This window comes from Monodelphis domestica, chromosome 2 (genome assembly GCF_027887165.1).
Source record: "Monodelphis domestica isolate mMonDom1 chromosome 2, mMonDom1.pri, whole genome shotgun sequence".
NCBI lineage: Eukaryota > Metazoa > Chordata > Mammalia > Didelphimorphia > Didelphidae > Monodelphis > Monodelphis domestica.
Window position 1 is genome coordinate 512,578,909 of NC_077228.1, and position 135,369 is coordinate 512,714,277.

The following is a 135,369-nucleotide window of genomic DNA, read 5'->3' on the forward strand; positions in this document are numbered from 1 at the left end:
ATTCCTAGACCTGGGAATTTGCCCTCCCTGGGGGTTGGTCTAGGGTGGGGGTCAGGCGTGGCCACCAGCTATTGCATAATAGCCCTATTCGGTCCGGTCCCCAGCTATACCCTAAGGCAGGTCGGACTGGGTGGGAGGCCCGGGTGGGGTGTCTCGACCCCAAATTCCCTCCCTGGGGTCAGCTCAGAACCCGTCCCGTCCCATCTGCTGGTCCGGACCTGCAGACTGCACCCCCCTGCGGCTCAGTTTGCAGTCCTGGATTGACACCATCCGGAAACTAAGCCCGTGACAAGGGAGAGGGGTGAAGGGACGGAGCCCTGGTCACCAGTCTCTGGGGTCTCCCCCGAATCCCTCTCGGTATCACTTTGCTCTTGACCTTTACTCCTCCTCCCCGCCCGGGTCAGTCGCTTAGCCCCTTCCCTAGCAGTAGGCTGCGGTGCCAGGCCCAGGGTGGGGGCGGGGGAGCTGGAGGAGACTCCCTGGCCGGGCAACAGTGGGGGGCGCACTTCTTTCCCAGGCGGAGGGAGCCGGCGCTGCGCCGAGCGCTTCGCCCTATAAAGCGTGCAGGGCGTCGCGGAGGAGCCGGCAGTCGGCGCAGTCGCCGACGGAGCACGAGAATCTCCGGGCGGGGTGTGGGGGCTGCTGCCACAGCGCAGTGACCGGAGCCGGGGAGTTGTCCCCAACCCTGGGGCGACAGAAAGTCGGGTGGAGAAGGAGGACGGGGGAGCCGGGCCACAGGGGTGGGGGGTCGGGCGGGGAATGGCGAAAGCGAGGTCGGTGACCTGCCCCGGGGGCGCGAGCGGCTCCGGGGGTGCCCAGTGACAGCGGCCGCCTGCGGGCCAGGGCCCAGCGAGGCGCGGCGGCGGAGGTGCGGGATCCCGGAGGCAGAGAGAGGGAGGCGGCGACGCCAAGTCGAGAGGGGACGGGACGCGAGCGGCGCGGCGGGAGCTCCCCCAGCTGGGGGCCGGACCATGCGGAGGAGCGGCGGCGGCGGGCGGCCCCCGAGGCCTGGCTGAGCCCGGCCGCTGGGCGTCCCGCTTTCTCGCCGCTCAGTCCCGTCCTCGCTTGTTGGGGCCCCAGGGGAGGCCGCTCACCCCCAGCATGAGCGCCCCCGCCGCCCAGCCGGGGCCCGGGCCCGCCACCGCTGCCTCTGCCGCCGGGGAGACTCCGCGGCCCGGCCTGGGAGCCCTGCGGGGCTGACCGGCCGGCCCACCGCCCTCCAGCTGCCCGCACCCGGGCTTGATGCCCCCCGCTCGGCACGCCCAGCATGGAGGTGGTGGGGGACTTCGAGTACAGCAAAAAAGACCTCGTCGGGCACGGAGCCTTCGCCGTGGTCTTCAAGGGGCGGCATCGCAAGGTAGTCGCGGCGCGAGCCCCTTCCCCAGGCCGAGCTGGCTGGGGGCGCTCCCCGCCCACGGCGGAGGCAGCTGCGCCTCCCCAGACCCCTTCCCCAGACCCACCCCCCCGCGTCCTTATTCTTGACCCCTCTCCACCTACCTCCCATCCCCATCCCCATCCCCATCCCCATCTCTGACCCCCCCTCCGTATTTCTGATCCCTCCCACCTGCCTCCTCTCTCCACCTCTGACCCACCCCTCCCTCCTCATCTCTGACCCTCCCATCTGCCTCCCCTCCCCACTTGCCTCCCCACAACCCCCCAATATCTTTTCATCTCAAAGCCACCTTGTCCCTAATTGGGGGGGCATCTCCACTGTGCCCACGATTTCTCCAACACACCCACTGACGTGTGTCTTTTTGTTGTTGCTACTGCAGCGGGATGTTTCGGTGTGCCTAGTGGGAGGACCGAACCCTTCGATTGACAGCCCCGCGGTGTCCCTGGGCCTCCTCCATCCCATCTCCAGCCCCCCTCCACCCACCCACCCTCCATCTCTTGATTGACCCCGCGGATATGTCTGTAGTCCCCCTCCCCCATCCTTCCATCGCCCCCCCCCCCCACCCTCTTCCTCCTTCATCCATTCCCAATAATTCCCATTCTATCCCTCATGATTAACTGAGAGATGTATCCACGGTCCCCTTTCCATCTCCCCTCTCTCCTTTCCATCCTCCAGAATTGATAGTATCATGTCCCTGTTCCATCTTCCTTCCATTCACCCATGAAGTTGCAGTTTCGACTGTAAACCGTAGAGGAAAGGACTTTTCGGCTACTAGCCAGTTTCTGACCCCCGCCCCCCTCCCGCCTTCCCTTATCTCCCCTTCTACTTGACCTTCACTGCTTCCTTTTCTCTTTCCTTAAAAGCAAAACAAAGCCAACAAAACCAAAGACCAATAAAACCTGCCTCTTTCTGTAGGAACTGGGGGCTTTTTTCTAACTTTGACGTTTTGATTGATGAGATACTGTTAGCAGTTTAGTATTGGGTTAAAGTTGCATTTACAAAATCAATTCTTTTAAAACTTTTAACTATATAGGAAACATAGTATAATTATGAAACATTTTAATCCCCTCAGGGTTTTTTTTTGTGTAACTTTGTGTGTGTAAGCAAAAGAAGGGCCTTAAACATGGTAAGCTTGGCTATTTTGGAAGGCCAGTTGGTTGCAATTCTCCATTTTGGGGGGTGGGGGTTTGTTTGTATTGTGTGGATTGTTTTGGGGGCTTAAACTTTACTCAACAGACAGAGCTCCATCTAGCACAAATGGGTAATGGCTCTCTTCAAATTGTTTAAAGATTTTTTTTTTGTTTATAACACAAGAAAAGTTTTATCTTGTTTTTCTGAAACTAGAATATTGTGTGTTTCAGATATGTTAAACAACATTGAGACTAGGGGCCTTGTGGTCTTTGGAGAGTCCAATAGTTCCAATGTTTGTCACATTAATGTTGATAATTGTAGACTCAATGGAAAATTGGCTGCTCTCCCATTGGCTGAGGTTTTCTAAAACTCGAAGGGTACAAGCATAATAACATTCCCCCTTCCCCTTTTGAGGATCATAGAGTATGAGCGGAAAAAATGATTTGCTAGTGGACTTTTAAAAATCAAATGAGCATGCTCAAGACCATTTTTGCTTCTTTTTTGTCAACTTGAAAGTCTTGTGCTTTTGAAAAGTAGTCGTGTCAAGTTTCAGAATCTGTTTAATGTAAAGGCATGCCAGGAGGAGAAATAATTATGAAGGGTTTGGCTGTTCTTTTTGCCAAGAGAAGTAGCTTACTAATAGGAGGGTGCTAAAATTTGAGTTTATTTCAATGCTAGTCTAGTGAAATCTTTTTTTTTTCCTTTTCAGAAAACTGATTGGGAAGTAGCTATAAAAAGCATTAATAAAAAAAATTTGTCAAAATCACAAATACTCCTTGGAAAGGAAATTAAGATCTTAAAGGTATGTTGATATGTTCTCTTACTTTTTATTTCTTCAAAAAGGCCTAGAATTGAGTGGGTTATATCAAGAATGATGGATGAAATGCTTTACTGGGAAGGTAGCCAGGGAACCTTTGTTATTGCTCTTTGCTCTTATCTTATAGGAAGCTCAGTCCTTTGGAATACTTAGTACTCTAAAATATTTTTAGGAAACTAAATTAAGTTGTGACTAGATAAGATTTCTTGTATGCTTTCACCAGAATTACAAGTTAGTAGAAACTGTCAATATATTAATAAATTTTAATTCTCTTGAGTTTTTTCTTTTTTCTTATCTTCCCGATTGAGAAAGTACATCCCTCTCAATGGAGGAACAAGCCCTAACTTGTACTGTTTTTGTACTTTTATCTGGCCACTTATCATTACAAATTATGCTTTTTCAATTTCTGAGAAATTGAGAAACTTTTCTATACATTGTGTTCCTTGGATGTGGCCTTACATTCAGGCAGATAATGTACCCTTTAAAGTACTTTAAAATTGTATTAGTGATTCTGTTGCTGTTCAGAAATTGAGTCCTTATATTTTCTTAGAACAAGGTTTATCAGACAAATCTGTATTTTTATTTGCCTATTCATGACCTGATAATCCTTGATTACTACATACAAATTGTGCTTTGCTTTAATATATTAGTTTAATTTTCATTTAACTTGTTAAAAAAGAAATTTTTATGATTGAATTTGTTTTATAGGAACTTCAGCATGAAAATATTGTGGCTCTCTATGATGTCCAGGTATGTTATTTTGAATTTTTTTTCTTACTGTGATGTCTATTTTTTTTGTGAGCCAGGTCTAGATGGGAGGTCCTATGATCAAATCAAAGAAACTTCCAAACTGTGTGATCCTGGGCAAGTCATTTCACCTCCATTGCCTAGCCCTTATCACTCTTGCCTTGGAACCAGTTCTTAATATTGATTCTAAGATAGAAGGTCAGGGTTTAAAAAAAGTATATTTTAATAAAAATTCATGTCATACCTAGGAAACTTTAGAAATTGAAATAGAGAAAATAACATTTAAATTTTTGCTAAATAGGACTGGATTGTGTAAAATATGTCAGTGTATACATATATGTTCATGGATAGACACTTGTATGTCTATCCATGTATATAAAAAATAGAAATATAAGATGTATATAAAAAATAAAAACATAAGATGTGTTTTCACTAACTAGATTTAGGAACTTAGCCTCATTTGACCTTAGTTTCCTCTTGCAAAATAAAAGTGATTCTAGATAATATGTATAATTTCATCTATCCTAAGATCCTATATCCTAGTTAAAGAAGCCATTTAAATTATATGGATTACTGTCCTTAAATGAAGCAGTAGAAAAATAAACTAGTAAATATTGAGGATGTCCTGGCCTTGTACTTCAGGGTAATGATGCTTATTAACATTAAATACATCATTTCTCTGTTATTAATAAATGTAGAAAGGACTGTGGGAAATTTGGTGGTCTGATTTCTACCCCCTCTCACCATGACTTCTTTGTGAAATTGAGAGTATTATAAAAGGAAAAATAAGAAAATAAGGTTAGTCTGGGAATCCCTTGTTGGAGACAGGCAGGATTTATTTCTCTTTAGAGGCTTTTGGTGTAGCCTGACTTAGTCTCTGTGGACAGAGAGCATCAGCTGTTATGTTATTGCTTAATATGAGAACTGTGGAGTAGTATTAACCCTAAATTTGCTGATTTCAGTGGCTCATAAAAAGGCTTATTAAATTTAGGATAGGTTCTAACATGACAGGTTGGGAGTGGTGTATACTATTAGGTTTTTTTTTTTTGGACAGTGATTTTTTTTCTCTTTGGGGACCATTCTTGAAGGAAATTGTGTTAGCATAATTAAAAATCAGAATTTCAGATTGTATCTTTAAGTTGATTGAATTATCAATTAAGTTATTTTGTGGGGTTGGTGGGGTATTCTTATCACTGCTGGTTTGGGCCACCTGGTGATTTATTTTAGTTTTGTTTTTATTTTTTATTTTGAAAATTTTATTTAATTAATTTAGAATATTTTTCCATGGTTACAAGAATTATGTTCTTTCCCTCCCCTTCTCTAACCTCCCTCCCGTTGCCGATGCACAATTCCACTGGGTTTTACGTGTGTCATTGATCAAGATATTTTCATATTATTAATATTTGCACGAGGGTGATTGCTTAGACTCTTGCATCCTCAATCATATCCCCATCAACCCATGTGATCAGGCAGTTGTTTTTCTTCTGTGTTTCTGCTCCCACAGTTCTTCTCTGATAGCATCCCTTCTTATAAGTCCCTCAGAATTGTCTTGGATCATTGCACTGCTGCTAGTAGAGAAGTCCATTACATTTGATTGTACTGCAGTGTATCAGTCTCTGTGTACAATGTTTTCCTAGTTCTGCTCCTTTCACTCTGCACTGGTGATTTATTTTGGCCATAGCAATTCATGAGTATAGCATATTTAAAGCAGAAGTCTGCAAAGTAGAGACCTTGGCCTGATCAACTTTAGCTATAAAATGAAGGGATTTGCCTAGCTGGTTTGAGTAACATAAGTTCTAAAATTATGATTCCTTGAACAATTGGAGAGTTTGAAGATGGGTCACCTCTCACTCTTCCTGCAATAGCCAACCATAGGGCTTGTTTCCAATACATCTATTCCTACCTGTATCCTCCTCTATTCTATCTTCTCCCCCACCTTTCCTTCCCCAGTTGTGTTGCACCTTTCTAATCTTTCTCTAAGTTGACTTCAGCCCCTTAACTGACCAGGGCACTCACAGCTACAGTGGATAAGCTTTCTTCCATGCCTCCATCCCTTGAGGCTTTGGCAGGTTTCCCTTAGAGGCTAAGGCTCTGCCATTTAGGAATAGGCAGGGACTGGTAAGAGAGCACCAAAGGATATAGGAAAGCCAGTAAGTTTTTAGTTTGTGCTTGTGTTTTGGTTCAAATGTTTTTGACCTGTACTTGGAGGCACTCAAATTAAGACAAGAACTGCTAAACAATACTTCATAAAACTGGTCATAAGGAGGCTGAGGAATAAACTAGAATGAGAATAGATTGGAACTTTTTTTGGGTGATTTGGGCATGATGAGTGTTAATGATTCTGAATTTTCTTGCCACTCTAATATTGGGAAACAGTTGGGCAAAATGTTGATGTTGTTCCTTGAATTTGCACAATTGGATAAGTAGATAAGAGCGATCTTATATCTGGACGTTTTGTTAGTGGTGTGGAATGGAAAAAGCTCTGGTCCAGACACTCACTGCACATCCCTCTGGGCTCTTGCCCTGCCCCAAGCTAGCTCTGAGCAGCTGACTTAACTTTTTTGCTTTTCCTCATATAGAAAGTCAAGAGGAAAATGCTTGCTATAAATTACTTAGTTAACTTTATGCTTATTGTGCTCTATGAGGTAATATAGTAAGGATTGCCATAAAATGTGATGTTCCCCTAAGGTAGAGGAATGAACACTTAGTCATGGTTTTATGGGGATGTGTATTGTTCTTTAATTAGAATTGTCTAGGAAGTTTAATCAGAATAAATACAAATAATTTCTTATCATATATACAAAATTCGTTTTTCCTCCTGAGGGTGTTAAGTTCCACATTTTAGTCTCTGCTTATATTTGGGACAAATATAGAATTGATCAAATTTCTCTTGCATGTGATTTAATGCTTTTTGGGCTATTATACCTAGAAAGATGCCATTGTCTTAAATATATGTGATTTGTGCAGCAACACATTGGCAAATTTCTCCTTGTTATCTTACAATGAAAAGTAATTGCTGGGGGGGTGCAGCTAGGATACTTCTATCAATTCTAAGACAAAAAAGTAAGGGTTTAAAAAAAAAAGAAAAGTAATGAGGGGCAGCTAGGTGGCTCAGTAAATACTGGAGTCCGGAGGACCTGGATTCAGTTCTGTCCTTGGACACTTAGCTGTGTGACCCTGGGCAAGTTCCTCAGTTGTCTAGCTCTTGCCACTCTTCTTCCTTAGAACTGACACTTAGTATCTAATCTGAGACGGAAGGTAAGGGATGAGTAATGAGGAGAACCTGTGGCTGTTTAGAGGGAAGAAGAAAACTGCAGGAGTGAAGACTTTTGCCTTTAAGTCTTTTGGCTTTTCTGAAATGTCTTTGATAAGATAAGAGCTACACAGAGATTTTTGTATTTTTTCCAAATGATCATATACTTAAATATTGACAGTCTAGACATATTCAGCAAATATGCACATGCAAACTCAACTTGGGTAGAAACTTAAATATTCCTGGAGATGGAGTTGTGTTGGGGGTTGGCTTTTATTTTTATTTTTAAGTCAAAGATACTTTATTTTTTCAATTACAGGTAATGACAATTTTCAACATACATTTTCTGAAATTTTAAGATCCAAGTTGGCGCTCTCTCACCCCCTGGTTGGCAAGCGATTTGACCTGGGTTATACATGCATCATCATGTAACAAACTTCCATGGTGTTCATTTTTATAAGTGAATATTCATATAAAACCCAAAACAATGATGTGAAAGATAGTATGCTTTGATCTACATCTGACTCCAACAGTTCCTTCTCTGGAGGTAGACAGCACTTTTTATAAGTCTTTCAGAACTGTCCCAGATTGGCAATACAGATTTTGTAATCAAACTGAGGAGTTGTAACAAAGCCCATTTGGAACTAGTAATGCTGTCTTACTATGATCCCCTATCTTTTTATCAGAGTAGTGCATCTAAAAAATATCTAACAAATGTGCAACTAATTAAAAATATTTATTTAAAATATTTATTTATTTTTCCAATTACATGTAAAGATTATTACATTGTAAAGATTTGTTATATGGTAGCATGCCTTTTAGTACTGTATATATTTATCAAAAATTGAGACCATCTGGTATGAACTTTCCCATTTGTAGATGGCCCACTTTTGAGGGAAGTCCTTGGTTTCTCAAAGCCTATATGCCCCTGGGGAGTATAAATCTTGGCTGATTTTGATGCTTCGTAAGCCTTCAAATAAGGTCCTAGAACCAGACTGCTGTTTGAGGGCTACCTAGCTGAATAGAAAGAGCTGAGAGGCTGCTGATTAATTCTTTGCTCACATACCCATGAGGGGTATATGAAATGCAGTGTCAAACTCATGAGCTCACTCCTTTATCTTGAAACATTGCTATTTAGTAATGTGTCATTGATCACTTGTTGCATTAGGTCAAATGGGGGCAGTTGGCAATTTTTTTAGTAAGGTTTATTTATATTCAAGTAGGCAATTTGTGCACCTGCTGATATTTCTTTTTGTGAAACCACAATTTCCATAATAGAATAAGAAGTTGAAAATGGAAAAAGGGCTACCATGGGAACATCATGGTGAAAAAACTACTGTTGCCAGGTAGAGATGTTTCCTACAAAAACTTGAGTATTTTGCTAATTTTTCATAATGTTGCTTTGTTTGCTTCTGTTACTTTTGGGAGAATATTCTTGGGTTTCACTTTTCCTTTTCCTAATACCCTTACATTTTCCTTTCTAAGTTCCCTATTGGAACACTTAATTTGTCAGATGTTATTTTATGGGTCAGAATGTTTTAAGTTTGGGATTCTTAATATTTTTCTTGCCCCTACTGCAGTCTGGTATACCACCTCTTAGAATAATATTTTTAAAAATTCATAATTAAAGGAAATAGTAAATTTCCTTTAGATGTTAGTGAAAATAAAGAGGTAAATTTTCTCCATCCATACTCATGGGTTTTTTGAAATCTTTCCTTTTTTGCTTGCATGTGCTATGTGATGGAGTTAGGGGAAGATTTTTCTAGGATGACATTTAAAATCCAGAGAGAGCACTTCTCAGAGTGTTGTCTGCTACCACAGTAGTGATGACTGACAAATTTAGAAACGAGAGGGCAATTTGATCTGGAATCTTCGAGGTGAAGACTACATTTTCCCAATTATCCTTCAGTCTTTCATGAGAGTATGTTGGGGGAGGAGAGAAGCATGGACAAGGAATCATGTACCAATTCTTTGCCAATGCTTTGCCACTGCTTTGTTCAAGCCAAGAAAGGGCAGAGTAGTAGGGGAGGGGATCACTACTGTGACCAAGAGTATTTAGGTGGAGAACTTAGGAATTATTAGTAAATTACTTTTAGAATCAAGATCATCTTCTAGTTCATCATCATCCCTAGTGTGACTGTATCATGCCTAGTGCCTCTTTTTGCAGAAGAACTTAATTTACCTGTGATTTTAGTTTGGGATAGGAAGGAAGCAAGGATGAGTGATCTCAGAGGACTTGTTCTTGAAAAGGTTTTGTCCATTTCATTCAAGTTGGTAATGGCTCTAGCTTCAGTATTTTCTGTATTGTTATCTACAGAATATAATGGTGTTATTTGGCTGTTTAGTGATCTTTGAAAATATAACTCTTAAAAAAAAGAGTCATAGAGCTGAAAACCAGTGCCTTAATGGCCCTTCCACACCACTCTGAGTCAAGTACATCTGTGTAGATTCATTCTATCTGCTAGAAGATGCTTCAAGAAATGAGGGTTGCTATTGGAGAAGTGGGCAAGCTAGGTGGTGCATGGGTTAGAGGGATGGGTCTGAAGACAGGAAGACTCATCTTTCTGACTTCAAAACTGGCCCCAGACACTGTTGTGTAAAGAAAATTACCTTCACCCCATTGGATATCACAGATGTAACATTATATATAATGGGATCCCCTCGCATCAGCCTGAGCAGCAGTGTACAATGCTGCTATGGATGGAGGCACTAGTGGGATTTAAAAGGGATCAGCAGATCTTGAACTGAATGAGAGCCTGCACTGCTGCAGAAAGAATTTAGGCTGTAGGCCAGTTAAATGGAGACTATATACTCAGGTTAATCCTTCCTTAAGAGAAATCTATCTATATTCTCACTTCTCACCTTTTGAATTTTATTAATAAGCCATTAAAACTCTGGCTGGGTCCCCCTTTTGATTGTAACAATGTGTGATCCTGGGAAAGTAACTTAACCCTCAGTTCCCTTAGTTTCTCATGCAAAATGAACTGAAGAAGGACATGGCAAACTACTCTAGTATCTTTGCCACAGAAACTTCAAAGAGTTTGACTGAAATGACTGAACAACAGCAATTAGGGAAGTCTATGGATCCTAGGTCAGAAGAAATGAACAGAAAAGTTATTGTCCTTAATACTACTTAGATTACTTTTATTTCTAATTCTTGATTATCTCTAGAAATTTAAATGCAATATGGCTTCTTTCTGAGATTTCTCCTCTGGTTGTCCATAAATATAGTGTATGAGTATACCAAAATTCTTTTTCTGTTCATGGGATGAAAGAAATCCCAAGTCATCTATTTTTTTAAAGATATTTTATTTTACCAGTTATGTGTATATTTGTTTCTGAAGTTATAAGGGCCAAATTGTCTCCTCCCCTGCTTTTCCTTGCTCATCCTGGAGATGATAAGCAATTTGGTCAGTTATATTATCATGCAAAACCTAGCTCCATATTGTTCATTGTTGTAAGAGAATACTCACCAATACAAACCAAAACCCCAAAGTAAAAATTAAACTAAAGTGAAAAATTGTATACTTTGATTCTTTTTCTGGAGGTAGATAGCATTCTTTGTCATAAGTCCTTCAGAACTGTCCTGGATCATTATTGCTGAAAATAGCTACGTATATCACAGTTGATCATTTCACAATATTGTTGTTACTGTGTCCAGTGTTCTCCTGGTTTTGCTAATTTTTCTCTGTATCATTAGTTCATTTAGGTCTTTCTGAAATTATTCTGTTCGTCATTTCTTACACACCTCAAATCATGATTTACCTTCTAATTTAACTGAGGAAACAGGCTTTAGAGAGGTTAAGTTCTTTCTCTTAAGTTCAAATCACTAGTTTGTAGCAAGTATGGGATTCAAACAATGCCTTTTGCCTCCATCAGTCTTACTGACATTTCACCACCATGTGCTCCTTTCTACTCTTTTACTGGATACCTTAAAGTGGGTAAATACTGATGATACTCTTAAGTCACCTTTTCCACTCCCAAAGCACAATGTATTTTCATTCTTTAGGTGCATGTACCTAAATGTGAATAAAATAGGGTACACACTGTATACAAAGAAGCCTGAATTCCTATTGGCATTATTCACAACTGCCTCTAGATTTCTCAGTGCATGACTGATGATAGAGATAATAATTGCATTGCATAGAAGTAAGCTTGAGGATTTTTCTGCCATCTGGAAAGAACTTCAAAGGATTGGTCGAGGACAAAGGTGCTCAAGATCACAGAGATCTACTTGTCCCCAAGAGGAAATGAAGTTGTTTTTTTTTCGTCCTTAATTCACCTTGTAGTCTGTTTATTTATGAAAATGCAATTTACCGGTTTTTAGATCATTTCAGTTTGTGTGTTATGGGAAGATAATTTCATGCCAGTTTGAAACATAAGCTCATCTTCCTACTCTGAAAGCCTGTTAAATATGTACTTTTAAGTATGGGACAGTTAGGGGTTGCAGAGGGCTGAGAGGTGGGGGCTGAAAAGTTCATGGAAGGGCTGGAGTCACACAAATCCCTTCTAAGCAAGGGGTAGATCTGTGAAATGGTTCACTTACATAAATCCTTTTATTTGCCAGAAAGTAGCTCACCTTGCTTTGTGTAATAGATTGCTAGTCTTGATTCTTTTTTATATGAATAATTGGCAATGTGCAGGATATCTGATCATGTAGTCAGATGTCAGCTGACATTTAGCCTGATAGCAAATTTTTAAGCCTTTTATGTGGATGTTGTTTGCTGAAGTATTCACCCAGAAGAAAATAAAAAGTACTTTTGGGCAATATGGCAGTATGGGAATATGAGGAGAATGGTTTTTTTAAATGTAACTAAAATATAGTCCATTATTTAATTTTAAAAAGGGTCATATTTTTATTTTCTAAACTCTTACCTTCCATCTTGGAATCTATATAACCAATACTCTGTATTGGTTCCAAGGTAGAGGAGTGGTAAGGGTTAGGCAATGGGGGTTAAGTGACTTGCCCAAAATCACATAGCTGGGAAGTGTCTGAGGCCAGTTTTGAACCCAGGACCTCCCATCTCTAGGCCTGGCTCTCAATTCATGGAGTTACCCAGCTGCCCCCAAAAAGGACCATATTTTAGAAGACATCCTCCTCACCTCCCATTTCTCCATTCTCTTCTTTGCAGGGTGACCATGGGTGTAAAATATTGCATAAAGTGCCAGACTTTTGATACATTGGTTAATTTGGCTGACATCCCCCTCCCCCTTTTATTCTTTATTTTGAGAGACTGATCTCTGTAAAGAGTTAGGGGATGGATATAATGGAAACTATTAGTAGTATAAAAATAAGATATTAACAAAAGTTTATTTTTAAAAGGATCATCTAGCTAACAGTTGTCCACTCACAATTATCAAAGACTTGTAGTTATCTGTGGCAAATCTTAAAGCTTTACCCCAGAAACTGTTAGAGGAGATAAAGGTTAGACTATTTGCTTTTACATGTTGACTTTACTTGCATGTTGAGTTTTCAAGCCCAAATTCTCCTTTTGTCCTAGGAAAAAAATATAATCATGTTCCTCAAGTTTGTGGATTTTTTTGTGCAACTTAGGTCTTCTTTGTTAGCAGAGGTAATTGAAAGTCAACTTCTATTGCTCTAGTCAAGAATTCCTAATGGAGTTTTAAGTAGGATTAGTTATTTTTATAATTGAAAAAATTTTGAGTGTGTACTTTGTACACTATCAAAAGAAATGAAGACATGGGTATTCACTGCTTTCTTTAATCTGGCATTCTTTTGCAGGGCACAGATACATGCACAAGTCAAGGGAATAGCTACAAAAGTGGGTGATGAAAGGTTTGTGGGTGGGAATCAAAGTCCCTTGAAAGAAGAGATGAAGGGCTGGAGTGGAAGTGGTACTACTGAGCTGGATGTGAAGAATGAGGAGGATTGAGATTGGTCTGAGGAGAAGGGAAGGAAATTCAATGTTTTTTTCCCTAGTTTTAAAAATTCTAAACTTAAATATCAAGTAAAATGAGTATTCTTTTTCTTTTTAAACCTTTACCTTCTGTCTTGTATTGGTTTCAAGGCAGAAGTGTAGTGGCTAGGCAATGGGGGTTAAATGATTTGCCCAGGGTCACACAAAGACACAGCTAGAAAGTACCTAGCTACCCCAAAATAATTGTTTCTGCATATACAGTTTAGCCAAAAGTGCAAATCTGTTATATATAGCTTGCATTTTTTCTTAAATATATAAGAAATTCAAAACATTGCTTTCAGTCATTCTGCAACTGAAGACCATCCATGTTCTTTGTCAGAAAATGGATGGAATGCTCCAGTATCTGTCCTCTGGAATTATGGTTGGTTATTGCATAGATCAGACACTCAATCTCTTAAATGAATGTGAATGCAATTTACAAATTCCACTAAAAGTCCATTAAGTATTTCCTGGACAAGTCATTTAATCCTGCTTGCTTCAGTTTCCTCATCTGTAAAATGAACTGGAGAAGACAATGGCAAAACACTCCAATATCTTTGCTAAGAAAACACCAAATGGGGTCATGATGACAAATCAAGATATGTCTAAAACATTTGTGGTGAAGTACAATAGAAATCAATTCTTAGTTATGTATGCTAACAGAGGACAACTCAGTGGCCCTGATAGTCCCTTCTGCCTGATGAAAAGCCTTTCAGAGTTTATCATTCTAGACTGTTCAGCATGATGAAGAGGAAAAGTCTGAATGAACAAGACACAAGGGATGGCTACTAGGGAATTAAGAGGTGACTGGAGATTGCAGAATGGAACATTGGTTTGGTGGGATTGACTTGTTAGTGGGGTGTGGGTCATTGGGAAGTCATGGTAATACAGGCTAAAAAAGCATCAATCAAATACTGTTTTTGATCAGTAAGATGCTTTTGAAACAAGCACTTGGCAACAGCATGTTTTTGTTGGAGATAATAAAAAAGAGTGTACGAGGGAGATGAAACCAGCTCATGAAAAGCCTTGAATTCTCAGGGGAAGAATTTGGACATGATCCTATAACCAGGGCAGACCTTTGGAGGTTTTGAGTGATATTGGAGCTTGAGAGGGACAGTTTACTGAACTTTTGTTTTGGGAAAGACAGTTCTGGTTGAGGATCAATTGTGGGGTGCCCCAGTAGTAGAATTCAGCATGGCCTCAGGAACTGGGGAGGAGGATGATTTTGGCCAAGCTACTATGCAAAGCAACATGTTTGTGCATTCTTTGGCAATATTGGATCCTCAGCAGGCTGTATTTCTGCCTTCCCATGACCCCTTTTTGTGTAGGGCCAGGCTGATTGAGTTCATGATTTTTAATGACTTTTCCTTACTTTGGTTGACTTTTTGCTGTCTTACTCAACTGGAGCTACTCAGGCTACAAACTTGCTAAACTAATTGATTTAGAATTTGCATTTGACAATAGTAAGAATTAAGGTCTGCTTCTCTGAGGAAGCAAGAATGTGGTCCATGGGTTTGGAGCATGACATAATTTCAGATTTTTTTGATGTATTGGTTGTTTTTATTGATTTTCTTTTCCCCCTTCCCCTTAAAATTTTTTTTGTTAAGAAGGTTGGTTTTCTTAAAGGGGAAAGGGATGTTGGGAGAAACTCCAGTGATATTAAAACAAGTAATATCACAAGTTTATTTAAAGAGAGAAATGTATCTTGCAGAGACAATTTCATTGTTGTAAAGAAGAAGGGCTGTTGAAGGACTTGGGATTTCATGGGATACTAAGGATGTTTTTATTCTAAACTCTAAGGGTTTAGCTTAAGAGAGAGAACTATAGCATATTATATCCATACCAACATTTAGGATTATGGAAGTAGAAATTAGGTTGGGCACTTTAGGTGTTGCTACCTCCTGTTTGGTGAAAGCAGATGCTTCATATGGCTGCCAGAGCCCCCTTCTTTCTTTCTAGCATTATTATGATATAGTTTCATCATTTAATCCTGACAGCAGACATTTTGCATTGTGTCATAAAGATGAAAAATTAAAAGTTCAGACTTGGGAGGAAGGAATGGTTCTGGGAGAAACAATTCTAGTAGGATGTCAGTGGACAGTTTCAAATTGAGATCAGTATAGGATATTAAATAGCCCTTCACTCTCTTTTCTTTTGCACCGGGGGCCCAGTACTTGGTCTCTTTATAGTTGAAGATACAGTGTATAGAAGGCTGGGCCTGGAATCAGGCAGGCCTGAGTTCAAATCCAGTCTGAAACACATATAGCTGTTTGATGCTGGGTAAATCACTTGACTTCTTCCTCAGTTTCCTTATCTGTAAAATGGGGCTAATAATATCTCCCGGGGTTGTTGTGACAATCAAATGAGGTAAAGATTCTAAAGCGCTTAGCAGAATGCCTGACACATTGTAAGTGCTATATAAATGCAAGCAGTCATTGGTATTCTTAGAATTTGGCACTATTAAGTGTCTAGACAGGAGTTCTTAGGAATTTAGCAGCATCTTATTTTATAATTGAGGAAATTGCCACCTCCATTCTATGCCTAGGCAAACTATTCACAGACTGCATTTTTAGCTTTGTGGCTCTGTATGGATGGCTGTGCTTCCTCAGGTTCTGTTGGGCCCTACAACAGACCACAAATAACTTTTTTCCTCTTTATGGCATCACCATAAAGTTCTCATCATCTAGGTCATAAATCTTTTGAATCATATTTGATTTAGTACTTAGTGTCTCATATGCCATTAATTAGTTGCAGGCCCAGGTGCCTCTACCTCCAAAATTACTCAGATCTTTCTCCCTTCTCCCACTACCTTTACAACCTAGTTCAGGCTGCAAGTGGTTTTCATTTCTCTCTGCCTTGAAAGATTTAATTTAAGACTATAAGAGTTGGAAGGAACCCCTTAGAAGTCATCTAATCCTGTTCTTCTCTTTCCCCTAAGCCAGCAATCAATTCTTAAAGTTCCTATTGAGACACAACCTTTGCTTTCAAGAAACTTGCATTCTTTCTCTTGATGTCATTTTCCTACCATTGCATTCAACCATTCAGTCAGTAAATATTAAGTGTCAACCATGTGCTAAATTCTGAGGATACAGAAAGAGACAAAAGATAGTCCAGACTCTCAACGAGCTTACAATCTAATGGCGAAGACAACTTGAACAAATATCTACAAAGCAAGCTGTGTACTGGAGAAATAGGAAACAATAGAAGGAAGGCACTAAAATTAAGAGAGGTTGGAAAAGACTTTTGTAGAAGGTGGGATTTGATTTGGGAGAATAGTAGTCATAGTGGAGGAAGGAGAGCATTCCAGGCATGGAGGACAGCCAGAGAGAACACCCAGGGCTCAGAGATGGAGGGTCTTATTTGTGGAGCAGTCAGGAGGCTAGAGTCTGGATCAAAGAATACATTTTGGGACGTAAGGTTTTGGAAGACTGGAAAGGCAGGAGGGGTGGCTTATGAAGAGCTTTCTATGCCAAACTGAGCATTTTGTATTTGCTCCTGGAGTCAAGAGGGAGTTTATTGAGTGGGGTGACATGATCAGACCTGAGGTTTTAGAAACTTCACTTTAGTGACTGAATGGGGGTTGGATTGGAGTGGGTAGAGACTTGACAAAGCAGGCAGACCCACCTGCAGGCTATTGCAGTAATGCAGGTATGAGAGGTGATAAAGTTTGGGGCTAGTAGGGTGACTGTCAGAGGACAGATGGGGGCATTTTTGAGTGGTGTTGCAAAGGTGAAATCAACAGGTCTTGGAAACATTGATTGGGGGTGGTGAGAGATAGTGAGGAATCTAGGGTGACTACTACATTGAAAGCCTGAGGCCTGAGAGGATGGTGTTGCCCTCTACAATAACAAGGAAGGTAGAAGAGGAGGGAAGGGTTTGGGGGAAATATAATTGTTTCCGTTTTGGTCATGTTAATTTAAGATGATTGCTGGATATCTAGTTGGAGATATCTGAAAGGAAGTTGGAGATGTGAGAGTAGAGATCACCAAAGAAGTTGAGGCAGGATAGATTTGAAAGTCATAGGCATAGAAATGGTAATGAATCCATGGGAACTGATGAGATCATCAAGTGAATAGTATAGAAGGAGAACAGAAGAGGGTCCAGGGCAGAACTCTGAGGGATGCCCACAATTAGAGGGCATGACTTGGAGGAGGATCCAGCAAAGGAGATAGAGTGGGTTCCTGGAAACCTAAGAGAAGAGAGAACCAAGGAAGAGAGAGTGATCAGCACTGTCACAGGCTGTGGAAGAATGAGGATTGAGAAAAGGCCATTGAATCTGGCAGCTAAGAGGTAGTAACTTTGGAGAGAGCAGTTGGGGTAGAATGATGAGGTTGGAAACCTGATTGTAAGGGGTAAAGAATAGCAAGAGGAGAGAAAGTAGAGACATGTATTGTAGATGGCCTTTTCTAGGAGTTTAACCACAAAGGGCAGAAGAGATCTAGGATAAGTTAGATGTGATGGAAGGAACAAGTGGGAGTTTTTCAGGATAGGGCATACATGGACATATCTGTAGGCAGTAGAGAATGAGCCAATAAACAGGGAGAGATTGAAAACAAGTAAAAGTGAGATTGGGGGAGGAGCAGAGAGAAGGGCCTTGGGTCCCCAGTCTGATGGAGGAGACAGGATGGAATGGGATGGCTTGATAGGCAGATGGGCTAGCCTTGGTGAAGAGTAAAGCCAGCCTCATCATGTGAGAAGGAGACAGTGTCAGAAAGCACCTACTTGAGTGATAGGAGATGAGGAAGAAGGGAGAAGAGGAAGTTTACAGCGAATAGCTTCATTTTTTTTTTTCAGTAAAATAGAAGACACTCAGCTGATGGAAGGAGGTTTAAAGGGAGTGATCAGGTCTGTCAGAACCTCTGTGGAGAGTGAGTTGATAGGGGAGGTATAGCAGGACTGCCAAGCAGCATCGTGTATCCAGTTGAGGTTGTCTAACAAATCTGTAGAGGACCCAGTCAGAATGCCTACGTGATTCCTCCATCTTCATTCTACGTAGGACTGAAATGTGGTAAATGGTGGGAGTGACCTGAGGCTGGGACTTGGCTGGGTGATATGATTGGGGCTGAGGGATTCATGGGAGGAAAACAGTGTAGAGTTGAACTGGTTCATCAGGGAGTCAAGATGGGGACAGGAGGAGAGTATGGCTCGTGCTGGGAGAGAATTGAGGGGTTGGGGCAGTGGAGGTCACAGTGCAGATGAAGGGTAGGAAAGAGGGAGAGAGGTGAAAAGCTTGGATAAGGGGATTTTAGAATTGTAGGTGATGGTAGGATCAAGGATATGACCATCTTGGCGTATGGCTGAGGTGGGCAGAGGAGTAGCTTATGTCATGGGAAGTAAGAAGGTTGAGGAATTTTAGGGATTAGGATATTTGTGGGAGAGTCAGGCTCTCTCTATTTAAAAAACTTGGACCTTCTGTCTACTAAGGATCTATTCTAGGCAGAAGAGTGGTAATGGCTAGATAACTGGTGTTAAATATCATTTGCCTAGTCATACAGCTAGGAAGTGTCTGAGGCCAGATTTGAATCCAGGTTCTCCCAACTCCTGGCCTGGCTCTCTATCCACTGAGCCACCTAGCTGCCCCTCAGTCTGTATATTGACATCCTCTACTATGAGTAGGGATTTGGGAAGGAGAGAACTGTGAGCTAGGTAAGGAAGGGCTTTGAGGAAAGAATGACTTGGTAATCTGTAGACAGTATCGATGAGGCTTTTTATTGAATGGTAGGTGTGAATAGCTTAGACTTCAAAGGAAGAGAGATTTCCTGTATTGATCCAGAACTACTCTTCTGCCCAGCAAATCCTCCTGTGTAAGAAATTTAAAAGGGGGTGAGGAAGAAACCAGTTCAGCAAAACCAACCAAAACATTAATGATGTCTGACAGCTATGTTTTCACCATCTCCTCCACCTCTGCAATGATGAGAGGAAAGAGTGTTTTTTAGCCTTTTATCAGTTTTCATTTCAGGGCATTCATTTTGGTTTCCTTTTCCTTTTTGAGTGTTCACAGTAGCCCTTATGTGGATGAAGGTAGGAGTCACTGGAATGCTGACCTGGTCAGACCTGGCTTTGACTACCTCAGCTGTGCTGTTTATTCTCAGAGTGACCTGGGGCAAGTGACCTAACCTCTCTGGGCCTCAGTTTTCTTATCTATAAACAATGAGGGGAAGAGGATTTGGGGTTCCTTCCAGCTCTAAATGTGTTCTTATGATGTTGGTCCTGCTTTTCACTAGGTGTCAGTTTTCAGGGCTTTCTCTACTTTTCAATTCTTAATATTCATATTACTTAGAGCACAGATAATATAACTTTACAGTCATGTAAAGGAAACAGGCTAATTTAGCCCTTCACTCATTTGAGCTAATTCAGTTAAACAAAATTACTTTAAGTAATTAGGATTAATTAAAATTCAATTAATAATTAAAATAAATATGTTTCTATTGATTTGAGGCTACAGAAATGTTACAGAAGTGTTTTGGGATATGTTGGATCTTTTTAACTTTGAAGTAAAAGCCTAGGGTCAAAGGGTGATGTTTTGGTAGTTTGTTTCTAAAACATTTTATAAGCCTGATTACAAATTACTTTCAATGATAGTTAAAAAAAAATCTACCAACCTCAGTTGTGCCTGTTTTCTGCAGCCTCTTCAACAGAGACTGTCTCTCTGTCATCTTTGCCATCTTGCCTGGTGAGGTGAGTCATGGTCCTAATTCTTCATTTTATAGATAAGGAAACTGAGGTGAAAATCAAATTAAATGGATTATTGAAGGTCATGAACTTCTTAAGGTTAATTAAAGATACCTTCTTAGATGTGGCATGTTTGAGAAGACACTTGCTTGGCTTTGAGACTAAAGAACCCTAGCCCCCCTCAATGCCTTCCAGAAGTTCACCCTCCATTGGGACCCGCACATGCCCAGAGAGGCAATGAGGGGGGGGGGAGGGAGAGAGAGACAGACAGACAGAGAGGGAGAGAGAGAGACAGAGACAGAGAGAGAGAGAGACAGAGGGAGACAGAGAGGGAGAGGGAGAGTGAGTATATGAATAAAGAGCTGGAACACCACTTTAGGGCTGGGTTCTAGTCAAGTGCATTTTAGACTACTTATTATATTGGCCTCCCTTTTTTCCTTTCTACTCTTCTCCAATTAATTAATTATTAACATTGCTGCCAGAGAGATAATAAATGCATAGATTTAACCACATCAACCACTTTCTCCAAAACATTCTTCATTGCTTATAGGATAAAATAGAAACAACTCCTGGCATTCCTAGCTCTCCAAAATCTGTTTCTAAGGTATTTTAAAAATGATCATAAATAATATGAGACAATACAACCATTTCAACTTGCTTTGCAACATTTTGAATAATTATTTTTGATGATGTATAAAATACAATTTTTTAGGTATTTCCTTTGTCTCCATCAAGAATTTGTCCATTAATTTCCAATAATTTTTCTTATCTTTATATAATGCTATTCTTTATACACTATGTTCTTAGGCACTACTGTTAGAAGCAGTTGGTGGCCCATTGCAAAGAATGTTGGACGTAGAGTCCAGGGAGTCCTGAGTTCTAATGTGGCCTCAGATACTTTTTAGCTCTGGGACCCTGGGCAAGTCACTTCATATCTTTTGGTTTTAGTTTCCTCACCTGTAATGGGAATAGTATTTGCACTTACCTTCCAGGGTTGTTGCAAGGGTCAGATGAGATCAGATTTGTAAACTCTTCATACAACTTAAGCGCCATATAAATGCTGATTATTTTTCTAATCCTGATTTTTCATGAAGTATTATTTCATAAATCTCTATATAGTTGTCTATTCTCTGTCTTAAGCATTTTATTACATTTTACTATGCCACAATTTATTTGACCATTCCCTTTTTGCTGAATATATAGGTTCTAGTTTTTCTTTTCTTTTTGTACTTTACAGCTGATAATGGCTATGAAGTGAAGCTCTTTGGCCCTTTCTTGGGTTTGCCCTGCCACCAGAATGCTCTACCCACACTATGCTTGTCCCCAGGTAGTGGGAACTCATTAAGAATAGGGATTGAACTACCCTTTCTGTTCTATTTCAGTGCTTGATTAACAAATGTCTTTTCATGTCATTCACTTGACATGTTCAGGATATAACCCAAATGATAGAATTCCTGGTCAAAAGCTATGATTATTTTGGTAACTTTAATTGCATATGACCAAATTGCCCTGTAGGAAGATTCTGCTAGCCTGACTAGCTTGAACTAGCACTGAATTAGTGTACCTATTTCTTCATGTTCCCACAAGCATTGGGTTGTATTATTTTTGCTAATTGGATGGATGTGAAATAGTATCCCAATTTTAATTAAATAAAAATTAAATCTTGTCTAAATTGTATATTTTTTCAAGTTAATTGTTAATACTTAAAAAAATTCTCTTCAGAAGGAAAAAAGTTATCAATAGTCAGGAAAAAATGCTATTTTTATTTATTTTTATTAATCACTATTGATTAGAGAAATGTAAGTTAAAATAACTCTTCGAAACTATTCACACCTATCCAATTAAGTATTTTTGAAGAAAGAAAAGGAAAGTAACAAATGCTTAGGGGAATGTAACGTACTCTTTTGGAGTTATGAACTGGCCCAACCATTTGGAAAACAATTTGGAACTATATATATATATATTTTTTTTCTTTAACCCATACCTTCTATCTTGGAATCAATACTGTGTATTGGTTCCAAGGCAGAAGAGTGGTAAGGGCTAGGCAATGGGGGTTAAGTGACTTGCCCAGGGTCACATAGCTGGGAAGTATCTGAGGCCAGATTTGAACCTAGGACCTCCTGTCTCTAGGTCTGGCTCTCAATCCACTGAGCTACCCAGCTGCCCCTGGAACTACATATATCTTAAGGGTTAAAACTGCATATCTACTCCAGGAAAACCACTACTGATATTTTGAGAACTGAGCCTACGGTCTCTCAAAGTTGGAGTTCCTTCTGTCTAGGTGGAGTGGTCAGGCGAACAATGAGATGAGAGACAACTGAATGCTCAGACCTGTGCTTAGGCATCACGCAGTTCTGCCATTGCACAGGGTTTGTGTTTATTATGTAGCTTCAGTGAGTACCTGCTTTTCTGGCACACAATCATTTTTCAACATACATGATCTTCTATAGATAATTGGATGTGTCACACATTAACAAATCACTTAATCAACATTCTGTGATCATTTACCATGTTGCCACAACAGAAATATTTGTGATGGAGATGAGTGACATGGATAGGGTGATCTGGAGGTTAGTTCCCCCTGACCTGTGGGATGACCAGCTAGGAGAATCATTGTTACTTTTGATCAGCTTTCACAATCAATCGCAATTTTTTAGGAGATTTTGTATCTAGGTATGGGGATAGAGAGAGGGTAACTTAAAGCAGACCAGAATTGGAATTTTCCTCAATTTCCAAGTTAAATTTTTCTTGTGTTGCATCAAAGCACCTTAGCAATGTTGCCCGTTTATCGTAAACATAATGAACCAGCAAAGTATGTCAGTAGCTTGTGCTCCAGAGGAGTGATTGATTGTGGTGCTTATGTGTTTGGCTAGCAGTGGGTATGGGGCATCTGAGTGTACCTCTGCTAAGAGAGAAAAGGGAGGGGCAATGGGTTTTAATTCTGTGTTTTAAATCTTTAGGTTTTAATTCTGTGAATGTAATCTTTTTAGGGTTATAATCTGGGGGGATTAAAGTGGGATATATGTGTGTTAACTTGTATTTGCTCTTATATTATTTCTCCTGTATTGGGAAGAGAACAATTCCATTAGTAAGGGAAGTTAGAGCGAAAAGTCACACAGGGGGTTCAGTGGGTGCCTCACCTTTCCTGAAGGCTGCTGTGCAGCCTTTATTTCCCAAACTGCAACTCTGTCAGACACTGGAGGTATGACTGCTCTCCACACTGTTCTGTGTCTCAAAGACTTAAAAAAAATTTTTTTTTAAAAAGGGAAAGGGACCAATTTGTGAAAAAAATATTTTATAGCAGCTTTTTGTTGTGGCAAAAATTATAAATTGAAGGAACGCTCATCATTTGGGAATGACTGAACAAGTTGCAGTATTATTGTAATGGAATACTATTGGGCTATCAGAAATGATGAGAGGGATGATTTCAGAAAAACCTGGGAAGATTTAAGTGAACTGATGCAAAGTGAAGTGAGCAATGAATATAGTAACAGTGGTATTGTAATGATGATCAACTGTGGAAGACTTAGATGCTTTGATTAATGCAATGATCAATTATAATTCCAGAAGATTCATGACAAAAAATGCCATCTATCATCAGAGAACTGACAAACTTAAAAAGTATTCCATTATCCAAATTACATGTTAAAAAAATAGCATTCATTAAAAATTTTTTTGAATTTGAAATTCTCCCACCTTCTTTTCCTGCTCCCTTTCTTGAGAAGGCAAACAGTTTGACATCAATTTATACATGTGAAATCACACAAAACATTTCTGTATCAGTCATGTTGCAAATGAAAACAGAGACAAAATCAAGAAAAATAAAGTAAAAATATGCTTCAGTTTGTATTCAGAGTTCATTAGTTCTCTGGCAGTGCATGGCATTTTTCATCACAAGTTCTTTTGGAATTGTGTCTCAGATCATTGTCTTCATCAGAGTAGCTAAGTCATTCCTAGTAGATCATTATTCTACTGCTGTTATGTACAATCTTCTCCTGGTTCTGCTTACTTCACTTTGCATTAGTTCATGTCTTCCCCGTTTTCTGAAACCATCCTGCTGTAAAGATTAAATTTTAGGGGAGACTGAGGCAGGTAGAAATTAGTTTCTCTCTGCAAGGAGTATTATATTTTTTAGAGGTTTATTAAAGATTAAGGGTTAAAGAAAATACAGGATAAGAAACACGTGCCTAGGCCAGAGAGGCCTAGACAAGATAATCTTACATCATGGAAGAGCCGCATCTGCTCCAAAACAGAAGTCCAAAAGAGACACAAAAGCCTTTGCAATCAGGTTAAATCCCTTCTCGATCTCACGTGAGAATTCAAAGCATTCTGGGGAAGTGGAGTAATGGGTTCTGGGGATTGAAGTCCAGAGTTCGAGTCTATTTTTACACTGCTCATTTCTTATAATACAATAATATTCTCTCATAATCATATGCCACATCTTCAGGAGAATGGCAAACTGAATATAGGCCTAAGCATATTGTTTTTTTTCCAATTTATTTTCTTTGCAACATAGCTTATTTGGAAATACTTTTTTTATGACTTCATGAATAATGAGCATCATTGCTTTTCAGTGGGTGGGGGAGGGGCTAGAGGGAGGAAGAGATTTTGTAACTCAAATTTTTAAATGCTACAAATGATGAATAAATAAATGAAATGAATTGTTATGCTTTGACCACTTAACCATTATAGACTGGAACTAAATGAGTTTCCAACTTTTATTTCCCACTAGTTCTTTTCATTTAGGCCAAATTAGACCCATTTACCCTTCTGTAGTATTTAATTCTACCCTCTCTGGCCTCCCTGAATTTTGTAAACTGTCCTTGTACTTTCACATCTTTTAAAAAATCCATTTAATTTTCTTTAATCCTTTTCTTCAAAGACATTGCCTCCAAACCACCTCCTAGGCAAAGCCTTTCTGATGCTGCTTCCTCTTTTGTAGTGACCCTTTCCTCCCATTTGCTTGGATGTGTGCCTGACCTCTCCTAGATACTTAAAATATTCTAACGTAATTTGTGTATATGTATTTTCTCCTATGGGACAGGTAGGTAGGTGATACAGTGGATAGAGTGCTGGCCCTGAAGTTAGGAGGACCTAAGTTCAAATCTGGCCTCACACACTTATAAGTTGTATGACCCTGGACAAGTCATTTAATTCTGTTTGCCTCAGTTTCCTCATCTATAAAATGCACTGGAGAATGAAATGGCAAACCACTTCAGTATTTCTATCAAGACAAAAAGGAAATGGGTCACTAAGAGTTAGACATGACCAAAAAATGACTAAACAATAGCAACATTTATCCTATCTCTGGTCTTATTTTTCCCCCCTTATATTTTAAGATTCTTGAAGTCAGATACAATTTAGAATTTGTATGCTCCTACTACTTTGTATAGAATTGCTATTTAATACTTATCAACTTTAATTCTCCTTCTTTACTTGAATTGGGCAAAGGTAGAGGGGAGAATTGTTGGGTTAGTATGGCCACTGGCTAATAATTCATTTTAGTTTTCCTAAGTGATCACAAAATCAGGAATTATTGTGGGCCTATTCTTTCCTTGTTGTCATGTTCCTAAATGTATATGTTGATTTATGTTCTCTCTCTATCTAGCTTTGCAACAGGAATTTAGTGAAATTTTATCCTTCCAGCATTGAAGATCAGGCTTAGTATTTGTTGAAGATCCTGAAGTGTTTTAGGGCACTCCCGGAATCAAAGAATTGAATTTAAAATTGACCAAGCTTTTCACAATTATGAAATATTTGAGTTTAAGTATTTATAGATAGTAAAATTACCATAAATAGGAAAATATTTGAATGTAAGTATGAAATAAGTTAAAAGAAAATGCTGTTGGAAAAGTTGCCCAAGAAATACCTGGAATTTATAATGCATTCAGAAATAATGAGGTCTTGCTGTTAGAACCTGGGAGCTTTGTAACCACTCTTTAAACAAATGATAGGGTTAGTACTTGAAAGTATTCATGTACATAAAAGAAAAAAAACACTGCAGAAGTTCCAGCAAATGGAAAGTGCTGACGTAGTCAGCCATTCTGTTTTTACTTGTATGTTTTCTTAAACACAGATTATTATGTTTTTGTAGAAGTATTATTTCTACTGTAACATGTGACAGTTGTAAGCAGTTCTCTATTGTCTAAACTTGCATGTCTTGTCAGCTTTGTCCTAGTACCCTTTCCTTGAAATGGCAACTTTTCCAACAGTATTTTCTTTTAACTTTAAATAATGATGTTATATATAAAGTTTGACAGGCTGTAACCTCTTCATATTTAGAATTGCAGTTACAGAAAGCTATAAAATGGCTTCATCTGGCTTGCTTTACTACATGTTCCATGGATTGAACTATTACCATTCCACCACCTCTGTTATCATGGAGTTTAGGGTTATGGTGAAACTAAAAATTGCTTTGAAGATATGCCAAATTGCATCATACATAGTTTAAAGATAAGATCTATATAAGTTAACTGAAAAGTGTCCTTCATAAACTTGAATACAACAAAAGCTATTAGAAGTCAGCTCCTGAGATTTTGTACTCACTTAATACAGATCTGTAGCCGGTTGAAGTTGAAGCAATTGTTGTAAGGTTGCCCAAATCAAGTAGTACCTTTCTTTGATGCCTTTCAGAGCTATGGAAACAACTTAAGAATCCTGGATTAAATACTAGAGAATTTACAGTACATTTAGGAGATACTAAGTTATCCAGGCAGTTTTCCAAATCTAATTCATGGATGTTTAGAATTTATTTGAAATGGAACAGCTTTCTGTGAGGAGCAGAATCTCTGAAAATTGCATTTATATGGTTAGCAGATTTAGGAGAATTATTTTTAACAAATTGATTTCATGAATATATGTTGGTTTTTTTTTTTTAAATTTTGATGCCTTTTGTTTATTAATTAATTCATTTATTTGTTTATTTATTACCAAAATTTAGCCCAGTTTCCCTCTCATTCCTCCTTCCAGGGAGCCATTCCATATAACAATATTTTTTACAAGAAAAAAAAGGGGGGGAAAGAAATGAAAAAAGGCAGCAAAATAAAGAAGTCTGAAAATATGTGTAAATGATCCATATTCATGGATCTCTCACCTCTCTGCAAAGGAGTGAGGGATAAGGGAAGTATCTTCTCATATCTTTTTTAAGGCTGTGTTTATTTTTTATACTTTTGCAACATTCATTTGGGATTGTTTTGTGATTCTTTTCACGTACATAACATTATATTATGTGTATTGTTTTCATGGCTCTGCTGACTTCACTTTGCTTCAGATCATGTAAAAATTTCCCTGTTTCTCTGGAAGTATTCATATTCTTCATTTGTTGTCTTGATTACATTCATGTACCACAATTTAGGCATTTTCCTAGTCATTGAGCATTGGCTTTGTTTCCAGTTCTTTGCTATCACAAAAAAAAGTTGTAAATATTTTGGGGTTGATGAGAACTTTCTTTTTACGGGGTATAAGCTTAGTGGATGGGAACCCCAGGTTAAAAAGTATGCATAGTTTAGTCACTTTATTTGCATAATTCCATATTGCTTTCCCAATTGGTTGTACTTATCTATCTCCCTAGAGTACCTGCAGCACTGCCCATTCCATCTTTTGTCAGGTTTTCAGAGTGGGAGGGGTTACCTCAGGGTGTTTGTATTGGCATTTCTGCTATTAGAGTGTTTGGAGCATTCTTTCATGTGGGTGTAAAAACGTTACCACTTTATTTCCTTTGAGAAATACTCCTATCTCAGGACTAAATTTTTAAATTGGGGATTTGGGGTTCAAGACAATCTTACATGACTTGGTTTTTGCTCTTCATTTTGAATTTTGTTTAAGCCAGTGATTAAAAAAAACCAACTTCAATTCTAACTATATAAAACTGGGCTTCTTTTTCAGTTAAAGTAAGAGAAAATGAATTGAACTTTGAAATACTTAGAACTTAATATTCTCCCTTTAGCTGTTGGTAGAATTTAGCATTTCATGTTAATATGGTGTTTTTTCTTTATAGTTAGCAGTTAATATTTGCGTTCAGTTTTAAAATCTTTGATATTCAACTTCAGAAATTTATTTTGAAAATGGTAATTATAATTACTGTAAGCTTTTGTTTTATCATCTACCTAAGCAGGATTTATTGTGTTTAATTTTAGGAATTGCCCAACTCTGTCTTTCTGGTGATGGAGGTAGGTAGTAATCTATAATGTCTGCTTAATTGTATTTGAAGTTTCTTTGATAAGTACTTTGATAGTATGCTGGCAAATATAATTTTGAAAAGTGGAGCTAATGTATTCACTACAGTATAATTGTCAAGGAATATTTGGCCTTTTGATATTGCAGTTCTTAGAATGGATCCATTTCAGATGTTAAATTTGATAAGAATAAAGTCCAATTAAAAATTAGTACCAAGTAATGGACTGACCAAATAACCACTGAATAAGCATTCTTGAATTTAATTATTTTTTTCTCTTTTTAAAAATCAGTATTGCAATGGTGGAGACTTGGCAGATTACTTGCAAGGTAATTTTATTTTGCCTTTGTGAGCAGGCATTATTTAGCTGTTTTTTCACATTTACTTCATCTGTTTAAAAAATAGCAACAATTTAGGATTTTATTGATGGCAAGGCTTGACTGAATTTTATCTCTATCTCTATCTTTGTTGGTGGCTATTGGACTCCATATAAATATGTTTCCATTATGCTTAGTAACCTTCTCTATGGGAGAGTTAGCAAAACAAAATTGTATTCTCTTTTTCTGAGAAATTTCCTATTGGAGCCATTAGCGTTTGTCAGACAGAATATACTAAAGTTATTGTTATGAAAACATTTTCTAAAGTTAAAAACACTATAAATTTATTCAATAAACATTAAGCACTTTTTTTTGATACAGAATATTGTGCTTCATATTGAGGAAGGAGGGATAAAATTTAGATCAAGCATAGTTCCTTTCCCTCAGGGAATTCATGACCTGTTAGAAAAATAAGACACCAGCACAGAGAAATATAACATAAAATCACATTGATGTGGTAGAGTGATAGAGAGAAAAGTGATATGAAGTCTTCTAGGCAAAATTGACATTAATATAAAGTTGAAAAGTTCTGCGACTTTCCTTAGAAATCTTGGGCAGGTGTACAGCAGAGAGGACTGATGTAGATCATCCTCTTTTTTTGTCATCTCTCAAAAGATCAACTGACAGTTTGGACAGAATGGACAGAACTGTAAGGGTATGCCCGGAGACCTTGATCTTAGGGACATCCCCTTCTTCCCCTCCTTTTGAGGGCATATTCCAGTTGAGGAGAAATAACCCATGCTTTTCTGTCTACCTAGAGGAACCTCATTAAGATATTTCCTTTTGGTACCGCCTATTTCAGAGAAACCCTGCTTCCTTCAAAACACAGCAGTCAGGCATTGAGTTGTGAGATTAGCCTGGTACCTGTCCTCTCTTCTTGGTGAATGGCTCCAGTCAGGTGTCTATCGAAGTTGCTTGTAAGAACCCAGCAATCTTTTTAATGCATAACTCTGTTAGCCCCCAAGAGATAGGATGTCCCTATAATAAAATAGTTACCAGGAAGCATTTGTTAAACACCTACTATATGTCCAGCCTGGTGCTAAGCATTGGGGCACAGACACAAAGCAAAAATTGGGCTCCTCTCAAGGAGCTTGAATACTAGTGGGGCAGGCACGTACCTGTTGACATAGGTAGAGGCATTGGGAGGCGGAGATGAGAGAATGAGGATAAGACCCTTTGCAGTCCTGAGAGTACCATATAAATGCCAATTATTATTGCTGTTGTTATCAGTCTCCAGTCTGGTGATTGATTTCATTCTCAGAGCCTTCTGAAGGACTCAAATAGTATTTTTAGAGCAAGGCAGGGATACACTGGTAAATGTTTACTAAGTAAGCTCTCTGGGGGGTAGGGGTGAGAGTAGGGAGACTTGGGGAGAATGTATGCACATACTTTTAAAGTTTAATTTGCATTATTAATATTTTCTCTATCACTTCAGTCTAGACAAATCAACAAAACTTTAAAGTCCTGATTTGTAGAAATTGCTGAATACCGAGGTGTAATGACCTAGAAAACTTTATAATTTACTTCTGAAAACCAACATTTTATATTTGAGGAAAAGCCCAGTTATAGCCTGAGCCTTATAGAGGCCATGGTGCTAATCTTCCTTGTTTTGGCTCTTTAGATCACACTTGGCTTTCCAAGTACTAACACTTGTGGGTGAATTAACATAAAAACCATTATTCGCTTAAAATGTCTAGTTATTCTGCAATGGAATTTTTTTCTGATATGGTCAGTAACTCTAATTTACCTCAAACATATTACCAGTGTCCAGAAAGCACCCACTTAGCCACAAAATACAAATATGTTTGAATATGCTTAGTGTATATATATATATACACTAAGCATAAAATTTATCTTGGAACAAGTTAATTTTGTTGATTATCTAGATTTTTTTGATTAACCCTCTTGATTATTAGATCATATCTCCAAACCCACCTCCACCCCTGCCCCTTCACTAAAAGATGATAGTTAAAAATAAAAGAGATGAAAATATAACCTAGTTGACTTTACTAGTTGAAAACTTTTCTTTGGAAGAACATGATATGAATCTACTAGTGAAGTTAGCATCTGTGCCTACTATACTATCCTTTTCTCCTATTATCATTGATAATTGAATTATGGGTATATGCAGATGGTGTTTTGGCTCTGTGTGTATAAGTATGTACAAATATTTATGTAACTGCTTTCCTAACAGCTAAAGGAACTCTCAGTGAAGACACCATCAGAGTGTTTCTGCATCAGATTGCAGCCGCCATGCGAATTCTACATAGTAAAGGGATAATTCACAGGGATCTTAAGCCTCAGAACATCTTACTGTCTTATGCCAGTCGCAGAAAATCAAGCGTCAGTGGTATTCGTATCAAAATAGGTAAATTAAACTATTTTTCTTTGAGAAATATGTATTTGATGATTTTGGTCAGCTTTGATAAAAATGGTAAGTTGATATTGCTTTGAAATCTTAAGGCACTTTTCTAGATCCTGAGAACAGAAACTTAAAAGGGGCAATTCTTTTTCAAGGGAGCTTGTGTTCTTTAAAAAGCATTACAGAGTAGTGCCAAGAGTTCTACATTTGGGAGTCAGGAGAGACTTGGGTTCAAATCCTACCTCTGATGATGATTCTTTATTTGAACCTGGGCTAGTTAATTCCTCTGTTAACCTCAGTTTCTTCATCTGTAAAATAGTGTTAATAAGTAAAATACTCAGGACCCATGGCTCTGTGAGGCTACAGTGATATATAAAATGTGCCATTTCCTTGTAAACTTGAAGGTGCTAGCTGCATGAAGATTGCTTCTTCTTTCTCCTGCCTTGTAGGGGCCAAATACCAGGATCCAAAAGTTCAAACTCTAAATGAGGGTGTATGGCAATAGAACAAAACCTATCACATTCCCTGGGTGACAAGTAAGGCTGCTTCTTAACTTGCAGCAGGTTAATTAGAGTGATCATCGCAGGTTAGAGCCAGAAGGGTCCTTTAGTCTTACTATTGCCCTGTCCCTTGATCTTTAGAGTTCTTGATGTAACAGGTAAAATCATTGAATAGATATCACATGTTTTCAGAGTCCTTAGCAAAGAACTGATTAGTTCTAAAACAGGATCATACTTTCCTACTGGTGCTAGTACTTGACAGCAGTCTGCACAGTTTCCCAGATTACATTTGGAATCTGGAGAAAATAAAAAGTGAGAATTTCCTAACGAATGTTGATATTTTAACAAGAAATATGGCATTCAACATTTTTTATGATTTATAGTTGTTCCATTTCTCTTGATGCCAAGCATGGTGTTCCTTAGCTGAAAAATTGGCAGAGCCACAGTTTATGCAATTGATGCTGATGCTGTTTCTTGGTTTGTTGATTTAGGAATCACATTTTTGTTCTCTTTAGTGTTAGGCCTTTTATCAGCCCTTTTCAGTGAGATTTTTTGGCCAACTAATTTTTGTATTCTTAAAAATTCAAAAGGTCCATGATGGTAAACTTCAACTGCCAGTCTATCTCAATGTTTTACTGGCCTACAACATTCTTTACTATTAGGACTTTATGGGGGCAGCTAGGTGGTTCAGTGGATTGAGAGTCAGGCCCAGAGATGGGAGGTCCTGGGTTCAAATCTGGCCTCAAGACACTTCCCAGCCGTGTGACCCTGGGCAAGTCACTTGACCCCCATTGCCTAGCCCTTACCACTCTTCTGCCTTGGAGCCAATATACAGTGTTGACTCCAAGATGGAAGGTTTAAAAAAAAGACTTAATAAATTTATACATTTAAAAATCTCAACTCCTTGTTCTCCTTTTCTTCTCTCTTCCCAGCTCTCTGACCCTACTTAGATTGTAGAGAGGTCTAAAGTAGAGAGTTTAGATAATTTTCCTATTAGAGTTTGGGTTGAGAAACTCAAATTTTTGGCAAATGTGAAAAATATTTATCATTTTCCTCCCATTTCTTGAAATAGCGGACTTTGGTTTTGCTCGTTATCTACATAGTAACATGATGGCTGCCACACTGTGTGGATCTCCTATGTATATGGTGAGTCTTGTAGCCTTGTTTATTTAAAACTATAACTCTTGGGTAATATAAGTCAGAACTAAATGCTTGCTTTCCCAGGAAGAATAATTATAAAAATTATGCATCTAGTTTTGTAATAGTTTCTAGTAGGAAGAACATAATAATACAAACTATTTGGTGTGGTACTCTGTGGATATTTCTTCAATAAATTGATGCATTCCAGCAAAGTTGACTATAAAATGAATTCTTATAAAGCCAAATCTTTATAATGGGAATCAGGAAAAAAATATTGCCCAAGAAAGTGAACTCCCTACTTTTCTGAGATGAAAACTTTTAATGAAGGGTTAAGACAGACCTATGGCATGATTGATGTTATGCCTTAAAATACCATTAGAAAACAAAACAAATGATATTTTTAGTACTCTGGAACACACTCTTAACATCAGACGAAGTTTTTCTTCTCTTGTGTTCTTTTCATGGAGCTTTTTAAAATTTGTGGATAATATTAGGACACTGGTTTCAGAGGCAGTTAGAATGTATCCACTTCAGATGTAGAAAATAAATTTGGACTTTTAGAGGTGTTCCTCCTGGAACCTGAGACTATTCTCATGGGAGGGAGGCCTCTGGTGCCACACTTGAAGGTCTTGGACCTTAACTTTCTTCCCTCTCTTTATCTAAGGATTTATAGTGTCTGAGAGAACTGGGTGAAAAAATCTTTTACTAGTATATGAGGTACTGAACTCTATAAATACATAACTCTTCCTTTATAATTTCAAGTTTCCCAAAATGCTGAAATGAATTTAATGTTCTTCTTGATTATCTTTGTCACAATGGTTTGCTGAAAATGGTAGGCAGCTTGTTAGCCAGCTTGCTCCATGTGCTAGTGAAAGGAACCCAGAATTTGGTTGGCTCAAAACCAAATAATCCAAGATTAATTTATATTTAGTGTGATAAAAAGCAAACTTATTTTCTGTATTGGTTTTACTTTCCTAATTAGATTTTGTTGTAGATAATTTTAGAAATTAGTTTCAATTTTTGAAGCTCAAATCAGCTGCACCTTAAGGTCAGGCATCTGGATTTCAGCTAAATAGCATGGCGGAGAAACCGGCTCTGAATTTGAAGTTTTCCAGGGAAAATAGATGGTCAGTCAATTCTTGATGGCACCCTAAGAAAGTGTTATCACTTTTGTAATTTTGGTGGTGATGGGGAGGGGAGAGAAATATTGTGACAGTAATTCCATGCCTTCTGTATTTTTCTGTCCTGTCTAGGCTCCTGAAGTGATTATGTCTCAACACTACGATGCCAAAGCTGACTTGTGGAGCATAGGAACTGTGATCTATCAGTGCCTGGTTGGAAAGCCCCCTTTTCAGGTAGCATAGTTTCTTTAATACTTGTTTCTGTATTGTCTTTTTATTTTGGTCGGTTCTCCCATCTTATTTCTAAGCTCTCTTCCTTCTGTCCTGAAAGTTATAGTGTTTCCTTGACTTGGAGAGGCCAGACAAGTTCTTACTCAGTGTCTCTCTAGAGTGGGAAGAAATGAATTGAGTTTCACTAGAACCTTCTGTCTTTTTGGCCCTTCCAGCCGAACTTAACACAAACCAAGCTAGCATATTTCTTAGACTGGAGTTATGAGGAAGGACCAGGATTTCTGGACAAAATGGCTGCCTGATTGGAGGCCAACTTCATATCCTTCTTTCAGGAAAAACCTGCCCTTCTCACTAGATTGAATAATGTTTAAGAAACCCAGTGAGAAACTAGAGTACATGACTAATGTTCTAGAAGTGCACAAAACATCAACCTGAACCCTGTAGGCACTAGGAGAGGGATCCTCCAACAAAGTCCACATCAACATAGACTGACAAGCTGGCAGTCCTTCTTGCAAATATAAACCAGAGATAACCCAGGAAAGAGGACTTGGAATCCCTGGCCATGGTGTCTAGGATGGTACTTAGGGAACTAAAGCATCCAGAGGCTCCAGAAACTTTAGAACTTTAGATGTACCAGAGAAGACCCTGAAGATGTAACACTGCATCTCAAATATGCAGAGGGATCCAACCCTTTTAGATGGGGAAAGTAGGTATCCAGGTGACCCAGATGGCCATCTCACCAGAAAGTGCAGCAGGGTCTGAACCATGCCTAGGCATATAGCTCCACTTCAGAAACCAAAGACTGAAGTTGGAGTAAATTAAAGAAGCCATCAACTAGCACAAAAGTTGTTTTAAATTGAAAATACCCCCAAAAGGAAAAGAAAACAAAGTGAAGAATTTGTAGTGGATAGAGACTTAAGGAAAAATGGATTTTCCACAAGCAATCTATGACTACCCATAAATGAGCAAAAGAGTTTAAAAAATGAAATGAAGAATTGGAAGGAGAACATAGAAGAAAAAGTGGAATGTAAGTAATTGACTCTCTTAAAGCTAGAATAGGCTAAAGGTCAATCAGTAACTCCATAAGACATCAAGGAGTATTAGGATAAAATGGAAGTATAACAAAAAATAGAAGAAGTCTGATATGGGAACTAGGTGATAGTTTAGTTAAAGGAGAGGTATTTTAAGAATCATTAGACTCCTTAAAACCATAATTAAGGAGGAAAGTCTGGACACTATTTCGAGAATTCATGAGTGAAAACTGCTCAGATTTTTTAGAATCAGAGAACAAAGTGAAGATAGAATCCATTGATCATCTTCTAAAAGAAACCCCCAAAGGAAAAATCCAAGGAACATCATAATCATAAAGTCTGGAGCTTCTATTGGCCCCCCTCTACCCCCAAATGCAGAAAGTAGCACTGAAGGGTTAGCTGGGTAACTCAGTGGATTGAGAACCAGCCCTAGAGACGGGAGGTCCCAGGTTCAAATCTGGCCTCAGCCATATACACAGTACACAAAAAGGCCTCTTTTTGTGTACTGTGTATATGGAAATGCTCTTTTAAAACATATCTGGAGGGGCTCTGGGTACAAGACTCTTATTGCAGTGCCCACCTGCTGATCTAGGTAGTCCTCCTATGGCATGGTCTCAGGCTTAGGAGGCACATCAGCATACACCAGTGATTCAAGCCACAGGGACCCTGGTCACTGTTCTAAGGTGGAAAAGAATGTGTAACAGTTAAAATTTAGGAATATGGGGAGACTGAGGCAGGTAGAAATTAGTTTCTCTCTGCAAGGAGTAACATAGTTTTTTAGAGGTTTATTAAAGGTTAAAGATTAAAGAAAATACAGAATAAGAAAAAACATGTGCCTAGGCCAGAGGCCTAGGCCAGATAACCTCACATCACGGAAGAGACGCATCTGCTCCAAAACAGAAGTCCAAAAGAAGACCCAAAAACCTTTGCCACCAGCTTAAATCCTTCCTTGATCTCGGCCCACCTCAGAATTCCCGTGAGATTACAAAGCATTTTGGGGAAGTGGAGCAAAGGCTTGTGGGGATTGTAGTCCTGTATTCGAGTCTATTTTTTACAAATGCTAGTGGTTACTCTCAGACAACAGTATATATAGGCCAGACAATATTAAACATACCTCTCTTTACATCATACCACTCTGGAAGAACTGAAAGCAGATAGATTCCCCAGTTAGATCTGAAGGCAAGCTGTATTCCCTTCACTACAGGCACAGAGATTTTTTAATTGGATGAAAAGGAAAAAGATTAGGAAATGAGTAAACAACAACAAAAAAAACCAACATAGTTATTTGGTGAGAGGTTAGACCAAAACACAAACTCAGAAAGAAGACCAATAAAGTCAATATGTCTGTATCCAAAGACTCCAGGGAAAATAGGAATTGTTCTAACCCCCCCCCCCCCCAAAAAAAAAAAAACTAATGGAGAAGCCCCCAAAAGATTTTAAAAATCAAATGAGAGGCAGAAGAAAAATTAGGAAAAGGAATGAGAGTGACACAGGAAAATCATGACAAAAGAGTCAGCAGGTTAGTAAAGGAGGCAGAAAAACTATAGAAGACATTAATTACTTAAAAAGCAGAATAGAATACTTGGTAAAAGAAGCACAAAAATCCAATGAAGAGAAAAACTCATTAAAAAAGTAGAATTGACCAAATAGAAAAAGAGGTACAAAAGTACATTGAAAGAAAGAATTTATTAAAAGGCAGAATTGGCTATATGGAAAAAAGAGGTACAAAAATTTCCTAAAGAACAGAGCTCTACAGCAGCTGCTGGGTGGCTCAGTGGATTGAGAGCCAGGCCTAGAGATGGGAGTTTAAATCTGGCTTCAGACACTTACTAGCTATGTGACCCTGGGCAAGTCCCTTCATCCCCATTGCCTAGCCCTTACCACCCTTCTGCCTAGGAGCCAATATACAGTATTGATTCCAAGACAGAAGGGAAGGGTTCCAGAAAAAAAGAAAAAAAAAGAAAAGATCTCTTTACAAAGTAGAATTGATTTGAAAAGGAGGTATAAAAGCTCACTCAAAAGAGTTGTCTTAAAAATTAGAATTGGATAAATAGAAGCCAATGACTCCATGAGATGTCAAGAAACAAAGTCAAGAAACAATCAAGAAAAAATCAAAGAATGAAAAAATAGAAGAAAATATGAAATGTCATGGAAAAACAGCTGACCTGAAAAATAAATCCTGGAGAAATAATTTAAGAATTATCACTATCCAAAAGCCATGATCAAAAAAAGAACGTGGACATCATCTTTCAAGAAATTTTCAAGGAAAATTGTCCTGATACTCTAGAACCACAGAGCAAAATAGAAACTGAAAGACTCCATTGATGATCTCCTGAAAGAAATCTCCAAAGGATAACTGCCAGGAATATTATAGCCCAATTGCAGAACTCCTGGGTTAAAAAGGAGAAAATATTACAAGCAGCCAAAAAGAAATAATTCAGATGATCACAGAGCCACAGCCAGATCATATAAGATTTAATTAAAAGGATTGGAGAGTCTGGAATATGATATTCCAGAGGGCAAAGGAACTAGGACCAAGAATCCTTTAGTCAGCAAAAAATGAGTATAATCCAGGGGAAATAATGGATATTCAGTGAAATAGGACTTTCAAACATTCTTTATGAAAAGACCAGAATTGAATGGAAAATTTGACACTTAAATTTTGACTCCAGAAGCATAAAAAGATAAATAAAAGATAAATAGGAAAGAGAAATCAAAAGACACTCAATAAGGTTAAATTCCTTTCATACCTACATAGGAAGGTGATTCTTGTAACTCCTAAAATATAAAAAATAAATTAAGGCATGAGAGAGGAATGCATTGGGAGGAGGGGGAAAGGAAAAATAGAATGGGGTAAATTATTGCACATAAAAGAGGCATGAAAGCTTTTTTTTTATTGTGACGGGGAAGATGGAGGGAAGCACATGAACCTTACTGTTATCAGAATTAGTTCAATGAGGGAAGAACATGGACAATCAATTGGGTATAGAATGTAGGGGGAGATGGTCAGAAACTAAACAGAGGAAAAGAGGATAGAGAGTACTATACAGGAATCATAATGGTCCAAAGTGTTTTTACAGTTCTTTAATGCTTCATTTCTCAAATACATAGAGAAATGAGTTGAATTTATAAGAATACAAGTCATTCCTCAGTGGACAAATTGTCAAAGGATATGACCAGATAGTTCACAAAGTAATTAAAGCTCTTTATGTCATGCAAAAACTGTTCTAAATCACCATTAATTAGAGAAACAAATTAAAACAACTCTGAAATACCATCCCATAACTGTTGGATTGACTATTATGACAGAAAAGGATAATGACAAAACAAAACTTGGAAGGGATGTGGGAAAATTGAGATGCTAATGCACTATTGAGGGGATTGTGAACTGATTAAGTCATTCTGGAGAGTAATTTCCACCTGTGCCCAAAGTGCTATAAAACAGTACATGTCCTTTGACCCAGTAATACTGTTAGTAGGTTTGTATCCTAAAGAGGTAAAAACCAAAAAGAAGGACTTGTATGTACAAATATATTTAAAGGAACTCTTTGTTGGGGCAGAATTGTAAAGGGAGGTATACATTTTAAAAATTACTATCCAATACTCCCAAGTATTATCTTTATATATAAGATTTATTAATAATAAACTTGAAGCTAGGGAAACCGAAAGAGCTCACCAAACTCACATGTAAAAAAAGAGAGCCAGGGAGAAGCCATGAAAACTTATATACAAAAGACACACATAAACAGAAAGGGAAAAGGGAATCTTGGGATGAGGGAAGAATTCTGGGAGATGAAGTCCAAAGGATATAAAATTTCCATTCATACATAGGAGATACCCATCATTTGGGGAATGATTGAGTAAGTTATAGTATGTTATTATAATGAAATACTATGCTATAAGCAATGACAAGCAGATCCACCTCTAGAGAAAGAACTATGGAAGTAGAAATGCAAAAGAAAAGTATGTTTTATCACTTGGTTATATAGATATATGATTTGGGGTTGTAGTTTTTAAAAGATTATTCTTACAAATATGAATATTATGGAAATAGGTTTTGAGTAATAAGACATGTATGAACCAGTGGAATTACTTGTCAGCTCCAGGGGGGGAGGGAAGAGGGGAGGGAGAGAATGTGAATCATGTAACCATGGGGGGGGAAAATATTTTTAAACCCTGACCTTCCGTCTTGGAGTCAATACTGTGTATTGGCTCCAAGGCAGAAGAGTGGTAAGGGCTAGGCAATGGGGGTCAAGTGACTTGCCCAGGGTCACACAGCTAGGAAGTGTCTGAGGCCAGATTTGAACCTAGGACCTCCCGTCTCTAGTCCTGGCTCTCAATCCACTGAGCTACCCAGTTGCCCCCTGGAAAAATATTTAAAAAAAAAATTAAGAAAAAATGACATGTAGGAGGAACTTGGGAAAAACCTGGAAAGACTTACATGAACTGAAGGAGAATGAAATAAGCAGAACCAGAAGAACATTGCACCCAGTGATAGGAATACTGTAGAATGGACAACGGAATAACAGCTATTCTCAGCAATATAATAATCCAAAACAAACCTAAAGGACTCCTGATAAAAAAATGCCATCTGCTTCCAGAGAAAGAACTGATGGGAGTCTGAATCTGGACCAAAGCAAACTTTTTTACTTTTCTTAAATTTTTTTGTTCAAGTGTCCCTTTTATAAAAGCATTAATGTGGGAAAATGTTTTGTATGGTTGGATATGTAAAATCTTATCAGATTGATGACCATTCAATGGGGGTGGGGTTGGCAGCGGGGATGGAGAAAATTTGACACAATTGTGTTTGAACAATGAAACTTTTTACATGTAATTGGGATATCCAACTTAATTTTTCAAAAACTATTGAGTTTTTGAAATTTTCTACATAATGTAATATCTATATCTATATCTAGGCCCCCAAAATGGGGGCCAATAATTAAGCTCAAAAGAAAAGGATTGCATTTGGGCTAATTTTGAACTGGTATTAGTAGTATAACCAGGTGCTGAGGAGTAGTTGTAGTAATACCTACATAGTTAGACTTTTGAGCAAGATATGGCCTAGATTTGATTGTTAGGTGGAAAATGTAAATTTAATTTTCAACATTTATTAATTCATGAAAAAGACTGAATACAAAGTGGGATTTGGTCAAGCATTAAGTAGAAAATTGTTCTTGATTTCTCCTTATTCCCATTTAAAGTCTTATTAGAGAATAATGAGAAATACTTTTTAAAATATGACTCATAATCTTGATTCCGAATTGTTCATGAAGTATATTCCTTGGACAAATGATCATATTGTTTTCCAGTGGCAGAGGTCATATTGTAAGTTTAAATTGGAGGCAGAGCCTAAATCCTATTCTTTTAATTGTCACTGATGTTTATTCCATGTTCATTGTCTGAAGAGCACTTAATTTGTTGAAATTAGAGGGCAGAGACAAAGACTGGGATGTGAGTGTGGCCCCTCAGGGCTATAGAAGTTCCTGGGCAGTGACATTATGGGTTACCATTAAGACTGTGAAGCCTCTGTAGTGAGATTCATATTGTTTCCAAGATGTAGAAAAGCTTTGAAATCTTTTGTCTGATTAAGAGACTGACATAAACTATTTACCCTCTCCCCTCCTTTTTTTCTGTAGGCCAATAGTCCACAAGACTTGAGGATGTTTTATGAAAAGAACAGGAGTTTGATTCCTAGGTATGTATGTTTATTAGATACCTGAAAATATCTGGAAACTAGAAATTTATTTTCAGATTATTTTTAGTACTGTTATTTAGACTTTTAATATCATCTGCATATGAAGTTCAATTCATCAGTATCCATGGGTTCAAGTATTATCTTGTTTAGATGATTGCCAGGTTTAGCCCTAGTCTTCTCTTTTTATTTTTAATTTTCTTCAAATTTTTATTTAAGTATTAAATATTTAAGTATTTTTCCATGGTTACATGATTCATGTTCTTTCCCCCTCCTTCCTCCCAGGACCCACAAACAATCCCACTGGGTTATACATATATTCTCACTCAATACCTATTTCCATATTAACCATTTTTATAATAATCTTTTAAAAACCAAAACCCCACACCCAACATCCATATAAATAAGTGAAAAATCAAATGTTTTCCTTCTGCATTTCTCTTTCCTCAGTTCTTTCTCTTGATGTGGATGGCTTACCTTCTCATAAATCCCTTGGGATTATCCTGGATCAATGCATTCCTGTTGATTATGTATGATCTTCCCACAATGTTTCAGTCTCTTATGTACAATGCTCTCCTGGTTCCTAGTCTTCTTTTTTGAGCTCTGGTCTTGCGCCACTTGACTGTCTTTTGGACATTTCAAACTGGATGTCCTGTAGATATCTCATATTCAGCATATCCAAAACAAGTGATTATTCTGCAACTCCCTCACCCCCAAATTAACCAGTATACTCAATTTTTATATATCTTTTCTTTCCCTTTTTCCTAGTATTCCCAGAGAAACATCACCATATTTGGCTAATCTTCTCTTGGGTTTGCTTCAGAGAAATCAAAAGGACAGAATGGACTTTGGTATGTAATGTAAACTTTTAACTTTCTAATGTGCAGGATGAAGTACCTAATTAGGGTTATGTATTTATAATGACCAATGCATTTTGTAGTGAAGTTTTAGAAAATATTGGCGCTTTTTGTTATGCCAAGCTTCCCAACAACTCCCTTTCCCTATAGAATTCTCCCTTATTACAAAGAAAAAGTTAAACAAAACTTGCTTAAATGATTCTAACATCGAATGGAACTGTGTGGAGGAACAGTCTTGGAGGAGTGAGCTGGTCTGTGAGCAGGAAAATTTGGGCTTTTGCCCCACCTCCTTTACTTTTGGCTCTGTGACCATGTGAAAGAGATAGTGAACTTGACAGTGACCTAGCCAAGGAGACACTAATCTACACTGACAGAAAGAGCTGCTTTCCTAGGAATTCCTCAGACTAGGGGATCAAAACTGCTCTGTAGTTTTTTTTGTTGCTTCCCTTCTAATTTTGGTTGCATTGGTTTTGTTAGTTCAAAAACTTTTTAATAAAATTATTTTTAATTCCTATTAACATGTGATTCATTAAAAAGAAATCAAACAAACCTAGGATGTTTCAGAGTTACTTGTGTAGCTTTGTTTGAGATATATCACCTGCTACTGATTGTTGGAATTGAGTAGCCTACAGTGACTCCCATCTTATAATTCAGTTCTGGACTTTAGCTCAGTTTTCTTTCTACTCAGTTATGAATCTAGTTCAATTCCTGTCTTGTGAAAAAACTAAGGACCTAGGTCTGCGTTGGCAAACCTGTGGCATGCATGCCAGAGGGAGCTGCTCCTTTCTCCCTCTCCATGCTTGCCTGAGGACATTTCTTACATGACCCACCCCTCTGCCCAGCAGCCCAATGGGAGTGCTTCCTCCCTCCCCTGCCTGGGTAAGGTGCGGGGCTCACATATGGTAGTTTGGGCACTCAGTCTCTAACATGTTTGCCATCTCTGATCTAGTTTGTGGTGACCAGAAATCCTGTCAGATCCAGAGATTGCTTCATGGAGTTTTCTTATAGTTGTACATTTTAAGCAACCTGTGTGTCTTGTCTGAAAACAAGTCCCATACTGGCTAGTTCCTTTGATTGCTTATTTGGGAGAAAGTGAGACACCTCTTTTTCTGATTTCAAAGAATTGCACTTGTTCGCTCTTCCCTTCTCAACCTGGAAAGTGTAATCTTTCCTTCAATTAAAAATTAGATCACTAGGGGCAGCTGGGTAGCTCAGTGGATTGAGAGCCAGACCGAGAGATGGGAGGTCCTAGGTTCAAATCTAGCCTCAGACACTTCCCAGCTGTGTGACTCTGGGAAAGTCACCCCCATTGCATTGCCCTTACTACTCTTCTGCCTTAGAACCAATACCCAGTATTGATTCCAAGATGGAAGGTAAGGGTTTAAAAAAAAGAGAGAAATCAGATCACCTAATTTTTGTATCCTGGTTTATTGTTTTCTTTTAATTGGTCTTACATTTGATAGTTTAAAAAGAATTTGATTTCCTAATTACATGCAATAACAATTTTCATCATGCATTTTCTGACATATCTAATCTCCCCCCCCCCCCCCCCCCCAAGATGGTAAGCATTTTGCTTTTGATTACATAAATGTCTGATCGCATAAAACATTTCCATATTGATCATTATTATGAGACTATGCATATAAAATCAAAACCCCAAAAGAAAAACACAAAATAAAGTGAAAAATAGTATGCTTTGATCTGCATTTATACTTCATCAGTTGTTCTTTTTCTGGAGGTGTTATTAGTCTGCTTCACAACTGTCTTGGATCATTCATTGTATTGCTGAGGGTAGTTAATCTTTCACAGTTAATTGTTACAGAATATTGCCAATACTATGTACAGTGTTCTTCTGGTTGTGCTCACTTCACTTTGCATCTGTTCATACAAATCTCAGATTTTCCTGAAATCGTCCTGTTCATTATTTCTTATAGTGCAATAGTATTCCATCAAAATCATACACCACAGTTTGTTCAGCCATTCTCCAATTAATAGACTTCCCCATAATTTCTAGTTCTTTGCCCCCTCAAAAAAGAGCTACTAATAGATCTTCCCCCTACCTTTTATAAATTTTTTATTTATTTATGATAAAGACCTCATAGTGGTATTATTGGATCAAAGGTTATGCAGTTTTATAGCTCTTAGGGCCATGTTGGTGAACCTATGGCATGGAAGTGTGTGTGCTCCTTTCCCCCTCTCCATGCTTGCCTGAGGACATTTCTCACATGACCCACCCAGCAGCCCAGTGGGAGAACTTTCTCCCTCTCCTGTCTGGTGGAAGGTGGGGAGCTCACATGTGTCATGAGGGCTATAGTTTGGGCACTCTCTAAAAGGTTTGCCATCACTGCCTTAGGGCATAGTTTCAAATTGCCTTCCAGAATGGTTTGATCAGTTCACTACTCTGCCTATAATGCATTAGTGTCCTAATTTTCCCACATCCCTTCCAACATTTATCACTTTACTGTCATATTAGTCAGGCTGATAGGTGTAAGATGATACCTCCAGAGTTATTTTGATTTGCATTTCTCTAAACAATAGCAATTTAGGACCTTTTTTCATATGATTATCAATAGCTTCAGTTTCTTCATCTGAAAACTGCCTCTTCATGTTCTTTGACCATATTTCAATTGGAGAATGACTTGTATTCTTATAAATTTGGCTCAGTTCTCTATATATTTGAGAAGTGAGGCCTTTATTAGAGAAATTGGTGTGTAAACATTTTTTTATGTCTACATCAAATACCCATCTGGGTGTGAGATGTTGATCTAAACCAAGTTTCTGCCATATTGTTTTCTAGTTTTTCTAGCAGTTTTTGTCAAATAGTGACTTCTTTTCCCAGAAGCTAGGATGTTTATGTTTATCAAATACTAGATTGTTATGGTCGTTTACAACTGTATATTGTGTATCAAATCTAATCCATTAATCAACCATTTTTATTAACCAGTACCAGAGTGTTTTGATGATTATTGCTTTATAGTACAATTTAAGATCTGGTACTGCTAGGCTACCTTCCTTCACATTTTTTTTATTAATTCCCTTGATATTTTTTGTTCTTCCAGATGAATTTTGCTATTTTTTTTCTAGCCATATAAAATAACTTTTTTGGTTGTTTGGCATGACAGATTAATTTTTTTAATACTTAGTATCTGTCTTACTGTATTCAGGATCTTTGGACTTATTGAGGTGTCAATTGGCTGGCATATTATACCTGTTTTGCTAATAAATTCTATCGCTTGGATTGTTTTCTCAGGTATTGTTAATTATCCAGCACACAATGAAATCAAAGGTCCTATCCAAACCCCACCTGCTCTCAAACCAAAGGACTGAAAGGCTTTTTTGTGAAGTAGTAAATTTAGTGAATATCTGATTTCAGTTTACCATTCTTTTTTTGTCATAAAAGTATATATTGTTTTTATTGCTGTTAGGGTAGTGAAAACTAGGAGACAAATCTATAAATGGACATGCAGGGAAAATAATTCAAGATAGAATGTATGTAGTAAGGCATGTAAGATATATATAAATGGTACTTTATGACATTGGTGATCATCCCAGTTTAATTACTCGAGTTTTTTGTTTTGGATCTACTCTCAGATACTCAGTGCATGATACTATATATTTATTACAACTATAAAAATTTCAAATGTTTCTTTTACTAAATTAAAGACAAACTCATTGGCTAAATAAAATTAAGGAGAGTTAATATTGCTTATTGAAACCAGTTGCAAAAAACCAACTCAGCTGGAATGGGAGAAGAGAATAAATTGTATAATTCATTTGCCAGATTCACTTTTGATTTAGACAATAAAAAACTTAGTCTGATCTAGTCCTAGGCAAAGACTCACCGAAATATCTCTAACTTGAGGTTTTCAACAAGAGTTCCATAGAAACAAGAGTGTTTTCAAGATGGCCAGAAGAAGAAAAATTATGTGTTCAAGCAATCTTAGAATTAAAAATTTTGTTTGTGATGGAATAAAATAGTTTTTGCAAGTCCATGATATAGTTTTTTAGAATTTAGAATTTAGCAGGGATATTCTCAATTGTTTTTGAAAAAGAAATTGGCTAGGAAAAGAAAACCATTTTTTACATGAAGGAAACAGAAACAACCTTTGTCCAATCTAGCCCCATTTCTAAGCTCCAGAGCATTAGAAATCCTCATTCTTACTTGCTTCATTGGGCTATAGTTAACAGCTTGTCTGATAAAACTCTGTTTTTTGTTTTACAGAAGCATTTTTTAGTCATCCTTTTCTTGAACAAGTTCCAGTGAAAAAATGTAAGTAGCTGTGTTTATTCAATAGGATAATGCCATATTTAGGGTAATTCACCCAAGGGAAACTTGTGCTTATGATAATCTTAGTGAAACTTCTTGATTATTCTGCACTATAATTGAAGTTAGGATTTTTTAGCAGGAGTTTTTCTTTCTCTCCCTCTTATTCCACTAAATTTTTTTTGTCTTAGGAACCAAAAACATTTGCTCCATTTTAAATTAGTTTCACATGAGTTTTAATGAGTGAATGCCATTTTTTGAGAGGACAAGAGCAGCACTAAGTTACAACAGTTTTCAGAATTTTTCTGTTGGGAGAATTCAGATACTAATTTAAAAGTGAGTGACCTCTTTCCTGTTTTTTTCTCTAGCCTGCCCAGTGCCAGTGCCCATCTATGCCGGTTCAGTTTCTGGCAGTTCTTGTGGTAGCTCTCCATCTTGCCGCTTTGCTTCTCCACCAGTGAGTTCTGGTTTACATTTAAAATAATTTTGTAGAGTCTACAGACACATGGGACTGTTGTCTAAAGATCTGTTGTAAATTCAGATCTGACCATTTATGTTATACAGGATTCTCAGTGATTCAGAAACAATCTTGGAGCCAACATCTTAACAACATTTGCTGGTCCCCATATAATTGCTTCTGCCCAAACTTGTCTCCATTATTCTGCAACTTTAAGTTTCTCCCATCTTCATGGCTATTATTCAAATATCCCACCCAAATTCTCCTTCACAACTTGGGACTTCTTGTTGTTGTGACCCTATAACCTACTTTCCTTACCTGCTACTTCTCTTGTCTCTCTCTCCAGCCTGGTACTTTTTTTCAAAACTGCAATTGTGAAAATCCTTTGATTTTTCAGAACCCTCTGTATCCCAAAACCTGCCTCTACTCTTAGATCAGCATTATCTAGGCCTCGAGTTTTAGTCTTTTTTTTTTTTGTCAAACTGAAGCTGGAAAGAGATACAGAGAGTTGTGCTCCAGAAATGGACTTTCTAGAAATAACCGCATCTCCCTTGGGCTTTCAGAGGTTGCATTTCAGCCCAGTTATATTGCTAAAGAAAATAAGTAGCCTTCTTCCTTTCTGTCCCCATCATCCTTCAGAAGAATCACAAGGCTAAGAGCACTAATTATGCCAAGCCTTGACCTTTCTGAACTGAAAAAAAGATAGATAGATAGATAGATAGATAGATGCATACATAATAGTCCAGACCATTGTGGGGCACTCAGAACTCAGAGGTTCTGAGCTGGCTGGGGATACAGGTACTATTTTGCATAGCTAGATAAAAGTGTGCTAAAAGAGGAGAAAGTGGTGGTGCTGAAGAATCTGATAACAAAGGAGCCCAGTAAGTGGGGAGCAGAAAGAGAAGCCAATTGAGATGTGGGATTCTGTTGGATCAAGAGAGCCAATGGAGGGGTATGTGGTTTGGGAGAGAATCTAAAGGGAGAAGATTGGTCTTATTTGAACAGGTAAATGCCATTTGGATTGAAAGAGCCTTATGTGAGAAAGGCTGAGAAATAAGAGAACTGTGGCCCAGGAAGGAGGAGTAGGCATGTGAGAGCCCTAAAGTGTAAGAAGATAGTTTATGGCATACCTAAAGCCAAGTTTGGGGATATGACTAAGTGGAATTAAAAAAGAGATTGGTGGCAGGGATGCAAAGGTAGAAATGGGAGGGCGACTTTATTTGAAGACCAGTTAATATTCTTGGAGATTGTCTAATAGGTGAGATGTGTAATACCTTTGGGGGAGAAACCTCTCTGTAGCGCCTGAAGTTAGAGGAGAAAAGGGCATGGGATGATGTTGGTTGTAACATGATTTTTATTGGAGAAATGAAGTGTTCAAATCGATTTCTTTGTTCTCCTAACACTCACCTCTTCACCAGACTTCCCTGTTGGTATTGAAGAGATTTCCATTCTTCGGACTTTCTTGGTTTGTTCTGAAAGTCTTCCTTTTAGGTCTGTCTTTCTTCTCTAGGCAGTTACCCAAGTTTGTTACTTCTCTCCAGTCTCTTGCACTGAGCCCTTCTAGTTCAGACTCTCCTTACCTTTTGCTTGGATTATAGTGATAGCCTGCTGATTGGGTTTCCTGCTTCCATCTTCTCCTTTCTCCTAGTCATCCTCTACACAGCTGCCAAGATAACCTTCCTAAGCACAGACCCAACCACCTCACTCCCTACTCCACTAAGCAATCTTCAGTGCCTTTAAGACAAACTCCTTAATCTATTCTTATCTCCCTCTAGCCTCCCTTTCATATAAACCCTCCTTCCCAGCTTGTCTGAGCTCTTGCTGCCAGCTTCAGTTTTCTCTTGGCCTTGGCCCAGGCTATCTCCCTGGGGTTAGGATGCTCTCTCTCTGACTGTACCTCATGGAATACTCTGTGTGCTCACATTAGGCAGCCCCTGCTGAGCTCTCCCTTCTTCCTCTTTGCCCAGCCCCCCAGGAGTTCAGGGCTCTTTGCTCAAGTTACACTGACATGTTTTATTTGCCTTTCCATACAAGGAGCCATATTTTTGTCCAGGTATCTTTCACACCTAACATGGTGCCTTATACTCTGATACTTAATATATCTTCATTAAATTCGATTAATGGATCCAGTATTTTTATAAAAGGTACCCAGAACCATCCTTGACAAGGAGTAGGCCATGATATCTTCTTGTCAAGCATTTTCAAATGATTGATTCGCTATTTCCTCAAATATTAACTTGACAGAAATTAATGAAATTCTGTAAAAGCCTCATGCTAATGTAAAGGTGATGGATTGTGGCTGCTGCCTCCACCAATAGTATTTGGAAGGTTCCCTTCCCTTTCCCAGACCTATTTGGAGGAGCAGAGCTAGTTCTGATCTGAAAAGTTCTGATTTACTTTAAAAACATTCAGGATGTGATAAGGAGATTAAGACCTGATGAAATCCCTTAAACTATTGTGGGTTGGTCTTCATTTCTCTTGACTTCCTAAAACAAGACTTCTAGGAAAGGTTTGCTCTGAAACAATTATCCAAAATTACTTTATTAAATAAAACACCAAGAAACTTGTTTTCTTATAAGTAAATAAATTGCTGCTATACAAAATGAAAGATGTTGCAGGAAATTAAAGGGATACCTAGGGAAGTTGGGAAATGTAGATGTGCAAGTATATATATATATATATATATATATATAATGGGTTCTTTGTGTTAAGGGTTCCCTTCTGGTCCCTCAACTCTACCCCCTTGTCTCTCCTAACCAAACTGGAAAACTCAGTAAGCCAACTAAATCCTGCTGAATACTCTTTGGGCCTCATCCCTCCTGACAAGCTCCTCTGCTGCATTTTCTTTTCAGTGACACTGAACTCTACAGGGAAGCCTTGTGCTATCTCAAGTCAGGGAGACATTTGTCACTCAGGGGTAAACAGTTTCAGTAAATTCTTTGGAAAATGGACCTCCTAGAGAGAACAGATATGTGAAGAAAGGAAGTTTCCGACTTTACTTGGACATAGGTTCTAATTTTTGAGGGATTTGGGGATCTATACAAGTTTAAATGATTTTATCACATAAACCTCCATTCTGTGTGGCCTGTTGCTAGTAGGAAAGATGTTATAACCCTTGGGGAGGTCAGCCAAGTGTAAGTTGTGTCTGTGGTATGTAACCATCACAGGTTTTATACAAACCAGATTGGGGTGGGATGGGAAATTTGACTGATCAGCAATGGTAGATAGTCTACTCTTTTTGCTGAGTATAATTAGCCAAGTAGTAATTGGATAACTTGGGCAATAAACAAGTTACTAAAACTGATTGTTGGAGGAAGCTTTTATTTAATCCAGAATTAGATAAATAACCCAACTTGAGGCTAATTGCCTATGGAACCTAGGCTGTATTGCTTTGTGTTGGGATCTCTTTGTGGGTGCGTAAACCTTTATACCCTTTCCAAACTTCCCTTCACTCCCCCATAAAAAACAACCTAGGTTGTCCCAAGCTTTGATTCTGTTTGTATCAAGCAAACTTGTAATTTAAGGTCCTTGTCTCTTGTACTCTTCCCGTCTTTGAAACCTGACCTGAGGTTATAAATGTCCATTTTATATATAGAAACATTGTCATTTCAAATGTTTATTTTAGTTTAGTTCTTTTATGGTGCAACAATTCTCTGAAATGTCATACATTTAAAAATCATGGCTATTTCCTACAAACTACATAAAGTTTTCTGAAGATGTCCTAGAAACTTTAAAATATTTATAGCTTTTTTCTCCCCTATCACCTCTATTTCCCAATATGTCATTTTCCTGTTTTTCTTCTAGTTCTCTCTACTATCCCTTAAAACAAAGAGGGGAACAAAATAATTCAGCAAGATTAACCAACACCTTGAAAAAGGCTGACATTTTCCACAGTGTTTCACACTCATGTTTCTTTACCTTCCCACTGAATTGGAGGAGATAATTCATATCTCTTCTTTGGGGCCCAGCTTGGTCATTGTACTTTTAGAAATCTTTTAAATAGGAAATGTGGGCAAAGATAACTTCAGTTTTTCTTTCTAATTGGAAAACTTTAAAAAAAGGAACTTGTCAAATCTTATAATTAAACTTTCACTTTGACTTTGACTTTTGGCTTTTTGTGAAAAGGGTTAGATTATTGATAGTTTTATTATTTGCTGTTTCTTAAATTTAGTCACTGGGTTAGTTTTTAATTTTGTCATCTTTAGTCCCTTCCAGATATGCAGCATATTCAGGAAGACAACTTATCTTCCCCACCTTTGGGTCCTCCTAACTATCTACAGGTGTCTAAAGATTCTGCCAGTACTAGTAGTAAGAACTCTTCTTGTGACACAGATGACTTTGTCTTGGTTCCACATAACATTTCATCAGATCACTCATGTGAGTATTCTTTCTACTTGTGTACCAAAGAATATTTTGTTTTTAAAAATAGTTTTCTATATCTGAATATTTCTTGTACTTTGTCAAGCTACCTCCTTATCTATAGAATGGACTATTTTAATACTAAATGATCTCTTAAGCTACTGTGTTTTATTCTAGGGTACCATTTGTTGATATATTAATGGATTTTTAAATTACTAGAATTGTTCCTTTATCTTGCTAGAATATATTAACTTTCTAACAAGGGTTAGTTTGAGTTCTGAAGGTAGAAGGAAACTTTGGAAGAAATGACCACAAATTGATTTTATTCTTTGTTCAAAGATAGAAGAATAGGAAAGGAAAAGAGAAAGGAAAGGAGGGTATAATAAGTGTATAATATAATACATAACAAAAGAAGGGAAGAAACAAACACTTATATAATGCCTACTGTGTGCCAGGCACTGGGCTAAGCACTTTAAAATATTATTCTATTTGATCCTCCCCATAACCCTGGAGGTAGATGCTATCATGATCTTCATTTTACAAATGTGGAAACTGAGACAAAAGGGTTAAGTGTCTTGTATAGGCTCCCACAGCTAGTAAGTATGTCTGAGGCCATACTTGAACTCTGGTCTTACTGATGCCACACCCATGCTCTGTGCACTGGCCACCAGTTATCTAGGAAAGTAGGCAAGAAAAGAAAAATGAATTTTAGGAAAGCTAGTTAGTGAACCAGGATTAGTATCCATTAGTATATTAGTATACTGTTAGGAAGGACACATTGGAAAGAGAAAGAAAAATCTGGAGGTTTCGGAATAGGTTATAGTTGTATGGTATGGAAGTTCTAGTAATTCAGTGGATTTTTCCTGCCTTTCACTAGCTTGAATTGGTCCCCTCCAGAATCACCGTGGTGTGATGAGCCACTGGGCCAGTAGCCCTTTGCAACCTCTTGGTCCTTGGATCTCAAGACCATTGTTAATGCTATTGTTATATCCTTTCCAAGTTGGCCTAGATGATCTTTGCTTGACATGGTTGCTTCCCTGTCACAGAAGCATTAGAGAAGGACTTCAGGGGAATTTGTTGAACTATAGAAGAACAAAAGGCATTTTCTACTAACTTGAGTACCTTCTGCTCAAAAAAAGGTGACTGGGAGAACTACAAAGAAATAAATTAGACTAGATCAAAAATGGTTTAAACAGCACAGCTATAGAAGGATAATTAGAAAGACTAAAAGTGTAACTATGAAGATCCACAGAAAGTAACATCCATTAATCACTGGCATACCCACCATGCCAGTTCTTGTCTTTCCATCATGTCTGTCACCACATTTATTCTCTTGTCATAAGTTGACAAAGGAGGTAAGAGTGGGAAAGGAAAAAGGGGAGATGTCAGAGCTGTTTTTAAAAAGACTAAAATATTATACTGGATTTTAGTGTGGTCACAATTTAGGAAATGTTAAATAATTTAGCAACTGCTAAGGATATCAAAAGGTATCTGGAACCAACCAGAATGACTTTGTTTGAGCGAATTGTGCCAGACCAATGAAACTCAAGCTATTCAGGAAAATATCAGACCTAAACACATTCAGTTGTTCCAGTTAAGAAGCTATGAAAGGGGACAGCTGGGGAGCTCAGTGGATTGAGAGTCAGGCCCAGAGATGGGAGGTCCTGGATTCAAATTTGACCTCAGACACTTCTTAGCTGTGTGACCCTGGGCAAGTCACTTAACCCCCATTGCCTAGCCCTTACCACTCTTCTGCCTTGGAACCAATACCCAGTATTGATTTTAAAATGAAAGGGTAAGGGTTTAAAAAAAAAATCTATGAAGGCATGGTTTTGATTATGCTATAATGATAATTGAGAATGAAGCAAAGAGAAGTTTTAATGGTATCAACTTGGGTAGCCTTATTGTCCATGTCTCATGGGATGAGCCTGGGATTTAGTTTTTCATTCCCCCACCTCCCCCCCAGTAAATTTTATTGCTATATTTTGTTGTTATATCACCTACATTTCCCCTTTTATATCTCTTCCTTCCTGCTCCCAGACAGCCATGCCATATAACAGCATTTTTTAGAAAAAAAAAAAAAAGAATCAGCAAAACCAGTCAAAAAATCTGAAGAAAAAAGATGTAGTGCTCATGTGCATATGTAACTCCTACCTCTACAAAGGAGTGGGATGGGGCCACCATGCTTGTTCTTTCCACATATGTTGCTCTAGTCATTGCCCATATTATTTTCTTAACTTTGCTTACTTCATTTTATATGTCAAAGAGGATGAACATTTGGGTCACTTTATTTGGATTATTACAAATTACTTTCCAATATGGTTGTACTAATTCACATCCCTACGCCAAGGCATTGGTGTATCTACCTTCTCAAAACCTCTCCAATAATGACTGTTCCCATATTTTGTCTTCTTTTCCAGTTTGGTGAGTATGAGGTAAAACTTTGGGGTTTCTTTGATTTGCATTTGTCTTGTTCCTAGTGATTTCCTCTCATGGTTAATTGTTTGCAGTTCTTTTGAGGACTGTTTGTATCCTTTGATTACTTAACAGCTGGAGAACAACTTTTAGTTTAATTTGTATGTTTACACACACACACACACATATAGTTGTGTGCATGTGTATATACATACATATATATATATAATATATATATGCATGCCACGGACGAGGTCCAGCCTCACTCGTGACTCCAGGGTTTCCTGACAGGTAGCAAATGATCAGTGAAACAGAAGACAGCTTATCATTACGGCCATGGGACTGCTTTGCATCTGATAGCTGCTCTGCCATACCCATGCCTGGTTTTTATTTTTATACCCATTTTCTTGGCACTCAAATACATTACCTAACAGACATGTTCAAAGAGAGATAATTGGAAAAGTGATACATTAACTTTTAACAAATCACTTGATTAACATTCTATATTCTTGTATTGTGATTACAGACAGCATACAAGATAAATTATTTTGTCACAGGTGGCTTAATTTTCTCATTACCTTGTGAGAAATTTTGAGCTTACAAACAATCAAGGAAAATTACTTATTGCTTTTAATAAAATCGAATAATTAATCAGCAGTTCTTAAAAGGCAATTCAACAATCATATCATTGAGGTTGAGGGGTGCTGGGAACATAATTCAAATTTAGACTGATCATTTTTTAGGGTTTTTACTAGGGAGTTCCCGAGTTTCTGGTTTGTGTAATCGAGTCACCGAGGCATACTGAAGCTTGATGTATTTGTACTTATTGTATGGGCCTCTATGATTTGTGTGCTGGCTTCATGAGAATAAATTTCTGTGAGTGGGGAAGTTTTGGGCTTGGCTTGTAAGTGCGGTTTCACTGGGTATTATGTACCTAAGTAAAAGTTAACCCATGATCGTCTTTTTGGGATTGGGTTTAAGGGTCTGATCTTTTGGTGATGTTTTGGGGAATTAGGGTACAGGTGTTTTGCTCTTGCATTATTTCTTTTGAGACTAGGGGGAATAATGATCATGTCAATTCATAGGTAAGGGGCTTGATGAAAGAGGACATGTAAAAGGAGGACTGGGTGGGCAGTCACATCTCGCCAATGACCACTCTGTGGTCTCCTCAGCTACCACGTGTGACTGTCAAGGCATCATGGTCTGATGGCTCCCAGCATATATACATATATGTCTTATGTAGATGTATGTGTATATTTTGAGTTTGTAGATCTTGGATACCAAATCCCTGAGAAGTCTGAGACAAAGGGTCTTTTTCTCCATTTGATCATTTCCTTAGATGGATTAATTTTGTTATTCAGAAGCTTTTCAATTGATATAATTGAAATTTTTTTATTATCTTTTGTAATCACCTCTTTCCCTTGTTTGCTTAAGAATACTTCTTCTATCCTTTTCTATGAAAGGTATATGGTTAGTTTTTCTTCTGATTTAATATTATTTTTGTAAAAACCCTTACCTTCTGTCTTAGAATCAATACTGGGTATTGGTTCTAAGGCAGAAGTGTGGTAAGGGCTAGGCAATCGGGGTTAAGTGACCCTGGTTAAGTGACTTGTTCAGGGTCACACAGCTAGGGAGTGTTGTTAAGATTAAAATTTCTTTGCTAAAAGTATTATATATTTTAGAGGTTTATTAAAGATTAAGAAATAAGGAAAATACAAAATAAGAAAGCACGTGCAACTTACACTTTGCCGGCTAGGTAGAGAGTCGCCTGTCCCTAGAAGTGGAAGCCGAGAGAGCGAGTAGGTGGAGAGCACCTTTAAATAATAATTTGTGATCTTGCACTCAGGTGAGGACTCGGAGATTAGAGGGAATTTTGGGAGCTACCAAGGACTCCTGGGAATTGAAGTCTGGGGTTCAAATCTCCATTTTTACATTTCCTCATTTGATCCTGTTGGGAAAAGATTTTCCCCAAAAGGATCATGAAAACATAATCAACTTAAAGATTACAATAATTTGAGAACAAGAGGGAAAAAAGCCCCAAACCAATAATTGCTAGACACATTGACAAAAAGCCAGTTAGGGGGTAGTCCCCTTTGGCATGAAAGTATACATACAAATAAATGTTCGATCAACTACACCCAAAGTTCATTCTCGATGTTCTTGTGCAGCTTGTGGTCTGGAGGCATCTTCATGGTGTCTCTTCCAAGCAGTTCAGTTTCTGGATTCGAAGAGCTTGCATGTTTCTTAACCTAAAATACTCTCAAAAGGAATTTAAACTTTGCAATTTAAAATAATAATATTTTTACATTTCCCTGTGAAGAGGGTGATTGAAAAATACAGGATGACTTAGGGATGCATGGCTGAGTTGTGAGGTATATGAATCAATTTGTGAGAGAAATTAAAAAGACATCAGAAAAATCCAAATAAAAAAGAATTTCTGGATGAAAATATAGACTATTAAAGTCTTATGTGTAGAAATTCCAAGTAAGGGAAAAATAAATCTATAACAGGTCCTTGAATCGGGGCCCAATTAAAATGATCTAAGCAATGATGCATTAACCCAATCAGTAGCCGGGACTACAGAAAGTTTGCCACACTATGGAAGACAGAAAAGGGACTAGATTATAGAAGCCAAGTAGGAGCCAAGTTAGGCATACTCATCTGTAAGTATTTTCAGAGTGAGTGTGGATACAAGGAAGGCCTACATCTTAATGTATGTTAATCGTTGCAACCGTGAGTCTTCACACTAATATATCCTGTGTGCTCATTTGTGGCACTAATCAGGTTTAGCTTTGTGCTTCATTGACCCTGTGAAATGACGCTTTTGTATATCTTGTCCTGGAATCAGACAGAATCATTAAGCAGAGTCCCATAATTTTTTTTAAACAATTAGTGGCATCATTTTTATAGTCTCAAGCTTTTTTTTTGCATTGACATTATAGCACATGTATTTTAAGCTTATATTACAGCTAAATCAGAAAGTTAAAGAAAATCTTAATACTGGTGATGTGCTTCAAATATAGAAAGGAGAGAAAAAATAAAAGACTGAAATAGTATATTGCACAAGCAAGAAAAATATAATAATAAAAGAGTTTTAAAATTTAAAAATGTAGCTTATAATCATTGACACTTATAATCATTGACACATTGTGTCAGCTAAGAAAAACCTTGGTAAACATATTTGTAAACAAAGTGAAACTTATTTTGGGTCTAGAACATCATCAAGAAATCTAGATATCATTCTGGTGGAAGTAAAATAAGCTGAAGAGTATAAATGAGAGATGCTGTCTTTCTTTTTTTTCTTTGGGAGGCTTCTAGGGTACATGCCCTGGGATTAACTTCCCAACTTCCATTCACATTCTTATAAATGCGGGAGTTGGGGTTTATAATTGTATTTCACTTCAGCTACTAAAATGAGCCTTACCTCATGGTAGGGGCGGGCAAAATGACCAGAGATTGTTAAGAAAAATTCTAAAAATCGTGTCTAAAGAAGCCTTAAAATCAATTTGAAATATTTAGCTCATTAAATTTTCTAAAGGTTGGTATAGCAATTTTCTGATGGAGTCCATCTATCCTCTATGTGGCAATTTACAAAGTCAAAAATAGGAAAGCTATTTTTTATATTGGCTTACTCAATAATGTTTGTTCAGTTTGGTTATATTGGAAAAGCAACAGCATTTAAGAGTAGTTAAAAAACCCAGTACATTAAAATGATTCAGTATAACAGAATGTTATTGAATGCTGTAATATACGAACTTAAAATCACAAAGTTAAACCTTAAACAAAACAATCAGCAAATGCAATAGAATACAGAGATTTTTAATAAAACATTAGAGTCTGAAATGCCTTAAAAATATAACCTCCAGTCTTTTTAAAGTTCTTTGGCTTTTTTATCCATTTAGTAGATGCCTATTGTCAGAAGGCAGAAGATTGGTAATTGGTAGGCAATGGGGGTTAAATGATCTGCCCAGGGCTACACCGCCAGGAAGTGTCTGAGGCCAGATTTCAACCAAGGACCTCCCATCTCTAGGTCTCAATTCACTGAGCAGCTGATCTGTGCCCCCATAGTAAGGGTGGATTTTAGGAATCTCAAATTTGGCTTAAAGAGTTGCAGGGAGCTAAATTTTCCCCCTGGCATGCAGGTGAAGTAAATAAAATAATCAATACAGTCAAAAGATATCCTTTCAAAGTAGCCATGCTTTAAGTTCCTATTTGGAAAAGTCTCTTCCTTCTTTCCTTCTTTTTCCTTCCCTGTCATCCCCTGCCTTCAGTCCACGTGGAGGCTAATTGTAGCCTAAGGAAAAAATACCCCTGTTTTTTACCAGCTGGTAGAAGTGAGTCCTGGGCCTGGGACGATGAAACAGAATTGTTGGGCTGGGTGGTTCATCTCGGTCCGGATTGCAGGCAGCAGCCAGTCGGGCTGGGGCTGAGACCAGGTGAGTGTCAATAGCCAGGAGCAGGAGCCAGAGCAGGAGCAATTTGAATCAAACAGGTCCAGATCAAGAGGCTTTTCTGAAAATTCTTGGAGGAACTTGGCTTAAAAAAATTGCTATCTAGGCTATCTTTTTTTTTTTTTTAATTGAGAGTTTTTTGTCCCATCTGGGTTGCCATATTGTTAAGATTAAAATTTGTTTCTCTGCTGAAAGTATTATATATTTTAGAGGTTTATTAAAGATTAAGAAATAAAGAAAATACAAAATAAGAAAGCATGTTCAACCTACATTTTTCTAGCTAAGTAGACAGCCACCTGTCCCTAGAAGCAGAAGCTGAGAGAGCGAGTAGGCAGAGAGCCCCTTTAAATAATAATTTGTGATCTCGCACTCAGGTGAGGACTCGGAGATTAGAGGGAATTTTGGGAGCTACCAAGGACTCTTGGGAATTAAGTCTGGGGTTCAAATCTCCATTTTTACAGTGTCTGAGGTTAGATTTGAACTCAGAACCTCCAGTCACTGGGCCTGACTCAGTCCACTGAGCCACCCAGCTGCACCCCCCTTCTGATTTTTAAAAAATGATCTTTATTCAGTTTATGAATGCCTTTTGAATTTATTGTGTATTATAATGTATATTTTGAATATATTGTAGGGTGTTTGTCTAAGCCTGATTTATATTAGATTAATTTCCAGATTTTCTAACAGTTCTTATCAAATAAGTTTTCTGAGGGTTATTTTATTTGAAAATTGTATGGATGAATTATATGAAGGAATTTGTTAGTGATATTAAATAATTTGGAAGACCAAAAATAAAATTTAGAATGGAAAGTTTGGAAAATAGAAATATCTGTACCTCTGTTTACCAGGTAGAGTAAGTGGCAGGTATTCCTGGTTTGTAGATGTAGTTGTAGATACTGTACGAATCTGGGCTGCTAATGCTGAACTGCCTTTGTGCCATCCCTGAGATACTGTCACAGCAGAGTGTGGGGGGTGGCTCAGGAGTGACTCCAGTGAGTGGCAGAGTCCAGCAGGAAGAGTTGTGGGATAGACACTGGCTCAGGAAGGAGCTGGAGGGATGACTGGAGCTCAGGGCATTCTTGCTTTCCTAAGGTTACCACATTTTTTTTTTAAGATCCCAGAATTGTTTTTGATACATTCTCCCTCCCTGCCCAACCCTGCTATACCCAGTAAGGTTAGTTTGGTTCCCCCCCCCCCCCCTCCAGTTTGTTCCTTTTCACCCAGGAAACTATTAGGTGGGGAAAGGGACTAGGGGCGTTAAAGAGGGAGGGGTTGCAGTAGCCACTTGGGGGGGGGAGAAAAGAGAAACAGAGAGACTTGTGGGCCCCAGGAGGAAGAAGGGCCTCCTCAAACTTCTTGGCATGGAAAGATCCATTCTGTTCTTACTAAAAACTTGGATTTGTCCTACCTAAATCCTTTCTTATTTGATAAAAGTATTAAGGCGAAGCTAGGGATGGAAAATGCCCCCCCCCCCCCCCCCCAGCAAACTGGGGACAAAATTGTAGATTCTGGATTATTCAAGGTTGGTGGTGGGGGAAGGGACTGCTTCCTTTTAGGTAGACAAGAAGCATTCTAGGGATGTGAATTGACCCTGCTTCATTAATCTTAAATCTTAGCTGATTTCTAAAAGAAAATAATTGGTAAAAAATGCCAGAGCAGGTCTAGGTGTTTGGGAAATTGTATGCTTCTTTCCCATTAATATTGTGGAGTGGGAAAAAAACCACAACTATTAAATAGTGAAAATCACTCTTTAATCAAGGGATTAAAGATCTTCGTGCCACTCACCGCTCTGGGCTCTGGACACTGACCCCTGGATCGCCACTGCCCTAGATGGACTCCCCGGAACAAAAGAATTTGGGGAACCTGTTATACCATTTGGGGGGAATCCAGGAGTAGGGAAAGATTGACATCAGTATAGCTACGAAGAAAATGGGAGTGTTGTAACTACACTGACTGGATACAATCAAGCTTGGGAAAGGGTCTGATACAATAAGGGAGACTACCTAAAACACAAAGGGTCCTTAGCATCTGCTTAGCCCCACCCAACTAGGATTGTCATCCACCTGAGCGTCCCTCACTCAGTCTGAACCTGCCAGCCTGGCATTCCTTTCTGGCTGCATTCCCAGGGGAACAAGTTCAAACTTTGGGGTCTCTAACCTACAAGCTAGTCCTGAAACCTGGGGTTCACCAGGTCCCACTAGGCCACAAGTTTGGGGTTCCTACATTCCGTGTTGACATTATGGTGTGACATAGGCAAAGTGTGGATAAGACTGGTTTTTAAACTGCACAGATCGCTTTTTGCTGCCAATCTCAAATGTTCTTTTAGTTTTATATAGTAAACTTAATCTGCAAGTATTTTTTGAGCTCCTACTTTGTAGGGGATCCTGAGAATGTGCTTGGGGGGGCGGGGTGTGTGTGGAGATATGAGTCACCTGGTGAGCCACACACAGCCACGGTCCTTCGTCACACTGAGAGATGGCTTTTAAGACTGGCCTGCTTTTTAGACTTAACTTTTTTTCTTTCTGTTTTTTAGATGATATACCGATGGGAGCTGCTGGCAGACGGGCTTCAAGCGAGTTCTTAATGTGTGGAGGAGGGTATGTTTCAACAGATTGTTACCAGAATTATCCTGAATATTTTCACATTTGTGGCCCAGGCTCTAGTTTTTAGGGAACAGTCATATTGCCAAGGTGTTGGGGCTTTCTGCTTTTTAATTTTAAACTGGTGTCAACTAGAAAAAACAGAACTATTAAATAGTCAAAATCACTCTTTCATCAAGGGAAAAGGGGTTAGTGCTACTAGGTTATGACAACAGAGCTGCTCCCGGAGACTGCACAGAGTCTGGAGGCCCTGGTCACTGGCCCCTGGGAGTGCCACCAACTCAGGGTGGACTCTAGGAACAAAAGAATTTGGGGAACCTCTATACCACTAGATGACCTGGGGGCTTAGGATGAGAGGGGCAGTTGGCGGACTTTACAATGGTAAGAAAGGAAAATGAGATCCAGACAGGAATAACTGTGAGGGGCAGATGCTTCAAAATGGGCACAAAAGGGAAAGACTCAGCCCAGGGCTGGGCTGCCTTGGTAATGGGTCTTAGCCTAGGGGGAGAAACCATTGGGACAAAAGGGGTTAGCTGCTCCCACCCAAACTACAGGGATGTCTATTGTCTGGGGAAGTGGGACCTTCCCTCAGGGGGAAACCTCTCTTGTGACAAGGTCCAAGCCTGAGATTTGTACCTTTAAACTAAGTAAACTGGGGATTTCTATATTTCCATGTTGACACTGGAAATTAACATTCATATCAGAACCGCAATGTGAATATTTATATTGAATGAACAACATGGATTTTTTCTGCCAGTTATTTTTCTTACCTTTTTATTATAGTGTATATGCCTCTTAAAAAACAATCCTTTAACTGTTTCTGGCGCTCAGGAACATAAAATCCTTCTTCAAACTACTCAATATAGTCCTTCTAGCTTAGCCACCAGGTAGATGTGTACAGGGTTACTGGCCTTCAGAAAATCTAGTGTTTAAGTATTTGTTCATTATATCAAGTTAGAATTCAATATTAAGATAGTTTAAAAAAACCAGAGTAATATGCCTAGTTATAATAAAAAGAATAGCTGGAATTCATATAGTATTTTAAGATTTGCAAAGCACTTTACATGTGTTGACGGAGGAATAAACAGCACTATTAAAAGTCAAAATCAATCAAGGGAACCAGGGGGTTCAATGCAATAGTAGGCCTCGACCCACGCACTACTGCACAGAGTCCGAGGATTGAACTCTGGACACTGACCCCTGGGAATGCCAAACTTCAGGGAATGACAGTTTCAAGGAACAAAAGAACCTATAGTCATTTGGGGAGATTCAGGGGCAGGGAAAGATGATTGACATCACTATAGCTACAAAGAAAATGGGAGTGTTAACTACACTGAAGCTTGGGAAAGGAATCCTAGCTAGAGGCTAGGGTGTGTGTGGGGGGGCTGCTTACAATGGATACTAAAGGATGGTTCCTGCCCAGGTGGGGTTCTTCTTGGGAAAGGGTCTGATACAATGGGGGAGACTACCTAAAACAGAGAGGGTCTTTAGCATCTACTTAGTCCCAACTAACTGGGATTGTTATTCACCTGAGGATCCTCCACCCAGTCTGAAACTGCTAGCCTGAGGTTCCCTTCTGGGTGGATTTCCACAGGAACTGGGAACAAGTACAAACTTTGGGATCTCCAATCTATTAGCTAATCCTGAAACCTGGGGTTCACCAGATCCCACTAGGCCACAAGTTTGGGGACTTCTAGATTCCACGTTGACACATGTCATCTCATTTGATCATCCCAACAACCCTGGCTGGGAAAGTAGGTGCTATCATACTCACTTTACAAATGAGGAAACTTGATTCAGACAGAGGTTGACTTGCTCAGAATCACAAAACTAGGAAGTGTCTGAGGCAGAATTCAAATTCAGATCTTTATGATTTCAAGTCCATTGCTTTGACTGCTGAATCACCTAGAGTTTATGTATAAAATAATTTCAAACTTCTCACTTATTACCATTTTCATTTTATGGTAGAATTTTAAACATTTGATTTTGACTTAAATGAGGCTTTGTTGAAATTTCTTAGTGTAAAAATAATTATTGTTTATTTTTATTTTCTTCTCAGTCTTATTAGTAACATAACCCCCTCTCCCCCAATCCTTCCCTTCCCTCTTAGAATCAATACTGTTAATTGGTTCTAAGGCACAAGAATAATAAGGGCAAGGCCATGGGGATTAAGTGACTTGCCCAGGGTCTCACAGCTGGGAAATGTCTGAGGTCAGATTTGGATCTAGGACTTCCTGTCTTTGGGCTTGGCTTTCTATCCACAGACCTACCCAGCTGCCCCCTTATTAGTAATTTAAAAAAAAACCCAAAACTTTTTGGTATAAAGTCTTTTTCATGAAGTTATACTTCATTAAATAATAGGTTACAGATTTGAATGGTCACATTTTATTGGGAACTGGGCAAGATTTCACAAATTCTTAGTCTAGAGGAGGTACATTAAAGTTCTTTCAAGGAATATCTGCTATGGCCTAGATTTAGTTACAAGGTCATAAAGCTGAGGAGGGATTCTTTGATTCTGGCTCTGATTTTCTATCTGAGGCCCAGACATGTGAGCTGATTTGCTATGATTACAGAGGAATACCCCAATAATCTGGTCATGACATGGTTGTGTTGCAGTTAAAATCCAGGTAAATCAAGGCACAAGCTCTGAGCACAGTTTATTAGCAAAGTGCAAGTTTGCTAGTAAATAGGGTCTTAACCTCACTCAGCAAGCTAGGAACCCTGATTGAGGGCGCAGGAGCCTTTTTATAGACAAGAGGGAGCATCCAAAAATAGAAGGCAGCATCAGAAGTGAAGAAGACAGTACAACTGGTTACCAAGCCAGCACCTTCATAGGCATGGGGAACAATATGATTGACTAAGAATCAGGAATGTGGCATGGCAATAACACTTCCTTGCTAGAAATTTTTGATTCTTTTAGTCTACCTTCAAGAATAACTAATGACATAGATAACAGGTTTTCTTCTAATTTGACAAGGACAGCTAGTGGTATAGAGATAACAGGTTTTTTAAAAATAAAATTATTTACAGGGAAAATGAACTTGTAAACCTAACTCAGAAGACTGAACTTCTTAAAATACACACTTCTGAATTTAATTTAAAGACACAAATTAGTAGTCGGGTTTACAAAATCTTGGCAGTGATGGAGAATAGGATCAATTACAAAATAGTATCAAATTTTATTTTCTCTGTAGGAAGAAATTTCACATCATAATTGTACTTTTATTTTTTAATCCCTTTTGCCTTACTACTGTCAACATGGAAATAGAGAAATCTCCAGTTTACTTAGTTTAAAGGTACAAATCTCAGGTTTTGACCTAGTCCCTGGAGAGGTTTCCCCTGAGGGAAGGTCCCACTTTACCAGACATTAGACATCCACTTCAGGTGGGAGGCAGATCCCATCAAAGCCAAGTAGCTCTTTTGTCTCCAGAAGCCTTTCCCAGTATATCACACTCTCCTTACTGAGGATAGAACTCTTGTGACCACCTGGGGTTTCTACCTTTAAACTAAGTAAACTGGGGATTTCTATATTTTCATGTTGACACTGTTATGGGGTCGATGTGTACCCCTTGGGTTCGGGAAGGATACCTTTTGCAAGAATGCAAGACTCTAAAACTTAGTTTAAAAACAAAAAAGAGATTTATTAATTTAGAAAGTAATGTTGAGAATGGCCAGCATAGCAAGGTAGAACAGCAAGATGGGGAGTAGTTCCTTGGGGGAGGACAGCATGAAAGGAAAGGCTGTTCCCTTGAACGACATCAGTTCTGGGGTTTTTATACTTTTTACAACAGATTCTGTTCCCTGGTGGGGACCTGACTTAGAGTGGTAAGCCCTCAGACTTTTGGTGGGGTGAGGTGGTCATCTGACTGGGGTCTGCCTGGAGGCATAAAGATTCATCTCTTTGTCCATCTTAAGTCCAGAGGAAGTTCAAAGGTCAGGAGGGGGGGGGGGTGTCATTGGGTGTTTCCAGGTACAGAGTAGTGGGGATGGAAGGGAGTGATGGAGTTTCCCTGATAATAGTCCTCCTGCGTTTCTGGGGTACAGTGCCCATGTCAACTCCAATACTAGGGATGAATACTAAGGTAGAAGAGTTGTAAGAGCTAGGCAGTTGGGGTAAAATGACTTGCTCTGGGTCACACAGGTATATAGTTGTACTTTCTAAGCTTTTCAGAGCTGTAACAGTCCTCTATATAAACATAACGTTTATCTAGTACTTTTCCCATGAAGTAACCTTCCACAAATAGATTGTACCATGATAGTGGAATCAACCTTCGGTTCGGCAGTGTGGAAATGGGAATTGTTGACTTGCAGTAAGAAGTGTGATTCATTGTGTTAGAAAAAGATACCCAAACACTGGAGTGACTCATAACCACTAAGTCCTTGCTAATGTTAGTTCTTCTCAGAATGTTTGTAATGACATGCCAGAATGCTGCTTGGATGTCTTTACTCCTGTTGTGAATATGTATATATATTCTTTATGGGAAGAATGGAGGTCTATTGACATTCCTTCTAAGTCTTTCCTAGATTGTATGAAGGTAGTTGAAGCATTGTTCTGGGAGTTCTGTTAAAGATTGCCCAGGGGGAAGCTGAGGCTTGAGGTTGTGGGGAGAGAGAAAAGTGGGGCACCGAGGCTCATGGCAGTGAAGTGACTTGTGCAGGATCATGTGTCTGAGGTTCAGTTTGAATCCAGTTTTTCCCAACTCCCAATTGCAGCACTCCCCTCTTTCTCTATCATGGTGCCTCTAAACCCCTGTGTGTCTGGCCATATGTAGAGTTGGAGGACATTCTCTGCTTTTGGTTTCTTCTTTGGAACTTCCGAGTTGAACACTGAGGAAGAGAATGTGTGAACCTTGTAGTCAGGAAAGGGGTTCCACAAAATGATGACAAAATCAATTAAGTGATTAGTAGTTTAGGCTTCTCCATGGACTTAGGACTCTCTGCTTGGGCAGAATCCTTAGCATTTGAGGAACTCCTGGATGGTGGATCCTGGAAATGCAATCACTTTCCTCTCTTCTGATCCCACATAATGTGTCTATCATTACAACTCAGTATTTCAATGAAGGTCAAGAATGTGTCAACATGGAAATCTAGAGATTCCCAGTTTATTTAGTTGGGAGGTAGAAACCCCAAGCTTTGACCTTGTCACAGGAGAGGTTTCCCCCTGAGGGAAGGTCCCACTTCACCAGACAATAGACATTCAGCTTTGGCACAATAAGGAGGGTGTGATGTGATATACTGGGAAAGGCTTCTGGAGACAAAAGAGCTACTTGGCAGATGGGATCTGCCTCCCACCTGAAGTGGATGTCTAATGTCTGGTGAAGTGGGACCTTCCCTCAGTGGGAAACCTCTTCAGGGACGGGGTAAAAACCTGGGGTTTCTACCTCCCAAATAAATAAGCTGGGAATCTCTATATTCCATGCTGACAAATGAAATTTGAGGTTGGGCTTGGAAGGCAAAGTTATGATTAGAGTTAGAAAGTTGTCAAAGGAGGAGGCTTCCTTAGCCTCTCATGACCTCCCCTTTAGGTCCTCTACCTTCCTGAAGGCACTAAAGGAACAGATGGGCCTGGAAGGATTGCTCTTGTTGAGGCTTATGCATCTTGCAGAGATGCTGGAGATAAGGGCCCTGCAATCCTGTGGAGAGGAAGGCCATTGTTTATTTTGCAGGCTATATGCCCTGCACATTATAGTGTGCCTTTTTTTAACTTGTTAGCATCAGCTATCAACAGTTGTCAGGGCAGTGTCATCATTGGACTATGTCAGTTTTTAAATTTTGTAACAAAATCGTAACTTTAAACATTTTGTATTTTTTCCATCCAAGAAGACATCATGTCACACTGAAGAGAACCTGGAATCATCAAGCCTGGGTTCATATCCCACCTCTTGCCAATCTAGTACCTATGACCTTGGACAAGTCACTTAACTCCATCTACCTTCCTTTCCTCATCTTCAAAATGAGGTTGTTAGACTACATGTCCTGGGATTCTTCCCAGCTTCAGAGCTTAGATCCCATGATTTTACCCTTTTCATTAGACTCATGGGGGAAAAAGAAGTCATTGGTGTAGTCTTTGTTCTTGTTGGTATGTGCCCTGTTATTTTTGGGGAGGGAATAAGACACTTGATGTGTCTGTGGCATCACTGGTGAGGGCCCTTCTGGCGCTGCTGGTGGAAATCATATCCCTCTACATGTCTTAGTATTTGGTCATGACAAAAAAGTCATCACTTTGTGGGCAGACCTCAAACAACAAGCCTCCAAACTTAGCCAGGCTGATCTTCTGATGTTAGACAGAGTCCCCACCGGCAATCACTGGCCTGTTACCTTCTAGAGAACCCTGGGGCACAGGGACAGGGACCCAGGATGAAAGCAGAGGGCCCATCCCTTATTTCTTAACTTGGAAATTAAGTGCATTCTGTTTTCCATTCTAAAGGAAAGTTCAGATACACATATGCCAACTGTATGAACAATTATACTTAAAAGATTGAGAATGTTTCTTTGAAGTGTATGGTTGATTTGTTTTTTAATGTTTGGAAAGAGTTTTAAAATATTCTAATAGATAAATGTTATCTCATTGTCATGCTTGGATATGTGGTCCTGTTATGGTATGATGAAGAGGGGGAATTCATGAAGCTTTATTAGGAAAGGAAAAAGAAAAAGCTTAGCAAGCCTGTTCACACATGGTATTGTTCTGAGCCTTGGTGAATTTTCAAGACTTGCTTTGGGATTAGGAATTGAACTAGAAATGTGAAATTATCGTAAGTATATTATTATATGTATTTCTTAGTGATCTCTTGGACAGCCTTTCCTACATTTATTCATTGGGGAAGGAGTTAAAATTCTTGGGCCTAATTATATGAGTCACATGGATTTTGTAAAGAAAGGAATCCCACAACATGTTTTGATCTTGAGAAATTCTGAAATCCTTGGAACATCTTACATTTTAACAGCTTTTGTAAACATTCCACTCCTCTTTGCTTTTGAACTTTCTGTTCTTTTATGTAGTCCATTTTCCTAGAACTATTTTGCTCTCATGTTTTGAGGTCTGCAAGTGGGAGACATGGAGTACAGCAGACTTTCTCCATTACAGTGTGTTTTGTTTTTTGGTCATTTTGTGTCACAATTCTGGTCTTTAGTGAAGGTTGGAAGAACTCCTTTTGCTACTTTTAAAAACCACAGGAACACACAACACTTAGGTTTTAAAGCTATTGTGTTTAACTTGAGCCTGGGAAACCTTGCTATCATCCCACATGCATACGTGAAATGTTCAATCTTTTGCCCTCTGATTTTCTCTAAATGCCACTGATAGTTTGTGAGAGAGGCAAAAGCTCTCTCTGATCAGCTTTTTTTCCAAAATCATGGTTGCAGACCCTGTCAGCCTTCTCCATCACCACACAGTGAGACAGCACCTATTCCAGTACCCACTCAGTTAAGGAATTATCAGCGGATTGAGCAAAACCTTACATCGGCCAGCCCTGGGACAAACCCCCATGGTTCTCCAAGGTGAGCAGTTTGTTTTGTCTGTGGATGTTTATACCTTTGGTTTGATTATTCTCTTTCCAGACAGCATCTCTTGTTTAGTCTCTATGAATGATGTGTTAGAAAATGAAGTCTGGCTTTATGTAAAGTCTAGTTAAAGTCCCCTTCTGTAGCAGTGTTTCCACAGGCTTCAACACTGTTATGTACTTGACCACTTAATGTCTGTCAGTGATTCTGTCAGTGAAGGATCAGGTAACTGCTTAGAAACTTTTGTTTTTAACCTAATTTAATTGGTGATTACCATGTGGATGTTGGGTTGTTTTTGCATTCATCTTGATCCCATGATACTGGCAGAGGAGACTGCCAGGGAGGCACCTCTGAGCCTGAGCATTCTGAAGCATTCTGTGGCTCCAGAGCAGGAGTTGTTAGCCTAGAAAAGAAGTTAATTGCCAATTCCAGTAACCTTTCCTTAATCCTCATCTTTCTTGACCTCTTTGATCACCTTCTTCTCCTTGGTACCTTCTTCCCCCTAGTTTTTTAGGATACCACCACTCTCCCCTGGTTTTCCTTTCCCTTATTTGGCTGCCCTTCTCTGTCTTGGTGGGTCCTTATCCAGGCATGCCCCAAAGCAATTGTCCTGGGCCCTCTTCTCTAGACTGTTTCACTTGGCGATCTCTTCAGCTCCCTCAGATCCGATTATCTCTCTGCTAATGATTCTCAAGAAAGTGCTTATCCAGCCCTAGTCTCTTTGCTGACCACTAGTCATCTTCAACTACCCATTAGCTATTTCAAACTGAATGTCCTGTAGGCTTACTATTTTACCATGTCCAATATTGAACTCATTTCTTTCCCTGCAACCTAAAACCTTCCTGTTATCCAAACTTCTCTATTACTGTTGAGGACACCAGTCTCCTCTCATTCCTCTAGACTTTGAACCTACAAGCCATCATCCTGAACTCTTCAATATCTATTACCCCCTATATCCAAGCTGTCGCTAATACCTATTGATTTCATCTTTGCAGCATCCCTTGCATCCCCCCTTCTCTACCCTGATGCAGGCCCTCATCTCATTCGTGATTATCATAATAGCTGCTGGTAGGTCTGTCCACCTGTAGTATTTCCCCACTCTGGTCCATCCTCCATTCAGCTACTAAAGTAATTTTCCTAAGGTGCAAGGTGTGACCATGTCACTGTTGTACTTGGGAAACTCCAGTGGCTACCTTCCCAATACCAGCGTCCAATAGAAAATCTCTGGTGTTCCAAGACCTTCATAACCAAGGCTCCCCACCCTGCCTTCCAGGCTTGTTATATCCCCACCTCACCCCCTAATTACTCTGCAATTCAACAACACAGCTCCTGGATGCTTTTGAGCAAGACACTCTCAGAATTTTTCCTAACTGTTCCCCATTCTTGGAATGTTCTCCTTCCTCTGTCTTCTGATTTTCTTCCAAGTTTTAGCTAACATTTCACTTTCTGCAGGAAGCCTTTCCCGATCCCTTTTAATTCTAGTGCCTTACCTCTGTTGATTACATATGCTTGTTTGTACATAGTTTTTTATATATTATCTCCTGTTAGATTGTGAGCTCCTTTAGGGCTTGGGGCTGTGTTTTGCCTTTCTCTATTTAGCACAGTGTCTGGCACATAGAAAGTGCTTACTAAACATGCTTATTGATTGAAGTTTTAAAAAGCACAATGGATCATAAGGATTTTTCTTGAAATTCTACCTTTAAAAAAAACCAACCCAAACTTTTCAGATCTGCAGTGGTACGGAGGTCTAACACCAGTCCTTTGGGCTTTCTGAAGATGGGTTCCTGCTCTCCAGTCCCTGCAGACACAGTCCAGCCTGCTGGACGTAGGCTGTCCACAGGATCATCAAGACCATACTCTCCTTCACCATTAGGTAAGGAAGGCATCAGGGATGAGTTATGGGCATGTTCATTTAATAATAGATAAAATAATTTATAACTATGCATAGTTAGGAATTTGTTTGATATTTTGTTTGAGGTACTTAAAAAAACCTTAATTTACGGTGTTGTTTTGAGTGTTTGATATATTTTACCTTTTATGGTGATAATGTGAAGAACAATTATGCTTTCAATTCTTTGTCCTTTTCTTCAAGTTGGTACTATCCCTGAACAGCTTGGCCATTGCTGTTGTGGGCAGCCGCAGGGTCATGATTCTAGGAGCAGAAATTCTTCAGGTAGGTTATTTTAACTAGAAAATTAAATAGAATTTTACAGGTTGAATCCCCCCCCCCCCCCCCCCCCAGTCACTTCTCATAGTAGAACTCAAATTCTATTCTTGAGTTTTTCCAAATTTTTGCAATCAGCCTGGTTTATTTCATTAACCCACTGTGGGTGTCATCATTGTTTTCAGAAAAGTGAAAACAATGCCAAAAATCATATGTAAACATGATTATTGTCATTCAAACAGTGATAGATGACACAAAAAATAGCCATGGGTCTCCATAGTATTTTTACTACTGTTCAAAATGTGATCTCCCAGCATTGTTAAAGGAATAGCAGTCCCCTCCTATTAGACTTTTCTATTATTCCTATTTTCCTGTCCTAAGTTAATTGGTTATTTCACTTTTTCTGAATCAGTTTGCTAGCTGCTGGTAGAGGTAGTAAGATTTGAGTTGTCCTGTAAAATATTGTCCTTTAAGAACACCAAGCAGAGTGTGCATTATCTAGTTGTTTGTTGAGGATATGAGAATAGTCTAATATCATCTCTCCTGTGTTAATGAAAAGAGAAGTTCTTTTTATAGTTCTTGGACTGAACCTTATGTGTCCAATACTTTTAGTACTATAAGATATGATCTACGTTTGTTCTGCTCTTCTCTCCTTGCAAATTTTTCTTTGTAGGTTCTCCAGTCCCACAGTCACAGTCACCACAGTCTCTATTGATGGGTGCTAGACTTCAGAGTGCTCCTACTCTCACAGATATCTACCAGAACAAACAAAAGCTTCGAAAGCAGCATTCTGACCCTGTGTGCCCATCCCAGGCAGGATTTGGATATAGCTACTCACCACAGCCAAGTCGGCCAGTCAGCCTTGGAACCTCCCCCACCAAGCACATGGGATCATCTCCTAGGAGTTCAGACTGGCTTTTTAAAACTCCTTTACCAACAATCATTGGCTCTCCCACTAAGGTTGGTTTATTTAAACCATATTATAAATAGAGAAACAAAGTAGTACTTAACTCATCTTTTAGCATATTATAAATAGAAAATGAATAGGCATTCTATTAAAATCACCTTTGTCATATTTGTCCAGGCCACAGCTCCTTCCAAGATCCCTAAAACACAAGCATCTTCCAATTTGCTAGCCTTGGTTACTCGCCAGGGACCAACAGATGTGCAAGCTAAAGATGTGAGTGACCCCCGAGAGTTCTCACATTTTCTCTCAGCCCAAGGAAGTGAAAAGCAGATGGCTGAGCAGCATGGCAAGGCTCCATTTGGCAGGTAAAATAGTCCATTTGACCCATTTTTCTTTGTAGCCTTAAGTTTAAAAAACATGTGGGAAGAGCATAAATGTTTTCCCTTAATGGAAGTTATAAGATTTTAATAAAGAGCTTTTACATCATGGGAGTAGGATGTGAAATTTCTTTTAGATATTGGACATTTGTGAAAATTACAGCTGTATTCTGTATACCATAAAGACAAGATTGACTTCCTGGACCAGCTGATTTTGTCTGTTTTGGTTTTTGAAAATCTGTTTCCACCCTATGGTTTTTAGTATTTCTTAACTTTTCACCCTGAAGAAAGTACCATTTTATGACCTACTCATAGCCCCAGAATAAACCCTTTTTGGCATGCAAGATAATTTTTATAAGATTGATCATTGTCTTTTCTATTGCTAACATTACTGTCCTTTTATAGATCTGTAAGTACTGGGAAATTGTCAGATCAACAAGTGAAGACACCTTTAGGTGGGCAGCTATATCAAGGCAGTACAGATAGTCTCAACACCGAACGGCCAATGGATACAGGTAGGAAGGATCAGATCTCTTTTTAAACATACTTGCAGATTTTAATTTCATCATTTCTTCTGCCTATCTACTATCAATCCATTTTGGGGGATTTGTCTATCATTGGAGAAAAAAAGTTAAGCCGAACTCAAACTCATAATAAAAATCACTGTTAAGAGTATAGTAAATCTTTTACACAGTTTTAAAGTAAAAATTATACTTTTTTTAAAGCTCCTACCTTCTGTCAATACTAAGTATTTGTTCTAAGGCAGAAAGAAGAGGAGAGGGGTAAGGGTTAAGTGACTTTCCCAGAATCAAATCCAGATTTAGATCTAGGTCCTCCATACTCCAGGCCTGCTACTCTATTCACTGCCCAGTTAGTGATCCAAAAATTACTTTCTCATCAAATAATAGTACTGCTGAAATTTTTAACTTTTAAAGAATAGCATATTGAAACTTAAAATACCACTTTAAAAAAGACAAAATAGCTCTTTATTCAACCTCTTTCTCAGTTCCTCATCCCCTGCCATCATCCTCATATTTCACTATTTATATTGATCGCTCTTCTAACACCTTGATAAGACAATTCTTTCACTCTAGCCATCTTCTTTTCCAATTCACCCACACAGGCACCTAAGACTCATCTTGTCCTCTTAGGATATTATTTGCCAGATATTACAGTTCCTCTCCTTCTCCATGTCTCATACTTATGTGTTCTTTGCCCTCTTCTTGTCTTTTTGTCTATAATATTATGTGCTTGGCCCAGTGCCTGCTCCATAAATGCATGTTGACTTAGTTCATCCATTGCTTCCTATTCACTAAATCCATCCTGACCATTCTGGCTTCTTCCCTCACTCCTTAGTGCTGCCTGGGGCTGCTGAGCATTGCTGGAGAAAGTCCTAGGCAGGAGTGGAAGAACCTACTGGTAAATGAATAGACTGGAAACAACAAGTCACCCTTAGGAAAAATGAGAGGACCTACATCAGTGAAACAGAAGGGGTGCTCCTCTGGCACTTTTCTCACTGTCCCTCCGAATGGACATGTATAAACCTAGTTTGCTGACTTACCACAACTCTTTTTTTTTTCCCTCGTTTTGATTTCTACCAATGGGGTCCCCATCATTCCTCTGATCAGTCTGATTGTTGTGAAGATGGGATTAATCTCCACCCTACTTATTTTTTTAGATTTTAGTCACCAGGAATGTATACACACCCCCCCACTTAAGGATTAAGGGTGGGGGAAGGTCTATGACCTTGTGTGCTAGTGAGTGACAAATCAGAAACAACTGACTGCCCCATGGGCAGTCTGAAGCCAAGTATAAGTGGCCATTGGTACACATAAAGGTGGACCACAGGCACAGGAAATACCTTTACATTTGGTAGTTACTGCCTGTGAGGGGTCTTTGCCTTTGAACTTGACTTTGGAAGAGCTCAGGTTTGAGACCTCAGACTGCTTCTCCTTGGTGAGTGAAAAGGCTGACTCCTTTTCTTTGGCTTTTCTGGAGGCACTAGCCTCTGGAGAGGCTCCTCATCTTGGAGACTTTGTGGCTGAAAGCCTTGTTAAATTAATTCTCTGGGGTCTCTCCCTCCTCCCCCTTCCCTCTCTCCTTCAACATCTGCCCCATCTTTTTATCTTCATTGCCCGGGCTCAGAAGTGGGTAACTGGTTCTTAGTTATGTCTAGAATCACATATTGGCTCTTCCAACCTTATATACATACAACTTTATGTACCCTTTCATATACACATTGATCCAAACTTGGTCTTTTAGATCCTCACTTTCAGCGTGCCATCTGTCTGCCTCTGGGTCTTTGCATAGGTCATCTCTGTACCTAAAAAACCCTCCATTTCTGTCTTTAAGAGCCCCTGGTTTCTTCCAAAACTCAGATGAAGCGCATTTTCCTGCTCCAAGTCTTTGCTGAATCCCTAGCTTGGGACTTCTCCCCCAAATATGTAAATATATGTAAACTCATCAAGGGCAGCTGCTGTTGAATTTTTTTTTTTTGATCCCCAGCAATGGCTGGTGGGGGCACTTAGAAGGTGCTTAATAGTGATAGATTAGAAAACTTGAACTTGGGAGCTATAGAGCCTAAGTCTGCTTACCCCACTCTGCTACTTAGCATCTTTGTGACCTCTTTGAGCCTCTTCTGCTTAGACTAGATGACTTTTAAGGTCCCTTCTAGGTCTGGATATGTGATCACATTTATAAATCCAGTCTTATTTTTCCTGCTCATTCCTTCAAAGTGGTTTTCTATTGAACATTAAATCAAGTTAATACTCCTTTGCTTGACCTTCCCAACTGGAGTGCCCTCTGTCTTTCCAGTATTATCTGATGCTTTTCTCTCACATCCTCTGTGCTTTGACTAAGTGAGTCTATTCACCAACACATGTCCTCTTTCCTCACATTTCTCTTCCCCTTCGGTTTTGGTTCGTGCTCTTCCTTGCCGAGAACTTGCTTTTTTTCACCATCCTAGTTTACTCAAACCAGTCTCAAAAGGCCAGCTTTTCTAAGAGTAACACCACCTTTCCTTTTGGGACCACACACAGCTCTTTGTACATCCGGGGCTGCTCAGGCATGTGATGAATGTCTAGGCACATGTCTTGTGTAAAGATTAAAATTTAGTGGAGACTGAGGCAGGTAGAAATTAGTTCATCTCTGTAAGGAGTATTATATTTTTATGAGGTTTATTAAAGATTAAGGATTAAAGAAAATACAGGATAAGAAACACGTGCCTAGGCCAGAGAGGCCTAGACAAGATAATCTCACATCATGGAAGAGCTGAGTCTGCTCCAAAAAGTCCAAAAGCCACAAAAGCATTTGCAATCAGGTTAAATCCCTTCTCGATCTAGACCCACCTGAGAATTCAGTGAGATTACAAAGCATTTTGGGGAAGTGGAGCAAGGAATTGTGGGGATTGAAGTCCAGAGTTCAAATCCATTTTTTACACTTCCACAAGGGCAGTCTTTTCTAATTGCTCGGGCTTAGTAACATTAACACAGTAGTAACTTTCTTTTTGGTCAAGCTCTGATGGAATGTGCTTGGTGGGGTTGTGAAAAAAGAAGCCCTGTCCTCCCTCTGATGGGTTGGAATACTGACTGTAACTTCCTAACTATCACTTGGGGAACAATACTTGAATAATACCTTTTCCACAGGGTTGTTGTGAAGAAAGTGCTGGTTTGGGGACCAAAAGTAGGGGGATGGTTCATCTCTGCTACCTCTCCCAGGGTGACATTGGGCAAATCCTTTAAATATCTCTGTGTCTCAGTTTTCTCATGGATTGAGTAGCCTCTAAGACTCTGGTCCCATTATTATTATTGGTCTAATTTATTTGCATAATAGAGTTCCTTTGGCTACACTCATAGCTAACAAGGTTTGTTGTTAGCTCTTTAAGAGAGAGAAAACTTTTTTGAAATGGCCAACATTGTGCTTTTATCCCTGCCCTTAAAAAATGTAAAATATGGAAATTGAGTTGAGTTTCATGGTAGAGTAGAGGACTGAACTTGGAGTTAGGGAAGCTGGATTCAAATCTAGGTCCCATTCCTTATTGGCTGTGCAGTGGAGCCATGAGGCAGTTCTGTTGCCTGTCATATCCAGAATATACACAATACATGCCTTGCATATGTTCACAAGGTTGTAGGAAAGAAGGTACCCTTACTATGTTATAAATTTGTGGCAATTATGGTGACAGTTTTACAAAATGTAAACAGAGATTGATTTCATATTTTGATCTGCTGCGAGAATCTGTGCTCTTCTACTGATTTTGCTTTTTCCATTTAATATTTCGTGTTGTAAACACTTTGAATTGCAGCTCTTCTGCCCCCTTAGATCCCCTAGCTACCTTTCTCCACAGCTGTTAAAGGAATAACTCAATTTTTGTGAAGCTTGACTTTTCTGTCCCTATCCTTGCCATCTCTATTTGTGATACTGTTTTGAAGTTTTCTAGTAATATCTCCAAAATTTTATGTAAATTAAGAATAGGATTTTCTTTTTAATAGTCAACTTTTTAAGATAATATGTCTTAATTCAAAAACGGTGCCATTTCTGTCTTTGTCTTAATAACATAAAATCATGCTTTTAGTCTTTTAACTCTAGTGTCCTCCAAAATGAGTCAGAGTGCTCAAGTGCACCAAGAATTGCTATGTATGGTGATTGTGTCCATTGGTAAAATTGCCATAATTGAGTGCTAGCTTTGGCATTAGCTTTTACACTAATTGTTTTTGATTCTCTTATAGATAATTCCATGTTTATAGAGTCACCAGAGAACTGATTATGGAGATCACAGATAGCAAAAGGCAATTTGTGCCTCAAATAAAGGATACACTATGCTCTATATAACTGCTCTTCTTGACAGCTCTTGTGAAATTTGACTATAATGTGACTTGGAACCGGGTCAATGTAGATTATTTAAATTTGTACTGACAAAATTCTTTTTGGAAGGGAGAGTGAAAAAAACCCCCTTCATTTTGGGCTTTTCTGCAGCCTAAATTCATACCATAGCTCCTTTTCATTTTGGGAATAATATAGGGAAAGGGGAGAGAATAACCTGGGACTTGTGGGTATCACTATGTGCTTATAATTTCTCTGAGGGCCTTTTTTTGGTGGGGGGGATAAGCAACTAATGAACCTGCTTGAGGCTCAGAGTGATCAGATATTTCCGTTGTCCAGGAGACTGATATTTGAGGCTGAGCTGAACAGTAAGATCCTGGTTGTTTGGGGGAGGACTATTTGTTCTCAAGTAGAGTGTGATTTTAATAATAGAAGTCAATGATGAAAACAGCATATTTTAACTTAATTTAACTTAAAACCATTGTGTAACAAGTACCTTTATTCAATGGCTTATGAGAGCCATCATCAGGATTTAGCAGTCATTTGGTCATGTCCTGATTCTATTCTCTGATCTCTAACTCATGCTTATGCCTCTTTATGGTTACAAAGTCCTTCATGGGCATTGTCTCATCTTATTCTCACCTTCACCTTCTTTGATAGAAGCACACCAGGTGTGTTATTCCACTTTTAGAGCTAAGGAGCCCAAGTGACTAAGCCCATCTGTAGTTGTTGCTTATAAAACCCCCCCATGTTCTGTCTTAGAATCAATACTAAGTATTAATTTCAAGGCAGAAGAACAGTAAAGGCTCCAATTGGGGTTAAATAACTTGCCCAGGGTCACACGGTTAGAAGTGTCTGGAGTCAAATTTGAACCCAGGACCTCCTATCTCCAGGTCTGGTGGTGCAGTGGATAAAGCCTCTGCACCACCTAGCTGCCCCCAGGTCCATATATAGGAGACAAGCTCTCAAAACAGCACACTTTCTCTTGGAGTGTGGACTAGAGACATCTAGGAGAGCAAGATAATATTAAGAGTGGCTTGTATTTTACCAGAAATCATAGTGTGTCTTTTTCTTCTAGCTCCTGCAGGGACCTGTGGCATTGTTCTGGGACCTCCTGGAGTCACTGGGGCCAGTTCTAGGGCTGTGATGTTTACAGTAGGATCACCTCCTAATAGTGCTACACCTCCTACTTGCACCCAAATGGTTCTTCGCACAAGGACAACCTCAGGTGAGTTGTTTTCTCATGGCAGGCTAGGTAGGGATTGGAATGTAGGGAGTAATTAGAGTGGTAGCTCAGTGCTATCTTTTGTTTATTTAGTTAATTAATTTAGAATATTTTTTCATGGTTCCCTCCCCTCCTCCCACCCCACCTCCCATAAGCTGGGTGTTATCTTACTATTTATCAATGGTTTCAATTCAGACCTAACCCAGATGGGACAGTGAAGTGAGTCATTCAGGCTGGGCATTCTAGTCCCCGTCTGTCCTTGGCAGGCCAGAGACCCTCTTAAGACCTTAGCTTGGCTTTCATTTTACAGACAAGGAATTCAATATTTCAATATTTCATGGCAGTTTAAAAGTGAAAAATGAGAACACATGGAGTAAATGTCATGTTTTTCGATGTGAATCATTATATTGATGGAATAGTCTGAGGGATAAATGTGCAGTCTGGGGGGGCCTTAGATGGTACCTGCAAGTCCTTTGGAAAGTGGGAGTTGTGCTAGATACATTGGTGTTGCAAGGACTTACTTTTATCTCTTTGGAGAAATAGTTCCTTTGAATAATCGGGATAGTGTTTAGCTAGATTTCCAATTTTATGAGTTGTAGAGAGCATGAAGATAGAATTGAGTGTCTTCTCTCATCTGATATGTTGCCTCATTGGTTCTGTGAAATTACCTAAATAAGTAGATGATTTCATGACTTAGCCCTAGGAGTCTCCTCTCTGTTTTCTCTTCCCATGTAGTTGGATCAAACAGCTCTGGAGGGTCTCTCTGCTCCACCAGTGGCCGTATATATATGGGCTCACCTCCTGGGATTTATATGGGCTCTTCTCCACCGGGAGCAGAGGCAGCACCAAGCCTGAAGTACACACCTTATGGGACCTCCCCTCCCAGCTTGGAGGGCTTTATCACTTTTGAAGCTCCTGAACTTCCAGAAGAAACTCTCATGGAGGTAGTGAAAAAGATATTTCAGCATTTTAATGTCATTTAATACAAAGTAGAAAAGGCACCACTGAATAACACTTTTTTAGTTACTCAAGTGATACCCAGGGAGGCCTGGCATCAAAAAAGTGACTTCTTATTTTCACAGTTTGTTTTTTTTTTCCCATGAGAGGGAAAACTCAAAGATACATAGCTAGAGATTATTAAAAATGGGAAAACTGTCCACATTGCCAGAGACTGCTAGGCTGCTCATGCAGCGCCTCAAATTGAATGAAGCCCTGTTGTCTGCAAACAGATTGAATGAAGGATTTTAGCCCCAGTGAAAACTTTTACACACATTCTAAGACTTCAATGTTGGAAAGGTCATCCTGAAATAGTAGATTATTTTTTCAGATGAGACTTTGGGATGGGGGGAATCCTGTTTTCCAAGCCAAGGCCTCTCCATCCCCACAGCTTTTAGCTTGCTTCTCTTCCCAGACTACATGAGTGTGCATATTCAGCATTGGCTCCTATCTTACCACCTTGTGAAGCCAGAGGGTTTCTCTGGTGGCTTGAGGAAAAGCAGTTGATGCCCTGAATTGTGTCAGGTCTCATTTTCCTACTACTGGAATTTCTCAGGAATAGGTGATCACTACTTTTCATCCCCAGTGGAGAAAGAGGATCAGTAAGGCCAGCCTTTGTCATCAATCTTTGATGTCTATCTTGAGGGAACTTTCTAGAGCCAGGGTCAGCGGGCTTTTCTTATTGTTTCATACCCATCACGTGTCCCTTCTTGCGATGCCCACCTCCTACACTCTGAGTCTCTCCACGACTTATTCATTCTACTTCCCTGCCAGTGTGGAATTAGGTGAAAGCTAAACTTCAATGTGATTAATTTTTTTAGACCTTTACTCTGATCCAGATTTTGCCATTGGGTCCTTTTACCATATTTGAAGGTAGTTAAGTCACCCTAAAATACATTTGTACCTCGAGGGAGGTTGGGAGGTACATAGTGCTCCCTAAGGAGCACTCAGACATGAAGAAGAAATTAACCTTTTTTTTTTAACCCCTCACTTTCCATCTTAGAATTAATTCTGTGTATTGGTTCTAAAGCCAGAAGAGTGGTAAAGGCTAGGCAATGGGGGTCAAGTGACTTGCTTAGGGTCTCACAGCCAGGAAGTGTCTGAGGCCAGATCTGAACCCAGGACCTCCTGTCTCTAGGTCTGGTTCTCTATCCACTGAGTCACCTAGAAATTAACCTCTGAAGTGAACGTTGTCAGTAAAAAAATGTTATATGGCTTCAAGATGTACAAATGGACTTTGAGTTGAATTATTTGGGGATATTATTTACTGAACCTGGGCCCCATTTTGTAAATGGGAGAATGTTAGCTTCCTATAAGAGCAAGGCCTGCTTTGTTTTTTTCTTTTTATTTCCAGCACCTACCACAGGACCTGGTCCAATCAGTAACTGGATTGTTTTATGTAGATACTGATTTATAGCTAGTTCCTTAGAATTTCTATTGCTTTTTTTTTTAAACCAGGTGAGAAGTGTAGTTCCTTAGAAACGTTAAATCTTAACTACTATTACAGACAGTGGGAGAGATAGTTATCTGTCCAGGTGTAAAACATTACATTTTTTAATCCTCTACCCTCTGGAAGTGAAGATGGGAATATTTTCTCTGCTAGTGAATATGTGACTTCAGGAGTTTTTCTGGGTAGGTGGGCACTTTCTCCTTGGCATTAAAGTTAAGAGACATCATCCCCCTCTTCTCTACAGAGAGAGCACACAGACACGCTTCGTCACTTGAACACGATGCTGACGTTCACTGAATGTGTGCTGGATCTGACAGCCATAAGGGGAGGTAATCCTGAGCTATGCACATCGGCGGTGTCCTTGTACCAGATCCAGGAGAGTGTGGTGGTGGATCAGATAAGTCAGCTGAGCAAGGACTGGGGGTAGGTTGTGTGTGTGAAATTCTGTTGTAAATTTATTGTGTTAATTAAAATGGGGCTTGGGGATGTTTTCTTATCAAGAAACTTGGATTGGAAGAGACACGGAAGGGACCCCAGAGTAGTAGGTGGCCCCGCAGTGCAGGTCAGACATATTCACCCTGGTGGCCCATTTGGTTTTTCCCATTTCCGGTTTTCAAAAGAAACTCGTATCTTCTGTCATCAGTTCTAAGACAGAGGAATAGCAAGGGCTAGGCAATCTAGGTTAGGAAGCATCTGAGGTCAGATTTGAATCCAGGTCCTCTCAGCTCCAGGCCTGGCACTGTATCCATTGAGCCACCTCCCTCCCTCTCCCCCTCATTTCCGTTTTTGGCACTCAAGAGAGAGAACGGTAATCATTCATAGTATTAAACTGGAACAGCTACATTTTGAAAGAAGTTTTATTTAATACAGGAGAAAAACATTGACCTCATTTGCCATTAGGTGAGAAAAGAAGTATTTGGGAGTTTGTGTTACTACAAAACTATTACAGTTCCCCTTTGTACCCCTTGAGCATCTGAATGTATGAGAACAATTTTCTGACAGATCAGGAGATGTAGAGCTCTCTTGGAAGCAAGTAGTTTAAAACAGGGAGAATGGGAATCTTTGTCCTACCCTTTTTTTTCTGACTTAAGTCCCCACTCCCCCAACCTTCTTTTATGACAAATAAGAACAGTCAGGTAGAATTCTCTGGTTGGGTCTAAAACATACATCCTACAGCAGACTAACCCAGTCTCTTTGCCAGCAAAAGGGGAGAGAGGGTGGGAAGGGGTAGACTTCAGCATCAGTCCTGTCCATGTTTGTCTTAAATCACCATAGTGATCAAGTGATTTGTCCTCGAATTTAGTGATTTCACTTTGCCCAAGTATGTCCAAGTTTCTCTCATTTCCATTCATTTCTTAGGCTACAGGAATCTTACATGACATCACCCTGGCTTCCTGTCCCAACTCCCCTTGGGCATCAGGCCATTAGAATGTGAGCCTCACGAGGGCAGGAAATAGCTTTTGTCTTTCTTTGCATCTTGATACAAGGTGTGGCACAGAGCAAGCCCTTAATAAATGCTTGTTGACTGGCCAGTTTGGGCAATCATCTTCCAATCTGTGGGTTCCTGTCTAACTTCCTGTTTGTTGCTGTCACAATGGCAATGAATATTTTGGTGCTATGGAGCCTTTCTCTTCTCTTGGGCCTCCTGCAGTATGCTTAATAATACTAATATCTCTTGGGAACCTATTTTGCTGCAATTAATTTGCTGCAAATTGTTTTCTAGAACAGTTAGACCAATGCACAGCTCTGCCAATAGTGGGTTAGTGTGACCATCATCCTCTAGCCTCTTGTATTTACCTTTCTCATTTTGGCCAATTAATGGTGTGAGGTTAAAACTCCAGTTTTTATTTGAATTTTTTGATTTGGAGCATTCTTATGACTGTTAGTAGCTTAACTTTCTTTTAAAAATTGCTTTTTTGCATCTTTCAAAATGTTCTTTGTGAGAGAATGTCTTAAGAGGTTTCTTTCTGCCATTATACACATGGCACCTGGCTGGTGTTTCTAAGGTGGGGAAAGTCTCTCAATCACCAAGTGTTTTTAAGCACTTCCTGTGTGCCAGGCCCTATACTAAGGGCAGAGGATACTAAGAAAAGGCAATAACTGTCCTTTCCTGAAGAAGTTTACATCATATCACATATGTGTGGAAATGTCATACATCCAGCCATTATCCCAGGTGTGAGGGAGACAAGTATGCATAAAAATAAAGCACAAATCTAAAGGGAATAAGAGCAAACATACCAGGTAGTTACCGGGATTTGGAGAGGCTCTGTGTAGAAGGTGGTGCTCAGCCTGTGTCTTCGTGGAAGAGAGGGAGCCTTGGCCTGATCATGGTCAGCACAAATACGTACATCAAGGTAGAGCCTCATATGTGAGGAAAAGAGAAAAAGACACTTTGTTTGGATCCTAGAGGACAGGAAAGCCAGAAAGTTACGTCGAGCAGTCCCTGCCCCAGATCTGCATTTAAGAACAAGGATCTTAGCAGCCATCTAGAGAACATTTTGAAGTTAGGGGTGGGGGATGACCAGTTAGGAGGTTGTTGGGATAACCAGCAAGAGCTCAGGAGGGTCTGAACTGAGGTGACTCCTTCTGTGACTGCAGAGGACAGTCTGGTTCCTAGTCAGACTTGATGACTGATTTGATATGTGGGATGAGGGAGAATGAGGAGTGAAGAATGCTAAGATGATGGAATGGGCGACCATGAGAACTTGCCATTAAGCATGCCGGTTCTCCTAGTTTGCATTCACAGTTTTGTCTATTAGTCACTATACAAATTTCCAGAGTTAGAGTTGTACTAAACAACTACTTCACTTTTTAAAATTTTTTTTCCAGATTACATGTCAATACAATTTCCTAATATATGTTTTCTGATATTTTGCGATCCATGTTTGTTCTCTCCCTCCAACCTTTCCTCCTCTCCTTAAGAAGACAAGTAATATGCTATAGGTTGTATATATTATAATACATATTTCCATGTTTGCCATGTTGTGAAAGAAAACATATATTGCTTACATTAGAGAACAATTCATGGAGGAAATAAAAGTAAAGAATGGTATGCTTCCAAAAAACAAAAGAAGTTGAAGGCCTTGGGAGGACAGTGGCCCTAGAGCAGAAGTAGGGGAAAGAAGAATTCATTTGTGGGCATGTTAAGCTCATGATGTCTCTGGACATCCCAGTTGAAATGTCTAGTATAGAGCAGTTGAACTGAAAATATCTGTGGTTGAGCAGCACAGAGATGATGGTGACCCATTGTGCTGGTTAGCTGAGAAAGAAGGAAGAGAGAGAAGAAAAGGACTGGGATAGGGCTTGGGGGAACACCCCTAGGCAAGGGAGTATGATGGCCATGGAAGGGGAACAGGGAGAGAGCCACTCTCCAGGAAAGGAGAGTGGTCATTGATTTCACATTCAGCAGATAGTGAAGAAGAATGAGGTCCAACAGCAGTAAAGACAGTGGAGGCAGCACTTGGTAAACAGTTGTGTGAAAGAGAGGTGAGACATAAGATACTAAGTGGAAGGAATGGAGTAGGCTGTGTTGAAGCTGTGGCTTTGGTTGGGGAGAATTGGATGTGCTGTGAAGATTTGAGAGAGAGAAAGTGAGGATTCTGACCGCCAGAGAGGAATGGGAAAAAATTGGATTTTGGGCATAATGAGACAGCCATCTCTTTGTCAGAGACTAGGGGAAAGGAGAAGGTGTAGGTCAGTGGGGCTGGAAGATGAAGAGAATGTAATAAAAGGCAGATAGTTAGTGTTAGATTTAAATTAGTTTTGAGCGTTAAATAGTTGTAGATAGGAGAGTGGGAGCCAAAAATGTGATAATTAAAATGTTTGGGAGCAAGGGAATTATATAACAATTATGACCGCTGAAATATATTTTCTACTGTGTCTTGGTTTTATATAAATATAGGATGGTCGCCAGGGAATATATTCCCAATTTATGAATATGCCCAAGCCAACTGGGTTTTATAGAGAAATTTAATTTATAATACACTGATTAATCAATAGAAAAAGAGAGAAAGTAAGAAAGGAATAAGAATGAAGGCCCTCAAGCCAATAAGGCCTAGACCTCAGTCCTAAGAGATAAATCAGTCATTTGGTTTTATCACTCACCCAAGATCTCTCTAGGTAAGGCTTCTCATGCCAACCTCAGGCTCCACCTTCAAGAGAGCCTCCTTTCAAGAAATGTTTTCAGAGAATTCTCCTCCTGACTCCTCCTGAGTTCTCCTTCTACAGCCTCCTTCAAGACCTCTCCAGGAGCTCTCCCTCCAGGACCTCTCTCCTCTCAGACCTCCTTCAGAGCATCAACCCCCCTTCAGTCCTCAGACCCTGCTATCTTTAAGCCAAAAACTCTAAGTTCCCTCCCCTCAGTTCTCACATCTACCAATCACTGTTGATCTCTCCCCTGTGCCAATGGTGGCTCTAGCTTAACCCAGGACTGCCCAGAGGTCTGTCCCCTTTGCACATGTCTGTTGAAGGTCATATTCTCAAATAATTAAATCTTGATCTTTGCTGCAGTCCTTCCTAAATCCTGTTACTCTGAGTAGGGTGGAGATTTGTAGTTTCCAAGACCTGGTTCTGTCATTCCAAGTATCAATTCTAAAATCATGACTCAAAGAACTTCCTGTTCTATGCTTAAGCATAGGTCAAAGCCCTTTCCATTGTTTAGCAAAAGGTTTCTGTCCTAAAGTAGTCTTAAGTAGGGAGGAGAAGGATCCTCCCATGCCAAGGAGTTTCATATTCCAATAGAGTTCTTACTATCAGTAGGAAATTTTTTCAAGTATGAAATTTCCCAATGGGGAAATTTCCAACATTCATAAGTCTAAGAAATTTTAAGGTTTACAGTGGTACAGTGAATCTAGCTCAGGACTCAGGATCCAGTACAAATCCAGTTTCAGACACTTTGTGACCCTTGTTAATCCATTTAACCTTCATCTGCCTCAGTTACCTCAATTGTAAAATGGGAATCATAAGAACACCTCCCTTTCAGGGATGTGAGAATCAAATGAGATGACTGTAAAGTGCTTGGTGAACCTTAAAGCACTATATAAATGCTAGGTATACCTTATTGAGAGACTATATATATTCATCAAGGGTTCATACTGGCATCACAGCAGAACTGCACAACCACCCAAGCACCATTTCTAGGTTGGCATGTGGGAGATTCGGTGACAATATTATATAAGCCTTCTCAGATAGAAATTGAGGCATAGCCTTGACTTTCCTGTGTTGCTTTTAATTTTCCTGTTTTACTAATGCATAGCCATTCGGGTTTGGGGAGTATTCTGTTTCACTTCATCTTGAGACATCTAGGCTCTTTTTATCCTAAGGATTGGGAGGAGATGTGTTTTAGTATGTGATAAATGAGTTGAGAGAAGTTAGGTCTAATATTTAAAGTTTGAATCTTGTGTTTCCTCTCTAGACAAGTAGAACAACTGGTATTATACATGAAAGCAGCCCAGCTGTTAGCTTCATCTTTGCACCTTGCCAAAGCCCAGATCAAATCAGGGAAATTGAACCCATCGACTGCTGTTAAACAAGGTATGGAATGTGGCAATGGAGTAGCTATTTTCTAGCTTCAGTGACTCCTTTATTCCAGGAGTTACTTAAGAAATTAAAAAAAGACAGTATATGCAGTAGATGGAGAAAAAGGTGGTTGTGTTAATGTTATTTTAATCAGAAGAAAGCCTTAGGGGGAAAACAGGGCTTTTTTAAGTCCAATTTTCTAATATCAGTCCTAATTGTGTAACCAGGGTAAAGAAGTAGGAAGAGGGGATCTTTTCTCTTTCTAATATTGACAGATTTGTGCCATATCTTAACTTTTCCAGTTGTCAAAAATCTGAATGAGAGATATAAATTCTGTATCGCCATGTGCAAGAAACTTACAGAAAAGCTGAATCGCTTCTTCTCTGACAAGCAAAGATTCATTGATGAAATCAATAGTGTGACTGCAGAGAAACTCATCTACAATTGTGCTGTAGAGATGGTAATCCTGCACAGTTTTCCCCTTTGCATGGTTTAAATGTGAACGACAGCGGTTCTCTGAATGGGACTTCTTTCTTGGAAGATGACCTGCTGACTTGCATCAGTCATCTCTTTTGCACCATTTCTTCCTTTTAAAACAATGTACAGCACTGTCTTAATCCTGAATTTGTGATTACTTCACAATGAATGGAATAAGTCTAAATGCTTCTTGTTGCTTAATTAATATAATTTATACATTGAATTTAAGATTGTGTCTGCTGTGTGCAGAGTTTTATTCTTAGCATTAAGAGTCACGTAGATTTAAAGAAGGCAATCCTTTCAATGTGAAGGCCCTAGTATAATATAAAAGAAAACAGGTCATGTGCTCCATAGGAGGAAAAACCTTTTGCAACTCTGGGAATCAGGGAAGGCTTCATGGAAGTGGTGGCATCTGAAGTGGGTCTTGAAGCATGGATAATATTTTCACAGGCAGAATAGAGATGGGACCTTCTAGGTAAAGGCATAAACCATGGGCTCTGAGGTAGGATAACAAGTTCCCAGTGAAGGGACAGCCAGCATGTGGTCTAGTATGTATAGAAAAGGAGTGGTGAGAAATTTGGAAAGTTGGGTTGGAAACAGACTGGGGGAGTAATGATTTGTTCATCTTGGACCTTGAAAGAGAGCCTTGTTGTAGAGTTACTTCAGTGGATCCCTGGGAATATCCCTCCAAAAGTGCATGTCACTGCCTAGCTACACCTGTAATTTTTAAAAAAACTTTGCTTTCTGTCTTAGTATCCATTCTACAACAGAAGAGCAATAATGGTGGTTAAGTGACTTACCCAGAGTCACACAGCTAGCACATATTTAAGGCTAGATTTGAACCCATCTTCCCAGCTCTAGGCCTGGTGCTCTATTCACTGTGCTACTTAGCTGCCCCCTCTGAACTGATTTGTATGCAGTCCTCTCCCAAATCCTCCACTGACCACAGAAGGGGTAAACAATTAAACTGATATAAAGGGCTCACCTGCTCCTATTCTTGCACTGCTGGATAAAGCTAGAGAAAAATCATTAGGCCCTGGTGACTGAGTCTTCACTGTGCCAAGGTGGACCTTTTACTTCCCATGGCTCCCCATCCCCAAACTCTCAGCTGAGAACTCTGCCTCCTGGTTCACTCAAAAAATCCAGGCCTTTCCTTGAGAACTCCCTCTGCTCCCTGTCATCTTCCCCACCCCGTCTGGTGTGAAGAAATGGTCCTTGACTTGGCCAAGGTGCACCTTCTGTGTGCACAAATGATTGGTTCCTTCCATCCTGCCATCTCTGCCCCTCTCACTTCAGTCTCCTCATTTACCAGCTGCTTTGTGACTGCCTATGAGCATCCCCCCAGCTCCAAAACCCTCACTGGATCCCCACCCCCCAGCTCTCATTCTCTCTCCTTTCTCTAAGAAAGGCCTTCTATAATCAGTGCCTCCACTTGGCTTTCCACTCTCATCCCAACTGTCTGTCTTCCATTCCCATCCTACAGTTGAAGATGTTGTCTCCAAAGTTGTCTCCACCCTTTCTTAGCTGCTAAAGTTAATGGCTTTTCCTTAGTTCTTGTCCTTTGGACTCACTGAAGCCTTTGACTCTGCCCCTTCATCCTTCTGGTTCATGATAAAGCTCTGACTGGTTTTTCCTACTTCTGATTGCTCCTCAGTCTCCTTTTCTAGGTCTTTGTCCAGGTCACGCTCACTCGGAAGAGGGACCTGAACCAGCTTCTTCCTTTGTTTACTTCCCCTGGGGGTCTTATGGCTGCCCGAGATAGAATCTTCACATCTCTTCCAGGGATTCTCATTTTCTTTTGGGTAGCCTTAACCTCCAGGCTGACATCTCCATCTCTTTAATGTTTTGTAGACTTCGTCACCTCAGCGTATCTAAAGTTGAACTCTACTCAGATGTGAGTGTTCTTTCTTAGGTACAGATTTAACTACGCAACTGCCCCCACCCCACCCCCCATTACCTCCAGGATCAAATCTAAAATTCTCCATTATTTGCCTTTTAAAGGCTTTCCTAACCTGTGCCCTTGCTATCTTTTTAGTCTCCACCCTGCATGTATTCTGTGATCCAGCAATAACGAATGGCCCTGTTACAGGTCCTTGTTCATGATGATCCATCTCCATGGATCTCGCTTATATAACAAAGGATAAGAAGAGGGAGAAACAGTTTGCTGCAGTGTTCCATCACCACAAGTCCTTTTGTGGCTCCGAGTCCTCTTGTCTTCAGGCCAGGTTTAGCCCCTCCACTCCCGAACTGTATTTAGTTGCTCTTCTCTTTGAATTTAATGCTTTCTAAGGTCCACTTGTTTTTGACTGCTCAACCCTCCACACCAGGTTTTCTGTGCTTCCCCTTCTGTTCCCGGACTGTCACCTCCGTGACAGTGACAGCCCCTGCAGGGGCCGTTGGAAAGACCAGAGGTGCTGCTCTTGGCATCCCGGGAACTCCTTGGGAGGGCCTGGAGTCGCTTTGTTCAGTCACATCATTCAGAATTGCTTCCCAGAATCCCTGGGCCAAGGCACAGCTTTACCAGCAGCGAGACAGGCTCCACTAGGCTTTTCACACAAGCCCTTCAATATTGTCTTTGCCATCTTTGCCCATTCATTGACTGAGTACAGTGTGGAACCTCAGAGCTGTTCTGATTGATATTTATCTACTCAATGATTAGGAACATTCTTTCATAGAGCTGAGCGCTGTTCGTGTCCGTTGGCAACTTCTCTCCTGGCAAATGGCTTTTGGCCTTGCGTATTTCCATTATTAGAGCTTTATCACATATTGATAGTTTGTTGCCCAGTAAAGAATGTCCCTTCTTATCCTATTTGCATTCATTTTCTCTGTGTAAAACTACTTTTCAGTTTCATGTAGGTGAAATGATCTCTCTTATCTTTGCTAATTACCTTTTTCTGCTTTATCGAGCACCGGTAGTTATGTGCCAGGCCCTGTGTGAGTGCTGGGGACACAAGGCAAGGCAGAAAGATAGTCCCTGTTCTTCAAGGATCTCATAGTCCCAGGGCCACTGCTTCTCTCTGCCTTGGAATTAATCTTGTCAGAACTCATGGTTCATCCATTGTGATAATGGCTATGATTTGCATTTCTGAAGAGTGGTCTTGAGGGACATCTGTAAGGACTCTAGAAAGGACTTTAGAGATCAGCTCATCTGATGTGACAGATAAAGAAACTGAGGCCCAGGGAGGCTGAGTGGCGTCCTCAGGGTCACAGCAAGTTAGTGGCGGAGCTGGAACTAACACTGATGTCTCCTGGCTCTCCCGTTACTGCCCTTCACCCTGTATGTTGGTCCACAACATGGGGAAATGCTGGAGGTGTGCCAAAGTCCAGGAAGCCGAAAGCTTTACCCACAGAGTGGTCATAATGATTAAGAGAACCCTGGATACCACGGAACCTGAAAATCCTCGGTTAGATGAAGAGGCTACATCAGATCACATGCTGTTTATCCAGATATCTTCTAACAAAACTGCTTGTCATGAAATACTAGGTTCTTAATTATGCACTTGGATATTTAACTTTCTCTAAGTTGGATGTTTTAACCTTTTATTTATGGTTCATTGGAGAGATCTTTTATTCTTTCACTAAAGTTCACGTAGATAAAAAGTTTTAGCTTTTGAGTTATTTATGCTAATTCAACCTATAATTTTGTCAGAATGCATTTATTTAATTTTAAAATTTAAAGCTTTCTTGTTTTAAATAAATTTTATTTGCTTGGGGTAGTTTGGAAAGTTGTGACTATCAACCTCTTCCCAGGTGCAGTCTGCAGCCCTTGATGAGATGTTTCAGCAGACGGAAGACATTGTGTATCGGTATCACAAAGCAGCTCTCCTTTTGGAAGGTTTAACAAAGATCCTACAGGACCCTGCAGACATTGAAAATGTCCACAAATGTAAGTGTCCCCCCAAAGGGGCTGGGGGGAGAGGGACTGGAACTTCTAATTATGTAAAAAGGGAAATGCTGGTAAAAAATTGGTGTCTTCTCTGACCCCCAAGCTCGGGAGAGTTTTGCATTCGTGTATTTCTTTAGAAATCTTTTAAGAGGTTATTAACTGGAAAAATGTCATCTCTCCAGAAGACCAGATTGATTCAGTCCTGGTGAAAGCACTACAGGGGGACAGGAAGGGTAGCGCCCTTACTGGTAACAGAGCCTCATGCTAGCACCGCATTTAGGAAACTCCTGCTATGTGCCAGGCATTGCCCTAAGTGCAGGGGTACAAAAAAGAGACTGAAGGAAGCCCCTGTCTCCAAGGAGCTCCTAGTCTAATTGGCCTGGATCTGGGGATATGCGGTGGGATCAGAACGTTCTCTGTTGGTCCACACAAACTCTAAATCTAGGCTGGACGTGTCTTAACTGCATTTTCAGAAAAGGAAAGCAGAGCTCAGACTTGGGTCCTGGTTTTAGAGTGTGAAAGCCTTTCCTTGCGCTGTGCCCCATCCCCATGGGAGGGATGCCCCGGGTTTGTCAGTGCAGGGGCAGTCCAGGGCAGTAGAGGGTGAGGGTCTCCTTTTCAGTGAGCCAACTCTCCCTGGCCTACATTGTCTGTCCTAAAGCGAATGTTCTGTTTTTGTTTGCAGATAAATCTAGTATTGAAAGAAGGCTGTCTGCACTCTGCTATGGGGCGGTGACTGTCTATGAGCCATAGCCTCTCCCATGGACCAAGCAGCAGTGATACTAGGGAGCTGGGGGCCTGAGACCCTCTCCCCAGGGAGGAATGGCTTTTAAGTTGGTGCAGGCCAAAGCGGATCCCTAAACGGCTGCTGTATTTGAGGAATAATCTGCCTTACAGAGAAGCCCCCCTTTCCTTTGACAGAATCTCCCAGGTTTTCAGTCAGGACTTGGTTAAGTGCATCCTGGACTGAAGTGAAGGATCAGGGCAGTGCTTCTTCTTGAGGATTTTGGGGAAGGGTGAGTGCTTCCCCCAGCTCCCACAGCAGTGGGGGAGATGCTGCTGGAGCTGGAGTTGCCTTCAAGGTTTGCCTTCAAGACTGCCAGGAAATGCCTGAAGCATAGACTGGGAAACTCCAGCCTGGGCAGGCAGGGGCAGGTTTGACTTTTAGGGTGAGTTGGCTCAGGCTGAGCAGGCACCCCAAGAGGGAGATGAAAAGTTGGCCCTTGGAAGAAATTGTGCTCTCTGTCAAGAATCCCACATTTGACCGGACTTTTGTGGCTACAGCTTGATCTCCTTCTAACAGATTTCATGTTGCACTAATTTACTAAAGCAATTATACTGGACTTCGCAGAACTATTCATTTAACACCACCAGATAAGGCACAATGGACTTACTCCAAAAAGTTTCATTTTATTGTAAATAAATCCTTTGCGGAATTTCAGATGTAACTTCTAGGAGACTTTTAAACAGACTGTACAAACTTATATTCATGTGAACCTTTGCCTTTTTTTACCTATTTGTCTACAGCTACCAATTTTTTCAGTAACGGAAATGTTTTGAGTTCCTGGTTGTTTTTGCTTTTCCTATATAAGGCTTGGTTGCATTTTTTGTTGTGCATGCAGAATGTGCATTAATTAGCGCCTGTGATCTCAAGGAGTGTGTAAAAAGCGCTCTCGGTCTACGGTTTCTTGGGCAGTATTAGAACCAGTGCTGGAAATTGAGAGGGGCTCTCAAGAATTTTGAGGCCCGAGCCAAGGTTGGTAATCTAGATGCTTGTTAGTGATGTGGGGTTTCTACATCAAGTTAATGAAAAATCAGGTTCGTTTTTTTCTAAGGCAGCAGGGGAGAGGGGCTCCCTCACTTAGGTGGGCACTTTTCATTTCAAGCTCAATTCTTGCAGCTTACCAAATAGCAAGGCCTGGAGTATTTAGGCAAGTTACCTGAAGACTCCTCTGGAAATGGTTCCAATATTGTATTTTATTTTGTTTTTGTTACTTAACTGCTTGGATACTTGAATAAACCATTCTCCAGAACAAAATCATTTTAATCCTTTTAGCTAACGTGGTCCGGACTCTTGGACGACGTTGTACAGTAGCTCTGGCATCGATATTGTTTTAGTGTACTGATGAAAACCATGAGTTTCTCTTTACTCTGACAAAGTAATGTAATTTTTACCTTATTTATCTGTATGAAATTCCAACAGTTAATTTGGACGTTTATTTATAGAATGTTTGTATTTCTAGGTCTTTAATACAGTGTTTCTACCTCTCATTTGTAACAGCATGCATTCTTCTGGAAACTAGGGAATAACTCACTGAACTGTGGTGTGAGAGCCTTTTTATTATCGCCTGTATAAATGTATATTAAAGTAAAATAAAACTGACAAAGGTTTCTAGGTGCAGTTTGGTCTATTCCAGCACTTCTATTCCTGAGGGGCAGCTACTCTTTTTCATCTTGGGTAACAGTATGTATATAATATTATATCTATTTATCTTTAAAGTTTGCAAAACACTTCACATCATTTCATTTGATCCTCACAACCCTGGGAGGTAGGTGCTATTATCTATCCCCTTTTTGACAGATTAGGAAATTGAGGATGAGGTGAAGTCACGTCAGTGAAGTGTCTGAGGCTGGATGTGCACCAAGTTGGCCCAACTCCAGGCCCAGTTCACTCTTTACTGGCCCACCTTGCTGCCTGTGCAGACACCCCACATTCTTCTCTTTCAGATATTAGGATGATGGAATTGCAAAATCATGGATGGGGAAGATGCTTGTCTCTAAGCTTATGGACAAGCGAGCAGTCTTGCAGCCTCTTGTAATATCCCCGCCTCCAGCATCCGTGATGCCATTGGGGTCTGAGGAGTGACTGACTAAAGCATCCATCCACCTGTGGTTTGGCCTTGGGATGAGCTTGGTGCTCTCTCTTCCACTTGTATTGAGTCGTGCAGTTTCTAGAATGCGTTTGCCTATGTTGTCTCATGTCTCCACCTGGCCCTACCTGTGAGAGATGCAGACATATCCCTGCATTCTGTTTAACAGATGGGAATTGCTGAGGTTCAGAGTCAGCCAGTTGCCCAAAGGCCAGTGTCTGTCTTTCTGGGAATATGCTGCGAACATAGTAATATGGCCCTGCATCATGGACATCTTGGGGCTGGTCCACAGCCATATTGTCCCTGTTCCTTGCCCCCATCATAGTAGATTTGATGATCTCCATCTTCAAACATCACTTCCAGATGGATTCTCACGTTTATTTTGTCAGTCTTAATAGTCCCTCAATCAGCAGGCTTAAACCAGACTCCTCTCTTCTGCATGGTGCTCACTTCTCCTAACCCAGCCTCCATTCCCTATTTTTCTTTGTGTTTTGGACTGAAAACCTATCCTCTCTGGTGTGTAATTGAAAATGCTACCCTAAAAAAGAACTACATTTCCCTGGAGCCCACTGACATCCTGTACATTATGTAGACAGGAAATAAATTGTGTGGGCGGTCCTACTTTCCCTCTCTTTGGCTTGATGTGGCAAGCATGGTGGTGGTAAGTGCCGGGGTTTTAATTAGCCATGGGCACGTTTTTATTTTGTATCCTTTTCCTTTCATTTTAATGATCATTAATAAATCGTCTAAAAATAATCTTATTATTGAGATCTCATTTCAATTTTTACATTGAGTAGGGAAAAATGGATTAGTTGACAAGCTTCACTTCCTTATTGTCCTATTCAGTTCTTCATCATCTATCAGATTATTGTAGCTAATGTAGCTAATGATCGCCTCTCTGCCACCTTAGGGAACAGTTTCCAGCTTCACCCAGACTCCCTCCCCCTCCTTTCCGTACAGCTGCTTAGTAGCTACCGTTAGAAAGTTGCCTGGTCCAAAGGGCTCCATTTCTTAGAATTTCTAACTTCCTTCAAGGTTCAACTCAGGTGCTGCCTCCTAGGAGGAAGCCTTTCTTTGCCCCCAGTGTGAAGATGGGATTCACTCTCCCCTGGCCTACTTTGACATGAAATCAACCAAAAGCAAGACTTCCCTGCTTCAGTTAAGCAGGGGAGGTTCACACACCACTTCCTTTACATTAGCAACTCTCTCCTCCCATTTTCTTTTGTGTACAACCGGGGTCCTTTCGCAGGGAGAACTTGGGAGCTTTTCAGTTTTCATTTTTCTCATTTTGAATAACTTATCTATTTAAACACGTCCTTCTGAGGAGTTGGAACAGCCTCAAAATGCTCAAAGGGCCCCCAACAAAAAACGAAGAGCCCCCAGCCTACGCGCTTTCTCTCCCAATAGAAAATGGGCTTCTTGGAGGCAGGAACTATTTCCTCCCTATCTTTGTATCCTTAGTGCTTACTTATTTTTATTATATTTATCATTATTTATTATGTTATATTATGTTTATTGAATTAAACTGAGGACAGAGAAGGGGGGGGGGATCTTTCATTTCCTCAAGATGGCTCGGTCTATCCTGCAAAATAGGAAAAGAAATGGAAAAGCCGTTTCTCTGGGTACTCTGGGTGTGTGGATGCTGAGGTTATCCTCAGCTGGCCTTCCTGATGGGATAAAAATGGCCCGGATGCCTCGTGCCTCAAGTATCACGGGTTTGCCTCCGGCATATGAAAATTGCAGATCTGCTTTCCACCCGCTCTAAATTTAAGGTCTTTTTACACTTGCTCAGCTGTCTACCTCCTCTTTCCCAGAGTGACTAAGATTAGCCACGAGCTCACTTGTTTCTCTTGGACGAATATGGCTCAGAGGCCCATTGGAGGGGGGCATTGGAGGCCTGAGAGCATCTGGGGGGGGGGTGGCATCAATGAAGGACCTCCTCCAGCTGTGACTGGGACACAGTCCCCCGCCAAGGTCCAGCAACCAGTTCTCCCATCATGGCGGATTGGCAATTCCATTGGTCCATGGCCTGAGCATTCCTGGGGATGGATCACTCAGTCACACATTTCCATCCAGAAGGCATTTTGGGGGTCACCTAAGCCACCCCTCCTTTATTATTATTATTGCCTTCTGTTTTGGAATCAATACTGTGTATTGGTTCTAAGGCAGAAGAACAATAAGCTAGGCAATGGGGGTGAAGTGACTTGCCCAGGGTCACACTGCTGGGAAGTGTCTGAGGCCAGATTTGAACACCCTGTCTTAGAGAGTTGAGGAAACTGAGCTTGGGGAGGTTGTGACTTGCTGGAGGTCAGATGGGTAGGATTTGAACCTGGGACCTTCTTACTCCAAAACCAGAGCTCTTTCCACTGAGCCACACTGTCTCCAACACGGGCCCATTTCCTGGAGCTTCTTATGACTTGTGCTCACTCCCCAGGCCCCAGTTGGCTTGTTCATGGAATTAAAATTCCACTCCCGAGCCTTGGAAACCCCTTTGATATGCACACATTGGCTAATGTTTAGTGATTGACGTTCATAGAATGGTTCGAGCTGAAAGGGGGTGTCAGGGCACCCTAGTGGCTAGGAAGCTGGCTTTGGAGTCAGAATGGGGTTCATAGGACCATGACCCAGTGTTTCCATGAATGATCCATTTATTATAGTTATTCTTATACATTATATATAAAATATAAAAGAATTATATTCTTATAAATTGTTATTTAGCATTTATAGAATAGCTTGTAGATATTCTATAATTCTATATTTGTTTATAGTTATTTGTTTTATAGCACTTATAATGTGCCTGGCACTGTGTCAAGGACTTTACTGGTCCTCACAATCCTGGAAGGTAGTTTCAATGATTATCCTCGTTTTACATATGGGGAAACTGAGGCAACCAGCAGGTATTGATCTTGTGCCCAGGGGATCATAGACAATGTCTGAGCTTGGATTTGAACTCGGATCTTCCCGACTCCAGGTCTGGCACTAGTTGCAGGATGAAGCATCCTGGAATGCTTCAAGCACGAGGCATCCAGGCCATTTTTATCCCATCAGGAAGGACGGCTGAGGATAATCTTAGCATTCGCACGCCCAGACCGTGTGCTGGGCTCACCAGCCCCCCCAGAGCCCAAGTTTGAAAGGCAGCCTTTCTCCTCCGACAGGTTTTCTGTTTCTCTTCTGTTTTTGGAGGATGGAGTTTGCCATCCTCAGGAAATTAGATTTTTTCCCCCTCCCTCCGTTGGGTATCTAGCTGCCCACTCAAAATCCAGAGAGCTGACGTGCTGAATCCATTCCTTCTCAGGCATCTGTTCCAGACAGGTCGGTCCTCTTTACCTTCTGTCCTCGTAGCAACAGAAGGCCACAGGCTAGACAAACGGGGCCAAGTGACTCGCCCAGGGGCACCCAACTAGGAAAACAGGAGGTCAAATTTGAACCCAGGTCCTTCCCAACTCCAGACTTGGCTCTCTATCCCTTGCGAGAATTTATTTTTCTAAAACGATATTAATTCCTGTATAGGAGAATGACTGTATTCAAGAGTCTGGGATGTGGCTCAGATGCAGTCCAGTCTGCTTTACTTGATTTTCTTTGTCCTTTCAAACAGAATTTGGTGCATAAATGGAGGAGACAAAGAGTACCTGTGGGGTTGAGGAGGGGTGATAGCTTGATGGACCACCATTAGCCATTCACCAGTTAAAGACGTCTTGGGGTGTTCAGAGAAGGGCTGAATAATGAGCTCCTAAAAAGCAATTTATTAAATAAACTGACCCAACTCCAGTCATCACTAGTCCCTGATATAGTCAATAAACTTGGATTCTTACCCAATTATCAGCCTCTTAAGGTCATTTTTCATAGCAGCATCCTTAAGATTTTGTTCCCTCTTCTTGGAAAACTGGCCTTCCCTGGAACTCTCTCCTCTCCCTGTCTTTCTCTCCCTCATCTCCCTCTCTGTCTCTGTTCCCTTCCTCTCCTCTCCTCTCCTTTCCTCTCCTCTCTGTCTCTGTCTCTCTCTTCCCACCCTCTCCTCTCCCTCTCCTCTATCTCCCTTTCTCTCCCTCTCTGTCTCTTCCCTCCCTCTCATCTCCTCTCTTCCTCTCTCTCTGTCTCTCTCTTCCCACCCTCTCCTCTCCTCTCCTGTCCTCTCCTCTCCTCCCCTCTCTGTCTCTGTCTCTGTCTCTCTCTTCCCACCCTCTCCTCTCCCTCTCCTCTATCTCCCTTTCTTTCTCTCTCTCTTTGTCTCTGTCTCCCCCATCTCCCTCTCTGTCTCTTCCCTCCCTCTCATCTCCTCTCTCTTTGTCTCTCTCTGTCTGTCTCTCTCTCTGTCTCTCTGTCTGTCTGTCTCTCTTCCCTCCCTCTCATCTCCTCCCTCTCTCTCTGTGTCTCTGTCTCTCTCTGTCTCTATGTCTCTCTGTCTCTGTCTCTCTCTCTGTCTCTTCCCTCTCCTCTCTCTCTCTCTGTCTCTCTGTCTCTCTGTCTCTCTGTCTCTCTCTCTCTCTCTCTCTCTCTCTCTCTCTCTCTCTGTCTCTCTCTGTCTCTGTCTCTTCCCTCCCTCTCATCTCCTCTCTCTCTCTTCTCTCTCTCCTCTCTGTCTCTTTCTGTCTCTCTGTCTCTGTCTGTCTCTGTCTCTCTTCTCTCTCTCTCTCTGTCTCTCTCTCTCTCTCTGTCTCTCTGTCTCTCTCTTCCCACCCTCTCCTCTCTCCCTCTCCTCTATCTCCCTTTCTCTCTTTCTCTCTGTCTCTGTCTGTCTGTCTGTCTGTCTCTCTCCCTCTCATGCTGCTATTCCCCACTCTGGTATTTGGACCTCGGGTCCTCCTCCCCATCTGGCTAGGCCTGGGAATGCCCATCGTGGGCTTTTGGGGTGCCCGGAACCTTGTGAGAAAGGTGGAAGCCACTCAGCCAGCTGCCATGTTGTTTGGTGACCAGCCGCAGCCGCAGGTCCAACAGATATTTATGGTGGGGCTCCTCTAGCTGAGTTGTTTATAGTCAGGTCTGACCCCACTCAAGGCTTTCTTGGCAGAGATCCCGGAGGGGTTTGCCATTTCCTTCTCCTCATTTGACAGATGGGGAGGCTGAGGCACACAAGGGTGAAGTGACTCGCCCAAGGTCACCTAGAAAGTGACCGAGGTGGCCTTTGAACTTGGGTCCTCCTGACTCCAGGGCCGGCCCCCCTCCCCTTGTGCTGGGGGAGAGCAGGGAGGGCAGAGGGAAGGGGACAAACCCGAAGCCATCCCTGCCCTCAGAAGGTTACACTCCACTCGAGGTCCAAGGACTGGAGACCAGGCGGCCCGGCTGTACGAGGCGCCGGAAATTCTTAGGGATCTGGGCTGCTGGGTGAGGGGGAAGGAGGGCTCGGGCTGTGCCGAGGAGCTGCTCGCGGTGCCAACCCAGCGGGCTGGTGGGTGGCACAAACTCCTTTTTACTTCTATACTGTAACAAGCCGCCGCCGCTTGTCTCCTGGGAGGGAGAGCCCAGGGGCCACGTGCCCGACCCCCCCCCCCTCCCCCACGTCAGATCTCCCAGAACTCCCTGGGCCGGCATTTTCCCAGAGAACCAGCCATCCTGCTCCAAACCCCGCCCCCAGAGCGGGGGGGGGGGGGGGGGGGCCCTCGCTGCCTCCAGGCTCCTGAACTCATCCTGTAAACTTTGGAGCCCAAGCAGGAAAATGGAAGCGATGAGGGCGGGCGGACCAAGAGATGGCGCTTTGGAGTTGGCTGCTGAATGAAGTGTAAGCCCTCAAAGCTGGCGTCGAGGCGTCGAAGGCTCCCTACACACAGGCATCGCTCATTCCCGCCGTTCTTCCTTCCTGTGCTTTGTAATACTCTGCTTCCTCTAGGGATAATCCCAAAGCATAATTGGGTCACTCTCTCGCTCAAGAAGCTTCAGTGCCTCCCTCGTTCTCTCTGCTGGGCACGTAAAGCCCCCGACAACCTGGCCCCAACCCACAGCCTTTGCGCATTATTCTCTTCACCTACTTGATGTTCCAGCCACAGGACCCACTTCAGGTCCTCCATACATGACTTCCATGCCTTTGAGAGGAGGGTCCCGGGCTCAGGAGGGCTCCCCTTCCTCCCCTCTGATGGAATCGCAGACGGCCTTCAGGATTCAGCCTGGGGGCTCTGCAAGAGGCTTTCCGGGACCCCCAGCCCAGGGCGAGCCCCTCTCCCACCCCAAAAGGACGGCACTAATTTTGTTTGCGTATTGATTTCTCCGGGTCCATGCATGTAAGCTCCTCGAGAGCAGGGACAGCTTCATTTTGACTTCGTTTCCCTGATACTAGGCAGCTAGGTAGTGCAGTGGCTAGTGCTCTAGACTTGCAGCCAGTAAGACTCACTTTCTTGAGTCCAAATCTGACCTCAGACACGTATGGAGACTGTGTGACCCTGGGCAAGTCACCCTGTTTGCCTCAGTTTCCTCCTCTGTCAAATGAGCTGGAGAAGGAAATGGCCAACTGCTCCAGTGTCTTTGCTAAGAAAATCCCATTTGCCTCAGTTTCTTCCTCTGTCAAATGAGCTGGAGAAGGAAATGGCCAACCACTCTAGTGTCTCTGCTAAGAAAATCCCATTTGCCTCAGTTTCCTCCTTTGTCAAATGAGCTGGAGAAGGAAATGGCCAACCAGTCCAATGTCTTTGCTAAGAAAATCCTGTTTGCCTCAGTTTCTTCCTCTGTCAAGTGACCTGGAGAAGGAAATCGCCAACCAGTCCAATGTCTTTGCTAAGAAATCCCCTAATGGGGTAACAAAGAATCTAATAGAACTAAAAAAGTCCCCTGACATCGCCTGGGACATTGAACTGGAGTGAAGCACGGCCGAGACTTTCCTCCCTTCCTGGCCTTGTTTGGGCTGCCTCTGTGGCCACAGCATCCCCGGAATGAGCCCATTGACACCGTTCTGCAGCTCCGGCGCAGGAAAGGACTTTAGGCACCACCAGGGACCCAAAGCCCTCCTGGAATGCCCCTCGACGGCAGCCTTTCTTCCCTCTCCTTCTGAGCCCTGGTTTCATGTTTAACCCCGACTCTCTGTCTTAGCAGGAAGGGCTAGGCAAATGGGGTTAGGGGACTTGCCCAGGGTCACACAGCTAATAAATGTCTCAAACTGGATTTGAACTCCGGACCCTCTGCATAGACCCTGAGCTCCATCCCTGAGCCCCGGGGCTGCTTCGGGCTGTCACTAAAATGACAGTCTGAGCCCGAGAAGGCGTCCAGTGGGGGCATTCTGGGAGGCCTCAGACCTCCAGTGTGAGCCTTTGTCTGGGCTGCTCACCCTCCTGTCACCCCGAAGCCATAGAAGAACCCCCAGATGGAGCTGGGAAGTCAGACCCGACCGAAACAACGAGCAAGCCAAGAAGAGGATGGAGGGCTCAGAGCAGGAAGTGTGGCTGCCCCAGAAGCTTTGGAGAAGGCCCCAGGGGGCTCACCGGATCTTCATGACTGTCGAGGGTTCAAGGAAGGACCCAGAAGAAGGTGGAGACGAGCTCTGGGCAGCGAGCGGCTCTAGTTTCAGAAATAACTCCGCTGGTGTCGGGTGATGGTTTCAGGCCTGCAGCTCTGGAGCAGGAAGGGACCTCAGGACGGTCTTTTCTAACTGCTCCAATGTGCAGATGAGGAAACTGAGGCACAGAGTGCTGCGAGCACAAGGAGCAGGATCTGAACCCAAGACCCCAGATTCAAGCAGGCCCCAGAAAAGATTCCAGTCTGGTCTGGAAGCCTAGAATTGAAATGTGCCCTGAACTGGGGGAAGGCTGTGGACAAGAAGGGATGCTGGATTTGGAGGTCTGCAGAGTGGGGAGGGGTCTTCCTTGATGAGGGATCGGGCAGGCGACCTCCCTTCCTTGGCCTCCCCTAAAATGAGGCAGCAGCGCCCTTTCGCGTCCCAGAGGCTGGGATGGTGTGCTCGCTTCTTAGGGCTCTGCCAGATGGGTTTAGAACTCACCACTAGGGGGCACCAAATCCCTGCTGTGGACCAGACGGCTGTTCTCTAGACATGTTAATAAAAGTCTCTGACAAGTGAAGCTGGAGAGCAGCTGGGTGGTGCAGTGGTCAGAGCCGGAGGGCTGGAGTCAGGAAGACTTCTCTTGCTGAGTTCAAATCTGGCTTCAGATACTAACCAGCTCTGTGATCTTGGTTAAGCCATTTAACCCTGTTTGCCTCAGTTTCCTCATCTGTCAAATGATCTGGAGAAGGACATGGCCAAGCACTCCGGGATCTTGGCTGAGGAAACCCCAAATGGGACCATGAAGAATCAGATGTGACTTAAATAACTCGATGATGATTTAAACTCTGTTTGCCTCAGTTTCTTCATCAGTAAAACAAGCCATAGAAGGAAATGGCCAACCACTCCAGTGTCTTTGCCAAGAAAACCCCAAATGGGGTCATGAGGAGTCACACAGACTGGACAACAACCATAACAAGGGCACCATTTTGTCCAAACCCCTTTGGGGTGCTCCCCCACCCCCACCCCAATTTTACAGGGGAAGACTGAGGTCCTTTGTAAAGTGACTATTCCAAGGTCAATGACCCTGGGAACTCTGAAACTTGGGTCACACATTCTTGCCCTAAAATAAATGGTAAATTTTACCAGTTTCCCACCACCACCAGCACCACCTACATTTCCTGTTATGTCCTTTCCTTCTCCTCTCTCACTGCACTGTCCCTTAGAACAAAGGATAAAGAGAAAGGAGTAAAGAATTCACCCACACTAAGCCAACACACTGAACAACCTCGAGAGTATGTGGCGCCACACACCCAGAGTTCCTCACTCTGCCAAGAAGTGGGTCGGGAGGGCAATTCTGCCTTGGACTCAGTTCAGTATCACCAGCAAATTCTAAAGTTCTGAGCACCCCTGAGTTGTGGCTCCCCTTTTCTGGGAAAAGAGGAAGAAAAGAAGAAAAGAAGAGAAAAAATGGGAGAGGGTGGGGAAGGGAGTCAGGAATCTTGAGTTCCAGTCTTGCCCTGCTCCAAGCAAGGCATTTTACTTGTTTGGGTCTGATTTCTTTCTTTCTTTCTTTCTTTCTTTCTTTCTTTCTTTCTTTCTTTCTTTCTTTCTTTCTTTCTTTCTTTCTTTCTTTCTTTCTTCTTTCTTTCTTTCTTTCTTCTTTCTTTCTTCTTCTTTCTTTCTTTCTTTCTTTCTTTCTTTCTTTCTTCCTTCTTTCTTTCTTCTTTCTTTCTCTTCTTTCTTTCTTTCTTTCTTTCTTTCTTTCTTTCTTTCTTTCTTTCTTTCTTTCTTTCTTTCTTTCTTTCTTTCTTTCTTTCTTTCTTTTCTTTCTTTCTTTCTTTCTTTCTTTCTTCTTTCTTTCTTTCTCTCTTTCTTCTCTTTCTCTCTCTTCTCTTTCTTCTCTCTTCTCTCTTCTTTCTTTCTTTCTTTCTCTCTTTCTCTTTCTTTCTCTCTCTCTCTCTTTCTTTCTCTCTCTCTCTCTCTTTCTTTTCTTTCCTTTCTTTCCTTTCTTTCCTTTCTTTCTTTCTGAAACCCTTGCCTTCTGTCTTGAATCAATACTGTATATTGGTTCCTAGGCAGATGGGTGGTAAGGGCTAGGCAATGGGGTTAAGTGACTTGCCCAGGGTTCCACAGCTGGGAAGTGTCTGAGGCCAGATTTGAACCCAGGACCTCCCATCTCTAGGCCTGGCTCTCAGTCCACTCAGCTACCCAGCTACCCCCCCCCCGCCCCCGTTTCCTCATTTCTAAAATGAGGAAACCTTCTCCTCCACCCACTAGAAAGGGGCCATATGAAGACCATCCCACTGAATAGTACTGTTGTTGCTCAGTCATGTCTGACTCTGTGATCCCATGGACCATAGAACACCAGGGCCTTTTATCTTCCACTATCTTCCAAAGTCTGTCCAAGCTGGGTTTCTTGTTTCCATGACACTGTTTATCCATCTCATCCTCCACTGTCTCCTTTGCCTTTTGCCTTCAATCTTTCCCAACCTCAGGGGCTTTTCCAGTGAGTCCTGTCTTCTCATTAGGTGGCCAAAGTATTTAAGGCTCAGCTTCAGTATTTGACCTCCCAGTAAATAAGCTGCATTATTATTTGCTTAAGGATCAATTGACTTGATCTCCTTAATGTCCAAGGGACTCTCACAAGTCTTCTCGAGCACGCATGATTCAACAGTTGATTCTGCAATGCTCAGCTTTCTCAGCGTCCAGCTCTCACAGCCATACATTGCTGCTGGAAAAACGAAAGTTTGACTCTATGGACCTTTGTTGGAAACTTTTATTATGTTGTCCAGACTTGTTACCGTTTTCCTTTCAAGGAGCAAAGTGTCCTTTAATTTGATGGCTGCTGACACCATCTACGGTGAACTCTGAAACGAGAATATAAAATCTGACAGTGCTTCACTTCGCCCTCTATTTACCAGTAAGTAATGATAGTTTGTTTTTGATGTGAAGCCTTAAGCCAGTGTTTACATCTCTCCTTCCTTCCTTATTTCCTTCCTTATTTCCTTCCTTCCTTATTTCCTTCCTTCCTTCCTTCCTTCCTTCCTTCCTTCCTTCCTTCCTTCCTTCCTTCCTTCCTTCCTTCCTTCCTTCCTTCCTTCCTTCCTTCCTTCCTTTCTTTCTTTCTTTCTTTCTTTCTTTCTTTCTTTCTTTCTTTCTTTCTTTCTTTCTTTCTTTCTTTCTTTCTTTCTTTCTTTCTTTCTTTCTTTCTTTCTTTCTTTCTTTCTTTCTTTCTTTCTTTCTTTCTTTCTTTCTTTCTTTCTTTCTTTCTTTCTTTCTTTCTTTCTTTCTTCCTTCCCTTCCTTCCTTCCTTCCTTCCTTCCTTCCTTCCTTCCTTCCTTCCTTCCTTCCTTCCTTCCTTCTTTCCTTCCTCTCTTTCTCTCTCCTTCCCCCCCCCCGTCTCTCTCTCTCCATCTCTCTCTCTCTGTCTCTCTGTTTCTCTCCCTCCCTCCTGCCCTCACCTTCTGTATATTGGTTCCAAGGCAGAACTGTGGTAAGGGCTAGGCAATGGGGGTTAAGTGACTTTCCCAGGGTCACACACCTGGCAGATTTGAACCTAGAACCTCCCATCTCTAGTCCTGGCTCTCAATCCACTGAGCTGCCCAGCTTCCCCCTATATCTCTTCTTTCACCTTCATCAAAAGGTTCTTCTCTTTCCATCATCACAGTAATGTCTCCTGAATATCTGAGATTGTTGATATTTCTCTTGGTAATAATTCTGGCTTTGAATTCATCCTGCCTGGACTTGATGTACTCTGCATGTAATTTAAATAAATAAGGTGACAATATACAGCTTTGTTGTACTTTTTTCCCAATCTTAAACCAATCATTTATTCCATATTTACTTCCCTCTATTGCTTCTTAGCCCACATAGAAACTCCTTAGGAGACAAATGAGATGATCTTGTACTACCATCTTTTTGAAAATTTGCCACCTTTTTTTGTCATCCACACAGAAAAGGCTTTAGTGTAGTCAATGAAGCAGAAGTAAATGTATTTTTTTGGGGATTCTCTTGCTTTCTCCATAATCCAACAAACATTGGAATTTTGGACTCAAGTTCCTCTACTTCTACAAAAACCAATCTACTCAGGGGGAGGAAGGTGAGTGGGAATAGAAGATGACATCAAGGGAAACTTGAAGGAAGGAGAAAAATAGGATAATTTATAACACATAAAGAGGTACATGGGAGGGAGAGGGGAAGAATACTATTATAAAAAGGAGAAGAGAGTGGCAATAGAAAATACTTAAACCTTACTCTCAGTGGAATCAATTCTGAGAGGGAAGAGCAGCTAGATCCATTGGGGTATAGAATTCTGTCTTACCCTACAGGGAAGTTGAGGGGAAAACCAAGAGGGGAAGAGTGGTGGAGACTATCAAAAGGGAAGAAAAGGAAGGGGGAGGAAATTTAATAGACCTTAAAAAATAAAAAAAAATAAGAGGGGAATAAAAGGGAGGGAGTGGGAAGGAAAGTAAAATAAGGGTGGGGAATAGGGGGACTGATTAAAAGCATACCATTGGTGTAGAAGGAAGTAGTGAAAGAAGAAAGGGAAAGACTAGGGGAGGAAATAAAAATGATGGAGAATATACAGGTCGCAATCATAACTCTGAATGTGAATGGGATGAACTCACCCATAAAATAGAAGCAAATAGAGTGAATTAGAAAACAAAATCCTACCATATGTTGTCTACAAGAAACGCACATGAGACATATAGGGTAATGGTAAGAGGCTGGAGCAAAATTCATTGGCCATCAATTGAGAAAAAGAAAGCAGGAGTTGCAATCATGATATCTGTCAAAGCCAAAGTAAAAATATATCTTATTAAAAGAGATAGAGAAGGTAATTACATCCTGATAAAAGGCAGTATAGACAAGGAAGAAATAGCAGTACTCAGCATGTATGCAGCAAATGGTATAGCATCCAGATTTTTAAAGGAGAAACTATTGAAGCTTAAGGAAGAACTAGAGAGTAAAACTATACTAGTGGGGGATCTGAACCTTCTATCAGATCTAGATAAATCAAACCAAAAAATAAATAAGAAAGAGGTAAGAGATGTGAATGAAATCTTAGAAAAATTGGTGTTAATAGACATATAGAGAAAAATATATAGGGACAAAAAGGAATATACCTTCTTTTCAGCAGCACATGGTACATTCACAAAGATTGACCATGTAGCAGGGCATAAAAACATTGCAAACACATAAAAAAGAAATAATACATGTAATGTTTTCATATCATAATGCAATAAAATTATAATTAGTAAGGGTACATAGAGAGGCAAACAAAAATTAATTGGAATTAAATTATATGATTTTCCCAAATTGTTTGGTTAAAGATCAAATCACAGAAACAATAATTTCATTGAGAAGAATGACAATAAGTAGACATCATATCAAAATCTATGGGATGAGGTCAAAGCAGTACTCAGGGGAAAATTTATATTCTTGAGTGCATATATCAACAAGATATATGCACAACAAGGTAGAGAAGAGGTCAATGAATTGGGCATACAAATTAAAAAACTAGAAAGAGAACAAATTAAAAATTCCCAGATAAAAACTAAATTGGAAATCCTAAAAAAGGAAAAATTAATAAAATTGAATGTGAAAGAACTATTACATTAATAAGTAAGACTAGGAGCTGTTACTTTGAGAAAACAAATAAAATACATAAAGTACTGGTTAATCTAATTAAAAAAGAGAAGAGAAAAATCAAATGAACAGTATCAAAGATGAAAAAGGTGACCTCACCTCCAATGAAGAGGAAAATGAGGTAATTATTAAAAACTATTTTGCCCAATTATATGGCAATAAATATGGCAATCTAGGGAATATGGATGACTATTTCCAAAAAATAAGTTGCCAAGATTAATAGAAGAGGAAATAGAATACTTAAATAATCTCATATCAGAAAAAGAAATTAAACAAGCCATCGAAGAACTACCTAAGAAAAAGTCACCAGGGCCAAATGGATTCATAAGTGAATTCTATCAAACATTTAAAGAACAACTAATCCTAATACTACACAAACTATTTCATAAGATAAGCAAAGAAGGAGTTTTAACAAATTCCTTTTATGACACAAATATGGTACTAATTCCAAAGCCAGGCAGACCAAAAACAGAGAAAGAAAACCACAGACCAATCTCCTTATTGGACATAGATCCAAAAATCTTAAATAGAATACTAGCAAAAAGATTCCAGCAAGTAATCACGAGGATTATTGACAATGGTCAGCTAAGCAAGGTTGGTTTAATTAGGAAAACCATCCACATAATTGACCATATCAACAACCAAACCAACAGAAATCACATGATCATCTCAATACATGCAGAATAAGCCTTTGACAAAATACAACACCCATTTCTGTTGAAAATACTAGAAAGTATAGGAATAGATGGGCCCTTCTTCAAAATAATAAACAGTATCTATCTAAAACCATCAGCAAGTATCATCTTCAATGGGGACAAGTTAGAAGCCTTCCTAATAAGATCAGGAGTGAAGCAGGAATGCCCATTATCACCTCTATTATTTATCATTGTACTAGAAATGATAGCAGTAGCAATTAGAGTAAAAAGGGATTAAAATAGGCAATAAGGAAACTAAATTATCACTGTTTGAAGATGATATGGTGGTCTACTTAAAGAATCCTAGAGAATCAAGTAAAAAACTAGTGGAAATAATCAATGTTAGTAAAATTACAGGATACAAAATAAACCCATATAAATCATCAGCATTTCTCTATATTTCCGATACAACTCAGCATCAAGAATTAGAAAGAGAAACTCGATTTAAAATCACTCTAGACAATATAAAATATTTAGGAATTTATTTGCCAAAACAAACAGAGGAATTATATGAACACAATTACAAAACACTTTCCACACAATTACAACTAGATCTAAAAAACTGGAAAAACATTAATTGCTCCTGGGTAGGATGAGCTAACATAATAAAAATGACAATCCTACCCAAATTAATTTACTGATTCAGTGCCATACCCATTGAACTACCAAGAAACTTTTTATTGAATTGGAAAAAAATAATAAAGTTCATTTGGAAAAATAAAAGTGCAAGAATATCAAGGGAAATAATGAAAAAAATGTGAAGGATGGGGATCTAGCAGTACCTTATTTTAAACAGTATTATAAAGCAGTGCTCATCAAAACAAAATGGTACTGACTAAGAGGCAGAAGGGAGGACCAATGGAATAGACTTGAGGTAAATGCCCTCAGCAAGATAGTATATGATAAACCCAAAGATCCCAGCTTTTGGGGACAAGAACACATTGTTTGACAAAAACTGTGAGGAAAATTGAAAAACAGTATGGGAGAGATTAGGTTTAGATCAACATCTCATACCCTAAACCAAGATAAATTCAGAATGGGTAAATTACTTAAATATAAAGAAGGAAACTATAAGTAAATTAGGTAAACATAGAATAATATACCTGTCAGAAAGAAAAGAATTTAAGACCAAGCAAGAAATATGTAATATTTCAAAATGTAAAATGAATAATTTTGATTACATTAAATTAAAAGTTTTTGTATAAAAAAAAACCCAATGCAACCAAAATTAGAAGGGAAGCAACAAATTGGGAAAAATCTTTATAACAAAAACCTCTGACAAAGGTCTAATTTCTCAAATCTATAAGGAACTAACTCAATTGTACAAAAAAATCAAGCCATTTCCTAACTGATAAATGGGCAAGGGACATGAATAGGAAGTTTTCAGATAAAGAAATCAAAACTATCAAGAAGCACATGAAAACTATTCTAAATCTCTTATAATTAGGGAAATGCAAATCAAAACAACTCTGAGACACCACCTCACACCTAGCAGATTGGTTAATATGACAACAAAGGAAAATAATAAATCTTACAGAGGATGTGGTAAAACGGGATCACTAATGCATTGGTGGTGGAGTTCTGAATTGATCCAACCATTCTGGAAAGCAATTTGGAACTATGCCCAAAGGGCACTAAAATACTACTTGTCCTTTATCCAGTCATAGCACTTCTGGGTTTGTAACCCAAAGAGATAATAAGGAAAAAGATTTGTACAAGAATATTCATAGCTGCTCTCTTTATGGTAGAAAGAAATTGGAAAATGAAGGGATATTCTTCAATTGGGGAATGGCTGAATGAATTGTGGTATCTGTTGGTGATGGAATACTATTGTGCTAAAAGGAATAATAAAGTGGAGAAGTTCCATGGAGACTGGAACAACCTCCAGGAAGTGATGCAGAGCGAGAGGAGCAGAACCAGGAGAACATTGTACACAGAGACTAATACACTGTGGTATAATCGAACGTAATGGACTTCTCCATTAGGGGCGGTGTAATGTCCCTGAACAACTTTCAGGGATCCAGGAGAAAAAAAACACCATTCATAAGCAAAGGATAAACTATGGGAGTGGAAACACCGAGAAAAAGCAACTGCCTGAATACAGAGGTTGAGGGGACATGACAGAGGATAGACTTTAAATGAACACTCTAATGCAAATACTATCAACAAAGCAATGGGTTCAAATCAAGAAAACATCTAATGCCCAGTGGACTTACGCGTCGGCTATGGGGGGTGGGGGGGAGGAAAAGAAAATGATCTATGTCTTTAACGAATAATGCTTGGAAATGATCAAATAAAATATATTTAAAAAAAAAAAAGGAATAATGAACTGGAATGACCTCCAGGAATTAATGCAGAGTGAGAGGAGCAGAACCAGGAGAACTGATACACTGTGGTACAATCAAATGTAATGGACTTCTCTACTAGCAGCAATGCAATAATCCAGGACAGTTATGAGGCACTTATGAGAAAGATGCCATCCACACCCAGAGAAATAACTGTGGAAGCAGAAATGCAGAAAACATATGATTGATCACATGAGTCAATGGGGATATGAACAGGGATGTAGACTCTAAACGATCACCCTAGTGCAAATATTAATAATATGGAAATGGGTCTTGATCAACGATGCATGTAAAATGCAGTAGAATTGCTTGTTGGCTGTGGGAGAGGGGTGGGAGGAGGAAGGAATCATGTAACCATGGAAAAATATTTGAAATTAAATAAATAAATAATATAAAACAAAACACACAAAACAATCTGCTCTTATGATAATTCTTGGTTCATATGTTGCTGAAACCTAGCTTGAAGAATCTTAAGTACAACCTTGCTGGTGTGTGAAATGAGTGCAATTGGTTGGTAATTTGAACATTTTTTGGCATTGCCCTTCTTTAGGATTGGGACATAAACTGATCTTTTCCGTATCAGTGGCCATTGTTGAATTTTCCAAATTCACTGTCTCAATGAGTGGAACACTTAACAGCATCATCTTTTAGGGTTTTAAATAGCTAAACTAGAATTCAATTACCTCCAGTAGCCTTATCATTAACAATTCTTCCTAATGCTGACTAGACTTTATTCTTAGGATGTCTAGGTCAGCAACTACACCATCGTGGTTATTGGTGATATTAAAATCTTTCTTAAAAATATTTTCCCTAATTACATGTAATCACAATTTTTAATGTTTTCCAAAATTTTGAGATCTAAATTCTTTCTCTTGGTATTCCCCTCTTAAAATCTTTCTTGTATACCTCTGTATATTCTTGCCACCTCTTCTTAATTGCTTCTACTTCTATTAAGTCCCTACAAGAAAATTTTAATCATTACGGTGGGAAGGGTCAGAAAGGTTCAAATGGAAGGAAAACCTCCAAATCCAAATTCAGTCATCATCATCATCATCATCAACAATATCATCAACATCAACAACATCAACACCAACATCATCATCACCACCACCAACATCAACCACATCATCAACATCAACACTAACATCAACATCAACAACACAATCAACAACATCATCAATGCCATCAACAATGACATCATCTACGTCAACTATAACATCATCATCATCATCATCATCATCATCGTCAAATATGCTAAGTACTGAATGAGAACCAAAAGACCTAAACTCTAAGCTTGAGTGTCACTATGTGTCCTTTGGGGGTAAAAAGAAAGCTTTCCTTTTCACATATTCAGTTTCCTCATTTATGTATGAGTGAAGCTTACCTAGACTCTGTATTAAGTTAATCAATTAAATCAAAGAATAAACAAGGTGTAAACAAGAAAAAAAATGAAAAAATTTTGAATTCCAAATTTTCTCCCTCTTTCTCACCATCCTTCTTTCATTCCTTCCTACCTCAACCCATCCCCCAGATAAAAAGCAATCTGATATAGATTTTATATATATAATCATGTAAAATAATTTTACATATTAGTAATTTTGTGGAAGAGAGCTTAAATAAGAGAAAAGAAAAAAGTGAAATATAGTATGTTTCAGTCTGCATTCAGTCTCCATCAGTTCTTTCTCTGAAGGCCATTTTCCATCATGAGACTCTGGGTCTGTCTTGGATCACTGCATTGCTAAGAATAATTAGGTCATTAACAGTCACTCATCAAAAAAAATTATTGTTACTGTTTATAGCTTCTAGTTCTGCTCACTTCACTTTGCATCAGTTCATATAAGTACTCCTAGCGTTTTCTGAAATCATCCTGCTCATTGTTTCTTATAGTAAAGTAGTAAAACCAGTGCTTTTAAGATAATAATATGTTCAAAGGCAATTTACTTACAGATTGGCTATATAGGTAAATTAGTTAACTTTAATGGCCTTATTTACCTCATCTTTAAAGGAATTGACACTCATTAGTTCTTTTGAGTACTAATCTTCTAAGACTTCATAAATCCTCAAAAAATAATATAAAAAGATACAATATTAGTCAAGATCAATACTAGTCAAGTAAATGTCTCTATATATCTTATCTTTTTGAGGATTAGTATTTAAATGTAGTAATATACCTAGTATGAGTTTCAAAATGTTGTGGCCCAGGGAACTGCATCCCCCAGTGCCTCAGGGGTCCCTCCCTACTACTTCCTGGCATGGGATTGGTCTTGAATTGGACCAATCCTGTACTAGGGAGGGGCTATGCCCCCTATTTCCAGGCACAGGATTGGTCTATATATAAGGATCTATCCTGCGCCTGGGAGGGGCCTTTGAATCTAACTAGATTCAAAGTCTGAGGGAGGCTAGTCAGTTTCAGGGCGCTGGAACTCCATTTTCTTTCAATTAAAGTTTTATAGTTTAAAAAAGAAAAAGCTTTTATTTTAATCATTTCACTAGTCACCAAAGTGTCTTTTCATTATTTTTATAATTTATATGCAATTTAATTCAATAAATAGTTATAGAGTATTTCCTTTGTTCAAAGTCATGTTATAGCAATGATTTTACCATCCCTGGAAAGGATAGAAATTGAATAGTTTCTCTCTGTGTCCCATAGATATAAAAAGTAAATAATTCAAAAAAAGAAAAGAAAAGAAAAAGTAATAACAAAATTCATTTGGAAGAAAAAAACACCAAGAATATCAAAAGAATTGATGGGAAAAAATGAAGGAAGGAGATCAAGCATTACCGGATTTAAAATTATATGACAAAGCAGGTAATTATCAACACTATTTGGTACTGGCTAAGAAATTAAAAGGTAAATCAGTGAAACAGAACAGACATAAAGCAAACAGGAGTAAGAGATTAAAATAACCTTGTATTTGACAAAAAGCATAGATCATGATAAGAAAAATTATTGGAACAACTGGAAAATAGTTTGGCAGAAACTAGGTATACATCAATATCTTACACAATTCACTAGGATAAGATCAAAATAGATTACATAATCTAGACATCAAAGGAGATATCAAAATTAAATTAGAACAGGGAACATATTTTCTATCAGATATATAGATGGGAGAGGAATTTATGAATCAACAAGAGATGGAGAGCATTGTGATATGTAAAATAGATAATTTTGGGTACATTAAATTGGAAAGTTCTTGTGTAAATAAGACAAATATTGCTAAGATACAAGGAAAGTAGAAAATAGTGTGTATGTGTGTGATTTTATACATAGCCTCTCAGAGAGTGGTCCAGAGAGAACTTTATCAAATTGATAAGAATAAGAGCCATCTCCCAATTGATAAATGGGTAAAAGATATGAACAGACAATTTTCAGATGAAGAAATCAAAGCCATATATAAAAATGCTTTAAAATGCTCTGAATCACTACTGATTAGAGAAATGCAAACCAAAACAATTCTGAGATCTATTTTCACAGCTATCAGTCTGGCTAAAATGACAAAAGGGAAGAATGACAAATGTTGGAGGGGATGTAGAACAATGGGAACACTAATACATTATTGGTGGAGCTGTGAATTGATCCAATCATTTTGGAAAACAATTTGAAATTACACCCAGAGTATTATAAGACTGTGTATAACCAACAATCTAGATCTGTTTCTCAAGGAGATCACGGAAAAAGAAAAAGAACCCATATGTTCCAGAATATTTATAGCAGCTCTCTTTGTGGTGGCAAAGAATTGGAAATTGAAGGGATGCCCATCAATTGGGGAATGGCTAAACAAATTGTTGTATATAATTGTGATAGAATACTACTGAACCATAAGAAGCAATAAGCTGGCTAATTAAAAAAAATTAGAAAGAATTACATGGGATAATGAACAGTAAAATTAGTAAAATCAAGAGAACATTATACTCAGCTACAGAATTAATACTAGAAGAATAAATTATGGATATTTCTTCCAGAGAGTGAGCTAAAAGGGAATACATGAAAGATTTAATTTGTATGATCATGTTGGTCTCCAGGATGATACCTTTTGTGATTCAGGGAGGGTGAGGTGGGGCTGGGACACTTGTGGCTAAATTCTATAAATAAATAAACAAAAGAGAATTGGATACCCAGAAGAAAACATAGACAAGCAGGAAAGCTTTGAAAGTTTCGTGTGGGGGTATAGTATGTAGATATGAAGGAAAGTAAACGTATGAGACCTGCAATTTCATTTATGTACAGGCTTTTTCTTTGTATATGGAAATGCTTGTTTGACTTGGGAAATTTTGGAATTAGAAAAAATAAAATGTCAGGGGACAAAAAGAAAATTTATTCCATACTGAAAAGTCATTTGAGGGAGTTAAAAAAAGAAAACCTTATGAATTCTTGCTCTTCTCTAAAATTCTGCATTGGGTTGAGCATATCTTTTCCTTTTCTCTTTCTTTTTTCAGGTATTTGTAAAGCATTGTTTCTCTTTGTGGCAAAGATAGTGGAATGGTTTGCCATTTTCTTATTCAGCTCATTTATAGATGAGGAAACTGAGGCAAGCAGGGTTAAGTGACTTGTCTAGTAGCACACCGTTAATAAGATTTGAACTCAGGAAAATGAGTCTTCCTGACTCCAGGCCCAGCACCCTCCCCTGTGCCATCTAGCTGCCCTGCACTGACCATCATCATAAGCTGGGTAATATTCATTTTTCATCCACTTAATTCCCTGCTGTCTGACTATCTCCTTGCCATCCACCTTTCTTGGAGTGGCCACACTTTCCCTCTAACGTCTTACCTCTTTCTTCTCTGGAGCCCTGAGCTATATAAATCATGATTCAATCAACTCTGCCATTGGTCCTGAATAGGATGTGCCACTCTGCTTTCCTATGGCCCATTCACCATCCATGCAGCCTTTCAGACCACATGGCTCCTTCCTGGCCACCACTCTTCTTTGTGTGTTGGCTCTGCCATTAAGATGTGCTTGTATGCTGGTGCTTATCACAGTCCCCGGCTTGAGAGTTAGCACTTCACTGAGTGCTCATCCATTCATTCACTTGGTTTTTGCTGTAAGATTGTTGGACTAATCTTTTTGGCACAGTCATGGATCTCATTTATTATTGTCACCGTGAGTCCAAATGCTAGGCAGCCTTCCCAAGTAAATTAAAAGGGGATGGATCTTTGGTAGCATTAGTCATCCTCTGGAGTTACTTGCCCAACCCAACTCACACTGGCAGAATGGGTTCCCAGAGAGTCTTCAGGTCACTCTAAGCTATTGCCATCTTTTATGAGCCCCCATCGGTATGCTTTCCATGAACAAGTAGGAGCCCCTGGAAGAGCTCACCATCTGAAAGACTTCCCCTGTATTAAACTGTTAGACTGAACTCCTTTTACTTAGAGTATGTGGAGTGAATTTTCCCTGACACTGAGGAGCACCTTTGCTGAACTTTGTTTTCTGCTCATCACAGACGTCCAGTGTGGGAAAGGGACCTCGAAGGCCATGTAGTCCCACCTGGGCTTGAACAAGCATTTTCTCTACAACACGCCCCCAGAGCAGTTATTTTGGTTCATATCAATTATTTTACGATTTGTACCTAGAAATTGAGCCAGTGATATTGTTGCTCAAATGATGACTTAAAAAACTTTCTTGTTAAGATATCTTCTTGCATGATTCTGTCATCGTATCAGAGACACCTTGTTGGAAGAGGGTCTTGGAAAAGGAGTTTTGTCCTACATGGTCAATGAAAAAAAAACAAACCTTTATCTTCCACCTTAGAATCAATACCGTGTATAGGTTTCACGGCAGAAGGATAGTAAGGGCTAGGCAATGAGTGCTAAGTGACTTTCTCAGGATCACCCAGCTAGGAAGTGTCTGAGGTCACATTTGAATCCAGGACCTCTCATCTCTAGGACAGGCTCTCCATCCACTGAGTCATTTAGCTGCCCCTATGGAGTCAATTAAAAAAATCAACAAATAATAAACCAGTGGGTATTGTCTAATTGTAGGCAGTACTGTGGATAAAGAACCAGATCTGGAGTTAGGAAGACTCATCTTCCTAAGTTAAAATCTGGCTTCAGACACTTAAGAGCTGTGTGACCTTGGGCAAGTCATTTAAACCTGTTTATATCAGTTCCTAATTTATAGAAGGACTGGAAAAGGAAATGGCAAACCATTCCAGTATCTTTGCCAAGGAAACCCCAAATGGGGTCCTGAAGAGTTGGACAGGACTAAAACAAATGACTGAACAACCACAACCAAGATGTCGCTTGCTACCAAAAAAGTCATCTGGGGACAGCAGACTCCAACTAAACCTTCAGTTGCCACAAGGCATTCAGTGCCCTTCCCCAGCTCTAAGTTATTCCTGAATGCTGCCCAGATGAAAGATGAGTCACTCCTTCTTGGTTGCCTCCCCATCCACTGCCATCCTGGCCAGTTATTAGTGAGTTTTTCTCCTCATCAGACTCTGCTGCCCATCTACACTGACCCATATCACAGTAACTGGACCTCTGGCAGCTTTCTCTGCTGGCCATTTGAAACTCACACAATCACAAGAGCAGGCAGGTCTGTTTCCAATGCTCACCCACCTATGGTAGGAAAGAAGAACAGACGCAGCAGAGACAGAATCAACATCAGACCTATGTGCTCAGCACTTCCTGTAGGAGGAGGCAGCCTCTGGAGCTGGCTTTCTCCCTCTGTCCCTCTCTGTGGCTTAAAGCCAAGTGTTTGCTAGAGTTCTGCCCTCTGACCTAAGCTGCCTTTGTGGGACAAGTCTTTGAATTTCTTAGCACTAATTACAGTCAAGCCCAGGAGGGTGCTGGAGCCAGCTTATACCTGCTTTTGGGAGCTGATTGTTAAATTTTCAATGAGACCATTTACACCTCAGAAATCAGTAAATTAGGGTTCATTTTCTTGCTAGTAGGTAGCCTAGGTTTGAGTAAATGAGTAATGGAGATAATGCTAATAATATAGATTAAACTGCAAGTCATATGTACTTTTTGGGGGGAGTCTATTGTTAAATATTTAACAGCACACCCTGGGCTTACAGCAGTTCCTGTCTCCTCACTGTGATGCAGCCGGGGAAGAAAGAGAAGAGAACAAAGTTCAACCATTCATGTGCATGCTCAGATCTGGCTCAGAAGCCTTTCCTAAAGCTTTCTCTCCTTTTGTGATAATTCCTCCTACTGTGTCTTATTCTTCTTTCCTGCCACAGGTGGACGAGCATTGGAGACAGACCTGACAGCTCTTGTGATCTTGTGAGTTTCAAATGGTCACAGAATGCCTGCATGAAGGATGGGCACAAAAGTTGCTTCTCTGCTTCCTACACTGTAAGGTGGGGAAGGGTGGCCAGCCGGGACCCTCCCCGCCAAATGCTGCTCCACACAGAGGACTGAATCAGGCTGAGCACTCAGCCCAAGATCACAAAGGCTTGGCTTTCGTTGGCCAGAATCCCATCACATATGCTCATGAGGGCCTGGAATACTCCAAAAGATGGGTAACCCTTGGTTTATGGCATTGATCTGATCTGCCCATTGAGGAATCCATCAGAAAAAGGAAATAAGGTGGTCTGGCTCTGGAGAAAGTCATTTAGTCTATCATTAGTGATCAGTCTTTTGTCTTTTTTTTTTTAATATTTTTAGATGGGAGGTCCTAGGTTCAAATTTGGCTTCAGACACTTTCTAGCTGTGTGACCCTGGGCAAGTCACTTAAGCCCCATTGCCTATCCCTTACCAGTCTTCTGCCTTGGCTCCAATACACCGTATTGATTCTAAGATAGAAGGTAAAGGTTTAAAAAAATAGAAAAGAAAAAAAAGATTATTTTAATTTTCTTTTTTCCTCAATTACATGTAAAAACAATTTTTAACATTAAAAATTATTTTTGAGTTCCAAAATCCCCTCCCTTCCCCCAACATGAGAAGACAAGCACTTTGCTATAGATTATACATGTGCAGTCATGCAAAACGTATTTCCACATTCACTATGTTGCAAAAGAGAACCCAGGCTAAAAACAAGGGGGAAAATGATGTTTTTTAAAGGTGTGCCTCAGTCTTCATTCAGATGCCATCAGTTCTTCCTCTGGAGCCAAGTAGCACTTTTGTCATCAGCCCTTCAGAACTGTCCTTGATCATAGTATTGCTGAGAGTGGCTGAATCATTCACAGCTGATCATCCTACAATATTGCCGTTACTACATACAAAATGTCTCTTGGCTCTGCCCTTTCACTCTGCATCAGTTCATAGAAGTCTTTCCAGGTTTTTCTGAAAGCCTCCTGCTCCCCATTTCTTAGAGCATCATAGGATTCCTTCACAATCATATGTGACAGCTTGTTCAGCTGTTCTCCAATTTATGGACATCCTTTCAATTTCCAATTCTTTGCCAGCACAAAAAGAGCAGCTAGAAATCTTTTTGTATGTGCAGGTCTGTTTGCTTTATCTTTGATCTCTTTGGGAAGTAGACCTAGTGCTGTTATTGTTCATCAAAGGAAATGCACAGATTTATAGCCCTTTGGCATGGTTCCAAATTGCTCTCCAAAGTGGTTTGATCAGTTCACAACTCCACCAACAATGCGTTGGCGTTTCAATTTTACTACATCCCTTCTGACATTTGACATTTTCTTTTCTGTCATATTAGCTGATCTGATAGGTGCGAAGTGGTGCCTCAGAGTGGTGGCAATTTGTGTTTCTCTAATTACTAGGGATTTGTTCCATATGACTATAGACAGCTGAGAGATAGAGACAGAGATAGACAGAGAGACAGAGAGAGAGACAGAGAGAAAGTCAGAGAGAGACAGAGACACAGAGAGAGAGACAGAGACAGAGACAGAGAGACAGAGACAGAGAGAGACAGTGACAGAGAGACAGAGACAGAGAGAGACAGAGACAGAGACAGAGAGAGAGAGACAGAGACAGAGAGAGAGAGAGAGAGAGAGAGAGAGAGAGAGAGAGAGAGAGAGAGAGAGAGAGAGGAGAAAGACAACAGAAAGGAAGAGAGAGGAGAGAGAGAGAAAGCAAGAGAGGGGAGAGAGAAAGTGAGAAATGGAGGAGAGGAGGAGGAGAGGGAGAGACAGAGAGATACAGAGAGAGACTAACCTGCCTCCTCTGTTTTGTCTCAGGCAGGGACTTGACTCAGATCCCCTGAACCAATGATCTTCCATCTTTGGACTCTTTCATTGCTCTACCCAACAGCACTGGAACATTCCCATAGCAGTGCTTAACTTATCTGGTTTGCTAATTACAATGTCCCCTGCTTGACAATGAGGAGTTCTCATCCAATGAAAGACTGTTGGTTATAGACAAGCTTGATTATACATTTAATAGTCTAATTGAAATCCAGGTAGAGATTCCTCTCCCTTTCAGAGCTGGAAGGATCCTCAGAGGTCATGTGGTCCAATTCCTTCCTTGCACAGATGAAGCAATGGAGGCTGAGTGATCTGGTGACTTGTCTAAGGTCACACAGGTAATAAGGGGTAGGAGCAAGGTTAGGACTCAACTCCTGGGCTCCAAATTCAGCCTCATTTCTCCTTTGTACCACTCTTTGCTGCTCTTTTCCATGAAGTTAAACATTACAGACTGTATCCCATAGAAGGTCCTGGCCAGCAGGACTTTTCTCCTTCTCTCCTCTCCCCCACAGAGCCTCACCAGCTGTCTGTTAAGTCGTAATTACCAGATAAATAAATATCTGTTGGACTGGACTGAGTTCAGGGGAAGGTAATGAAAAGGAATTTGGGAGGGAACTTGAATGAAGGAGGCACCTTTCAAATCTAGGGTAAAGTGGAAAGAAGAAGGAGCTGTGGAGTCGCCTTTGGGCACAGCTCCAAAATGCCAGGGTGCTGCCAGGCAAGTAGCAGCATCCAGAACCCTTGGGGCAGGGCAGGGTTGCAGGGAGATGGGAATGTTTGGGCAAGGGCAGAGGCTGCCAGGCAAGCAGTGATTCAGGCTGAAGGGAACTTAAGGAGGGGCAGAAATGGTGGGCCACTGGCACCAGCTATCCCCTGGTTAGAAAGCCCAGGCACTCTGTGGGACCGTCCGACCTGTTTTCCTCAGCTCATCTAATCAGAGACACCTTCAGAACATGGTATTTGCCTTGGCAAAGGGCTGCCAGGAGGAACAATCTAGCTCTAGGACCAGCTCTAACCTGCATCTCTCCTCTGCCCTGCTGGAAGATTAGGTGCTTCCCATAGAGCACTATCAGCTCTGATGTTGTACCCACTCCTGTCCAGAGACTGTTAGCCCCTCAGGGAAGCCTGATTAAGGAAATGTGGAAGCCCCAGAAGGGACTGATAGCAGGAAGAAGAAAAAAAAGGAGGGAAAAAAGGAGGAAAGGAAGGAGGGAAAGAATTAAGGAAGGAAGGAAAGAAGGAGGGAGGGAGGAAATGGAAAGAAAAAGGAAGGGAGAGAGGGAGGAAGGAAAAGAAGAAGGATAGAAGGATGAGAGGGAAGGTGAAAAGGAAAGAAGATGGAAAGAAGGGGGAAAGAAGAAAGAAGAGAAAAGAGAGAGGAGAGGAGAGAAGAGGAAAGGAGAAAATGAGAAATAGGTTGAAGGAAAGACCATATAGGAAAGAGATCACAGGATCATAAATTAGATCTGAGGACCTCAAAGACCATTCTGTTCAACTTTCATTTTATATATATGAAACTGAGCCCCAGAGAGGGAATGGGATTTTTCCAAGATCACATAAGTCAGAGAAAGGAGGAGGAAGAGGAGGAGGAGGATGAACGAGAGAGGAAAGAAAGAGAAAGGAAAGCATGAAAGGGAAAATGTAAATGAGAGAATGAAAGAAAAAAGAAGGAAGAAAGAAATTCCCACTAAAGGCCTCCTCATAGAATTTGAGAGTTGAACTGGATCCCTTCTAATCTAACCTGGACATGAAAGGAATTGGTATTATAACCTACTTGACAAGTGAATTCTGTCTCTAAGGAGACAGAAGTTCTCCCCTGCTCCCCATCCAGCAGCCTTCTTATGGACAGCTCTAATTGTTAAGAAGGATTTACTAAAATCAACCCCAAATTTCCTATTTCCTATTTGCAGTTTCTGCCTTCTACTCCTATGTCTACCCTCAAGAGCCACACAGAGCAGCTCTGATCCCTTTTCCTTGTGACTAGTTCCTTGAATAATTGAAAATGTTACTCCTCCCCACTTTGCTCATGTTCTTCTCTTCAGGGTAAACATGCCCATCTCTTCCACTGGATCCTTGTACATCATAGACCCAATGCCCTTCATCATCTCGATTGCTCTCCTCTGTACACTCTAGAGCTTATCAATATCCTTCTTGGACTCTGGGCCCCAGAACTGAGCATAATACTGGTGAGAGCAGACAGAATACAGTGGCTCTATCATCTTGTGATTCTGGGAAATCCTGGTCCTCTTAACACAGCCCAAGATGCATTAACTATTTTGGCTAAGACATTACACTTCTGATGTCTACTAAGACTCTCACATTTTTTCCAAGACAACTATTGTCTTACCATGTCTCCTCCATCTTACATTTATTTGTGAGGTTGGCTTTTAAAAAAATGTACTCAAGTCTAAGACTTTACATTTATTCCCCTGGATTTTGTCTTATTCAGCCCGATGTTCCAGGCTGCCATGATCTTTTGGGGGGTCTTTACTCCATCATCCGGGATGGGTGCTGTCTCAGCCACCTCAATGCCGATGGTGGATTTGATGCACATACCATCCATGATTTTATCTAGGCCATTGGAAAAATGTTAAGCCCCACAGGGTCAAGTAGGACCCCTTGGGTTCTCCACCAGAGACCTGTAGTGCCTTATCATGGTGTGAAGGTGATGCTGAATTCCTGAAGACTGTGCCCAGAGTGAGACTCTTGCAGGCCCTACCAAGTCAGAAAGGCTTCAAGGATGAGTCCATCCTGTCTTCTACAAGAGGCAGCAGCTCAGTTAATTTAGAGCCCTGTCATGGGGTTATGGAAGATGAAGCCGGCAGAAGCAGCTGGTCTCAAAGTCCTCTTGGAAATGGGAATGTTCTCAGTCATGGTGAAACTGAGGCTCAGAGATGGGTAAAGGCAGGGACTAGAGACGTGTAAAGTTCGGCTTTGACTCTAGTTTCCTGATTCCCAGGCTAGGGGTCTTCCTAGGACGCTGGGCTGCTTTGGTGGGCTCTTGCTTTCTTTTTCTTTGTTTGGTGGGGGAAAAGGTGGATTCTACCTCCGCCATCTTCTTTCCATCCAGTCTTCCTGTCCCAGCATCCCCTGAACCACTGAGCCTTCCCATCTGCTGTTCTGTATCACTGGACCTCTAGAGACTTCCCCTGGGGAGGGGGGGGGATTTAACCCTTTAATCTCTGGGACTTCCTCCTGGGAGGGATTAACTGTCTTTAGTAAGGGTACCATTTGGCCTGATCTATTTAGCTGGCCCCAGCCCTGCTTCCCATTTCACCCTGGACCTCTTTCCAGGCCCCCTCCCATCGCCCCTGACTCCTAATTGTCAGCTCTGGAACTGGAACCAGAATCATACTGTCATTGCACTGGAAAAACCAGGGCAACCAACTCTGCTATGGCTCCACTCATCATCCATGGGGATTCCCAAGACAAAATGAACTCTGCTGAGTCTTCTTCTCTGTGGCTGCCTTTTGCTATTAAACTAAAAGCTTCTTGAAGGAAAAGTCTCTTTCTCTTTTTTATTTACAGCCATAGGGTGACTAGGTGGTTCAGTGGACAGAACTCTGGGACTGGAATTAGGAAGATGTGAGTTCAAATCTGGCCTCAGACTCTAACTAGATGTGCAACCCTGGGCAAGTCAGTTAGTCCAGTTGGCCACAATTTTCTCATCTGTAGAATGAACTGGAGAAGGGAAATGGCAAACTACTCTACTTTCGTTGCTTCAGATTTTTGCTAGCTGTGTGACTCTGTGTAAGTCACTTAACCTGGTGGCTTCAGTTTCTTCATCTGTCAAATGAGCTGGAGAAGGAAATGGCAAACTGCTCTAGTTTTTTGTTATTGTTGTTTTTTGCCAAGAAAACCCCAAATGGGGTCATGAAAAGTCAGACACATCTCGACAAAAACATAGCGTTTAGCACACACCTGGTACATAGTAAGTGCTTATGACGCCCTTTTCATTCATTTTCATTCATTCATTCACTGGATGCTCACCTCTCCCCTCCATTTGTGTCACTCTACATAATTTGTTCTGACAGCCTCACTCACAACAGCAGAAAGGCCTGGTGTCTTGCCAGGGCGAGTACCCAGCAGAGCACAGAGAAGCTCCCAAGACATCCAAATGCACAGCCACCCCCCACTTGTGGTGATTCATCGGGGCACAAATGATACCGACAAAAATCAGCTTTAAAAACCGTTTGCCAAAGCTGGGGAAGTTTCATGCACAGAACCGACGACAAAAGAGGTCCAGATTGCGTTTGTGGCCCTGTTCCCCACTGAAGGCAAAGGATGCCAAAGAGAGAAATGGATGCAGGAAGCAAACAGCTACCATCTGAGAAGGTGGTTTCTAAGGATGGGACTTCGGTTTCTGGAACAGAGTCCAAAAATAGAGTGATTGACAGATTCCTGTCCTGGGACAGACACAGCTAACAAAGTTTGGGCAGGATGTATCTGCCCCGGAGGGAGAGGAGGCTCAGTGAATTGAGAGCCAGACCTAGGGACAGGAGGCCCTGGGTTCAAATCTGACCTCAGATGTTTCCTGGTGGTATGACCCTGGGCGGGTCACTTATTCCCCATTTCCTTGTTCTTACCACTCTTCTGCCTTAGAACCAATACAAGCTATTGATTCTAAGATGGAAGATGAAGGTTTAAAAAAAAATTAATCTTCCAGATATTTTGTAAATCTAATCAAAAGCATGTTAGACTTAAAAGGATGGAGGAGGGGAAAACCTACCTATTTATAACTAACAAAATAGGCAGCACAAAACAAGGGTTCTTTTTTTAAAAATTCAGGTTCATTTCCCCCCAATTATAGGTAAAAACAGTTTCCAACATCCTAAAAAGAATTTTGAGTCTTGAATTCTCTCTCGCTGCCCACTGACATGGTTGGTGAGCACTCTCATATAGAATGTCCAAGTGCATTATTCAAACATTTTCCCAAATTAATGCTTTTGTGGAAGGAAACTGAAGGAAAACAATAAGAAAGTGAACAAAGTCAAAGGCAAGAGTTCTTTAACAATGATTTGAACACAAATGGTGTCCTTTCTCATCCTATGCATTTATTTTATGTATTTCAGGATCACATGAAATATCTTTGTAAAGTGCTTAGCAGAGTCCCCAGCATATAGCAGTAACTTAATTAATGCTTGTCCCCTTCCCTCCTTCCCTTCCCTAAAAGCATTGTTCTCAGAAGGGGTTCATAGACTTCCCCAAACTATCAAGGGGCTCATAGTCCCCCTAAAGGGGAAGAATTGCCTTGTTTTGAGAGTAGGTACCACACCCAGAAGTTTTTAAGAGGCAGGGCAGCCAGGTGGTGTAGGACCTAGAATCTGGAAGATTCCTCTTTCTGAGTTCAAATCCTGCCTCAGACACTTCCTAGATGAATGACTCTGGATAAGTCACATAACCCTGTTTGCCTCAATTTCCTTATTTGTCAAATGATATGGAGAAGGAAATGACAAACCACTCCAATATCTTTGCCAAGAAAACCCCAAATGGGGTCACAGAGTTGGACATGGCCAGAAAACAGCAGTAAACAGTATAGAGATGTGTATGTGTGTGTGTGTGTATTGGGGAGAGTGCAAGTAGCATTGCCTATAAAGAAGTTTTATTCTATAAGAAAATCCAGGAATCAGAGGAGGAAACCATGGTGGAGAATATTGGGGGTGAAGATCAAAAGGGGGGGAAGAGAGGGACAGCTAGGTGGCTCAGTGAATAGAGCAAGGAGAAGATCTGGGTTCATCTGACCTTGGACATTTCCTGGCTGTGTGACCCTGGGCACTCCTATTGTCTATCCTTTACCAATCTTCTGCCTTGGAACCAAAACACAGCATTGATTCTATGATGGCAGAGAAGGATTAAAAAAAAAAGATCAAAGGAGGGAGCAGCGAGGAGGAAATAGAAGTGATTGAGGCATTGAAATATAGACTACAGACTATTTTGAAAGAACGGGAAGAAATGAAGAGTTCAGCAAACAGATCAAGTCTATAACAGAGGGACGTATGTGACTGTGTGCTTGGGCACACCTACATATGCACAAGTATTCATGGATTCTTTTTTTTGAGAATTTGCTTACTCACTCAGAATTTATTTACTTCACAATTTGCTTACTCACAATTTATTTTCAATCAGTGGAGAGAATTTCAGATCGTTGACTCCTCTGCCTTTTAAAGAACAAGAAGATCCTTAAAGCAATTCAAAAACATATTAGCTACTTTGCTTTTGGGAGATAGAGACAGGTACAGAAATAGGGAGACCCAGGCTAAAATATTTATTTTAATTAATAGTCATTGCCCTCACTCATTCCTTCTTGGACACAATGTAATGCAGTTAAAATTTGAGTCGCCCAAATCCTACACTCCTGGCTGACATTGAGTAGGGTCACCCTCTGCCTTCTTCATTTCAACTCTCCTTCTGGAAGCAAGTATCCTTTGGGTGATCTATTCAGTGCCACTTTGGGGCATTTGGGGGGGGCTTTTTGTTGGTGATTTCACTGTTTAAAATGGCTCCCAAGCCTAGCAGTACCAGATCTTAAACTATACTATAAAGTAGTGATCATCAAAACAATATGGTACTGGCTAAGAAACAAAAGGGAGGATCAGTGGAATAGACTTGGGGTAAGTGACCTCAGCAAGATGGTATATGATAAACCCAAAGATTTCAGCTTTTGTGGGGAAGAACCCACAAAACCCACAGTTTTGTCAAAAACTGCTGGGAAAATTGGAAAACAATATGGGAGAGATTAGGTTTAGATCAACATCTCACATCCTATTCCAAGATAAATTCAGAATGGATAAATGACAAATATAAAGAAGGAAGTTTTAAGTAAATTAGGCGAACAAAGAATAGTTTACCTGTTGGACCTATGGGAAAGAAAGGAATTTAAGACCAAACAAGAGATAGAGAATAATACAAAATGTAAAATAAGTAATTTTGATTACATTAAATTAAAAAGGTTTTGTACAAACAAAACTAATGCAACCAATTTTAGAAGGGAAGTAACAAATTGGGGAAAAATCTTTATAACAAAAACATCTGACAAAGGTCTAATTCCTCAAATTTATAAGGCGCTAAATCAATTGTACAAAAAATCAAGGCATTCCCCAATTGATGAGTGGGAAAGTGACAAGAATAGGCAATTTTCAAAAAAAGAAATCAAAACTCTCAATAAGCACATGAAAAAGTGTTCTAAATCTCTTATAATTAGAGAAATGCAAATCAAAATAACTCCGAGGTACTACCTCACACCTAGCAGATTGGCCACTATGACAGCAAAGGAAAGTAAGAAATATAGGAGTGGTTGTGGCAAAACTGGAGCACTAATGCATTGCTGGTGGAGTTGTGAATTTATCCAACCTGTATAATTGAAAATCTGTTACCCTAAAAAAAAACTACATTTCCTGGGAGCCCACTGACTTCCTGCCATCACATACTTCCTATAGACAGAGGATAAATTCAGTGGATGTTCCGGTTTTGGCTCCCTTTGGCTTCCTGACAAGGATGGTAAGCATGGGGATTTTAAAGAGGCTGATTAGCCATGGGCACGTGGTTGGTTTTATTTTGTTACCTTTTTATTCCTTTACTTTTAATGATCATTAATAAATCTCCTAAAATATAATGTTTTTATTATTGAGATTAATTTTAATTTTTATAAACTGTTCTGGAAGGCAATTTGGAACTATGCCCAAAGGGTTTTAAATGGCTGCCCCAAAGATATAATATAGAAAAATATGTGTACAAAAATATTTATAGCTGCACTCTTGGTCGTGGCAAGTTGGCAAATTGGAAAATGAGAGAATGTTCCTCAATTGGGGAAAGTGAACAAATTGTGGTATCTGGTGGTGATGGAATACTATTGTGCTCAAAGGAATAATAAACTGGAGGAATTTCATGCGAACTGGAACAACCTCCAGAAACTGATGCAGAGCTAAAGGAGCAGCACCAGGAGAATGTTGTTGAATGTAATGAACTTCTCTACTAGCAGCAATGCAATGATCTAGGACAATTCTGAGGGACTTATGAGAAAAAACGCTTCCACATCCAGAGAAAGAACTGTGGGAGCGGAAACAGAGAAGAAAAACAATTGTCTGATCATATGGTTTGATGGGGATGTAGATTCTAAATGATCACTATTGCAAATATTAATTTTATTATTAATTATATAATTTATTATATATATAAATTATATAATTTATTAATTATATAATTTAATTATTAATATTATTTTATTTTAAATATTCTTAATTTAGTTAACTAAATTAAGAATATTTAAAATAAAATAAAATAAAATGGCCCCCAGGCATTGTGTTCAAGTACTGTCTGGGTTTCTGCAACTCCAGAAGGCGGCGAGGTGCCTTCCAGAGTAAATACTTTGTTCAGGCATGAGTCACAGTGCTGTTGGCCATGAGTTCAATGTTAATAAATCAACAATACAGTACATTCCCCAATCTGCAACTTAGGCTGCTTTGGAAGTGTTAAAGTAAATATGGCTTGTAGGTACTCAACACTGGATTTTCCCTTGGAGCAATGAGCTTATTTGGTAATTCAGTGTCATGGGGTGTTTCCATGGAATATAATTATTGTGAATGGTGAGAATCTACTAAATATGTATAATATATCTGTTATATAAATATGTTATATTACCTATGTGTAAATATACAGTTACACACATATCCATTATACACATAGATATACTTAATAAGGTTTCAAGGTGCATGTCCAGAGCTCCTGCTTCTAGGAGGGGACCCTCTCCCAACTTGTGACTTCCTACCATGCGGATGTGAGTAGCCTTCTTTGATTGGCTGTGTTGCCAGAATAGGCTGTTCCTTTAAAAACTGCCAGACGAGGATAATCTGTCTCTTTCTTGCCATTTCCAGAGGACATCACCCATAGAAATGGCACCATGACTTGAACCCTGAAAGGACGTACCTTTCCCTCCTCTTTTTTTGCCCTGAGAAATGGACCTGGGGCTGCTTGTTTCTGTTCTGTCTTGGTTAGCTGCAGGTGCCAGGATGGTCTCTCCTGACCATGATCTCTCTAGCATGTGGAGCCTTGGTGATCTTGGAGTCAGGATTGCAGCAGCAGGACGACTGGATCAGCTGGGCAGGGAAGCCCTGAGCAGCCAGGGTGATGTGAACTTGCCTGAGATGGGCTTTGGACTTGGAACACAGGACTGTGCTGTATAGGAATTGTCCTAAACTGGAGCTCTAATCTCTTTCCCTTCCCCAGATTCTAAAGTGTTGCAAAGATAGTGGGAAATTAAACCCCATGTGATGGGAAGTAAGTTAGTTTATTTGTGATTATACTTTTGAAAATATTCTATAAATATTTCTCTGAAAAAGCTAATCGTTTGGTGTCTAAATAGATCAGAGTACAGGGGGCTCACCTCCTATAATAGGGAGAACACCATCAGTGGGGATTAGAGCCATTTGCAGAGAGCCTAGCCCCTTATGGGCACCAGAGATGGAAGTGAAATGTAACGTTAGGCAGTAGGGCCAGGGGTAGTCAGTGTTTATCTATCTATCTATCTATCTATCTATCTATCTATCTATCTATCTATCTATCTATCTATCTATCTATCTATCTATTTATCTATCTATCTATCTATCTATCCATCTATCTAGCCACCCATCTATCTGTCTATCTATCTATCTATCTATCTATCTATCTATCTATCTATCTATCTATCTATCTATCTATCTATCCATCTATCTATCTATCTATCTATCCATCCATCTATCCATCTATCTATCTATCTATCTATCTATCTATCTATCTATCTATCTATCTATCTATCTATCTATCTATCTATCCATCCATCCCAGTATCTATCTAGCTATCTAGCTATCTAGCTATCTATCCCAGTATCTATCTATCTATCTATCTATCTATCTATCTATCTATCTATCTATCTATCTATCTATCTATCTATATGTTTGTCTATATATCTAGCCACCCATCCATCATCCATCCAGCCGTCTGTCTATCTATCTATCTATCTATCTATCTATCTATCTATCTATCCATCCATCCATCATCCATCTGGCCATCTGTCTATCTATCTATCTATCTATCATCTATCTATCTATCCATCTATCTATCTATCTATCTACCTATCTATCTATCTATCTATCTACCTATCTATCTATCTATCTATCATCTATCTATCTATCTATCTATCTATCTATCTATCTATCTATCTGTTTGTCTATATATCTAGCCATCCATCCATCATCCATCCGGCCGTCTGTCTGTCTATCTATCTATCTATCTATCTATCTATCTATCTATCTATCTATCTATCCATCCATCCCTCTCTCTCTCTCTCTCTCTCTCTCTCTCTCTCTCTCTCTCTCTCTCTCTCTCTCTGCCTACCTATCTATCTAGATCTATCTATGGCTTGATACTGATATATCAATGTATAGTACTGATGGAAAACTGTAATTATTCAATCATCTCCTAGAGCTTTCTCTTTGTGTGTGTCTGCCTGCCTCAGACTCTGTCTTTCTGTTACTGTACCTGTCTCTGTCTCCCAAAAGCTCAGCAGCTAATATGTTTTTGACTTGCCTTAAGGATTATTTCATCTTTCAAAAGGAAGAGCAGCCAATGATCTGAAATTCTCTCCACTGATTTTCACTAACAGGGAAGAGCTGGTTGCTGGTGTTGAAATGATGGCGACATTAGAAGAAAGTGACATCCTTGTCTTGAACTACGCGATAAAGAAGAAGAAAGCCAGGTATAGCCTGCCATGTACCCTAGATTTGGAAAAAGAAGATTTGGAAGGGTTCAGAGGGAGGACAAGCAGGTTCCCATAGATTAAAACTCCTTATAGGGAAAGTTGAGAAAGATTCTCAAGGATGAACTTTGGAAGACACAAAAGGAAACCACCACCACCAACAACAACAAAGAGAAAACTAGGAATTGTCTGAAGAGGTTAAGGGGGATGCATAGGGAACTCACCAACTAACTTTGATTTCAAAGAGAAGGCAGGGAACAGAAACTGAATTCAATTTTAAAGGAAATCCTGTAAAGATAGGGTCAAGAAAGCTATAGCTTCCCATGAGCAGAAGCTGGTGAGGGAAACTAAGGGTAAGGTGAATTGTTAAAAAGCTATAATGGGAGAAGGGAGGATCAAAGAAGGGAGGGCACTGCTGCATGAGATGGATGGGGTGGTGACAAGAGAGCAGACAGGGATGGTTAACTCTTAATGGCTCCTCTTTTCTTAGGCAATGGGAGTGAACTTTGTCCTGGAAATGACAGAACAGAGAGCTGATACCCAAGATAAATAAGGAAGTAGTAAGAGAGTGAGAGAAAGAGGAACTAAGAAAGGGGAAAGGAGTAGGAGAGAGGAGAGAGAAAGGAAAGAAGAGAGAAAGAGAGAGGAAAGGAGACAGACACAGAGAGCCAGAGACACAGAGAAAGGGGGAAAGAGAAAAAAGATCTAAAGGGAGAGAGAAAGGAAGGAGGGAGAAAGAGAAGGAGAAGAGAGATGGGGACAGAGAAAGGAAACAAAGTGAAAGAGACAGAAAGATGGAGAGGAAAAAGGAGAGAGAAGAGAGATGGAGAGAGGAAAAAGAAAGGAGAGAAGGAGCAAGAGAGAGGAAAGGAGAGATACAGAAAAAGAGACATAGATAGGAAGAGAGAGAGAGAAAAGAGAGAAAAAAGGAGAGGGGAGCGGGTAAGAAGGAGGGAGAAAGGAGAGGAGAGGGGGGAGAGAGAGAGAATACAGGTCAGTTGGTTCAGAGAAAGAACTGGCAGGTATCACTGCTGAGTCTTCAGTGACATTCAAAAGGTCCTAGAGATTGGAGGGGAAGCACCGGGCTAGAAAATGGCAATTGTTCCTGGATTTTCCATAGACTTTGCAAATGCTAAGGCAGTGAGCTTGACTTTGATTCTTTGGAAAATCATAGGATCCTAGACTTAGAGATGGAGGGACTTTAGGTTGGTTGGACATCTAGTTCAACCTTTCATTTTATAATTGAGAAATCTGAGACCCAAAGAAATTGTGACTTGCCTGAGTTCACACAGGATGGAAAAGGAAAACTAAGTCCTGGAGATGAGAGCTGGATTACCCAAAGTGACACAAGAAGTAAGTGGCAGACCTATAATTAATAATGATAACAATAATAGTAGGTAGCTTTAAGGTTTGGAAAGCACTTTATTAACATTATCTCACTTGATATTCACAAACCCCTAGAAGCTAGGGGCTATTTATCACTCCCATTTTACAGAAGAGGAAACTGAGACAGAGGGTAAGTGGCTTGTCCAGGGTCACACAACTAGGCAGTATCTGAGCTCAAATTTGAACCCAGGACCTCCTTTCTCTTGGCTTGGCTCTCGATCCACTGAGTCACCCAGATGTATCCCCTGATTCTCCTTTCTGTTTCATGTTACCAACTAGAGAACCAATAGAATGCCTTACACAGAGGGGCCCTCCATTTTAGTAAAGCATCAGATAAAGTCTCTCCCATGATTCTTGGCTGGAGGCTAAATGATAATACAATGAAGCAGAGGCTGAATGGTCAGAATGGCCAGGCTCAATAGTAGCTGTAGTAGCTCCTGCTCCTGTGCCCCAGTGCCCCAGGAATCTGCATTTGGTCTTTGTTTGACATTTTTCTCAGTAACTTGGATAAGGGCATCAAGGAAGAAGGCATCCTTCCCAAGGCTGAGGGTGTCACAACTGGGCATGGCACTGTGCTACAACTGGGAATTCAGAGAAAGGCAAAAACTCCCTGCCCTCAATGAGCTTATAGTCTAATGAGGGAGATAAGTTAATTAAATTAGGCTGCTATGTGGTTCAGTGGATAGAGTGCTGTGCTTGGAGTTGGGGAGACCTGAGTTCAAATCTGACCTCAGACATTTGCAAGCTGGATGATCCTGGTTAAGTCGTTTAACCCTGTTTGGCTCCATTTTTCCATCTGTGAAATGGGCAAAGAAGGACATGGCCAATCAGCTCCAGTATCTTTGCCAGGAAAATCCCAAAATGGAGTCATGAAGGCTGAAAATGACTAAACAACAAGAAGTTAATAACTACAAAAGAGCAAAAACACTGGATGTTGGATGAGTCAGCATCCAGAAAGATCTTATCAGGCTCTTAGAGCACTGGGCTGTGTGCAATGAGAGGAAGTTCAATAGGGATGAATGTCAAATCTGCTATTGATATACAAAGAATGAGGGAAGGGTGTTTAAATGAAATTGCAAGGTCCATATGAGTCAGCATTCTGACTGAGATGAGGCAGTCAGAGGAGCTAATTATTCTGTCTTGGGTTATATTAAGCTGGCCTCTATAGGTTCTATCATCCTGGAAGGGAGAAGAGGCCAAGAGGCACCATAGTGCTCAGAGCTTGGGGTCTGGAGTCAACAAGACTCATCCTCATAAGTTCAAATCTGGCCACAGATACTTACCAGTTGTGTGACCCTGGACAAGTCACTTAGGCCTACCTGACTCAGTTTCCTTATCTGTAAAATGAGCTGGAAAAGGAAATGGCACACCACTTCAGGATCTTAACTGTGTGACCCTGGGCAAGTCACTTAACCCTATCTGCCTCAGTTTCCTGTTCTGTTAAATGAGCTGGAAAAGGAAATGGCAAATCATTCCAGGATCTCTGCCAAGAAAACTCCCAATGGGGTCATGAAGAGTCAGACACAACTGAACAATAACAACACCACATCAGGTCCTACCTAGCCCTACCTAGCCCTGGGCATTGCGTTCAGGCTGGGCTCTGCAGTTTAGCATGGACACTGGTAAGTTGGAGAGTGACCATCTAGTACCAAGAAGGATCTTGAATCCAAGCCATACAAAGAACTGAGAGCTATTTAGCCTATAGAGAGAAGGCTATGGTAGCTCCAAGAGAAGGGAAAGCTTCTTTAAGTATCTGAGGGGCTATCAGTCAGTCATCAAACATTTCTCAAGTGCTTGCTAAATGTCCTGCCCTAAAAAGGATGCCCCAAAAGGCAAAACCAGTTCCAACTCTCATGGTGCTCAGAATCTAATGGGGGAGACAACAGAGAAAGAACTAGACACAAACACAAGAGTATATTGGTCTGGGCCAGCTAGGTAGGTAGCACAGTGGGTAGAACTCCTGGCCTGGCGATGAGAGGACCTGGTTTCCAATCTGACCTCAAATACTTCCTAGCTATGTAACCCTAGACAAGTTACTTAACCCTAATTGCCTTGACTGATCATTCTTCTGCCATAAAATCTTGATTCTAAGACAGGAGGTGAGGGTTTACAGAGAGTATATTGTTCTATTTACAGGATAAATTGGGAGTTTCTCAGAGAAAAGGCACTAAGATGAAAGAAAACCAGGGAAGGCTTCTTGCAGAAAGTGGAATTTTATCTGAGAATTAAAGGTCACCAGGGAAGCAAGGATGAAGAGGGAAAGAGTTCCAGATATGAGGGACAGTCAGTAAAAATGCAAGGACTTGAGAGATGGAGGATCTTCTAAGAGAAAGCCCATGGAAACCAGTGTCACTGGATCATAAAGAGAAAAAACTGGAAAAGTAGGAAGAGGCTGGGTTATGAAGGGCTTTAAAACCAAATTGAGGGTATTATATTTGATCCTGGAGGAAATATGGAACCACTGGATTTTCTGGACTAGGGAGTTGACTACTTGTTTCTTACCTTGGCCTCCAAGAATTTCTAGCTTTCTACAAAGCTTGACTCATGAACCCTAACCTTTCTTAACTGGGTCAGCTGATCATATTCTCCCTCTAGAATGTATGTGGTCTTCCTTTTTATAAACATTGTATTTACTTATCTGAGTAGAGTAAAAACTCCCTGAGGACAAAGGCTGTTTGGATTTTTGACTGTATATCTAGGCACTTAACAATTGGCGAACACATAGAGCTAACATTTATTTATTGAGGTGAATGAAATCTTGGACAAGTTGTTAAACCTCTCTGTTTCAATTTCAGTGGCTTCAAAATGAGTGGGGTGGATTAAATTATCTCTAGAAGGGCTCTTGTAACACTAATGCACTATAAATCCTCTTCGAATGACTCAGGCTTAGTACTGTCATCGTGACTATCTTTTATGGATGTAGAGTGGGATCCAGAGGCCGAGAATGGGACTCCACTGCCTTGAATAAATGTAAAAGGCAAAAGAAGCTCCAAGTAGTCCAAGGGAGAACTCACATGGAACCCTGGGTCACCCCTGGGTCACAAGGCCTTCTTTGTTCTGTTTTTGTATAATACTTGGCTGGAAAACATAGGAATAAATAGGTCATTCCTTAAAATAATAAGTAGCATCTATCTAAAACCATCAGCAAGTATCATTTGCAATGGGGATGTTAGAAGCCTTCCCAATAAGATCAGGAGAGAAGAAAGGATGCCCATTCTCAACACTATTATTGATATTGTACTAGAAATGCTAGCTGTAGCAGTAAGAGAAGAAAAAGAAATTGAAAGAGTTAAAGTTGGCAATGAGGAGACTAAACTATCACTCTTTGTGGGTGATATGATGGTCTGCTTAGAAAATCTTAGAGAATCAATTAAAAAATTATTGAATTATATAATACCTGATCTGACCTGGGTTGGTTGTTGGAATCCACCATTTTACTACTGCCATCCAGGATGACTGGCCACTTCTGAATAAATTTTCCCAATTAGCTAATTAACTCTAATAAAGTCTATTAATAATTAAGCTCTTGTACAAATCTTTTTCTCTATTATCTCTTTGGGGTATAAACCCAGCAGTGCTATGGCTGGGTCAAAGGGTAGACATTCTTTTATCGCCCTTTGGGCATAGTTCCAAATTGCCCTCCAGAATGGTTGGATCAGTTCACAACTCCATCAGCAATGAATTAATGTCCCTACTTTGCCACATTCCCTCCAGCATTCATTACTTTCCTTTGCTGTCATGTTAGCCAATCTGCTAGGTGTGAGGTGATACCTCAGAGTTGTTTTGATTTGCATCTCTCTGATTACAAGAGATTTCGAACACTTCTTCATGGTTCACTTATTAATAGTTTTGATTTCTTTATCTGAGAACTGCCTATCCATGTCCCTTGCCCATTTATCAATTAGAGAATGGCTTGATTTTTTGTACAATTGATTTAGCTCTTTATAAATTTGAGTAATTAAACCTTTGTCAAAGGTTTCTATGAAGATTTTTTCCCAATTTGTTGTTTCCCTTCTGATTTTAGTTACATTGGTTTTGTTTGTACAAAAACTTTTTAATTTGATGTAGTCGAAATTATTTATTTTACATTTTGTGATTCTTTCTATGTCTTGCTTGGTTTTAAAGTCTTTCCCCTCCCAAAGGTCTGACATGTATACTATTCTGTGTTTACCCAATTTACTTATGGTTTCCTTCTTTATGTTTAAGTCATTCACCCATTCTGAGTTTATCTTGGTGTAGGGTGTGAGATGTTGATCCAAACCTAGTCTCTCCCACACTGTCTTCCAATTTTCCCAACAGTTTTTATCAAATAGTGGATTTTTGTCCCAAAAGCTGGGATCTTTGGGTTTATCGTATACTGTCTTGCTGAGGTCGCTTTCCCCCAGTCTATTCCACTGATCCTCCTTTCTGTACAAGAATATTCATAGTTGCACACTTTGTGGTGGCCAAAAATTGGAAAACGAGGGGATGCCCTTCAATTGGGGAATGGCTGAGCAAATTGTGGTATATGTTGGTGATGGAATACTATTGTGCTAAAAGGAATAAAGTGGAGGAATTCCATGGAGACTGGAACAACCTCCAGGAAGTGATGCAGAGTGAGAGGAGCAGAACCAGGAGAACATTGTACACAGAGACTGATACACTGTGGTATAATCGAACATAATGGACTTCTCCATTAATGGCGGTGTAATGTCCCTGAACAATCTACAGGGATCTAGGAGAAAAAACACTATTCATAAGCAGAGGACAAACTGTGGGAGTAGAAACACTGAGGAAAAGCAACTGCTTGACTACAGCGGTTGAGGGGACATGACAGAGGATAGACTCTAAACGAACACTCTAATGCAAATATTGACAACATGGAAATGGGTTCGAATCAAGAACCCATGTGATACCCAGTGGAATCACGCGTCAGCTATGGGGGGTGGGGGGGAGGAAAAGAAAATGATCTTTGTCTTTAATGAATGATGCTTGGAAATGATCAAATAAAATATAAAATTAAAAAGAATAATTAAGCTCTTTCTTTGGCATCTTCATATTCACTCGGAGAGTATTCCTACCTTGTAATTGGCATAATCATGGCAGAACACATCTGCCCCCTTACATTTGGCAAGTTGGCAGAAAAGTCTTCCCCCCATGCTACAAATCTCATGGCCTTCTTATGGGTTATAATATAATGCAGTGATACCTCGATCTAGGATTCTTTGAAAGGTGTAGGACTGGCTGCTTCTACCCAGAATGGATCCATCCTGCTGGTCCTTTTGATACTAGCATAGGCTACTATCTTTGCCAAGAAAACCCCAAAAGGGGTCACTAAGAGGCAGACACAGCTAAAAATGAATGACAATACTGAAATGGAGCTAGATAGAGTGCTGGACTTGTTCCACATCACCAGTTGCCCCCCAGACAGTTCAGACTATATATATGCCCCTGTGACACCTCAAAATCAAGAGATATTTTAGTTGATACCTAAACTAAACTCATTATCTTTCCCTCCAAACCTTTTCCTCTTCCAAACTTCCCTATTTCTCTCCAAAGCACCACAATCTTTGAATCCCCTTGGCTTGTCCTTTACTCTGCTTCCCATTTAGCTACTCAGGGACCAAGTCTTGTCATCATAACATCTCTCACCTCCAACCCTTTCTCTCTGCTCACACAAGTGCCATCTTAGTTCAGAGCATCATTACCTATTTCCTAGATTGTTTCATTTGTCATTCAGTCAAATTTCAGTCATTTCTGACTCCTGATGATCCCTTTTGGGGTTTTCTTGACAAAGATACTGCCATGGTTTGCCATTTCTTTCTCCAGATCATTTGTTAGATAAGGAATCAGAGGCCAAAAGAGTTAAATGACTTGCCCAGGGTCACATACTTATTAGTGCCTAAGGCTAGATTTAAACTCAGGAAGATGA

The 135,369-nt window shown here is 40.2% G+C and overlaps 1 protein-coding gene across 2 annotated transcripts; it reads left to right on the forward strand.

The window, feature by feature from the left end:
* The first annotated feature begins 577 nt into the window (after positions 1-577).
* On the forward strand, positions 578-91,666 carry ULK2 (unc-51 like autophagy activating kinase 2). 2 transcript variants are annotated; one of them, XM_001372616.4, is made up of 27 exons: positions 578-1,357; positions 3,234-3,326; positions 4,050-4,091; positions 28,067-28,099; positions 28,397-28,433; positions 30,676-30,849; positions 32,416-32,489; positions 33,737-33,838; positions 40,503-40,561; positions 41,327-41,409; positions 45,638-45,685; positions 46,048-46,136; positions 50,342-50,513; positions 59,892-59,955; positions 67,321-67,455; positions 69,186-69,331; positions 69,551-69,631; positions 70,296-70,582; positions 70,707-70,894; positions 71,312-71,421; positions 76,803-76,952; positions 77,685-77,893; positions 79,640-79,818; positions 84,809-84,927; positions 85,215-85,372; positions 89,140-89,275; positions 89,961-91,666. In XM_001372616.4, the coding sequence occupies exons 1-27, from the start codon at positions 1,268-1,270 to the stop codon at positions 90,026-90,028; spliced, it is 3,126 nt and encodes a 1,041-aa protein (XP_001372653.1). In that variant the 5' UTR covers positions 578-1,267; the 3' UTR covers positions 90,029-91,666. The 2 variants fall into 2 exon arrangements, with proteins under 2 accessions (XP_001372653.1, XP_016284793.1); XM_016429307.2 differs by lacking the exon at positions 578-1,357 and adding an exon at positions 19,886-19,937 and having other exon boundaries at positions 3,233-3,326.
* Positions 91,667-135,369: the final 43,703 nt, after the last annotated feature.

What these genes read in the sequence shown, in the direction of transcription:
- ULK2 (XM_001372616.4), top strand. Translation starts at nt 1,268, where the DNA reads ATGGAGGTGGTGGGGGACTTCGAGTACAGCAAAAAAGACCTCGTCGGG. An exon ending in TTCTTAATGTGTGGAGGAGG is followed by an intron (nt 59,956 to 67,320) that starts GTATGTTTCAAC and finishes TCATGGTTGCAG; the next exon opens with ACCCTGTCAGCCTTCTCCAT. An exon ending in TCATTGGCTCTCCCACTAAG is followed by an intron (nt 70,583 to 70,706) that starts GTTGGTTTATTT and finishes ATATTTGTCCAG; the next exon opens with GCCACAGCTCCTTCCAAGAT.